The 141,739-nt window shown below is 42.6% G+C and overlaps 4 protein-coding genes and 2 long non-coding RNA genes across 12 annotated transcripts in view; 4 read left to right on the top strand and 2 right to left on the bottom strand.

The window, feature by feature from the left end:
- Positions 1-6,415, top strand: part of CA1H5orf24 (chromosome A1 C5orf24 homolog) — a 10,897-nt gene extending 4,482 nt beyond the window's left edge. The window contains exons 2-3 of one of the 2 annotated variants that reach the window (XM_025924185.2): positions 1,881-2,310; positions 4,060-6,415. In XM_025924185.2, the coding sequence (XP_025779970.1) occupies positions 1,884-2,310; positions 4,060-4,100 (468 nt within the window). In that variant the 5' untranslated portion in view covers positions 1,881-1,883 and the 3' untranslated portion in view covers positions 4,101-6,415. Of the gene's footprint in view, positions 1-1,880 lie in introns of both variants that reach the window. The other variant, XM_025924184.2, reaches the window with a different exon arrangement.
- Positions 6,416-20,258: 13,843 nt separating this feature from the next.
- Positions 20,259-34,834, top strand: TXNDC15 (thioredoxin domain containing 15). The gene is made up of 5 exons (XM_025924311.2): positions 20,259-20,482; positions 26,013-26,506; positions 28,796-28,959; positions 31,835-31,965; positions 34,284-34,834. The coding sequence occupies exons 1-5, from the start codon at positions 20,272-20,274 to the stop codon at positions 34,478-34,480; spliced, it is 1,197 nt and encodes a 398-aa protein (XP_025780096.1). The 5' UTR covers positions 20,259-20,271; the 3' UTR covers positions 34,481-34,834.
- On the bottom strand, positions 32,535-38,110 carry LOC147584464 (uncharacterized). The gene is made up of 2 exons (XR_015250094.1): positions 37,444-38,110; positions 32,535-34,886 (listed from the first exon to the last, which is right to left on the bottom strand). It is a non-coding gene; the product is annotated as an uncharacterized LOC147584464 (long non-coding RNA).
- A 125-nt stretch (positions 38,111-38,235) lies between these two features.
- PCBD2 (pterin-4 alpha-carbinolamine dehydratase 2) lies at positions 38,236-94,857 on the top strand. 3 transcript variants are annotated; one of them, XM_025924601.2, is made up of 5 exons: positions 38,239-38,921; positions 41,902-42,033; positions 90,703-90,798; positions 92,260-92,402; positions 93,107-94,857. In XM_025924601.2, the coding sequence occupies exons 1-4, from the start codon at positions 38,838-38,840 to the stop codon at positions 92,353-92,355; spliced, it is 408 nt and encodes a 135-aa protein (XP_025780386.1). In that variant the 5' UTR covers positions 38,239-38,837; the 3' UTR covers positions 92,356-92,402; positions 93,107-94,857. The 3 variants fall into 3 exon arrangements, with proteins under 3 accessions (XP_086559862.1, XP_025780386.1, XP_025780387.2); XM_025924602.2 differs by lacking the exon at positions 93,107-94,857 and having other exon boundaries at positions 38,249-38,921; positions 90,718-90,798; positions 92,260-92,508; XM_086703736.1 differs by lacking the exons at positions 90,703-90,798; positions 93,107-94,857 and having other exon boundaries at positions 38,236-38,921; positions 92,260-92,508.
- CATSPER3 (cation channel sperm associated 3) lies at positions 92,290-129,069 on the top strand. 4 transcript variants are annotated; one of them, XM_086703706.1, is made up of 8 exons: positions 93,107-93,201; positions 100,016-100,169; positions 119,235-119,474; positions 125,084-125,266; positions 125,926-126,066; positions 126,427-126,546; positions 127,761-127,918; positions 128,887-129,069. In XM_086703706.1, exons 2-8 carry the CDS (start codon positions 100,059-100,061, stop codon positions 128,990-128,992), a joined length of 1,059 nt encoding a protein of 352 aa, XP_086559832.1. In that variant the 5' UTR covers positions 93,107-93,201; positions 100,016-100,058; the 3' UTR covers positions 128,993-129,069. The 4 variants fall into 4 exon arrangements, with proteins under 4 accessions (XP_086559836.1, XP_086559832.1, XP_025780691.1 ...); XM_025924906.2 differs by lacking the exon at positions 93,107-93,201 and adding an exon at positions 96,334-97,997; XM_086703698.1 differs by lacking the exon at positions 93,107-93,201 and adding an exon at positions 96,334-97,997 and having other exon boundaries at positions 127,761-127,982.
- On the bottom strand, positions 95,873-97,729 carry LOC147584463 (uncharacterized). The gene is made up of 2 exons (XR_015250096.1): positions 97,599-97,729; positions 95,873-96,399 (listed from the first exon to the last, which is right to left on the bottom strand). It is a non-coding gene; the product is annotated as an uncharacterized LOC147584463 (long non-coding RNA).
- Positions 129,070-141,739: the final 12,670 nt, after the last annotated feature.

Raw genomic sequence — 141,739 nt, 5'->3', positions numbered from 1 at the left:
TGGTGAGGATTAAATCAGATGATGTGCCAAGTGCCAAACTTACCACCTGCCACCTAGAAAATGCTCAAAAACTGTTAACTTTCACCTAATATTGCTACATTTGGAACACATCTTGATGATTTCCCTTTATTTCTGACCTGAACTTAGAATTTGAGCTGGTGAGGTGATAATTAATAACCTCTTTTTGATTATATCCTTGGGATTGAGTGAAGAATTGTTTCTTCTTACATTTGTGTTTAACTCAATCTTGATTTATGATCTCAAGTCCGTAAGGCTTCTGTCATAAACAACTAGCTTGTCACTGTAGATACTCTTCCTTTCTAGTTAAGGCTTTAAGCCAGCTGCCCAGTAGCTCTGTTATCTGTTGATTTTCAGCAGATATTTTGGGATTTAACAGAATTCACTTCTGTGACTTGATTCCCATTTCTTTCTGCCTTCATAACTGAAGTTTTGGTCCACTTTTACATGTATGGTACAGGCTAACATCTAACAACTTGGGGGGCAGACCTTACTATACACCTGTGATTCTTTTTCTAAATCTGAATGGAACCCATAGATTTATTTTCTTACCTTATTGAAATATAATACTTTAGTCTCTATAAACTCATTTTCTGTGTGTCTAAATGATATGGCTGTTAAGGGTTGGTTTGTTACAGTGGTGGTTATAATCTATCCTTTATAAAGAGAAAAAAATCACAGGGATGTCCTCAAGACAAAACAGAGATTAGACTGTTAATTAGTCACAGGGCTCTTGTAAGGGAAGAAGATCCATGCATATTTATGATCAGAGAGAAAGCAGTGTTTACACTCTGAACTTTTGGTCTTGATAACTATACCTTCAAAATAGGAAGTATTTTATTATGATTGTTACCCATATTTTTGTAGTATAAGTCTCAGTTGTATAAATGTTGACTGAGTTTAGCTAATGGAAACCTTTATTCACCTTTTATATTGGTACTGCCTCCTGTTTGGATAGATTAGTTTTTTTGGTTGGTTGGTTTTTTGGGGGTGGGAGGATAGATTAGTTTAAAGGGAGTCAGTACCTCGAGAGATTCTTTTCTTTGCTTGACACATTTCTTTGTTTTGTAAAGTGTAGCACACACTCAGGATTATATATCAGTAATAAATTATAATGAGGAAGTGTCTTGTGGAAATTGTAGCCAGATCAGAAGTGTATATGTGAGGGGCGCCTGGGTGGCGCAGTCGGTTAAGCGTTGGACTTCAGCCAGGTCACGATCTCGCGGTCCGTGAGTTGGAGCCCCGCGTCAGGCTCTGGGCTGATGGCTCAGAGCCTGGAGCCTGTTTCCGATTCTGTGTCTCCCTCTCTCTCTGCCCCTCCCCCGTTCATGCTCTGTGTCTCTCTGTCCCAAAAAAATAAAGGTTAAAAAAAAAAAAAAAAAAAAAGAAGTGTATATGTGAGAAATAAAAGGCCAATAAGAGACATTCTAAAAATGTTAGGCAAATGAGAAAAAGAATCATGTTAATAAAAGTTCTTGTGTTTGTTGTTATCCTTTTAGGGTTTCATAATCTAGAAGCAAAAAGCCAATAAAATATAACACATTTATTCTTTGCTTGCCATTTTTCCATTTCCTAACCAGAGAAACATATGGCTACTAATGTATTATATTTGAATTGAGTATTAGAGTTCAGTTACCTTATATGACATATCTCCATACCCTTGATTAAATTGAGGAAAACAAGTTTATCTTTGAATCTGCTGATGTGTGTTTGTTTATAAGTGGTCTGGAGTCCTGCCTGTCAGCCTAATTTTAGGGAGCCTGCATAGCTCTTTGAAGACAATTTTCAATACCACTGAATGCTGTCATACAGGTATAAATTTATATATGTGTATTTATGCATATTTGTCTTGTTTTTGCTAGAAAATGATGCATCCTGTTGCCAGCAGTAATCCGGCTTTCTGTGGGCCTGGCAAGCCTTCCTGCCTCAGTGAAGATGCCATGAGAGCTGCTGATCAGTTTGACATATATTCCTCCCAGCAAAGCAAATATAGCCACACAGTCAGCCACAAGCCAATGGCTTGTCAGAGGCAAGACCCATTAAATGAAACACACTTGCAGACTCCAAGTGGCAGAAGTCTAGAGATAAAAGATGAACTAAAGAAAAAGAAAAATCTCAACCGATCCGGTAAACGTGGCCGACCTTCAGGAACCACCAAATCCGCAGGATACCGTACCAGCACAGGCAGACCCCTGGGAACCACCAAAGCAGCTGGATTTAAGACAAGTCCAGGCAGACCTTTGGGTACAACTAAAGCTGCAGGATACAAAGTCAGCCCAGGGAGACCTCCAGGTAGCATTAAAGCTCTATCCCGTCTTGCCGATCTTGGTTATGGCTGTGGCACAGCAGCTTTTCCTTACCCTATGATGCACGGCAGAGCAGTTCATGGGGTAGAGGAAACTAGCAGTGAAGTCAAGCCACCCAATGAGTGAATGAAGGAGGAAAGGAGGGCCAGGTTTAGAAGGAAGGTTGTGAATAATCCCAAAGCTTCTTGGTTTTATTTTGACATACATGATTTTGTAGCCTGGGCTTTCCCAATTTGTTTTCCCATTTGATTTGTTTTCCTGCTTTTGCTCAGAAACTGCCGGTTGCTCACAGATGCCCTCAGGCCATGAGCAGTGGCGTTGTGTTTGTATATAGGTTCAAGTGTAATACTTAACTGTCATTTTTGCTTTTCCTTTAGAGTTATGGTTATGGTTGTGTCTCATACGTCATTACTACTTTTAGGCCATTCTGCATCGATGTTTTATGTGCTAAACAACTGAAACAATTTTTCATATTCGTGAAGTAAGCCTACAATATATTAAAAATAATATCTAAGGTATTTTTAACTGATGGAACAAAGCAAACTAATGATTCAGCATTACTTGAGGTAATGGCTGTGAGTTTTTGTAACATTTCTTTTCATGAGACAGGACACAGATATTTGTATGCTTTGGCATTTACACAGACTTCAGATGTTAAAAATCTTACTTTAATGTTCTAGGTTTAAACAGCAGAAACTTATTTATTTTGTTTTATTGATTTACATGGTATTGATTGATTTAACCATTATTCCTAAAAGAATTCTTTAGTGTTTGCCTTCCAGCAGTGATATGTTGTGTATTTTTTAATTGCCTAAGAGTATACATACCAAACACTACAAACAATTCATATTTACCGAAAAATTAAATTTTTAATAAAAACTGCACATTACATTTCTGGTGAAATATAATGCATTCTGAGAATAGCATATTTAATATAATAGAGAAAGAATCATTCTTAAGGTGTGCATGTAGCCATAGTCACTACATTTTGCCTTTCATTATATTTAGTTTTAAAGCATTATACTTAAAACATTTATTAATGTTGTTCATTTATTCAAAATGTTTTGTAGTTGTTTTTTTTTTTGTTTGTTTTTTTACCAAGAAATTGTCCCATTGCATTAGCACTTACTGTGGTTTCAGGTTTCTATCTACCAAAGGACACAAATTGAAGGTAGAGTCTAAAACTGGTAAAAACAAAATGCTGTTTTCTGACTGTCAGAACCCAAATATTAAGAAATCTGTCGGAATCCATCTATGCATGAAACGTGTAAAAATATGTTGGTTAGTTTAATTAAAAGTCTAACAGTGGTTTCGGTAAGACCACTTCATCCAAAAGAAAATTTTTTCCAACAATGTTTGCTTTAGAAAAAGATAGAAAAGAAAAAAAATACTGGGTAGGTGTGTATGGTAGGGATAGAAGAAAATCTCTCCTCTCCCCTTGCTGAAAGTAACATTCTTTGTTAATATACATTTTATTTATTCTGAGTTTGTTCTAAATAAAATAAACTATTATAAACTTCAGATTTGGAAAAAAAATCCAATGAACTTTAAAGTTACAATGTATGTATTTGTGATTTTAAATGCCTTTGAGATTATAATGTAGATTTGCAGGACCCAAAAACTTTTAAAATAATGACAACTTTAAAAGGGCACATCTTGTGTTGTTTGGGCTTGCTCTCAGTTAATGCAAACTCTGATTGCAAATGGATGTCATGTTTCATACCTTTTTTATCAGGAAAAAAGCAGCAAGCCTTCAGGTGTTCCAGTGATGCCTGACACAATGAGCTGGACTTATGCTGCTCTTTACAGTAAGAGGTGTTGCATTGTATGTGGGGACTTTGTGTGCACTGGCATCTAAGACAGTGACCTCATCAGTTTTAGCTTTGCACAAACCCTAAAGAACAATAGTGGATGACTATATAATCAGTTCTAACATTCTGGCAGCTAAATTGCTACAAGAGTTTCTCCTTACAGAAGCTTAAAATAGAAAACTTTTTAATAATTTACTCAGAACAGTATACCTTCTGACACACACAAATGCTTACATCTTTATTCCTGTGTTCATCTATCCACTTTTGTGATATGTATCTGTCATTTAGCTCTTTCTCAAGATGATGTTCAGCAGTTGGCTGCTTAGAAATCCTCTTTTGAGTTCCTGAAAACAGTTGTTAAATGTTCTACTTATATATCACTATCAAGGATTTGGTTACATGTTGTTTTATACTGTGTCCATTTGACATTTCCCTTTCAGTTTATTTTTATCCCTGATTTGTTGTACATACCCTTCCCTTTCTCTATGCCCTTTGCTTCGTTGATTCCCCTGCCTTTTGCCCCATTCTCCAGCACATCTTCTCAGTGGTGCTGTGCTGTGTGTCAGAAGATAAAGCAGGTGTATTATTGTATAATGAATTTTGTATACATGTTAATGAAATCAGAAAACAACTAAAGGAATTCTGTTCATAACAGTGTTTATTAATATCAGGAGTTATGTCCCAGGAAAAAAAGAGGCGAATGGCTACAGTTGTGAATGGTTAACATTGTTTAGAATGCTGGATTTTTCTGTTCAGGTAACCGTTTACCTGGAGTATTAGAGCTGTGTGGTGGTGAGCATCTCCTGATTACACTTCCTTTTCTCCTTGTGAACAGTTTATTGGTACCATGCTGAAGAGAATGGACATAGAGTGATAACATGAATGAAGTCTTAAAATACACAATATTTTTACTTCTCTATAAAGACTACATCGTGCATCTTTTGTAACACTGTCTCGTCATGATAAACACTGAAATAGCATGTTAAACAATTGCCTATACTTTAATATAATCAGTTGGGGAAAACTGGCCTTTTCTTCCAACTGTGTGATTGTTTCTTGAAAGGTAAATTGCTAATTTTATATTGTATAATTCTCTCTTCACAAAATAGGTTTCACTATTCTATATTAAAACTGTTGATCAGAAAATGATGTGCTATTCAAGTAAGTTTGCTTTCCTTTTTTCTTTGAAAAATATTTTAACATGCCTTATTTATTATCATATTAACAAATAAGCAGCTAATACAGATGAAGTTTTCATTTTTTTCACAAATCTTGCATAACTGATCTTTAGTATGGGATGATTTTGATACTATCTTTGGAGTTTTGCACTGGATATTTTAAAAATACTGGCACAATGTATTGGAAGAAAATAAGCATCTGATTAGTTTTTAATATTTGGGGACATTTTTTAAATCAGTGTTCATTTAGACTAAAATATTCTTGATATTTTTTATTTTTTAAGGAAATCTCTGTTAAAGTAATAAAAGTAATATTCATTCCAAACTGATGTTTGTGTGAATTTACATGTAATAGTTTCTTGAAGTAATAGAGTTTCTTTGAGTTAAGAAGGAAAAAACAGTTATCTGGATCCATTTATTAGGTTAAAGGTGATCCAGCCAGTGTAAGAAAAACCAGTGTATGAGCTAAAGAAAAAAAAAAAAAAACTTTCTATTCTAAGAAGCTTTAAAAGAAGAATTCAGGGGATGTTGACAATAACTGCTGCTCTGTCAGTCATTGTCTCTATATGCAGTAAAATTTTATGGTCCCTTTATAATATAAACATTCACAACAGTTGTTCAAAACATTTTTTTCCTTGGACATAAAATATTTTGATGCTATTATATTTTTGTTTTTATTATAGCTTAACTATATGCTCTGAACTCTAGGATGTATCTAAATCTTTCCTTTGCTTTTCCCTCCTCCTCCCCCCAAATAGATAAATCTGTGCTCTCACATACATTGTATTTAATTTCGGGAAAATTTAATGCTATAGTAAATCAAGTGTGTGATTTATAGTAATCAGACCACTTTGATTCTTTAAGTTTCACAGTTTCCTTTTTCCACATATAATTACAGAGAAAATAATTACCAATTAACTGATATAAGCACGTTGTCCTCTGCTGTAAAAAGTCTGAATAGATACTGTGTATGTTTTTATGTCCATGAACTTGAGCTACTCGTGTGCAATTATGTGTATGGGAATGGAGTAGTGTTCATGATTCGTATCTACATCATCATATGGATGTATATTTATTAATAAAGTCATTACTTTAAAACCAACTACGTTTACTGCTTTATTAGCACAGTATTTATCAAGTAAAAGAATGGTAAATCATACACCTTTATCATGGCTGTGATCTTGTATTTTCTTAGGTGTGCTTTCTGAAATGTTACCTCTGTGCTTTTGTTTTTCTCAAAATAGAAGTATTTATATTTTTGTAATTTAAAATCCTGATTTCTAAATGGATCTCAATATTCTTTGCTTTTTCTTCCCATTGTTTTTTTTTTTTTTTAATTTTTTTTTCAACGTTTTTTTATTTATTTTTTTTTTGGGACAGAGAGAGACAGAGCGTGAACGGGGGAGGGGCAGAGAGAGAGGGAGACACAGAATCGGAAACAGGCTCCAGGCTCTGAGCCATCAGCCCAGAGCCTGACGCGGGGCTCGAACTCACGGACCGCGAGATCGTGACCTGGCTGAAGTCGGACGCTTAACCGACTGCGCCACCCAGGCGCCCCTCTTCCCATTGTTAAGATACAGCAGGCTAATAGTTATACCAAAGGCTTATATTTACATTTGAGTATTGTTGATCTTTTTAGTTTAAAAAATTTCAGGTATTAAACATGGCTAATTTATTGTTGTTTTAATGTTCACCTTAGGGAGAACAGCATGTGCATATTTTGTAAATATTGGAGATATAAAAGGAAAACACTTTCCCCTGATTTTTTGAACATATAATTACCTTTTTTAGTTTCTTCAAAGCCTGCAGATCATGTAGAACACAAGTTGGCAAACTAAGGCCTACTGCCTGTTCTTGTAAATAAAGTTTTACTAGAATAGCCATTGTTTGTTTACAGATTGTCTAAGTCTGCTTTTGTAATAGAGTGGCGGAGCTGAGTAGTTATGACATAAGGCCAACAAAGCCTAAAATATTTCTGATTATTCCTTTACAGGAAAATTTGCTGACCCTTCATTTAGAAGGATAAATTGGAATAGGAAACAGCAGATGAAATTTGAAGTTGAATTTCAAAACCTGAATAAATGATGGCTGTTTTGTGCTTTTGAATTGTATTAGATATTCTTCAAATCATACTTGAAAGCATTTTTTGGTGTGTGCTTTTCCTCATATTGTTGAAGCACTCTGACATCTACATGAGAGTGTGCTGGTGATTAGGTGTACTGGTCGTAATCTAGAAAGAGATCTACACCATCGTACTGGATCATTTCAATGGCTCAAAGGATTACTTAGTTATTCACTGTGTCTTTACCATGTTTTCTGTAGATCTTTATGAGAGTTTTACAGTAAAAACTCATTTCATTGTAATTATACTTGTCAAAATTCTCATTTTCTGTCAGTTGTCAGAAAGCAAATCAGTGTCCTTTTCAGTTGAAAAAGCCAGTCAACTAAGATTTGTAGATTGAAGAGAAGGAAGTCTCCATTTACCCCCCAGAATTTGTACCTTGAATATTATTAACACACTTGTGGATTTGATCCCATTAGTTGCCAATGGTGTGTGAGAATCGCAAACAACCTTTAGGAAAATAGAAATCACTTGGCATTTGATCGTTGTATAACAACATAGAAGCATGAATTTTGGAACAATTGTAAAATATTACAGTTCTGCTAAGAATGTCCTAGTAGAATGAAAGGAGGTCTGCTGCCACTATACATTTTCCATTCTTAGCACCCAGATTTCGTTGTTCTCGGTTTATGAAGGTTTCATCATCACTCTGTCCTGTTTCAAAATGTGCATCACCGGTATCTTGTGAAGTACATGTGGATTTTCATGCCTGATTTCTGTAAGAGTGTTTAGAGTAAGTAGCACAGGTAAAGTGACTCACAAATGCCAGAGGTGAGCCGTTGGCAAACAGAATACAACGTAGCCTTTTTGGTGATAAACGTTACCCTTAAAGGATAGTTGCTTCAAAATTAATGCCAACCATAAATGTTTTCTAAAAATCAAAACACAAAACCCCATTGGAGTAAAAATATAATAGGGTACAACAATAATGGCTTTATTATAGTACTTGGCATAAATAATAAACACTTTACCTGCTTTTATTAAATCACTGCAGTTTTATTGAATGATGTCAAAGGAATTGGAATACCCCTTTCACTGGTTTGAAAAGAAAAACGGGCACCTGGGTGGCGCAGTCGTTTGAGCGTCTGACTTTGGTTCAGGTCATGATCTCACGGTTTGTGAGTTCGAGCCCCACGTTGGGCTCTGTGCTGACCGCTCAGGACCTGGAGCCTGCTTCGGGTCTGTGTCTCCCTCTCTCTCTGCTCCTCCCCTGCGCACACTCTGTCTCTCTCTCAAAATAAAGATTTTTTTTAAAAAAATTTAAAAGCAAATTAAAAAAAAAACAAACTTGAATCCTATGGAAGTTAAATAATTTACCCAGAATTGTACACCGAGTAAGTGGTAGAGAGCATCAACCCATGCAAGGCTGCGGCTCTTAACCACTATCTTCTACTCACCATTGGAAAAAAATTTTTTTTAATTTTTTCTAATGTTTATTTTTGAGACCGAGTCCAGGCAGGGGAGGAGGGGGGAGGGGCAGAGAGGGAGACACAGAATCCAAAGCAGGCTCCAGGCTCTGAGCTGTAAGCAGATTCTGATGCGGAGCTCGAACCCACAATCTGTGAGATCATGACCCGAGCAGAAGTCGGACACTTAAGTGACTAAGCCACCCAGGTGCCCTCACCATTGGAAAAAAATTTTAATGGGGTTCTGCTTTTAGTAGTAGGTATTTTCGTACTGGCACTAAGATAAATGTCACTCTGGAAAAACTATACATTTTGTCTCCATGCCAGTAGCCATTCTCTTGTGAGAACCTGGGGGCTGTGAAGTAGCTTCTTAGCAAGGAGAGTGACAGAAAAAGTGAGCCTTTTTTTGTTTGTGTTCTCTGTAATTTGTTTTTTCACTACTCTTAAAATCTTTAGTCCTTTTTGTTAGGTGTTTATTTCCATATGAGCTTGGCATGTTTTTGAGTACATTTGCCTATTTTGTCTGGGCTGACTGGAACTGGTTTGTGACTAAGAAATTGGTTTGTGATACATTGTCAAGCATCAATCCCTTTATCCTTGGTCTAGCTTTTCTTGGGATAAGAAGATGCATGTCGGGGCACATGGTTGGCTCAGTTATGCAACTGAGTAGCATGCATAGACTCTTACTCTTTGGGTTGTTGAGTTCAAGCCCCACATTGGGTGTGGAGCCTACTTAAAAAAAAAATAAAAAAAGTATGTACGGTAGCAGTCATCCCAGTTGCTGCCTTGTAGCTCCATGTGACTTGTCTCAATAGATACAAGTTCTTCTTCCTGCTCATTTTTGTATTAATTTTACTTACTAGTATTGTTAAATTGCCTCAGGTAACAATATATCAATCCTTCTCCTCAAGGAAAATATTTTTTTGTTTTGAAAATACCTACTTTCAGGGTGCCTCTGTGACTCTGTCGGTTGGGCATCCGACTCTGGATTTCAACTCAGGTCACGATCCCAGGATTGAGCCCCACATAGGGCTCCACGCTCAGCATGAGATTCTGTGTCTCCCGCTGCCCCTCTCCCCTGCTTGTGCATGCTCGCTCGCTCTTTCATAAAGAAGTAAGTTATCCTTTGGGGGATAAAAAGAAAATTCCTAGTTTCTATACTTATATGACTCTTGTTTCACAATAATGCTGGGTTTTTAAAAAATTTTTAATGTTTGTTTTTGGGAGAGCGTTCACACAAGTGCAGAGGGGCAGAGGAAGAGAGAATCCCAAGCAGGCCCTGCACTGTCACCTCAGAGCCCCACACAGGGCTCAATCCCACAAACCATGAGATTCTGACCCAGCCAAGATTCTGACACCTTAGCCAACTGAGCCACCCAGGCACCCCTATAAAAATGCTGTTCTGATACTGGAAATTTTAATCTTTACTTTTTTTATTAAGTTAATGTAGTATGAGTATCTCAGGTTTCCCATTTCATCTGCCTATCCGTACCCTGTGTATCAGGACTTAGAGTAATGACAGTTGTTTTTTAAGATTTGATTTTTTTAATATTTTAAGTAATCTCTGTACTCCTCGTGGGGCTCCAAATCATGACCCTGAGATCAAGATTGTCCTGCTCTTCCAACTGAGCCAGCCAGGCACCCTTGCAGTAATGATGGTTTGTTATTAATAGAGACCTGCAAATGCAGTGGCTCTAACAAAGGTAGTGTATTTCACACCACATAAATGTTTTGTGCAGTCTTTCAAAGACCTGGTTTCCAAGTGACTTTTGCCATTTTCAAAACATGGTTTCCAAGATTACTCAGTTGGGTTTTTTTAATGTTTATTTCTGAGAGAGACAGAGACAGAGTGCAAGCAAGGGAGGGGTAGAGAGAGAGAGGGAGACAGAATCCAAAGCAGGCTCCAGGCTCTGAGCTGCCAGCACAGAGCCTGATGCGGGCCTCAGACTCAAAAACGGTGAGATCTGACCTGAGCAGAAGTTCGATGCTTAACCGACTGAGCCACCCAGGTGCCCCACAATTACTTTATTGTAGCTGGCCTGAGAGACGGGCTTTGGAAGTCCAGGCTATTTTATTTTTTATTTTATTTTATTTTATTTTATTTTATTTTATTTTATTTTATTTTATTTTATTTTATTTTATTTTATTTTATTTTATTTTATTATTTTTTAAATATGAAATTTATTGTCAAATTGGTTTCCATACAACACCCAGTGCTGCTCATCCCAACAGGTGCCCTCCTCAGTGTCCATCACCCACTTACCCTCCCTCCCACCCCCCATCAACCTTCAATTTATTCTCAGTTTTTAAGAGTCTCTTATGGTTTGCCTCCTTCCCTCTCTGTAACTTTTTTTTCCGCCTTCCACTCCCCCATGGGCTTCTGTTAAGTTTCTCAGGATCCACATAAGTGTGAAAGTATATGGTATCTGTCTTTCTCTGTATGATTTATTTCACTTAGAATAACACTGTCCAGTTCCATCCACGTTGCTACACAAGGCCATATTTCATTCTTTCTCATTGCCAAGTAGTATTCCATTGTATATATAAACCACAACTTCTTTATCCATTCATCAGTTGATGGACATTTAGGCTCTTTCCATAATTTAGCTATTGTTGACAGTGCTGCTATATAAAGAATTTGAATTTACAATTAAAATCCATTCGTAAACATCAGGCCCTTTTAATAAGTTGTATAATTTCTCACAGTTCTTGGACTAAATGTTGGTCACATGAGTGCCTGTGGTTGCAAGAGGCACTGGGAAATGTTCCTACTTAGCAGACATGTCCAGGTATGGAAGCAGATGGATTTTAGTAACAGTATCTACCACATCTCTATAGAAAAGGGTTGTGGGCCTAAAATTGGAGTAGAATGAAAAAGCAAAATCCTACAGATAACATGAAACCAAGCTGTTTTTGAAGCTAATTTAAATCATTACTAGGTGCCCCCCCCCCTCCTTTTTGAACAATTGTTACTAATTCATTAAAGATTTGAGTGCTGTCTTTGGGTCTAACACTATTCTGAGTGCCCTAGACAACTGGTTTGTAGTCTAATGAAAATTTCAGACAAGTAAACAGACAATTATACAATATGATTAATGCTATTTCTGGAGTAAATTGAGTGGTGCTGTAAGAGTACCCAAAATGAAAAGATATTTTTTAAATGGTTTTATTTATTTTTGAGAGAGAGAGAGAGAGAGAGAGAGCAAGTAGGGGAGGGCAGAGAGAGGGAGAGACACAGAGCCCAAAGCAGGCTCCGGACTCTGAGCTATCAGCACAGATCCCAACACACGGCTTGAACTCACGAACTGTGAGATCATGACCTGAGCTGAAGTTGGGCACTTAACTGACTGAATCACCCAGGCGCCCCATGAAATGATATTTAAGTTGATCCCTGAAAGATGAGAGGGATTGATGTGTGGAAGAGGGGAGAGTATTGGAGACAGAACAAAACACACAAAAGCCTGGAAAGCATGATATTCTTCAACAACAAATAATTGTGTGATGAGTGGTGGTGGTGAACAGGGTTGAGAAGGGGAGAAGAAACGGACACAATTACAGAAGGGCACAGAAAATCATTTTAATTAGCGTTTCTATTTTGAGGACAATGGTGAGCCCTTAGAAGGTTTTAAGTAAGAGAATGACTTAACATTTGTAGTTTAGGTTGGCTTGGAAGAGACAAGATTAGAGGCAGGCCCAGTGGTAAAGTCTCATTTGGGTGAGATACTAAGATTAGGACTGGGCAGTGGGGAAGAGAGGACAGATTATGGTCTGAGACACATAGTTAATAAAACTTGGTGTCAGTATTGAGTATCAAAGATTATGAGTTGGAGTTGGGGTTGGGGTGCCTGGCTGGATCAGTTGGTGGACCGTGCAACTCTTGATCTTGGGGTTGTAATTTTGAGCCCACATTGCATGTAGGGATTACTTAAAACTAAAATCTTAAAAAAAAAAAAAAAAAGATAATGAGGGTGACACTATTAACTAGGCTAGGGAACGTGGGAGTGTGTGCATGGTGGGGGAGGTGGTTAGATGGGATATATCCAAGCCAAGTATGACCAATTAAGATGGCCCCTGCCTATATCAAAAGGTTGTTTATTCTAGAATAGCCCACCCCTTTGTAGGTGAAGGTAATTACTGTTTTTATAGGTGATGGAGGGTGTGAGGGTTTTTTTTTGGGGGGGGGAGGGCACAAGTGAGTGAGGGGCAGAAAGAGAGGGAGAGGCAGAGAATTCCACAAGGGGTAGAGAGGGACAGAGAGAGAAGTGGGGCTCACCCGATGCCGGGCTAGAACTCAGAGATCATGAGATCATGACCTGAGCCAAATCTGATGCTTAACCAACTGAGCCACCCAGGCGCCCCTTGCTTTTTTTTTTTTTTTTTTTTCAATTGAGGTATAACTGACATACAGCATTATATTAGTTTCAGATGTACAGCATAATGATCTCTACACATCCATCACCATACATAGTTGCATGATTTTTCTTGTGCTGAGAACTCTTAAGATCTCTTTTACCAAGTTTCAAATATATAATATAGTATTAACTATAGTCCTCATGTTGTACATTACATCACCATGATTTATTTCTTTTGTAACTGGTTCTTTTCACCCATTTTGCCTACCTCCTGCCTGCCTCTGGCAATTAACAATCTAATCTCTGTACCTGTGGGCTTGTTTTTGTTTTTTTGTTTTAGATTCCATGTATAAGTGAAATCATACAGTATTTGTCTTCTGTCTGACTTATTTTACTTAGCATAATGCCCTCAAGGTCCATCCACCTTGTCACAAATGGCAGAATTTCCTTTTTTATGACTGAGTAATATTCCTGTGTGTGTGTGTGTGTGTGTGTGTGTGTGTGTGTGTGTGCGCGCACGCGCTTGTATGCATGTGCCCTTGCATGTGCCACATTGTCTTTATCTGTTCATCCATTCAAGTACACTTGGGTTACTTCCATGTTTTGGCTATTGTAAACAATGCTGCAGTGAACATGGGGATGCAGATACCTTTCTGTGTTAGTGTTATCATTTGATTTTGATGATACCCAGAGGTAGAATTGTTGGATCACATAGTGGTTCTCATTTTAATTTTGGGGGGAACCCCTGTACTGTTTTCCATAGTGGCAGTACCAATTTACATTCTCACCAACAGTGCACAGGGGTTCCCTTTGCTCCACATCTTCACCAATACTTGTTATTTCTTATCAAGTACTCTTGAACGTAGAGAGTTTGATATTTTAAGTAAAAACATTTTTTATTAGTAATTTTCTCAGACTTTCAACTGGCCTAATATATTCAATAGATCTTAGTAGCTACTGAGCATCTACTCTACAGTGTGGCAGCTCACACACCAAGCAGGACACAAGTCCCTACCCTCAAGGAACCAACAGTACAAAACATATGCCTTACAGAGAAAGGCAGATACCATATATTTTCACTCATATGTAGATCCTGAGAAACTTAACAGAAGATCATGGGGGAGGGAAAGGGGGAAAAAAAGAGAAGGAGGAAGGCAAACTATAAGAGACTCTTAAATACTTAAATACTGAGAACAAACGGAGGTTGATGGGGGTTGAGGGAGAGGGGAAAGTGGGTGATGGGCTTTGTGGAGGGCACTTGTTGGGATGAACACTGGGTGTTGTATGGAAACCAACTTGACAATAAATTATATTTAATAAAAAAAATAAAAAAAGAAAACATGCCTTAATAAGTAGAACTTAAAGTATGGGATGCCAATTTTTATTCATTCTGCACTAATATGTTAACATGCTTTATCTCTCATGATACCTAATTCACTTGGGTTCAGAACAAGTGAAACTACAACCCATCTTCCTAGTCCTAAGCTTTAGGCTAGGTTTGGGATGAATTTCACCAAAAAGAAAACATGGGGGTTGGGGTTCCTGGCTAACTCGGTTGTTGGGAGTATGTGACTGGATCTCAGAGTCATGGGTTCAAGCCCCACGTTGGGGGTAGAGATAACTTAAAATAAATAAATAAATAAATAAATAAATAAATAAATAAATAAATAAATAGGTTATGATGCTTATTCTTTATAAACTCAGGAGTATCAGGCAAGAGATCATTCATATATCATGATGTTGGCTTAATGTTGGCTTTTATGTCATGATGGGAGCTATTTACATGGCTGTTGTATTTCCTCTATAACATAAACAAAAACTATAAAACGTTATGCTTCCTGGGGAGACTGGGTGTGGTTCAGTTGGTTAAGCGTCTGACTCTTGATTTTGGCTCAGATCATGATCGTGCAGTCGGGAGATCAAGCCCCACGTCAGGCTCTATACTGTTGATTCATAACCTGCTTGGGATTCTCTCACTCTGCCCCTCCTCTGCTTGCATGCATACATGCTCTCTCTCAAAATAAATAAATAAACTTAAAAAAAGTAATGCATCCTTAGTAAGCCAGGTACAGAATGGCTGATGACTGAAACCGATTATGGTGTTTTGGGGTAAACAGCTGTAGGACTATCACAAAAACAAACCAAAAAAAGTCCTTTTTAAAATTTTTGTGTAAAAATGTTTATTTTGGAAATATACACACTTTAGTAAAAAGAATATAAAGACACTCAATATGACCATCATCAAATTTTAGTAATTAAGAAAGACATTTTTTTATCTATATCTTCACCAACTCTCTGCCTCTCCCCAATGAATTTGAAGCAAATTCTCCAAATCATATCATGTCCTCCTAAAATATTTCAATATGTTTATCTAAAGACCTTCTAAAACACATAAACATGATACCATTATTACATTTTTAAAAGAAATAATTCCTGGGGCACCTGTGTGGCTTAGTTGGTTGAGTGTCCGACTCTCTGTTTCAGCTCAGGTCATGATCTTATTAACGTTTGGTGAATTCGAGCCCCACATCGGGCTCTAAGCTGATAGTACGGACCCTGCTTGGGTTTCTCTCTCTCTCTCTCTCTCTCTTTCTGTCCCTCCCCCACTTGTGCTGTCTCTCTCTCAAAATAAGTAAATAAACTTAAAAAAATTTTTAAAGAAATAATTCATAAATATCATCCAGTATCCAGTGTTAATATTGCCCTAATTGTCCCATGATTGTAAAAAATTTCTTTAGCTGTTTATGTCTGTTAATTGAAATAGAATTTCCTCCTCTTCTTTCTCCTTCTCCTTCCCCTCCTCCTCCTCCTCCTCCTCCTCCTCCTCCTTCTTCCCTTCCTCCTCCTCCTCCCCCTCCTCCTTCTCTTTCTTCTTCTCCTCTTTCTCTTCCTCCTTCTTCTCCTTCCCCTTCTTCTTCTTTTTTAAAGTAACCTCTGTGCCCAACATGGAGATTGGACTTATGACCCTGAGAGTTTCATGTTTGGGGCGCCTAGGTGGCTCGGTTGAGCATCCAACTTCGGCTCAGGTCAATGATCTTGCGGTTTGTGAGTTCGAGCCCCATGTCGAGCTCTATGCTGAGAGCTCAGAGCCAGGAGCCTGCTTCGGATTCTCTGTCTCCCTCTATGCCCCTCCCCTGCTCATGCTCTGTCTCTCTCAGTCTCTCAAAAAAAATAAATAAATGTTGAAAAATTAAAAAAAAAAAAAGTTACATGTTCTACCCTCTGAGCTAGCCAAGTGCCCCTACTTTGTTTTCCTTCCTCAAAATTGTTTTGGCTATTTTGGCCTTTGTGTTTCCATACAGACTTTAGGGTAAGTCTGTCAATGTTAAATTCCTATAATTTTGTTATGGATTGTATTGTATCTATAGATCAATTTGGAGAGATGTGGCACCATAGCAATATTTTAATACATAACATGGTATATTTTTACATGTATTTAGGTCTTCCTTGATTTCTCTCAGCACTGTTTTATAATTTTCAATATATAGAACTTGAAGTTCTTTTGTTGAATTTATTCCTAGCCGTTTTATTGTTTTTTTTAACGTTTATTTATTTTTGAGACAGAGAGCATGAACGGGGGAGGGTCAGAGAGAGGGAGACAGAATCTGAAGCAGGCTCCAGGCTCTGAGCTGTCAGCACAAAGCCCCATGCGGGGCTCGAACTCACAGACCGCGAGATCATGACCTGAGTCGAAGTCGGCCGCCTAACCGACTGAGCCACCCAGGCGCCCCCATTTTATTGTTTTTGATGATATTGTGAATGGTATTGCTTTCTTTATTTCACTTAGTATTGTTTGTTGCTTGTATATACAAATACATTTTTGTCTATTGATCTTGTATCTTGCAACCTTCCTAAACTCAGTTATTAGTTCTGGCAGTTTTTTGGGTAGCTTCCATAGGATTTTCTGCAAGCAAGATTGTATCATTTGTGAAAAAAGACAGTTGTTCTTTTCTTCCAAACTATTCACTTTTAATTTTTTTTTATTGCTTACCTGGCTAAAACCTTCAATACACTGTTAAGTAGAAATAGTCTGAAAAGGGGCACCTGGGTGGCTCAGTCAGTTAAAGAGTCCAATTTCAGCTCAGGTCATGATCTCATGGCTCATGATTTCAGGACCCGTGTCGGGCTCTGCGCTGATGGCTCAGATCCTGGAGCCTGTTTCGGATTCTGTGTCTCCCTCTCTCTCTGCCCCACCTGCTCAATCTCTGTCTCTCTTTCAAAAATAAATAAACATTTTAAAAAAAGTTATACAGGATCACTTCATATACTATTCTATTCTGTTCGTTATATGTGAATCAGGGGCCCAGCCCAGATTCAAGAGAAGGGGAATTTGATTCTATCTATTGATGGGGCAATGGCAAAATTACTTTGTAGGACAGGGTGTGAGATGAGGGATATTATTGTGGCAGTCTTTGGAAAACAGTTTTGCTACAGGTAAACAGGGGGGCCTGGGTGGCTCATTTGGTTGAGTGTCCAACGCTTGGTTTCAGTTCAGGTCATGATCTCACAGTTTGTGGTTTCAAGCCCCAAGCTAGGCTCTGTGCTGACAGCGCAGGGTCTGCTTGGGATTTTTTCTCTCCCTCTCTCTCCCTCTCTGCCTCTCCCCCACTCTCTCTCTCAAAATCAATAAATAAACTAAAAAAAAAAAAAAAAGTCAACATTTGTTTGTTCATGGGGGGGCGGAGAGAGAGAGAGAGAGAGAGAGAGAGAGAGATGTGCTTTTATGACTCATCAGATTAAAAAAAAATTAGGCAAACCTATCAGGAGGGACAAACTAACCACCAGGCTTGCAGGTGTGTAGTTATGCATTAACAATTTCAGTTATTATCAAATTATCATTCATACGAATGAACAATCCCAGGCCGAATGGTGTTCCTTTCAGCCAGAGGAAGAGGATGATGTCAACTCGTCTCTCCTCAGAAATGGAAGTAAAATCGAGCTTTCAAGACCAATGTGAACGCAACTTTCTTGCTGACAATAAGTGCAAGTGCCACCTGGTGGTGAGACAGCCAAATGTGCCTTCTATCCTGTTGACAGTATTTACTGTGTTGTCATTAGAGTGTACGTAAAGTATTTAATGGAAGACAACAGTTCATCTGCAAGTGTACCTGTCCAAACAAACAGCCAAAGCACAAACACAGGAAGGGAGAGGACATAATAAAACGGGAGTAGTAAACACAGGACATCCACTTTGGGGCGTCAAGACAAATCAAATCACTCTCCTTTTTATTATTAATCCTCTGTCCTGTTGACTTTTATGCACCTTCAAATCAGGTATGAAGGCTAGGGGAGAGGATAATCTAAAGAAGGAAAGGTTTGGGGTGCCTGGCTGGCTCAGTCGGTAGAGCACGTGACTCTTGGATCTCTGGGTGGTGTGTTTAAGCCCCATATTGGGCCTAGAGCTTACTTAAAAAACAAACACAAACAAACAAACAAAACCCCCAGAAAGGTTTGCTATCACATACAAGGCAAAGGAGGTAGTTTAGCCAAATGATGACTATAGTGATCAGCTTTAGAACTGCTGGCTCTTTCCTCCATGTTGTCCATTGTCTCAGATCCTCCTGGACCCACAGGCACTTGAGAACTTACTACAGCAAAACCGTGGTGGCCTATTTAGAAAGTAAGAATAATCATTCGGTCAGATTGATGATGCATCTTTCTAGTTTAACAATCTTTGAAGGAAACAAGGGGACGATAGTTATTACACTAGAACTGTATGATCCAAATAATAATGGCTACCAGTCTGATGTGGTTACTGTGCACCAGGCACTATGCTCATCACTTTACATCTCATTTAATCTACATAACCCTATATGATTTCATCCTGTTTTACAGATGAAGAAACTGAATTTTTTTTCCTCGAAATATTTTTTTTTATTTTGAGAGAGAGAGAGAGAGAGAAATGAGAATGAGCAGGGGAGGGGCAGACAGAGAGGGAGACAGAATCCCAAGCAGGCTCTGCACTGTCAGCACAGAGCCCATTGTAGGGTTTGAAGTCACCAACGGAGAGATCATGACCTGAGCCAAAGTCGGATACTCAACCAAATGAGCCCAGGAGGAAGCTAAACTTTAAGAAAAGTAAGGTAACTTGCTGATGACCCACACAGTGTTACAGATGTTGGGAGTTGGGATTCACCATAAGGCTTAAAAAGCCTAGGTTTCTCTCAGCGTTGCCTCATCTACCACTGGTTTCACGTTAAGATCTTTGAAATCTATGTCTGTTTTCAACCTCTTAACGTAAGTTTCAAAGCTGCACTCTGCACTAATGCAGCACTGCTGTCTGCTCAAAGCTTGCTTTATTGATTTTAGGAGGCTCTAGCTCCTAATTGCTGACAAGGAGAGCCATTCTTTCCATCTCCTCTGGGTATTGTCTCTTAGCTCCCCTGCTCCTCCTGCCCCTGCCTAGCTCTGGAATGCGGAACCCTGTTCCTTTATTGCACACTTCCCGTCGCCAACAAGGCCTTCTTCCTTCTGGACCTCTCTGGCTGTAGGCTAGAGGTGGCCCAACGTCTTCTAGGATCCAGTCTTGGGGGGTAGATTAGGGAGGGGGAAGATTGCCCTGCAGGTGGGTTAGTTAAAACCAACCCCGAAACAAAATCTTCCCGCTGCCCCAGAGTTCGCAGGACGTATGGTTAGGGTTACCAGATGTAGCAAATAAAATTACAGGACCCAGTTACATTTGAGAATAGGAAGTAAAAAACTATTCGTTGTTTCTGTGAAATTCAGATTTAACTGGGCATCCTGTATTTTACCTGGCAACTGTAGGTAGGGTAGCAGGGGTAAAGCAGGAGATTCGGGGCATTGAAAGGAGGAGGCTTCTGGGCCTTTTTAGGGAATGCAGAGCCACTCGGGCGTATTGTGTGCTGCTGGCGGCCAGATCGGCTCGCGCGCGTACCGAGAGGGCCGCAGCCTTCTGTTGGAACCCCGTCTAAGACTTGGGGATCAGGAAAGTTCGAAGAGACCCGACGTGTCCCGCTCTTGAACAGCCGCAGGTCCCACCGCACAGGCCCCGAACCACAAGCCACAGGCAGGCCGCCCGACCTCAAGATGGCGCCCGCGACGACTGCCAGCTGCCAAGATGGCGGCACGGAATCGCGCTCGAGCTCGCGCTCCCTACTCCCCTCCCCCAGGCCTCTTGGGGGTTGGGAGCGCAACGCGCGTAGCCGTGCGCGGGTTGCCCTGCGTCCTGGGTGGTGGTCCCGCCAGCCGCCGGCCCCGCGCCATGCGTCTCTTCGGTTGGTGGCAGCTCCTGCTTTGGGTGCTGGGGCCTCCTGCCTGCGGCCTGGAGGGTGAGTGCGTGCTGGGGCCGTGGCCGGGGGCGGCAGGCGGCTGCGGGTGAAGTGACCGGGCGCGGTGGAGGTCTGTCCAGAGGTGACGCTCTTAAACCTGCGCGGGGGCCCGCGGCGCGCCCCTCGGCCCTAACTGGGGCGGCCGGCGCGCCCACTCCCGCATCGTCGTGACCTTTTACGCCGGTGGTCTGTTCTCCGGGTCAGGGGTGGCGAGGACCCGGTTCCGGCTCCCGCAGCAGCAGGCGTCAGTCAGCCAGGAGTGACCGTGTATTAGCGTTTACTGAGCCTTAGCTTTTATTATGAATGATAAAAATCATAACGAATAGCCGCCATTTATGGTGCCCTTCCTAGGAGGCGGAACAGTGCCTTGTCTCAGGTAGTCCTCTCAGCTACCCCAGGAGATAGGCTGCAAGAGTATCTCCGTGTTACAGGTGGAGACGCCTGAGTTGGAGGTTCGGGTAATGGCAGAGGTTGTCTATTTACCTGCAGAGCCCACGCTTTCCTTTGCATCCTGATGGATCGCTTTTTTGTTTGTTTTTTAATTAAAAACTTTTTTTAATGTTTGTTTATTTTGAGGGAGAGAGAGAGAGGGGGCAAGCAGAGGACAGGGAGAGAGAATCCCAAGCAGGCTTTGTGCTGTCATTGAGGAGCCCTACCTGGGACTAGATCTCACAAACCGCAAAATCATGACCTGAGCTGAGGTCCAGAGTGGTGTGCTTAACCCTTCGAGCCATCCAGGTGTCTCTGGATCACTCTTCTAAGAAGGCGGCTCTTGCTCAAGTGGCTGTATGAAGGACAGAAAAATACAGGAGACTCCCAGGGTAACCCACTGCTTGCTGTGGCATGCTCTCAGGGCATTCTCAGGTTGGGAGGCAGCCACCTCGGAGGCATGGCTGGGGCCAGGAGTGGGGTCTTAACCCTCAGGGCTGCCTCACACCACTCCTCAGTTCTATTAAAGTCCAGACCCTTTGACCTTGCCTGTAATTCACTACAGGAGTAGGCAGGTCTTTCCTTTCCCCTGGGGTGGGGGTGTCCTGGAAGGAGGCAGGGTAGCTGGGTATCAGGGAGAAGAGTGAATAGTAACACAAATGTTATTAATGAAAGCCCTGGTTATGTGCCAGGTGCTGTGCTTAGTGCTTCATGAGTATCATCTTACTGAATTTTCAAATGCTTATGAAGCAATTGTTGCTGTGGTCCCCATTTTACAGATCAGGAAACTGAGACTCGGCATCAGTAAGTCTTTTGCCAAGGTCTCCAACATCCGGAAGTTGAAGAACTATGTTTCAAGCCCATGTCTGCCTACCTCATGATCACACCTCTGTACTACACCTCCCTGTCCCTGCACTTAACCACCAGCTTCAGAGAGGGGACAGCATGTGTTGGATAACTTTTGTTTGTTTCTCAGATCATTCTCTAGTCTTCTCTACCCTGTGCTGTGCCTGAGTGGCTGTCCTGTATGGCATAATAACTGGCTCTCTTGCCTCCTGCCCCTCTGTGGGTTGGCATGAGGGGAGAGTGAGGTCAGGATATTGATTCTCTCAGCTCCCTCCCCCAGGGATTATCACGGCTTGGCTTTGTCCGTCCATGGAAAGTCATAGCTTCTAGAAGGCTAAGATCACTGTTTCAAGGTTCTGTGACTGTTTCTGTTTCTGAACTCTTAGAGTCTGTGGGTGGTAACTTGCTCCCTCTCTGCTTTACTGGCCTTGGAGTTCCTTACCATTGCTCTTCGTTTCTTCACAGCCAGCCCATACGTTGGTGGTGCCTTTACTGATTTCAGATTGCCCAAGTTGAGTGTGCTCTCTGCACAGGGGACTTAGTGTTAAAGTCAGTGGGAGCCCACTTGGCAGTCTGGGTCATGTGCATGCAGACCTGAAGAAACACTAGCCTTAAGGTGGGCCATTGGTCATCATGGCCAGGCCATGAATGGGGTGAGGACAGAGGGACTTTCACCAGCTGTGTCCTTTTTAGGGGGCTGAAAATCCAAGGCTTTTTTGTCTTAGTGGACACCACTGGCAGATTAGCACCTAGAGGTAGCAGTGCTATCCAGGTGTCAAAGCACAGGAATGAACTCCTGGCTTCAGCACCCCATGCCTGTCTTCACTAAGCAGTCAACTAGCAGGTTTTTCCTGAGCACCCATCCTATGTCATATACTCTGCTGGGCATTTGAGGTACAGTGGTGAGCCAGATGGAGAAACAGGACTGCCCTCTTGTATGATGGGGACGGCAGGCATTAAATGACTACAAAGAAGTAAATTTCAAGAGTGGAAAATGCTAAATCCTTCAGGGAGAATCCCATGGCATTATTGGGTGGATTGGATGCAATGGTAGACACCTCTGGTCTGGGTCTGGGAGGATGAAGTTCACCTTAAAGTGGTGAAGTAAGTGGTAAGATCTGAAAGATGAGGGTTGCTTGGGTGGCTCAGTCAGTTAAGTGTCCTCTTAATTTCAGCTCAGGTCATAATCTTGCAGTTTTGTGGGTTCAAGGCCTACCTCAGGCTCTGGGAGCCTGCTTGGGATTCCCCTTCTCTCTCTGCCCCTCCCTCACTTGTGCTCTCTCTGTCTCTCTCAAAATAAACAATAAATTTAAAAACAGAAAGAAAACCCTCAAAGATGAGTCGGATTAGCCAGAAGGAGAGAGAGTAGAGGGCTTTCCTGGCAGGGAAACAGCCCTTGGGACAAGTAGGTGGAGGAGATCATGAGTGTGCAGGGAACAGAAATGTCTGGTGATGCCTGTTGAGAGTGTGGACAGTGGCCACTTCACGTGGTGCCTGGGTATCACTGCTATGGAATGTAGACTCATTCACAGGCAAGGGGAAGCCACTGAAAGGGTTTTAGTGACATGATCAGACTTGCCTTTAGCTTTCAGCTCCTCTTGTGTTGCTGTGAGGAGCAGGGTCTGGAGAGGGAAGAGAGGGTCAACCATGGAGCCCAATTGGGTATTACAGCAATTGTCCAGGTAACAAATGGCGGTGGCCTGGACTGAAGGGTGTGAGTGGGGATGGTAGAACTCTAGAATGTAGTTAGCAGAGGAATTCATAGAACTTAGTTATAGTGCCTTTCCATCTCTTTGAATCGTAAACCTCAGTCATCATCATCACTACAGGCCTTGAACCCACAAAACTGCAGGTGATGATCATCATTTATGGAGTGCTTACCACATGCATGGGACTACATACATCTTTTCTCATTTAATCTGCACAGGAGCCCTGTGAATTTCTGTATTGTGGTATTTTCTCCATTTTTAGATGAGCGCAGTATTTCCTATTGAAAGAATGGGTTGCTGGCCCTCGAACCCCTGGCTGTTTTTGGTCCTTTCCCATGTGGCTCCCTGCCTCAGAAACCATTGTGAAAAACCTGTGGCTGGTTCAGAGTCTTCTGAACAAAATTGGAAGGGTGTGAAGGATCTGACCTAGGTTATGGCTCCCTGGCAGCCCTGGCGTGGTGCCCCTACCCTTATTCTCCAAACATCTTCCTTTCTGCCAGTAAGGTAGTAATTTTCACCTTTGCATCGCTCAAACTGTAATTGCCTTGTTGAGGTTAAGAAGCAGTCTCTTTTAATTCTCTTTCCCTCTCTCTCTGTACCCCCCCCCATAAATAAATAAACTTAAAAGAAGCAGTCTCTTTTATTTTATTTATTTTTAATGTTTATTTTTGAGAGAGAGAGAACAAGCAGAGAAGGGGCAGAGAGAGAAGTTAGAGGATTGGAAGCAGGCTCTGTGCTGACACCAGAAAGCCCAATGTGGGGCTCGAACTCAAGAACCCTGAGATCATAACCTCAGCTGAAGTCAGATGCTCAACTGACTGAGCCACCCAGGTACCCCTGTACCCCTCTATTTTTGTGTACCTTCCCCAGTTCTCCATGAATTGTGAGGTTTTCCAGTCTAGCTGGTGGGAACAGGTGCTTTTCTCAACTCTGTGTGATCCTAATCCTTTTGAGTGTTTTTTTCCCCCAGCTTTGGGAGCTTACTCACATGCAGATGTTGACTGGTGTCCTTGAGGAGGTGCGGGGAGGGTCTCTCTCCAGGTCTTGAATCCTGTCTCTGCAGCTTGCCCATCTCCACTTATTCTGTCCCACAAACTCTTTCTTGGTCTCTCTGAACCCTCAGTACTTACTGTATACTCAACTTGAGGAGTCTCCTGGACTGCCTGCTTTCCCCTCCTGAGCCATGGCAGGAACTCCCTCGGGCGGGCGGTAAGCTGGAGCATTTGTAGGGCTGTCCTCACTGATTTCTCTTCCTGTTTCTCAGTGATCCCTGTCCTTCGTTGCCTGCTAACTAGTCTCCTGAAACTGTTTCACATTTTTGGCTTTTTTTGGGAAACTGTTTCACATTTTTCAATATGGAGGGTAAATCTGGTCCCTTTTACCCCATCTTATCCAGAAACAGAATTCTCAGAGAATGTTTTTAAACTGGTGAATGAATTTGTAAATCTCTATGGGGATATTCTTGGAGAACTTTTACAAATGTGCATACTTTAGGAAGCTCCCAGACCCCTTCCCAACTCTGAAGCCAGTTGGTTAGTCACACTTTGGGGACATGCTTTTGGCATGGCAGAGCCCATTACCTGGCTGGTGGTTTCCCAGCCACATGATGAGTTTGTCTGAGTGTGGCTGGGCTCATTTGTTTCCCCTGGTCGGTGCCTGGCATAGAGTCTGGCAGCTCTTGTTGAGTTCATGGGAGCTGGAAGGTGGGAGTCGCTGTTATAGAAGTGAGTGGAGATTGCTCAATGGATGTATAAGACTGCCCTAGACTTCCCTTACCTGAGCATTTTACCCACTCTCTGTCTAATGGCTCCAAAGTGAGAGGAAAGTCCTCCTTCCCCCCTGCTGCTGTCCCTGCACTGAGCAGCCCACCTCCTGGCACTCGTACAGGCAGTAGCCCAAGGGCAGCAGGCTCTGGCTGGAGAGTCCACCCCATGCAGTGTTCTCAGGCCTTGTGGCACAGCAACCCTGGAGGTATCATGTAGGGGAGGGGAGGGTAAGGCCCAATCTGGAGGAGCAGCCAGGACATTTAACTCCTTGACCTGGCTCTGCTACTTACTAGCTTGTGTGCATTTGGCCATTACACTACCTCTCTGTGCCTCAGCTTGGTCCACCTATTTGGTGGGGATGGTGACCCTTGTGCTGCCGGTCTCACAGAGCTTTTATAATGTGCGCAAAGATGCTTTGCCGTAGTGGAATTTTCTATAAAGGCATCATTATTTTGTCAGATAGTCTCATCAAACAAATGAAATTGTTAGTGTTTGTGTTGTATTTTCCTAATTGGATATCTGCCCTGGAATGTTTTTGCTTATAATCCATAAAGCAGGTTTCAGGTTTTGCATGAAGCTGTGTATTTATTTGTCCACTTTATATTTGGCATTGATTAGTACCTTCATGATCTGGAGACTAGGGGTGGTCCTCTGATAGTTTCATGGACAGGTTACCGTTTTTCCCTATAGGGGAGCGTTTCTTATTTCAGGAGAACTGTAAATCTTTGGGGTTCATGTGCTCTGAAGTGACATGACTGTGAACATGCTGGCACGTTTTAGTTGCAGAGGAACACAGTCACTTGCTGTCGGAGGAACAGTCTGCGCCGGCTCTGCAGGCAGGGGCCCTGTCGGTGGCTGAGGAGCAGCCCTCCCGCGGCCAGGCGGGACAGGACAGATCAGCCGGAGATGCGAGCGCAGTGCTGGGGCTGGACACGGGTGGTGACCACGTGGTGATGCTGTCCGTGATCCCCGGGGAGGCTGAGGCTGAGGCCAGGCTGGGCCGTGAGCTGAGCAGCGGCACCTGCGGGGCCGGAGGGGAGGAGGACTCACGCTGCAGTCTCCGAGAGCATCTGTTCTCTCTGGATGGCGCCGGGGCGAGCTTCCCTGACCGAGAAGAGGAGTATTACCCGGAGCCCGAAGTGGCTGACACGGATCCAGCCCCACCCGAGGACTCCAATAACACCGAGAGTCTGAAATCCCCCAAGGTGAACTGTGAGGAGAGAAATGTGACTGGATTGGAGAACTCCACTCTGAAAATTTTAAATATGTCACAGGTAAGAAAGAATGGTTTAGCACTTTTCATCTTTTCAGTATGTGGGTTTTATGACTTAATATTCTCAACCTTCAAATGGAGGGTCACAGTCTTTATCCTTTTGTAAGCAGGGCTGCATCAGTGAAAATTGACTTGTGTCTCTGATGTTTGTAGGGACAGGAAGAGATATGACTAGTGTTGATTATGCTTTTTAGGTGGCTTAAGCCTAGTCACCTTGGGGTGCCCTCACCACCAAGCCTCATGATGAAAATCCCAGTGCACAGATAGGCACTTGGCATCAGAATCCTAGCAGTTTTCTTCTTCCCTGAGGTCTTTGTTAGAGGCAACTTAAAAATACCTGAACTACTGAAATTGTGATTTAGCATTGTTTAGACCAGTGATACTCCTGGGAAGCATGTTCTAGTAATGAAAAGTTTCTTTCCTCCAAAGAATAGGACTCCAGTATTTACTCCAGAGTGAGAGCTGAGACCATTGTCCCCATCCCAGCCACGCATTTCCAGCCTGTTGCATAAAGGATGATTCCAAAGAGAACACTGGGATAACGACTGACTGTTTCTGTAAGATTGTTAAGCCAGATAGCAGGATGAGTTCAGTCTGCTTATGTAAGAGAAGAAATCCTAGCTCTGCAAGGTGTGACTGCTTATTTTAGATGAGGATGTGTGGTACGTTGAGCATCCGTAGCCCCTCCCAAGTGCAGGGGTCAGCCCTGGCCTCACTGCCTCCCCTGAGTGCTCTGTGGGACTGATTCTTGGCACACACATGGCCAGGAGAGTGCACTTTCAGCAGTCTGAGTGAGGGTGGTAGCAGGGATGGTGCACCCTTAAATTGAACTAGCCTTTGGCCAGCCAAATACATTCATCTGACTGCTTAGTACAGACTTTGATCTGCTGAGATGATGGTGGAGATGACAGTGCTTTAATCGTGCCATTAGATTGTATGTGAGGCACAGGTCAGAGGCTGGGACAGTAGCCTGTGTCCTGTGACTACTTAGTATTTGAATTGTTGAATTATGAAAAATAATAATATTGCTCTCTAGTAGTATCAAGAAAGCTTACAGGAAAGTTTATAATTTGTCGTTTCATAATACTTTTCTACTGTTTCATGGATTCATATGGTTAAAAACCCAAAAGGTTCTTTTAAATTTTTTTTCTTTTTTTTTTATTATTTAAAAACATTTTTTGGGGGCGCCTGGGTGGCTCAGTCGGTTAAGCGTCCGACTTCAGCTCAGGTCACGATCTCGCGGTCCGTGAGTTCGAGCCCCGCGTCGGGCTCTGGGCTGATGGCCCAGAGCCTGGAGCCTGCTTCCGATTCTGTGTCTCCCTCTCTCTCTGCCCCTCCCCCGTTCATGCTCTGTCTCTCTCTCTGTCTCAAAAATAAATAAACGTTAAAAACATTTTTTTTAACGTTTATTTTTGACAGCGCGCACGCGCGCGCGCGCGAGAGAGAGAGAGAGAGAGAGAGAGAGAGAGCGAGCACGTGATTGGGGGAGAGGCAGAGAGAGAGGGAGACACAGAATTCGAAGCAGGCTCCAGGCTCCGAGCTGTCAGCATCGAGCCCGACACGGGGCTTGAACTCATGGACTGCGAGATCATGACCTGAGCTAAAGTCAGACACTCAACCAACTGAGCCACCCAGGCGCCCCTTTAAAATTTTTTTTTTTAACATTTAATTCATTTTTTTTTTTTTTTTTAATTTTTTTTTTTTTTTAATTTTTTTTTTCAACATTTATTTATTTTTGGGACAGAGAGAGACAGAGCATGAACGGGCGAGGGGCAGAGAGAGAGGGAGACACAGAATCGGAAACAGGCTCCAGGCTCTGAGCCATCAACCCAGAGCCCGACGCGGGGCTTGAACTCACAGACCGCGAGATTGTGACCTGGCTGAAGTCGGACGCTTAACCGACTGCGCCACCCAGGCGCCCCTTTAATTCATTTTTGAGAGAGAGAGAGAGAGAAACAGAGCGTGAATGGGGGAGAGGCAGAGAGAGAGGGAGACAGAATCTGAAGCAGGCTTCAGGCTCTGAGCTGTCAGCACAGAGGCCCTTGTGATGCTTGAACTCACAGACCACAAGATCATGACCTGAGCTGAAGTCGGACACTTAACTGACTGAGCCACCCAGGCGCCCCTAAAATCCAAAAGGTTCTTAAGGGGATGCCCTACATCTCCCTTGGGTTGGTGTCCCTCCTCCTCGCCTTGGAAGCAGCGGTGTTGACAGTTTCTCGGGCATCTGTCCGGAAAAAGGTACGTGCACATTTACTGCTGACTTTGACACTTGTTCCTTTTACCACAGGACCTCATGGATTTTCTAAACCCAAACGGTAGTGACTGCACCCTAGTCCTGTTTTACACCCCGTGGTGCCGATTTTCTGCCAGTTTGGCCCCTCATTTTAATTCTCTGCCCCGGGCATTTCCAGCTCTTCATTTTTTGGCACTGGATGCATCTCAGCACAGCAGGTATGTTCCCTCAATAGAGTTTACGTGTCATCCTTCCAGATGAGGGTTGCGGTTATTTGGAGGTCATCATCGGTTCAGTTAGAGGCAGAGCAGGTAGGTGTGGAGTAGCGGGGGGGGGGGGGGATAGAGAGGGTGAGTGGTAAGGACTGTCAGACTTCTCAGGGAGCTGATGCCTCCCTCTCTGGAGGCCCCTTAAGAGGAGGGATTGTTCTCTGCATGGTGGAATTTAAAGGTGGCTCCGTCTGATGGCAGTGGAGGGGCCAGAGGATTATTTAGGGTTTTGGCCAGACTGAATTAGCAAAATTAGTGTCACAAGTGTGACCTTCCTGAGACTCAACCCCAGTTTAGGTTTCCACTCCTAATAGCCCAACTCAGCATCCAATTCTGTGTCGGCTAAGGATTTATTTCTTAACTTCTGTTATTTTTTTCTTTCCTTTCTTTCCCTCCCCCATTCTTCTTTCCTCTCTTTTTTTTAAATGTTTATTCATTAAAAAATTTTTTTTCCTTATTTTTAAAAATTTTTTAAAATTTACATCTAAGTGAGTTGGCATATAGTGCAACAATGATTTCAGGAGTAGATTCCTTTAATTCCCCTTACCCATTTAGCCTATCCCCTCTCCCACAACCCCTCTAGCACCCCCTCTGTTTGTTCTCTATATTTAAGAGTCTCTTATGTTTTGTCCCCCTCCCTGTTTTTATATTATTTTTGCTTTCCTTCCCTTGTGTTCATCTGTTCTGTGTCTTAAAGTCCTCATATGAGTGAAGTCATATGATATTTGTTCTTTCCTCTTGTTTACACTTATTCGTGCATGCATGTTTCTTAGTGGACAGTCAATAAATTAATATAAAGAATTAATTTAGCCCTTTAAAATGAAATTTACTTTTGTTATATATTGTTCCGTGGGCTTTGTCTTTTTTAGATGTTCAGTGAGGTAAGTTATAAAGAACTACTTTGTTACGATGTTACGTGTTTCCCCCAAGTGCTGTGACTGTGCATGGATTGTCGTGTGCCCCACCTCCTCGAAATCATATGCCCTTTAGCAGATCACAGGAGATTGTGTGTGAGTCAGTTTGGAAAGTCTGGAACATGGTCAAGATGGTAAAAATGAAGTTGAGTAAAACTTTTTTGAGTAAATATTAAAAAAAAAATTTTTATTTTAATGTTTATTTTTGAGAGAGAGAGAGAGAGAGAGAGAGAGAGAGAGAGAGAGAGAGAGAGAGAGAGAGAGACAGAGTGCGAGCAGGTGCGGGACAGAGAGAGAGGGAGACAGAATCTTAAGCAGGCTCCAGGCTCCGAGCTGTCAGCACAGAGCCCGACACAGGGCTTAAACTCAGGAATGGTGAGATCATGACCTGAGCTGAAGTCAGATGCCTAACCGAGTGAGCCACCCACGCGCCCCTTGAATGAAAATTTTGAGTAAAAATTTGTGCTCCACTGAGCTTCAGTGAGGGTAATGTAACTGCCAATGTTTTGCACAAATTGTTTAGGAAGAAAGAAATTTCAGTGAATTAGTGATCTCACAAGGGCTTCAGGGAAATATGAACATGGCCTGGCCCAAGGGGACAGACTGATGGGAAGGACAGTCTAGGTTAGTGTCAGACTTTGGGCCTTCCCCTGCCCACAAGGTGGCAGGGCTGGCTCCCATCAGCAGTTTAGTGCTCCGGGTTTCAGTCTCACCCGCCTACTCCCCATTCCCTGCCAGCTTTTATCATCTGCTTTGTTCCTTCATCTTCTTGCATCCTTCTCAGCGCCTGCAACGGCGCCTTAATCATGGAGAGTAGGGCATACTTGTTATATGGCCTGGGACGTGTGTCTGCCTCATATGTTAATATTTAAGTTACAACAGGTTTACAAAAGAAGAAATCCTGATTACCCAATACTGTCATTTTACAAACAGGGGAAACTGAGGCTTCGAGGTTACACAGTCTGCCCAAAGTTCACACAGCTGGTTCAGTGGCGGAACGGAGGCTTCAACCTGAGCGTTTTGACTCCAGAGCGTATACCACTACTCTGTATTATGTAAAGGTGAAATGGTACCACTCAGATCATATTACATCCTGCCCCAATTGGGAACTTCCTGGTGTGTCTGCTAGATCATAGATTCCCTTGTGCAGACTTACCAAACTAATTGCTTACTATAAGTTGACTCTTGTATGAGGGATAGAGCTGGGCATTCTGGAGAGTTTGAAATTTCTTCCGTTAAGTAAATTGACACAGTGTGCTTTGTCCATGAATTAGGATTTTCTAGTCTGATCTCTTTTGGCAGTTAGCAATTTAAATAGTGGAATAACTAGGAGCATCTGGCTGGCTCCTAGTAAGAGCATGTGAGCATGTGACCCTTGATCTTGGGGTTGTGAGTTGGAGCCCAATGTTGGATGTAGAGTTTACTAGAAAAAAAAATACTGGAGGGGCAGCTGGGTGGTTCAGTCGGTTGAGTGTCTGACTCTTGATTTCACCTCAGGTCAGGATCTCATGGTTCATGGGACCAAGCCCTGCATCTGGCTCTGTGCTGACACTGTGGAGCCTGCTTGGGATTTTGTCTCTCCCACTCCCTCTGCCCCTCCTTTGCTCTCTCACTCTCTCATTCTCTCTCTCGAAATAAATCAATAAACTTAAAAAAAAGTGGAATAACTGTGTTGAGGGTAGTTCCTTATTGTAATAGAAAGCAACTCAGCAGAACAGGAATGCCCCCAACCTCAACCCATAAGGAAAAAGGTCAGAAATAGCTGAAGCATATAGTTTGAATATCAGAAACCTTTATAGGTCACAGGAAGCTGATCCATTGTCATTCATTGCTCTCCGTTCTGATAAGGTAATTGTGTGAGAAAATCTGCTGTTAATTCAGGTTTTCTGACTGACTTCTTTCTCTCATAGCCTTTCTACCAGGTTTGGCACCGTAGCTGTTCCTAACATCTTGTTATTTCAAGGAGCTAAACCAATGGCTAGATTTAATCATACAGACCGAACATTGGAAACACTGAAAATCTTCATTTTTAACCAGACAGGTATGTAGAAATAATATGCTGTAGAAGGGATTTTATTTTAAACCTTCTTTTCTAATGAACTGTTGTGGTTCTGCTAACAGTCTCTCAATCAGGGGCATCCAGGTGGCTCAGTTGATTAAGCATCTGACTCTTGGTTTTGGCTCAGGTCATGATCTCACAATTCATGGGATCAAGTCCCTCGGCAACAGTACAGAGCCTGCTTGGGATTCTCTCTCTGCCCTCCCCTTCCTTCACCACTGCCCCTCCCCCCCATCTCCGCTCTTACATTCTCTCTCAGAATAAATAAATTAAAAAAAAAAAGTCTCGAGGCACCTGGGTAGCTCAGTCAGTTAAGCGTCTGACTTCAGCTCAGGTCATCATCTCGCGATCCGTGGTTTTGAGCCCTGCATCGGGCTCTGTGCTGACAGCTCAGAGACTGTAGCCTGCTTCTGATTCTGTGTCTCCTGCTCTGTGTTCCTCCCCTCCTTGCACTCCGTCTCTCTCTCAAAAATAAATAAACATTAAAAAAAATTAAAAAAAAAATCATTGTGGCAAGCTTAACATGAATAGGTAATTTTAATGAGTACTGATACCTTTTAAAAAACAGCTTTATTGATTTAGAATTCACATACCATACAACTGTAGATAACTTTTTACATACATTTTTCACTTAAGTATAATATTTACACAAAAATGTGCATCAATCATTGGTGTTGTGAGTGATGAGTTTTCACAAAATGAATACCTTGGGTAACTGGGACTCAGATTTACAGAGGACATTACCAGCGCCCGCCCCTCCCCAGCACTGCTGCTCCTGCCCACAAGGATAACCGCCATCGTGACTCCTGACGCCATGGACTAGTGTTACTGTTTCTGAACTTTATATTAATGGAGACATACAGTATGGATTTTTTTTTTGTTGTTGTTTTTAATGTTTATTTTTGAGAGTGAATGAGTGAGCATGAATGGGGGAGGGGCAGAGAGAGAGGGAGACCGAGGATCTGAATCAGGCTCTGTGCACAGTCAGTGCAGAGCCTGATGTAGGGCTTGAACTCATGAACCGTGAGATCGTGACCTGAGCTGAAGTTGGACGCTTAGCCAACTGAGCCACCCAGGTGTCCAGTATGGATTCTTTTGTGTCTGGTTTATTTCAGTCACCATTATGTTTGTGGGATTCATCGGCGTCACTGCACTGCAGGTGGTTGTATTTTCTTCCTTTGTGTTGCCATGTGGTGTTCCATTTATTCATCTATTTGCAGATGCTATTTTAATTCCTTAATATTTGCCAAAACATATGACCTTATTTTTTATTCTGTATAAGTCTGAACACCGTATAATAAGAAATTTTCTTCTTTGGAAACATTTGCTCCTTAGAAGCTTTAATGCCTTAAATAGGAGCATCCCACTTCTTCCTGAAGTAAATTCATTGGAAATAAAAATAAGTTATATCATGCCTTCCATATATATTAAGTTGCATCTAATTATATCTATACTAAAGAACCAAGAGCTCAGTTACCTCATAGGAGTAAGAGGCTTGTTATCAGATAGTTAGCTATTCAGGTCTTACAGTACCAGAGCCCTGATTATCAATCAGATTGATAGGGAGAGAGGGAGCCATTTTGCTCAATGCTCTAAGAAAACCTAGAACACAAGTGAAATTGAGAGGTCACAGCATCTTTGGTAATCACTGATCTCAGTGGTGGGTAGTTCTAACAATTTTTTCAGTAAATTATTTAAAAGCTTTTTGAATTTGGGGCCCCTGGGTGGCTCAGTCAATTAAGCATCCAACTTTGGGTCAGGTCATGATCTCACGGCTTGTGGGCTCGAGCCCCGCATTGGGCTCTGTGCTGACTGCTCAGAGCCTGGAGCCTGCTTCAGATTCTGTGTCTCCTTCTCTCTGCTCCTCCCCCACTTGTGCTCTGTCTCTTTCAAAAATTAAAAAAAAGAAAATTAAAAAAAAAACTTTTTGGATTTAGCATTCCTGAACCTGTGAAAACATTCTGTAGGTCCCTGAGAGTAGCTCTACCAGTTACTTGTTGAATTTTGGTCTCAAAAAAGAAAATACAGCTCTTACAATGCACTAAGACCCTTCTGAGGAGTTCACAGTCATTCGAGTGTTTAGGCTTTGAACTGCTGAATGGGTTCCTGTTTCTTTGATGTGGTGGGAGAAAGGCAAGGTACAAATTATACCAACAGGCAAATGAAACCCATCCCAGATATACTAGTGGTAGTGTTTATTTTAAGACTGCATATCTTTTTGCATGCCATGCAAAATACTTCAGAAAGATCTATAGCGGTGTGCTTTCTATCTGATTTGAAACAGCTGATTTCTCTTTCAGGTATAGAAGCCAAGAAAAATGTGGTGGTAACTCAAGCTGACCAAATAGGCCCTCTTCCCAGCACTTTGATAAAAAGTGTGGACTGGCTGCTTGTATTTTCCTTATTCTTTTTAATTAGTTTTATTATGTATGCTACCATTCGAACTGAGAGCATCCGGTGGCTCATTCCAGGACAAGAGCAGGAGCATGCGGAGTAGTGATGGACTAAAAGCAGAAGTCGGATGAGGAATTTCAGAAATTAATGCTGCACTTTCATACATTTTCTCCAGTGAAGTGTCCTCTTACAACTTCAGGCAGATTAAAAGAATCATGCATTTGTTGAACTGTTAAATGTGTTAAAAATTATAAATTGTTTTAATTAATACTGCAATAAGCAAATGCAAAAATACTCGGTAGAGTTCACTATTGTTGTTTTTAATAATCCAATATTTTAAGAGAGTAATCCAGTTTGAAATGCAAAGCTGTGTTCAGGTGGTATGGTGAGTAGAATGACAGTACACGTTACAGTTTTAGAAAACTCTTGATTCCTTAAATAAATGTCTAAGAAGGTTGTTTTTCTTTTCATTTGCAATTTTGCTCTCAATCTGTAATCAGGAAAGTGTTCTGTTAGGAAGAATAAGTAGAATCGGTAAGTGTGACCTTCTGAGTAACTGTTGGGAAAATGGAAGAGTCAACTGCTTTGGTGTTTGTGATCTCTCATTTCACCGAAAGAATATGAAGTGCTTTAAGCTGTTTCTGGATAAGGCAGATGTTAGGAGAAAGTAAATGTTGTTACCTAACTAAAGCTTATTTATTGTCAGTTCTAGGCTAAAGCATAACTCAAATTTTAGTCACAATTCCCTAACCGGCATGCATTAACTGAACCTTAATATGTTCTTAGCACTGTGCTAGTTTTAGTGAGAGCCATAAGAAATATCTAACACTGTTCTTGCCCACAAGTTGATTCTATTCTAGTGTAGATCACATGTAGAAAAGAGAGAACACACAATTTATTCCAACGTTTTGGAAAGCTCCTTCTAAAAGATCCCTTAAATTCAGACATGACATCTAACTACAAAATGATAATTAACTATTATACTGTTTACAGTGTTATAGAGTATTTCATTTTCTAATGCACCCTACATTCTATGGAAGTGGAACCGTAGGTGAGTCACCTTTCAGAATGTTACACTGGACAGGAGTTTATGTATAACTTTATATTGTGGACAGCTATGGCTGGAGTGGTCACTCACAGGAGAGGACACTGGTTCAGAACAGTACCATTATGATTTTCATTTCACAAATAAACACACTGAGGCATAGAAAGAGATTGAGTAACTTGCCCAGGTTACACACATAGTAAGTTGTTGAAGCTGAGATTTGAACCTTTACATGTATGTGTATGTATACTTAAGAATTTAAGAAGAACTTCTAGTGATTCCATCTTTTATAACAACTAACACTCGAGTATTACTATGTGTGTTCCAGGTACTATTTTACGTGCTTTACATACTCTGTTTTGTTTACTGGTATAGGAGCTCTAGGAGACTGACACTAGTATTACATTTCCTTATTTTACATAAGGGTAATAAATGAGGCCTCAAGTAACTTCTCTTGGTCAGGCAGCTTCCAGTGGTGGGACCCAGCTTCAAACCTAAGCATGCTGACTGGAGGAGCCTCTGGTGGGCTGGGACCTTGCCCTGCCTCTATGCCGTGGCCTGAGGGACCATCATAATACATTTCCCTCTCATTTTTCCCCTTTGCTTCCCATAGTTATAGTTACAGTATAGCCATCACTTAGCACTTTGGTCTTTTTATTTTGTTTTGCTTAACAAATAAATATTTCACTGTTGCAAGTAGTTTTCCTAACCATGATTACTTAATAGGTCTTTGAGTAGATTCAGCATTACTTAACTTTTTTTTCTTAATGGTTGTGTATTGTCTCAATTCCTTAGGGGCACACTGCCAGATTGGAGATTATCAAAGATACAGGTATTTTCATACCTTTGAAATGTAAGGGGCCCCTACTCTAGTCTGGAGTTTGAGGAAAGGCTCTTAGGATGACTAAAGGATCCATGGCTTTGCTTCTAGTACTTAGCTGAGACAATCTTTCTGGGTTTGCCTTGAAGGGAAATTGGAGCAGGGCTGTTCCCTAGACAGGAGGTTCAAGCGTAGAGAGATCAGTTGGGAGGCAATGGTACTGAAGGAAAGGGAAGCAGAAGGCAGGAAGGAAGGTCCAAGAGTTACTAAACCACCCTAGCCAAACATAGTATCTGTCTAGCAGAACACAGTGCACTGGTACTCATGCCAGGGATGGGGAGGGCCGTGATTCAACTACATGGAAGACCGCAAAGATCATGCTAGTCATCAGGGACAGAAGTCCAAACACTTCTGCCTACTATGTAGTATCGGTTGCCAAGGAAAACACAACACAAGCACTGGATGAACAGCATTTTTACTCACAGAAGAGACACAGCCAAGATCAGCTCCAGTAGTGTGCCTTGGTCCTCCACAGCAGCCAAAGGCCTGAGTGCCACTCTAGTGCCTAAGCACAAGTCACCCCTACCCATGGAGTGTGAAATACTGAAACGGGGTGGGGGAGCATGCCCCAGGGATATTTGACTTAGTGCTTAATCTGAACAAAGGGTTACATACCGAGTCTGGCACAGGGAAGGATATTCCCACATAAGGTGATAAGCCCAGACCAGGCTACATAGGCTCTTTAGGACTATTGGTAAGCAAGTATTCTAGGCCCAAGGCCCATTCTTATTTAGTTGAGTAGGGCTTAAAGGACTGTGAGGAGGAGACTGCCTTTCCCAAGAGTGTCCACTATACAGGAAGTGCTCAATTTTTGCTAAAGAACTTAAATCCTACTAATTGGAAACCTACACAAGAAGGCAGAGTATTCACAGCCACTACTGGTAGACATCACTTCCTCTGGGTCCTACTGGCATTACTACTGCTGCTTTTCATAACTAGACCCGAGATGCCACAGTTTCCTACAGTGGATTTAGGGAAGAAAAATGATGAGGACTCTCTTGTTACCTCACACCTACCAGTTTCATTTTGCAGTTCTCACTTTAATAAGCAAATTTGTAGAATACAAACTTGTATTGTATTCCCCCAATTAGGTACTGGAAATAAAATGCAACTTTCAATTCCATCCCCAGTCTCTGCCCACCTGAGACATCAGGCAAAGGAATCCTGGGTGTCTTAGATGAATGTCTTGAGACCAGTGGTATTTGATCAGGGTCTGGAGATTCCTCCCTTGAGTTTTTGTCAAGTGGGCAAAAGCTAAAAAGGTGGGTTGTGGAAGAAGTCTTAATTTTAGCATATTTTAAGGCAAAAAGTCTTTTCCCCACAACTCCATATTGGGAACTATAACTGCTAGCGACTGCTAAGTTGAACTGATTGGACTCTCATATATTGCTAAATCCTATGCAAAACTGATTAATTTGCTTAAACTGGTAAAAAAAGGTACAAGTGAATATACTAAAAACCAGTGAATTGTACGCTTTTAAAAGGTGAATTTTATGATACGTGCTATTACATTAAAAAAAAAAAAAGCCAACTGGGGCGACTGGGTGGCTCAGTTGGGTAAGCGTCTGACTCTTGATTTAAGCTCAGGTCATCATCTCAGTTTGTGAATTTGAGCCCCGCATCGGGCTCCGCCAGTGCGGACCCTGCTTGGGATTCGCTGTCTCTCCCTCTCTCTGCCCCGCCCCCGTGTGCTGTCTCAAAATAAACAAACTTAAAAAGGCCATGAAAAAGGAATAAGAAAATATTAGCAAATACCTATGTAAAAGAATACCCCCCCCCCCCAAATAATAATTAGTAAATCTATCTACTACATACCTGGAGTGCCTACTATGAGCTATTTTTTAGAGAGCACTAAGAGCCAGGTTTCCAGATTGTCGTATCTGGGCCAGCAGAGAGGAGCCAGCGTGCCAAGGCCTCAGCAGCTAGGGAAAAAGACACAGCAGGGTTTACGTTCGCAGCCTCGGCTCCCTACCTTACAAGCCCGGTTCGGAACCACTATGGTTCCTGGCCCTCCGCGAGCAGCAAGTGGAGCGTTGCCCGAGCACCCACCCGCAGCTCATCGCCTCCTGTCCCCGCCCGCGACGTCCTGCCGCCGGCGCTGGCTCTTCGCCTCACCGCCCAGGAGGGAGCTCGGCACAGGCTGTCCGTGAGTGTGCGGCCAGCGGGGCGGACGCCGAAGAGCCGATCCGGAGGTCACACCTGAGCGCCCAACGCAACGCGGCGCGCAAGCTAGCCGGCCCACTCTGCCGCACGGGAGCGAGACGAATCCCGTGCAAGCACCAAGCGACGGGCGCGGAGCGGGACCTGAGAGCGCGAGGGCCTGCGGGGGCCTGCCGCACCGGCCGGTCGGCTGCCAGCGCCATCTGCGGCCTCGGAGCTCCCGGGGGCCTTCCGGGGCTGGCCGCGCGGGGCCCCGCGGGACGGCCTGACCGGCGGCTGAGGGCCCTCCGCACTGTCCTCGGCTCCCAGCCGGGCCCCGCGGACGCCAGCGGACGGCGCGCAGGCAGCGCGCCGGGCAGCCCTCGACCCGTGGCTATGGCGGCGGCGCGGTGGGCGCGGGGGCCGCTGCGACTCCTGTTCGCGATGCTGCGGGGCCGGGCGGTAGGCTTCTCGGCCAAGGTGAGTGCCGGGGCCCGCGGTGCCGGAGGCGGAGGGACGGGCCCGGGCCACCCTCCAAGGCCTCGGACCTTGATGGGGAGGCGTTCGGGTGCGGGGCACCATCGTCTCCTCCTGGCTTACAGATCCCGTCGTTGGCTACGAAAACTGCTGTCCGGAAAACAAAAACAAAACAAACAAAACAAAACAAAAAAAAACAAAAACCGAGGACGAGTTTTGTTAAAGTACGCAAAGTAGTTGTAAAACTATGTGATGCTTAGAGTCACTTGAAATGACGAAAGACGCTGTGCCGCTAGATTGTGCGCTCGCTGAGAGCAGGAACTGGCTCCGGCAGGGCGCGCTCGCCGGAAACCCGCTGAGTTAACTCATTTGTTTGGGTGTGATGTTTTTGGAGGAATTATTAATAAATTATCTTTTTTTTTTTTTTGTCGTGACAAGTCTATTGCTCTTTCGTCTTCCGCGCGGCGTTCCGTCAGTTTTTTTGAGTTAGAAATTAATGTATTAGGGTAAATTAACTTGATGGCAAGTTTTAACACGCAGCACCACCTAGTGGGAGAATGTTGCATTAAATTTGCCATTTCATCTTCGCTTGCTTGTTAGAACCCTTTGGCAGTTTGAAGGTGTTTAACCAGAGAAATTTAAAATAGCTCGATGATAGAGGAATATAAGCACTCTGTTTCCTGACCATTAAGGTGAGAAAACAAGTTGAGTGCTGACCCCTAAGTGTGGGCTGAGGCTTACCTGTTCCCAAAGTGCTGATGATTAAAATTGTGGGGTTCAGAGGAATGAATAAACAGACATGATTTGAGTGGCTGCCGCGTGCTAGGCTCTATGCTGGGTGCCTTCACAATCAAGATTTCTTCCACTTAAGTCTTTAAAAAATGTCGACACGTAGATGTTGTAATATCCTCATCATAGACAGGAGGATACTAGTATTCAGAAAAGCTAAGTGATTTGTTCAGTATCCCAGCTGAACAAAGCTAGGCCTCGAATCCTATGTGTGTTCTCTCCCAAGTGTGTTCTCTCCAAATCCTATGCTTTTCCCTGTCCTCCCCATCTCCTGCAGAAAAAAAGATTAAGTCCACTACAAAGGGTTCTATAGAAGGTGTGTCTCTAGGGGGACCATCTGTGTTATAGATGAAGTGGTTCCATTTCACAGTCCTGGACATGTCCCTCTTCTTGCACAGACACCTGTGGTGAGCGCAGAGTGCAAACCACTGACTTCACTGGAGATGTGCATGGCAGAGAATGTGGACAAAAACAGCTCAGCCTGTTCCACTGACTTCAGGTGACTGCTGCATTACCTCCAGCATGGTTAATAATTTTCTTTGCAGCTACTCAGTGTGGACACAGAACATTTAATTTTTTTCCATTATGATCTGACTTGACAACATATTTAGGTGACTAATAAGACTTTTACATGATCTCCGATAGTGGGTCACTGTAAAACTAATAAATAGATGTTTTGGTTCTTAATAGTAAATGGATTTCATAATAAGTCTTTAAATGTTTGTATTTAATTAAAAGCTTAAAATTTTTTTCTCTTTTGTTAGTTGGGGGAAGGATAGCTGACCTAGCAAGGAAGAGAAACAAGAAAATTAGTTCATTAGCAACCGTTTTTTCTCTTCTTAGAATAAGTTACCTTTAAAAACATTTTTTAAATGTTTATTTATTTGAGAGAGAGAGAGAGAGAGAGAGAGATGAAGTATGAGTTGGGGAGGGGTAGAAAGAGAGGGAGACAGAATCTGAAGCAGGCTCCCGTCTCTGAGCTGTCAGCACAGAGCCTGACACAAAGCTTGAACTCATGATCTGTGAGATCGTGACCTGAGCCAAAGTCAGGTGATTAACCGACTGAGCCATTAGGCACCCCTAGAATAAGTTACCTTAAAGTAAGTTTGTTTACTTTGCCATCTTAATCACATCAATGTCAGTGATAAAAGATTTCAGGATTTCTGAAAGTGGGCTCAACTCAGCCCCCAGTTGCCGTTTGATGAGGAGTCCTTGTATTAGTTTTGTCTTTCTGGGTGACATTGCCTCTCTCACCTGAGCCATCAGTAGCCCTGCAGTTAGGTAAGGTAGGAGGTATTGGTCGGCATTTATGGTGGAATGAGAAGTAAGCTCCTCTGACTTGCCACTAGAGTGTCCTTCTCTTCTTTCTCTGGCCATGATGTTTAGAGTTCTTTCAATGAAAAAACAGATAGCATGGGAAGTGTGGGCCTGTTAACCAACAGAACTCTGGGTCTGTGAATTTCATCACCAGGGTGAGTAGGACCAAACTGGACACTGCTCTGGCCAGACTGGAGGGATTTGTTTTATTGGTGCCCTGAAAAAACTCACTCTGCTTAGGCTAGGGCTTTTTACCTATAATCCAGAGGATCTATGGACTCCCAGAAGTTATTATCCAAAATCCTGTGTTAAGTGTGCATTTATTTTTTTCCCCTCTGGAGGTTAGTTTTTCATCAGATCTGAAAGGGGATAGTGAACCCAGAGAGCTAAGACCCATGTGAGTAAGCAGTGAAGGCTGCTACTAATGTGACATGGGACCATCCAAAGAGCAGTAGACCTGGAGTTTAGAGCCCTGAGTTCTAATTCTGGACCTGACAATGGACTTGCAGGGTTTTCTTGCATGGCTGTGCTTACCGAGTTTCCCACATCCTCGAATGCTGGCCATCCGTAATGGTCATTGGTAAGACGACCAGTGGTTAATGGTTAATGGTTGTATCTGTAATAAACCAGAGACACAATTGTGAAGTTTGAGGCAACAAAAAGGTGTGGTGAGACAACATTCTATGGAGACAGCTGATTTTATATATAGTTAGCCTTGTTTTTGTCTATTTTTTAGAACAGAGGAGCCAAACGTGGTTACAAATTGTTGCCCTTAAGATTTGCTTTCCTATATCTCTCCATAAGGTAAAGAGCTTTGAGTTTATTGTAGTTAAACTGAACCTCTACATTTCAGATATTAAATGTGTTCTTTTCATAGGCTGCAGATGTTCACTGTTTGACTGCAGAGGAGAGGAACCAAGTTATACATGACCTTAAAGCAGCAGGATGGTCAGAATTAAATGAGAGAGATGCCATCTACAAAGAGTTCTCCTTCAAAAATTTTAATCAGGTAATAATTACATATTCTTGCTAGTCCGTCGTCTGTTTGTGTCACCTTAGGCCGTGGCTTTTTTTTTTTTTTTAATCCTACTGGTTTGGGGTCCCATGTGGATCCAGGGTCCAGATCCTCTCTTCCTCAAGAATTCAATGGCAGTTGCTCTGTCCTTGTTGACAGGTGCTATCATCTAACCGGGTGATTCTCAGATGTATGGGAGGGGAATTGTTTTTGTCATTTGGAAAATCAGATTCTGAAACCATTGTGTTGGTGTTGATTAGGATGTATAGTTTCCTTTCATATTCTTTTTATTTAAAAAAATTTTTAAAATTTACATCCAAATTAGTTAGCATATAGTGCAACAATAATTTCAGGAGTAGATTCCTTAGTGCCCCTTACCCATTTAGCCCATCCCCTCTCCCAAAACCCCTCCAGTAACCCTCTCTTTGTTCTCCATGTTTATGAGTCTCTTCTGTTTTGTTCCCTTCCCTGTTTTTATATTATTTTTGTTTTCTTTCCCTTATGTTCATCTGTTTTGTCTCTTAAAGACCTCATGTGAGTGAAGTCATATGATTTTTGTCTTTCTTTGACTGACTAATTTCAGTTAGCGTAATACTTTCCAGTTCCATCCACATAGTTGCAAATGGCAAGATTTCATTCTTTTTGATTGCTGAGTAATACTCCATTGTATAGATATACCATATCTTCCTTATCCATTCAGCCATCGATGCACATTTGGGCTCTTTCCATCCTTTGGCTGTTGTGGATAGTGCTGCTATAAACACGGGGGTGCATGTGTCCCTTCGAAACAGCACACCTGTATCCCGTCGATAAATGCCTAGTAGTGCAGTTGCTGGGTCATAGGGTAGTTTTATTTTTAGTTTTTTGAGGAACCTCCATACTGTTTTCCAGAGTGGCTGCACCAGGTTGCATTCCCATCCTTTCAAATTCTAAATAATATTAAAAGGTAGTATGGGTAGCACTTGGGTGGCTCAGTCGGTTAAGCGTCTCTTGATTTCAGCTCAGGTCATGATTTCACGGTTTGTGAGTTTGAGCCCTGCATCTGGCTCTGTGCTCCCTCTCTCTAAATAAATAAATAAGCTAAAAAAAAAAAAAAAGATAGTGTGAGTTTTTTATGTTTATCAGAAGAGGGCCAGAGTAAAAGCGATTGAGAAACATACACCTGTTTGACTGATTTCCCCTACTTTTCTTGGACGCTTGTCAAGTTTTCTTTCTCTCTGTACGTGTATTTCAGTCTCTAAATCAACCCCCAAGCTGCACCCTCTTCTCTGAATGGCTCATTTTCCCCCAGCCCAAGAGCCAGCCCTTGCAGCTTTTCTTAAAAGCTGACTTCCCCCCTTGGAGACTCAGCCTTAACAAGGTAACTGTTCCATTAGGGCCCCACCCTCTTTAGAGAGTCATCTCCCATGACTTACCCTGCAGCTTTCACTCCACTGCGTTTATACAAGGTCAGTACTTTTGACTATTTCATGTTTGTTCAGTTAGTTTGGTAATCCTCTGGACAGATTTATTGTTTTTGTTTATATTAGGTGTCAGCATCTAGAAGGCAGAGACCATGTTTGCTTAAATAACTCTCTATTGTACCTGACACAGTACTGGGTACAGACAGGCATTTGATAAATGCAGACATTGATTACAGTGTTTGCTGGTTTCTGGAAGGGTGTGTGACGACCAGATTTCCACGAACGAAGCCTCCGACATGTTTTCCTAGTAAATGCTGTTGGCTCCGCTGAGCTCCATGCCCTTTTCTGCTCTCCATCCATCTGGCTGCCAGCCTTCTGCTCTGAGTCTCCAACTCCTGAGGAAACCTGGACCACGCCGACTCCCTGTCCCTGCTGCCCCATGTGCTTGACAGCTCTTGTCAGGGGCTTAGCACTCTGTGGCTGGTGGCAGGGAATCCCCTTGGTACAGTAAGCTCGTGCATAAGCTCTAGGTAGCATTTTCCAGGCTTATTAAAATTCTTACATGTGTACAGCCTGACTTCTTTAAGCCTGGGCTAATTTATTGGGCTTGAACATGTGGCTTAAAGTACTTGAGTAGTGTTGCCTCAGGCTCTGCCCAGGAGTCAGTGGTCCAGCACACTCTAACCCTGTGCTTGGGGTGACTTTCAGATATGGGAGGGAAGGGAAGCTGTGCAGGGTGTCCTTGATTAATTGTAACATCGGGACATTTTATTTAACTGCCACCCCCTCCCCCCGCCCCCCAATTCACTCAGCTTTTGGGAGAAGGAGGCACATGACAGGAAAATCAGCCCATGTCAGGGAATGTATTCAGAGAACAAGAGATTATATCCTTGGGTCAGTTTTCCAGCTAGGTCTCTTATGACTTCTGCATGTACAATGGCCTGTAATTGCATCTGTTGTCATGACACTTGTCGGTGCCCACCAGCCCAGAATCACCAGGGACACACCTTGGGCTCCGTTGAGCATGCCGGGCTTATTTTCTTATTGCAGTGAGGGAGATTGCACACCACAGGGAGCTGCAGAGCATCTCAGGGAGATGGTGTTGGAAAGATGGTTTAGTCTGATTAGATGCTGTCAGAAATGGGCAGTTCTGTGCTTCAGTATTTGAATACATCTTACCAGTAGGGAGAGTTAGGCTAAAGTGGGGCCAAAGCTGAGATTGGGAAAGAAATCATTCATTAGCTGGGAGAGGAGGGTGTTTGGTATTTTGTGGTGTGGACAGTGTTCATGTTTTGTCTGTGTTCACATAACCTTGCAGGGTGGTCTTGTTTTTGTTTGAATCCATCACAGTAGCAGAGTGGCCTTGTCTGGCGTTGATGTTCACGTTTAACCCCAGCGCCTTGGTGTGAGTGCCAGGCCGGCTCCCGGACATCAGGAGTCGCCTTTCTCTTTTTCACAAGTGAGGTTTAGAGTGGTGACCCTCTTGCACGGATATCTAGATCCTCACTTACCTTTTATTTAGGGCAGAAAAGATACTGGTTTTTATTAATATAAAACACTAAAATAGGATGTTGTAAATTAAAAAAAATCCCATTGTAACTCCTTTCATCTAGGTTTTCTTCTTTTCTAGTCTTTCTCTGCCAAGAGTTGACTCACATTGTAGGAATTGTTCATGGAGTTAAATTTTAACAATCAACTTAATTTTTATTGTAAAGGTAATATTTGTTAACTCAACAAATATTTATTAAATATCTTCTTTGTGCCAGGCACAATTCTTAGCTCATCTAGCTCCCATTCTAGTGGAGAAGATATCTACATGAGTAGATAATATCATTTCAGGTAGAGCTAAGTGCCATGAAGAAGCATAAAGTAGGATACTGGAATGCAGGCTGATGGAGGAGTGTACGCACTGTTTAAGATGGAGTGGTCTGGTCTGGAGGGCCCTCTTTAGGGAGGGGACATCTGAGGCCTGAATCATGTGAAGGAGCTCAGCCAAAGCAACAGCATTCCTGAAGGAGAGAAAAGTGAGTACAAAATTCCTGAAGCAGGCATGATCTTGGCCTGACTGAGGAAGTGCCAGAAAGCCAGTGTTCTGGAGTGAGCAGAAAGGAGAGACTGGTAGGAGATGAGGCTGAGGAGAGGGAGTGGCCAGAGCACTAGAGCCTTGTCTGTATGGTGAGGAGTTTAGATTTTAGTCTGTGTGGGAAGGCTACTGGGATTTCAAGCAGAGAAATGCCAAGGTTTGGTTATGTTCTAAGAAGGTTTCCCAGGCTGTTCTGCTATGAATAGACAGTAGGAGGGCCAGAGTGGAAATAGGCAGACTATCTGGGACACCACTGTGGTAGGCTGGGTAAGTGGTGATGGGGGATTCTGGAGGTAGCAGTGGAGTGGAGAGAAATGTAGGATTCCTCATGTACTTTGAAGAAGGAACAGTCAAGACTTATTGTTAGATTGGCTCTGGGGGAAGGGGTCAGGCAAACATGGTCCCTCGGTTTTGTGCAAGGTAGAGGGTGAAGGACGTCATTTACTGAGCTGAGGATGATAGGGTGGGAGGCAGGGTACAGAGTTACGAATCCTGTTTTAGACATGGCAGGTTTGAGATACTTATTAGTCCCCAAGTGGTGTTACCGGGTCAGCAGTTGGGTATGTGAGATCGGAGCTCAGGGTGGAGATGCTGGTTTGAGAACTGTTAGCAGGGGTAATGATGAGAGCACAGACATGGGTGGCAAGAGAGCACAGGATGGAATGGGCAAGTAGAGGCACTGGGCACCTGGTACGTCCTTTGTCGTAGGAGAAAAGGCAGGATGTGTGCATATTAGATGCAGGTAGGTTGCTACATTTGTCCTGGGAAGTAGAGGTAGAACCATCTCTTCTGATAGTTTCTGTTTTTTCAGTGAGGTTGTCAATGGGGAATGAACAGGAGTGGGAGGAGTGTTGGAAATCTGGGAAGATAGGAAAAAGAGTGGGGTAGCCACCTTGCAGGCTAAGGCAGCCCACTAATTAGGGAAATGTGGTTGGTTTCAGGGCAGTTTTCAGTGTCCCTGGAGATTTATGGTCGTATGTTGCAAGGGAAGATTTTTGTGTGTTTTGTCCAGCTATGTTCAGCTGTTTGGGCACAGGCTTCGAGTAGATATGGAGTTGGGCTTAATAAAGGCTGCACTTGTGACAAATGAGTCCAGTTTAGGAACTGAGGGGCAGGGGAAATAAGGGTGTGTGCAAGGCAGGAATTAAGAACATTGGAGCTTGGAATCTAGCTGGTAAGGAGGGAGGTGATGTGGGTGATGGAAGTGAAGAGGTGGAGGTGTCAAGTTGGTATAACCTTTCTGAAGGGCAGTTGGGCAGTGTGTATCAGCTTTTAAGATGCACATACCCATTGTCTAATCTAGAAATTTATCTTCTAGATACTGTGCTCCATGGATGCAAAATGGATATATGAGGATGTTGGCCTAGAATATTCTGTTGCGAGTGGGCATTTCCATGTGCCCCAGGCACACCTTGATGAGATGATGTCTCCCTTGCTCAAGCAGCCCCGCCCTTAGTGAGAGTTTGGGAGGCCTGCTGTGGTCTGTGCCCTCCTGCCAGTGGCAGTACCTCCCCATGGCTTCGCCGTGTGTCCTCAACTCTGTAAACGGAGTGAGCTGCTCTCAGAACTGGTCCCCTCTCTCCCTTAACACAGTTCAGCCCACACTGAGTGTTAGCATATATTTAAAAAAACTCTTGGCTGAACATACAGGTAAAATTACATTCTTTTTAATCCTCTTAGTAGGTTACGAACATTTTTCAGGTCTCTGTATAGTCTTTTTACTTAAATAAATCTTCAGGAGTAAGGTTACATTAGGTTAGGTGTTACAGTTTTTAAATGGTTTGCTTATGCAGAGTGTGTAAAATGGTGTTACCAGTTTGCTTTAGAATTCATTTCTTTTATTACCATAGAAAATGAATCATACATTTCAGAAAGATTTTTAGTGACCCTGGGTGAAAAACCTATTGCTCAAAGCTTGGGTTATTGTAGATTTTACCATAGTAATAAGTAGAAAAAAAAATATATTAGAACTTTTTTTTTTCTTAGTAGTTTTATTCTAGGATATGGTCAGTTCCAAGTAGTCCACATTCATGTTAATAGCTGAGGCAGGTGCAAATATTTAGAGACTATAAATGCAGAATACCCAAGGGATTCTAGCTGCGTCGGTGGATGACGTGGCCATAGGTTTCTGTTGCTGATAGCTGCTGTGCTTCCCTGGGGTGGGTCGCCCTGAGCCTCTGCGTGTTGAGAGTTGGTGGTCAGCGTGACAGGCATGGTGAGACTCCTTGAGGGGTCAGAGCATAGCAGTGCCAGGACGTGAGGCAGGAAGTTTCCATACTTGGAGTGCTTGGACTCACACAGGGTGGGGTGAGCATTTGTAAGGGCGTTTTGCCTTTTTTCTGTTCATGTAGACTTAAGGAGGGAGAGGCCTCTAAGTGATAGACAAACTGACTCTTAGGTGTTTGGCAACTGCAGGGGCGACTGTGTTGAAAGAAGAGAATGTCAGTTAGAAATGCGGGTGTGAGTGTCCCGTAAAGGTAAATTTTGTTAGGCGTTGTCGTGTGTGTGGACAAGTCGGTAGCTTACAAATGAGGCACAGTTTGAAGCTGTGGAAGTAGGTGCAGGAGGTGAGCCTTTGGAACCCAGGAAACAGCTTCTCCAGAAGCCAGCAGGTGGAGCCCTCCAGGACTGGCTGGGCAGCACAACCCCCTGGGAGGGCTGTCCCCGTTCTCCCACCCTTGTTCAGTATGGAAAGAAGCTTAGTATCAGGAATAGGTAAGCAGTGGCAGTGGGACGCCTGGTTTGGTATCTTTTGAGCGAACGGAGAATTCCAGGTGGAGGATCCAAGGGGTTTCCAGTTGACTGGGGAAAGGAACTGAGCTTTGTGAGAAAGAACTGTGATTCCCTGCATTCCTGGAGGAGCTCCTGTACCTTGTCTCTTCTTCCTCCAGCGGACCCGCACTCGAAGCATTTGATTTTGTTAGAACGAATCATATGAACTGGCGGACACTCAGCCAGTTTGACCTACGGAAAATGGCCCTTTTCAGTCTAATGGCGTGTCACAGGTACGGCTTGCAGGCAGGATCCAAGCCTCACGTCTTTGACATCTCGTTCATCACATTTGGTTGCTGTGACTGCTGCCATCAAGAGAGTGGGGAGTGGGGAGGGCCACTCCCCTCTGAATGGCCTGGGCCGTGAGAGTGGTGGTGCCAGGGAACCCCATTTCGTGCATCCAGCGGCACTAAGCACCATATGTGAGTTTGGGGTTTGTAAAATGTTCCCCTTCCTGTGCCCCCGAGCTCCTGCCTGCTTGCTCTTGCCATAGAGCACTTGAAAATTACTGTTGCTGAACTTACTTTATAAAAATGTTTTATTGAGGAATTTGATAATAGGCTCATGGTTAACATTTTGAAACACTTAGTGAAGTCAGAAGCTTGATGATACCAGAACAAAGACAACTGTTAATGAAAATCTTAACAGTTCTCAGTGGGACAGGACTCTTAACAGTTCTCATTGTGAACAAATTAATTCAGGTTGCGTTGCTCATTATCATAAGCCAGAACCTGGTGCACATCAAAGTTCTGAGTCAGCACTGCAGTAATATAAATGTCACATCTGACGACTCTTGAAGGTGGATACTTGTTCTGCCTGTTGAGAGTAGGGAAACACTCCCAGGAGGATGTTCCTGAGACTGAGGCATCATGTAGGTTAGAGAGTGTCCTTTGCTTTTAACACAGAGGGTAATATGTTTGTGTCTGGGAGGCAGGTAGAGTGAAAACCTACCTGCTTACCCCACATAGTAGCTTGTGCTTAACTTGTGCCCACTGAGAGGCTTTGTAGCCACAGCTGACTAGAAACCTGAGGAAGTGTCCTCCATTACCACTGGAATGGGAGGAGAGACACATTTCAGCAAACTTTACCTAACATTTGAGGAGCTAATTAAAATATCGGTGTGATATTTCCATGTTAGTGCTTGCTTTGGAGTTTTTCCTGGGTTTCCAGGGAGCCAGGGGCAGGATGATGCTGATGTTGTCAGGCGGTGGCTGGGACACCAGGGTTGGTGCCTTTCAGGGTAGGGAGATTCGAGCCTAAGATGGTATCATTTGGAGTCTTGCTTCTGCTGTTTATCTCATAAACTAAGTTTAGACCTGATGTGTATTTGTAAAAACACATGTAATAGACAAGGGGAAATGTAAAACAGGTGTCAAAAATGCAAATGTGACACCACAGTGCAGTGTGAAAATGCCGTGCCCACTACACCGCCTTTTAATAAAAATGGACTTTTAACTGCATCGCTTTTCTTCGTCGTATAGTAAATCTTCTGTTTACAGAACTTAGCCTGAGTATTTTGTGAAAGTCAAACAGCCAAGAAATATAATTTCCTCAGCAGTCTTTGTCTTGCCCTTTTACAGATGGCGTAAAATCAGGTGTGTAAAAAATAAAAAGCGGTTAGAGCTGACGTGAAAGGTATTTCAGATTTATGCTTTGCAGATGATATTGGTATGATTAATGCATTCATTGCTTTTTTTTATTGCTTTTCACAGATAATGTACATGATGCATGGAAAAGGTTGTGGGTTTAAATCTTTGCCAGCTTTAGACTGTGAATATCAACAGATGTTATCATATAACTACTATAATTATTATAAAATAAAAAATTTTTCATGAAATACATTGACATAAATTTCATTCATGTAAATTGCTTTCATTAGTATAAAACCTTAGCGTAGCTGTTAGGGTTTGTGAAGCACTTTAGATGAGATTAACTTGGTATAATGTGGTCAGAAATGGGTTGCTTTAAATTTAACTGACAAGAAAATAACACTCAAAAGTTAGGAAATTACCGAGGCATTTGTTTTCCGCCTGTGTTACTGGGACCGCTTAAACAAGTTGAATATGAATTAATAACAATGGACTGCTGGCTCAATAATTACAGAAAATAATTTAAAGGAGGCCTTAAATAATAACTTCAATGTATTTTGGTCTTGCTCTGTTCTGTTTCTGTTTTTCTTGAGCATAGCAGCCCATTGAAAACAGTGTTCAGGTTTGCAAAGCAAGAGTTCTGTCAGAGTTTTGGTGCATTAGGGCTGTGACATAGAAACTTAAATTCAGCTTTTTCAAAAATGGATCTGGGGGTGTGTGAAGGAGCAGCCTTAACAGCTAGTCAGCTCTCCGTAGCAGCAAATACAATGGCACACTCCTGTTTCTGTGGCTGGGGGTGTGCTGTGACCACTTGCCCTCTGCCCTCAGGAGGGATTCAGCCCACCAGTGTGGACAGGTGGGTGAGGGGCCTCTTCCGTGGCTTGAAGCTCTTTGTGTTCTGCTCTTTTTCCTATACCCTCGTAAACAAAACAGACCAGTACATGGTCTCCCATGTTTTGTAGATAATTAACCGTCATATTGCCTTGCCCTTCTGATCCAGGTTGGAATGGGCCGTTTTAACTAATCCATTGAATTTCACAGAAGGACCCTGGAGCTGACTGAGATGGCGGGATTGCTTTTGGTCATACTGGGTCATGTCACAGTGGGTGTCAGCTCACATCTCTGATTCCTGCAGCAACATTTCTAGATCCTACTGTGATACAGAAAGTTGTTTTTGTTTTTACTTTTATTTTTTCCTAGGAGATATCTTTTTTCCAAGGACTACCTGTTGGATTACTTTCTACTTTAAATGGGTTTGACAACACTTCCCTGAGAAAGGCACTATTCACCAGCTAAAACAAACAAAGCTGTACTTGTTTAAGAGTAACCCAGGAATCACTGTTGAGCAATCAGAGGTCATTTATTGTATCGTTAAAGTCAATCCTATCAAAACAGCAAACGCCACTAATGAATCTGTTTGCTCCTATGCTCTCAACCAGCAAGACAGGATTGTGGCCTTCTACCATATCATTCATCAGTTTGATTTGAAATGCCCTGTCCTCAGCCGTTGCGGCCCTGGCTGTGGACACATACTGGGCACTTGGAGCAGACCCAGTCAGGGTCAGGTAGGGAGCCACATGGTCTTCCCACCAAGAGCCACAGAGCGTACCTGTGGTGGGATCAGTGAATGTAGCCAGGTCTTGAGCTGGCAACCACTGAGGGACTAGCTCCACTCTGAGCGTGGAAGGACAGTGTAAAAGAAGTACATGATTCCGTTTCTGCCCAGAAGTCCTTCCAGTTTTTTTGTGTGTGTTTTTTTTAAGATTTTATTTTATTTTTAATTTTTTAAAGTTTATTTATTTTGAGAGATACAGAGACAGTGTTGTGTAGGGGAAGGGCAGAGAGAGAGAGAGAGAGAGAGAGAGAGAGAGAGAGAGAATGAATCCCAAGCAGGCTCTGCACTGTCAGAGCAGAGCCCGATGCAGGACTCAAACTCATGAAACCCTGAGAACACCACCTGAGCCAAAACCAAGAGTCAGACGCTTAGTCAACTGAGCCACTAGCTGCCCCCCTAAAGATTTTATTTTATATTTTGTATTTTTTAAAATGTTTTAAAATTTATTTTTGAAGGAGGGAGACAGAGCATGAGTGGGGGAGGAGCAGAGAGAGAGGGAGACACAGAATCCGAAGCAGGCTCCAGGCTCTGAGCTGTCAGCACAGAGCCTGACGTGGGGCTTGAACTCACGAACCGTGAGATCATGACCTGAGCTGAAGTTGGATGCTTAACCAACTGAGCCACCCAGGCGCCCCAATATTTTGTATTTTTAAATTTTTTTTTATGTTTGTTTATTTTTGAGAGAGAGCGAGAGCACGAGCAGGGGAGGGGCAGAGAGAGAGGGAGACACAGAATCCGAAGCAGGCTCCAGCCTCTGAACTGACAGCACAGAGCCTGATGTGGGGCTTGAACTCATGGACCGTGAGATCATGACCTGAGCTGAAGTCAGATGCCCAACTGACTGAGCCACCCAGGTGCCCCTAAAGATTTTATTTTTAAGCAGTCTCTCCACCCATTGTAGGGCTCAAACTCACAACCCTTAGATCAAGAGTTGCATGCTCTATCAACTGAGCCAGCCAGCCGCCCAGGACCTTCCAGTTTTGTTGGGGAGGTGGCACATTTGAATTGTGTGAGATAGCTGATCTTAAATTCTTTTTTTTTTTTAAATCTTATTTATTTTTATTTTTATTATTTATTTTATTTTATTTTTTAAAAAAATTTACATCCAAGTTAGTTAGCATATAGTGCAACAATTGGGGGTAGATTCCTTAATGCCCCTTACCCATTTAGCTCATCCCCCCTCCCACAACCCCTCCAGCAAACCTCTGTTCTCCATATTTAAGAGTCTCTTCTGTTTTGTCCCCCACCCTGTTTTTATATTATTTTTGCTTCCCTTCCTTTGTGTTCATCTGTTCTCTTAAAGTCCTCATATGAGCGAAGTCATATGATATTTTGCTTTCTCTGACTGACTAATTTCACTTAGCATAATCCCTTCTAGTTCCATCCACGTAGTTGCAAATTCTTAATGTTGATCAGGCACTAGAATGTGGAGTACTAATGAACTGAAGGAGGGATACTCCAGCATGGCTGCCTGGAGAAGGGGAGTTTGGAGTTGGTCCTTAAAAGTCTGATAGGTTGATGTAGCCTCTTTATGGCGTGGGGCATCCTCAAAAAATTAAAAATAGAACTGCCATATGATCCAATAACATATATTCTGGGAATATATCCAAAGGAAATGAAAACACTGACTCAGCTCTCTGCAACCCTACGTTCATAGCCCCGTTACTTACAATAACTAAGACACGGAAGCGACCTAAGTGTCCATTGACGGATGAATGGGTAAAGAAGTTGTGGTATTATATATAGAAAACTCTGAAGATTCCACCAAAAAATTGCTAGAACTGATAAATTCAGTAAGGTCGTATGATACAAAATCAATGTGTAGAAATCTTTTGTATTTCTATACAGCAAAAATGAAGCAACAGAGAGATTAAGAAAGTCCCATTTGCAGTTGCACCAAAAATAATAAAATACTTAGGAATATACTTAACCAAGGAAGTGAAAGACGTGTACTATATAAGCTATAAAACACTGATGAAAGAAATTGAAGATGACACAAACAAATGGAAAGACATTCCACGGTCATGGATTGGAAGAACAAATATTGTCAAAATGTCCATACTACCCAAAGCAATGTACAGATTTAATGTAATCCCTATCAAAAGACCCAGCAGCATTAGGGACGCCTGGCTGGCTCAGTTGGTAGAACATGAAACTCTTGATCTCCGGGTCATGAGTTCAAGCCCCACACTGGGCATGGAGCTTATTTAAAACAAAACAAAACAAACAACAGCATTTTTCCCACAGAATTAGAACAAATAATGCTAAAATTTGTGTGGAACCACAAAAGACCCTGATTAGTCAAAAAAATCTTGAAAAAGGCTGAAGGTATCACAATTCCAGATTTCAAGTTCTACTACAAAGCTGTACTAATTAAAACAGTATGGTATTGGCATAAAAACAGACCCATAGATCAATGGAACAGGATAGAAAGCCCAGAAACAAACCCATGTGATTATATGGTCACTTAATCTTTGACAAAAGAGGCAAGAATATCCAATGGGAAAAAAACCAGTTTCTTCAACAAATGATGTTGGGAAAACTGGACCGCTTTCTTTCACCATACACAGGGAGACACAGAATCGGAAACAGGCTCCAGGCTCTGAGCCATCAGCCCAGAGCCTGATGCGGGGCTCGAACTCACGGACCGTGAGATCGTGACCTGGCTGAAGTCGGACACTTAACCGACTGCGCCACCCAGGCGCCCCTGTTCTCGGTTTTTAAGAGTCTCTTATGCTTTGGCTCTCTCCCACTCTAACCTCTTTTTTATTTTTATTTTTTTTTCCTTCTCCTCCTCCATGGGTTTCTGTTAAGTTTCTCAGGATCCACATAAGAATGAAAACATATGGTATCTGTCTTTCTCTGTATGGCTTATTTCACTTAGCATCACACTCTCCAGTTCCATCCACGTTGCTACAAAGGGCCATATTTCGTTCTTTCTCATTGCCATATAGTACTCCATTGTGTATATAAACCACAATTTCTTTGTCCATTCATCAGTTGATGGACATTTAGGCTCTTTCCATAATTTGGCTATTGTTGAGAGTGCTGTGAAGCAACATTTTTCTACAGTTTTTTTTTTTTTTAATGTTTATTTTTGAGAGAGAGAGACAGAGAGCGAATGGGGGAAGGACAGAGAGAAAGAGGGAGATACAGAATCTGAAGCAAGCTCCAAGCTCTGAGCCTGATGCGGGGCTTGAACTCATGAACCACAAGATCCTGGCCTGAGGTGAAGTCAGACACTTAACCAACTGAGCCACCCAGGTGCCCCAACATTTTTCTAGGTATGTCTCTTGAGGCAAGGCATATAAAAGCAAAGATAAACTATTGGGATTTCATCAAAATAAAAAGCTGCTTCACAGTGGAGGAAACAATCACCAAAACCAAAAGACAACCTACTAAATGGGAGAAGATATTTGCAAATGATATACCCAAAAAAGGGTTAGTATCCAAAATACATAAAGACCTTATAAATCTCAACACCCCAAAACAAATAATCCAATTAAAAAATGGGCTGGAGACATGAACATACATTTCTCCCAAGCAGACATCCAGATGGCCAACAGACATATGAAAAGATGCTCAACATCACTCGTCATCAGGAAAATACAATTCAGAACCATGATGAGATATCATCTCATACCTATCATAATGGTTAAAATCAACAACACAAGAAACAACACGTGATGGCAAGGATATGGAGAAGGGGAAACTTTCTTGCATTGCTGGTGGGAACCAGACTGTTGCAGTCACTGTGGAAAACAGTATGGATTTTCCTCAAAAAATTAAAAATAGAACTGCCCTATGATGCAGTAATAGCATTACTGGGTATTTGCCCAAAGAATGCAGAAACACTAATTTGAAAGGATCTTTGCTCTCCTATGTTTATTGAAGCATTATTTAAAATAGCCAAATTATAGAAGGAGTCCAGGCATCCACTCATAAATGAATGGATGAAAAAGATGTGGTATATACATGTCTGTATATGTGTGTTGTGTGTGTATATATACACACACATATATATACACATAATACACATATACACACATATACACACACATGTATATATACACATGCATATATATGTGTGTGTATATATGTATATATATATACACCCACACACACACCCATACCCACACACGATGGAATATTATTCAGACATAATCTTGGCATTTACAACAACATGGATGGTACTAGGGAGTATAATGCTAAGTGAAGTAAGTCATAGGAGATACCATATGATTGCACTCATACATGGAATTTAAGGAACAAAATGAACAAAGGAAAAAAAAGACAAACCAAGTAGACAAACCAATTAAGCTAAATAAAAAAAAAAAGTATATATTACAGCAGAATATTATTCAATCATAAAAAATGAGGAAATTTTACCACCTGAGGGCATTATACTGAGTGAAATAAGAAAAAGACAAATACTGTATGATCTCATTTATATGTGGAATCTGAAAAACAGAAGGACTTACAGAAAAAGAGATCAGACCTGTTATCAGAGCAAGGGAAGAGAGAATTGGAGGAATGTGGTCAACAGGTAACAAAACAAACAAACAAAGGTCTGATAGGTTTTTTGAGGGAAGGAGCTAAGGGAGGGTTAGCTGGTGGCATAGGTCAAGGACAGGGAAAAGAGGGTACATCTTATTTGTAATGCGCGATGGGAAATGAGGGCCCTAAGTTTGGTTCAGTGAGCTGGACTGGAGATTGGAAAGGTGGGTCCTTGTGCTGTCTCCCCTGGGTTTAGTGTTGTTTCAGGTTTGGAGTATCTGAGGCAGACTCAACCTTCTTTTCTCCAACTTGCTTGTACCACCTTTGTCTCAAGCACCTAGACCTGTAACTGAAGAGTTTATCTTAGTGATTACTTAATAAGAACTCATTGACATTCACCAAGACTGTGCTCTGCTCTGGGTTCACCTGGTCTCCCCCTTGAGTTCCTGTAGGAGACTTTTTCTTTTCTTTTCTTTTCTTTTCTTTTCTTTTCTTTTCTTTTCTTTTCTTTTCTTTTCTTTTCTTTTCTTTTCTTTTCTCTTTTCCTCTTTTTCCCTTTCTTTCTTTCTTTCTTTCTTTCTCTCTTTCTTTCTTTCCTTCAAGTTTGTTTATTTTGAGAGAGAGAGTGACTGCACGAGTGGGTTAGGGGCAGAGAGAGAGACGGAGAGGGGGAGAGAGAGAGAGAGAGAGAGAGAAAGAGAGAGAGAATCCCAAGTAGGGTCCACATTGTCAGCACGGAGCTCAACTCACAAACCAAACTGTGAGATTATGACCTGAGCTGAAATCAAGAGTTGGATGCTCAACTGACTGAGTCACCCAGGTGTCCCCTTTAGGAGATTTCTAATAGCCTTATACTTCTAGGTGCTTCCTGCTTTGATTGCTCTCCATGCTGCTTTGTTGTGACTAAATTGGTCTCTGCTCAGAAAATCCTGTTTCCTTCCTGTTATATCTTACAAGACATCATCTTCTCACAGGTTTTCAAAGCTGCTGACAGTCTGGCCCTAAACTTACCTCTCATTACTTCTCTGCCGAAGGCCTCTTTCCTCTGTTAGAGATTAGAACTGTAAGATACCTGAGAGGTCACCTAGTCATCCCCATCATTGAAGAAGTGGGGAAACCGAGGTTCAGATGGAGGGAACACGAAACAGTGGCCATGCTCGAACTGGAGCCAAGACACCCAGCATCTTGGTTCAGTTCTCTTCTACCTTTATTTAAACTGTTCTTCCCCTCCTTTGTTTCATCCCACGTATCCTACCCCAGTATGTGCACATCTCACCCACTTCTAGAAAGTTTTTCCTGACACTTGTGCACACAGCACTCCTAAGCAATTACTACGCACTTACTGTAGGCTAGGCACTATGCTAGACACTGGGGGTGCATTGGTGAGCAGAGCAGATGTTGTCCCCATTTTCATGGAGCATACTAGATATAGTAGTGGAGGGAGAGCATAAACAAAGCAATGAATATATAATTGCAAAGTATGGTAAGTGTCATGGAGGAAAATCCTAGTAGCTAATGCTTAATGCTTAAACCTTGGGCCAGGCACTATGTTATAAGGACACTACATGTATCCACTTAATCTTTACAAAACCCTGTGAAGTAGAGACTGTGTTCCTCATTTTACAGATGAGGAAACTGAGGTTTAGATTGAGGGACTTTCCCTAAACTCCACAGGTAGTAAGCACTAGAATTTACGATTTGACCTCAGGCAGTCTCAAAACATTGGCTAGCATGGATGCTGCCTCTCCAATAGAAAAGATGGTATGAGGAAGAATAAAGGTTAAGACCTAATTAAGTTTGAGGACAGCCATCATGGAAGGTCTCTTTAAGGAAGCTGATACATTTTCTTTCCTTTTTTTCCCCTTTGTTCATTGAGGCATTTTATTTGCACACTTGTATTATATTCCTAGGAAAAGGATCCCACGATTTTCCCTCCTGTGTTTTCTTCTTGATTCTTTTTTTTTTTTTAATGTTTATTTATTTTTGACAGAGAGAGAGACAGAGCATGAGTGGGGGAGGGGCAGAGAGAGAGGGAGACACAGAATCTGAAGCAGGCCCCAGGCTCTGAGCTGTCAGCACAGAGCCCGACGTGGGGCTCGAACTCACAGACTGCGAGATCATGACCTGAGCCGAAGTCAGCCGCTTAAACCGACTGAGCCACCCAGGCGACCTGCTGGTGAGGTTCACACTTTTCCCATTGATGTGGTCATCACTGATTTCAAATCACCAGCATAACTATCCTTCATCATCACACTGAGAAACTGGGTGATGAATTTGGACCACAGTCTTATCAGAAGGTAGCATTTGCCTCTCTTTTTGGCACTGGCGCTTGAAAGCATCTGCAACAACACGCACATGCGCCATGATAGTAGCATGCAAAGATGGAGGGGAGAGGACTAGTGGGGCGAGTGTGAGGTATTACGGGAAGCGCGACGGCTATTGCAAGACTTCCTTTTGGAAGTGGAAGTAGGTAGGTGGGCGAAGGATTGAGACCTTTTCTTAAAAGGGCCAGTGAGAGAACTTAGAGGATGGAGTGGAAAGGGGTGGGAAGCAAACACGACAGGAGGAGAATAGTAAGGAGGCTGTGTATTCATCCAGGTGAGATCTCACTGTTAAGGTGGACCCAGCAGGAGACTGTGGACTGGGGCAGTGACAGAGGGCCAGCAGAGTGCTATAGAGGTTGGAGCTGTATTTAGGAGCTTATATGAGCAGGAACCAGGGCTGCCACACACAGCTCTTCTCAAGAGAAAACCCAGGATCCTGTGACTCTGGAGGGGTGGTGATGGGTGGTGAGGAAGAAGAGTAGGGAGTGTTAAAAATGATTTCCAGATTTAGGACCTGAGGAACTGGGTGGTCACAAGTGGCCTTAATTAAGCTGGGGAAGTGTGGAAGGGGAACGAGATGGGGGTGCTGGGATCAAGATTTCTGGTTTGAACATTGTTAATTGTGAATTGCTGGGAGACTTCAAGAAGATAGTTTTATGTCTGAGTTAGGAACTTAGAGTAAAGGTCTGGGTTGTGGGTAACTGGAGAGTCTCAGGTATGTGTGGAAAAAAGCCAGGGTAATAGATGAGACCACTCAGGCAGAAACTGTGGTGTGAGGTGAGAAGAGGGCTCAGGACTCAGTCCGTTTTAGGAGTTGGAGGGAAGAGGAGGAGCTGGCAGAAAACTGAGAAAGACTTATTATTATTAGTGAAATAGGAAGATAATCAGGTCAGTGTTGTATCACAGAATCCTAAAGAAGATGATGTTTTAAAAGGGAGAGAGGGATCAGTTCTGCTGAGATTCCCAAGTAATACCAAAGGATGACCACTGTATTAAGTGGCATGGATGTCATCCATGACCGTAGTAAGGATGGCTTGGATAATATTGGGGTGCAGGCCAGCCTGGACAGGAAGGCGAGCTCATGTGCCTTATACAGATCTTTGTAGCCATAGGCGTTAGTCTCTTGTTTGTTCTTCCACTTTGATTTCAGCCCCTGGGTTATCTTGTTTGTGGTGTTCTTTCAGCCTTGTTTTGTTGTCGAATCCATGAACAGTAGAGCTAGAAGAGATGAGGCAACCAGGGCTTGGGACTGAAATGGTTTGCTCACCTTAACAAGGAACCAGTGGCAGAATTAGCATGTGACTAAGTTCACATTAGATCATGTAACAGAGAAATGTAGCTACTCACCTTTGTTTCTCTCCGTCTAGGATAGGAGCACCTTGAGGGCAGAGACTCTGGTTGTGCTTGTGTACATTTCCCACAGTACCCAGGCCAGTGTTACCTAGGGTTTTTTTGTTTTGTTTTGTTTTTGTTTTTGTTTTTGTTTTAACTTAGATAGATCTAGGTGTATTTGGAATACATGAGATCCGTTCATTGGGTTCACCATAGGTGATCCTAGCAGTGCCCTTTGCCCCAGAGAGTTGTATTTTTCATCTCTTTGTCTCCTACAGGTTATTACCTAAAATCCTTTCTTACCAGGGACTTTCCCCCTCCCTCATTTCCTTAGTCTTGGACACAGATGGTTCGTAACAGTGACTGGTGTTTTTGGCCACTAAGTATTTGTGTATGCTGGGATGAACTCTAATGCCATGGTGCACTTCCCAGAAAAACAGCAAAGATTGTGTTGTTGTTCAGGTTGCAGTTTTGAAGTATCAGAGAAAGAAATGGGCTACTTGTGGCATCTGTAGCAAATTGCCTCCAATAATGAGAGACTGAGGTTAGCATTTAGAATTTTGGCTCCACAGATTCAGCTACCCATAACTTTGTCTTCTGTGAATCTTGCTGTCCTGAGGGCCCTTGGTAAATTCTTCCAGGCTTTCACAAAGTATCACACTGGGAGACTGCCACAGGCCTGTTCACCTGCTATAGATTAGGCATTCATTTCTGTTTCAAGACAGTCTTTTTTTTTTTTTTTAAGAGAGTGTGCGATCGGGAAGAGGGGCAGAAGGGGAAAAAGAGAGAAAATCTCAAGCAAGCTCCATGCTCAGCACAGAGTCTGATGTGGGGCTCGATCTCATGATGCTGGGATCATGACCTGAGCCAAAATCAAGAGTCGGACGCTCAACCAACTGAGCCCCCCAGGTGTCCCTCAAGACAATTCTTTTAATCCCAGATATGTTTTTTGTTTTGTTTTTCCCTTTTCTGTGATTACCGGTCTAGCACTTTTGGATGACTTAAAAAAAAATAACTTGCTGGTGTTATAGGTAGGAAAGTTTAAAAATTTACTGGATACATTTTCCAGGAATTATTTTCACAAATTTTGATGAGACGAAAAATGTTGCTTTAAGTTCATTCTGTATAGGTAACTTTTTTTTTTTTTTTTAACATTTATTTATCCTTTGAGAGACATCTAAAGTGACAGCGTGAGTGGGAGAGGGGCAGAGAGAGAGGGAGTCACAGATTCCGAAGCAGGTGCCCAGCTCTGAGCTGTCAGCACAGAGCCCAATTCCGGGCTTGAACTCCCAAACCGCGAGATCATGACCTGAGCCAAAGTCTGACGCTTAACCAGCTGAGCCACCCAGGTGCCCCTGAATAGGTAGCTCTTAATGTTGCATGATTTACCTGAAATGTAGCAACATCAGTTGTCCTTGTGAGTTTGGAGAGTCACAAAAAATTTTATGAACTAAGGAGTATTTGTGCTTCTAGTAGGTGGTAGATGCTTTCTGTTAGAGACCTGTGAGATAATGTAGATTGTTACATTGAAGCTTTTCAGCAGCCTTGCAGGGTTAGGTGTTGTAACCCAGTTTGGTCATGGTCAAAGCAGGGAAGTGAAGGAACCTGCTCAGACTTAACAGAGGAAGGAGGCCATCCTTCCAGGGCCAGGCTCCTGCCCTAAGGCCAAAGTTCTTATCTCACTTGAATCTGTTATTTTGAAGGGTTGCGGAATAATTCAAGATGCGGATTGACTTTCTGTGTCGGAATGTTTTAGACCTTTGAATGACCACCTCTGCTGTTGAGTTCAAAATTGAGTCTCTTTCTTTGTTTAGGAAAAAAAAATGTCTATTTTGGAGGGCCTAAATGAGGCTACATGTTCTTTGCATATTTTGGAGAAAAGGGAAACCAGCTACTGTTTGGATTTAAAAAAAAATTTTTTTTAACATTTACTCATTTTTGAGAGTGAGAGAGACAGAGTATGAGCGGGGGAGGGGCAGAGAGAGAAGGAGACACAGAATCCGAAGCAGGTCCAGGCTCTGAGCTGTCAGCACAGGGCCTGACGCAGGGCTCGAACTCACGAACTGAGATCATGACCTGAGCCGAAGTCGGATGCTCAACCGACTGAGCCACACAGGTGCGCCAACTACTGTTTGGATTTTGATCTGTAAATTGCTATATGGTTTCCTATGCCTTGCCCTGATAGCATTAATTTATAATACTTGATCATTCAGTTATTTGCCCTAAGTCGACTACAGATTGGAAGTCAACCTCTATCTGGAGAGGGAAGTCACTTCCAGATAGGTCTGCAGAGAGCAGCTAAAAACTTTACTTGCCAACTTTACTTCTCTGTGTAGAAAAGATAAACTTGTCCTCCACTGGGAGACTCCAGCTTTCTGAGTTACTGACCATACAGCTGTGGATACATATGTGTAGAAGAGAAGGGCAATTGTAATTCTGAATGTCTGCGAATATGATTCTGCTATGTAAGCTTGAGAGCAAGTCTCTTCCATCGTCCTATTTGTTTTAAACAGCAAGCTTTCAGGGGCACCTGGATGGGTCAGTTGGCTAAGCTTCCCACACTTGACTTCAGCTCAGGTCATGATCTCATGGTGCGTGGGTTTCAGCCCCATATTAGGCTCTGTGCTGATAGCGTGGAGCCTGCTTGGGACAGTCTCACACTCTCTCTGTCTCCCTCCCTCTCTCTCTCTCTCAAAAATAAATAAACATTAAAAAAAAAACTTGCAAGCTTTCAATAGAAGGATTTAGCATTTATATATTACTTGTATACCCCACAGACATCAGCCAGGCCTCTCTCACTCTTCTGGGAATGATGGCACCCTGTTATATTTGTGTGGTGTGTTTAGCTTGTTAATAAATACATTTTTTTTCCTGATTGCATATTATGTTTTATAATTTGAACAGCAGAAAAAGTACAAAGAAGAAAAATATATCTCTGATCCGGCTCCCTACTTATAAAGCAGTGTGTTGAATGTGTATTTTGTCAGTATGTACGTATGTATGTGTGTATATATATTTGCGGTCATATTGTAAATGTATTTTGCTCAGTTGCTTTTTTTCTTCATGTACAGTTTCTCTGTCAGTAAAATATTTTACTTTATGACTTTTAATGGTTGGATATATGTAGTATTCCACTGGACAGAAAGGCCATATTTAATTTAACCAATACCTTTCTATAGTAACTAACCTGTTCACAGATGAGGCTTAGTGAGCCTACCTTTTCTAAACGATCCATGTACCTTCTGCCCGTCGGTGACAAAAGTAGCAGGGATTCATACCAGCTTCTTCTTGTTAAAGAGACTCAGGGTCTTGATGTCCTTGGAGATCAGGCATAGATCCAGTTACTTGTTAAAAAAAAGTAAATAGAAATCATCGCCTAGATTGAGTTGATCTACTGAAGCTAAAAAATCAAGCCCTTTCAAGTTACTTGAGAAGGTCAGAAGGAAAATGTTATGTTTCAGGGCTTTGTAGCTACCATTCTCACAGCTTAGTGCAGTGATGTAGGGAATATTTTCATAGAAATGTTTCTCTTTTAGAGATTTTTTTTTCAGATAAAGAAGGCTTGTTTAATTCAGGAAGAGTTATTTCATAGGAAATTAAATCTTTGTAAATCCTCTATCACATTTCCACACTTGCCAGTTCTCTGGCAAATGATGGCTTTCAAATGGTTCAGAAAGGGTTTCTTAAAAGGAAACAATTCCATGTTTTCTACATATTCATCTTTTTATTTTTGAATTGGAGAAGTGAGAGAAGCTTCCGTTTTCTCCTTGTATTTGTCTGTGGGTGATATTGGTGGCTTTTAAACTCAGAATGGTAATTACTTGTAGTGAGTTTTTAAAAACTTCACCTGATGAGAATGTTTTCTTGGGCATGATGAATGACTCCAAAGGACTTTAAAAACACAGCCAGTGATGTTCGCCAGGCGCTGGAGAGCTGCTGCTGCGTAGAGATCAGTAATTGTTACATCTTGGTTTGGTATGCTTGGTGGTGTCTAATCATGTCGTGTTCTTGGGAACCATGAAAGAATTTTCTTTTCAAGTCTTAGTGCATCGTTTTTCTGACATTGATCAAAGGTTGGAAAACCAGTATTATATATGTAGCTAGGGCATTCATAACTGTCTTAATTCTTAATCTTTTGGCTATTTGGTTGAAATATATCTACGCCTCTTAAATATTGAAAGCATTATATCCTTTAACCTATAGCTGCAGAGTTAAAATGAATTTTATGTGAAATATTTAGTTGTGGACCACATCTTCAGCTTTTTATATGCCACAGTGGTCTTGTTTTTTTCCCTTCCATTGTCTGATAGTGAGGTCATTTTCAGTCCTCTGAGAAATTCTATTCCCAGCCAGATGCGGCTCATATATTAAAAGTAGCACCTGTGGCTAATATCACAGCAGCTTACCATAAATTTACATGGTAACTAGGATTATATCTGTCAAGACTGTTAAAAAACATCTAGATTTAATTTGATTTCCAGTATTGTAGAAGCTATCCAACATTTTGCTTCATAACTATATTTTAAAAGTTAAAAATCACTCCATTGTTAAGTTTTATAGCACTCCTAGTGCCCATTAAGTTGATTTGTTCAATGGAGGTCAGAGTAAAGCAACTTGGCTACATTAAGATCGGAAACCAACCCATTTGTGACAAATTTAGTCCTTTCGTGTGAATCTTCTCAACGTCTCTGCGCTGATTGGATTCAGGTGTAGCTTATGTCAGTAGCATTTAACCTCAAAAGAATGAGCAATGTGATTGGGTTGTTATAAATTATGGAGCGTTTTGCCTTTGCTTATTCAAACGTAGATGTTGACTCTGCTGCCCATGCCTCACTGCTCCACTGAGTCTGCCTATAAATGAGTAGTTTGGTTTTAAAGACATCTTGGAAAATTGGGGTACGTGCCCTCACCCCTTTCCCTCCTTTATGTGACCCTTCCTAAACTATTTTATTCCCCATTATCCTTTGAGTCATCTCCCACATGTTATGATTTGTGCACCTGCACTTCTGAAATTATTTTGGGGTGTCATTATATCATGTTGTTCACCAACTTTCCAGCATTTATGGATATAATAATGATTCACTGTAAATCAAAATAATTTACAAGTTACAGAGGATCTGCTCCTACAAATAAGAATTGAATGATTAATTTCTTCAGTGTCCTCCCATTTGAACGTGGGTCCTTAAAAAGAAACTGCTAACATATTTCTTTGTATTTGTGAAAACTTAACTCACAGTCCAGAACTGAATTAAAGTTCAGTTTTCTGGATACTTAGTTTTTTGACATATAAACAAATGCCAGTTAAGAACGAAGCAACATCTCTTTTGTAATCTGTAATGGTAATTGCCTGAGCAGTCCTCTTCCTCCTGAGAGAGAGTTCTAAGTGTTGACACGCCGGGTAGGGCAGCACACAGTCCCTCAGTATGGGGGCCTTGACCCTGAGTTGGCATGCCATGTTAGGTCGGAGCTCCGTGGGGAGCATTGTGCTTTGCTGGTCATCTTTCTGGAGGGATCTTTGTAAGCTTTGAGCCCGAGCCTCACCAAGGAAGTGGAGCAATAGTCAAGAATAATTACGCTGAAAAGGTTGTGTGGAGTGGAAGAAATGATTAGGAGTGAGGCTAAAATTATACACATTGAGTGTGTTACCTGGTGTAATTAATCACTTGATAGTATAAAAAAATACTCTAATGACCAGTTTGGAGCCTTGTAAGGTATTTTTTTGGTGGATTATGGCATCTCTTTCCTATTTGTATACCTAGGATAAATTCAGCTCCTAGGGTAACCTGGGTGCCCTACTTGGGAATCTGGATTGCCATCATAGTTTCTGCTCAGATGTCGGTGGAAAAGAGGGGTGAAAATATAACGTGGGTGTGCCCAGCACCGTACTCTCACATGGCCTTTCTGCATTGCTTCGTCCTCTCCCTCCTTACCTTACTAGGTCTTCCTGGTTGGCTTTTCTGTCCTCTCCTACCACACCCAAGTTCCTGGGGTGGGGTGGGGTAAGGGCAGGGACTATGTCCCAGGGCCCAGAGTCCAGAATGGTGCTTGGTGTAGAGCAGCAGATTGGTATATGTGAATAGCCTATCCCTTCAGGGGCAGACTGTTCAGGAGATGCTGAATCTTCCAGATGCATTAAAGGTTTCAGATCCTATATGGAAAGCAGAAACATAAGATTTTGCTACCTACAGTTCTTTTTTCTCCTCCATCTTGCATTAAAGTTAGAAGCACATGTATGATTTTGTTCTTAACTGTGTCACTTGATGTTCTGAAGGGGATAGGCATCATGAGGTGGCTGGTGATGAGACTACCTTACCATGTAGCCATGTGCACGATCCCTAGATTTAGCCTCCAGAAGGCCCGGGAGCTTCGTATGTCCAGTGGCCACAGACACAACCTTAGAAGGCTGATTTTGAGAATAGAAATAAACCTTATTTTAGAAGACCTTATTTTCAAAGAGAGGTATTACTTCCTCTCAACTCAGAGATGACTTAAATCTTAAAATAATCCTTGAAGTGCACAGTGCCAGCTTTTATCACTCATTAATGCCATGTTACTTTAAGTCGTTTAGATCGGGGGAAATGGCTGATCAGAAGCCAAATGGGCCAACTTTATAGCACTACATATGCACAAAGCACTTTTGCATGCATTGGCTTATAAGGCGCTATGTAGTTTGGTTCTTTCATAAGTAACATCTCATGTTGAGACATGAAAACTGGTACTCACTGCATTTTTATTTAGAATTTTGTTTTAAACCGTGCAAAACAGCATTGTATAATTGTTTTTTCAGATGAGAATATATAAAGTATATATTTCTGATGATGAAATCCTCACTTGGCAAATTTTGGCTGTTTTAATATAGTTGCTATTGGATGAACAAATAGATTTCACATGAACCATTTTTCATTTATTGTATCAACAAACATTTTTTAAAACACATGCAACTCTTCCTTCACTAAATTATTAAAAGAGAAGTTGCCCTTTAAAATAAGAAACTTTTGTTATAATTAGCCCATGTTGTACATCTAATATTGTAATACTCTGGGTCTGTAATTAAAAATGGGCTCTGCTGGACGGTGTTGGGAAGAGGCACAGAAGAAAGTTACAATACATTGCCTATTTACAAATTAACCATTACCTGCCAAAAGCACATCAGACCCACACAGCGGACATCCGCTAATCCAGTGGTTAGCCGTTCCGGGCTCTAATGCACACTGTTTTACACGTTAACGGTTTTGAAGTTCCAGGCCAGAGCTGACCTTTCACATGTGCTCCGTTCACAGTAGGAATCTCCACTCACTGCTTCCTGTCAGAATGGATTATGGTGACACAGCCCAGGGCTCACTTTGGCTGCAATTAAGTTTTTGATCAGAATTATTTCGTTCACAAACAATCACATTTGTTAAAATGTTACATCTGCCCTGAAAACCACTGGCAGCCTCTCAGTTTATCAGTGTGATGTGACTGTAATTCTTCATTTGTTTTTCATAAAATGGCAAACCATGTTATATAGGTTATTTGTTTTTTCTTTTGCTGGTTTCTGCCTTTCATTTCATTGAGCTTGGGAGGAAACTAGGTCTTGAAATTAGAATGAATCTACTCGTAGACTTTGGGAATTTGAATGGAATTGTCTTTGGTGCAGAACAAAATTATCCAATTGAGCCAAGACTCAAACATTATTTCCGAAAATTGTTAGTGGTGGTTCTGTTTTTCACACGAGGAAACGTTTTAGCTTCGTGAGTGTGGGGGTTCGAGGTTTTGCTTCTTGGTCTGCAGTTCTGTAATCTCTGTGCCTACTGTGTTGCAGCCTTTCAGTATTTATCATAATGCACATCTCAGAATCCATCACTATTGCCTCTGACCTTGGGTACCAGAGGCGAAACTCGCTCTCGCTCTGTTAGCCTCACCTCTCATGGTGCTTTGGTTAGTGTTTAAAAGTGATTTTCTCACTGAGAAATGGCAGCAGAGATACCCTGAAATAGTTTTTTTGTTGAGTAACCATTTTGCCTCTGTAACATGGTGTGGATATTAGTGGCACTTTGAGTTTTACAGCTGATTTTCAGTGTTGAGTGTTGTCACCCTTTCGAGAAGTACCCCCCCCTTTGGAGCAGAGACGGTGATGTGGTGGTTTTGTGTGTTGGGTGGGGCAGTTTGGGAGCGCAGGGCTGGAGTTTGGATTGGAGTTTGTACCTCTGACTTAATGAAATGAACCTCTGGCTTAATTTTTGTGTGAGAAGCAGATGGGAATCTGGTGCTGAGGTAGTGCTGGGCAGTGGGAGGTGATAGAGTTAGTAGGGTGTGAATTTAGGAATGCTTGAATGCTGTCTGAAATTCAAGCATTAGGTTTAGAAATTTTAATTACCTTTTTTTAAGTTTTTTTTTTTTTTTTTAAGAGAGAGGAAGAGAGAGCGCGCAAGAGGGGGAGAGAGGTGGAGAGAGAGAATCTTAAGCAGACTCCATGCTCAGTGTGGGGCCCTACACGGGGCTTGATCCCACGATCAAGCTCATGACCTGAGCTGAAATCAACAGTAGAACACTCAACTGACTGAGCCACCCAGGTGCCCCTAAAAATTTTAATTACTTTTAATATATATATTTAGAATGCTATTAAAGGAATTTATTACCTGGTTTTAAATTATTGTGTTAAAACCCAAACCATTTCCCATTTGTTTTGATGTAATGAAACTTAACTTTTTACTAACTCATAAAATTACAAGTGGCAAAAGAAATGTGTTGCATCAAAAAAAATCTGTTTACCTTTAGTTTTTTAAGCTTTTCAATGAAGTAGAACCTACCTAAACTTGTAAAGGCCAAAGTCTTTACTTAAATGAAATGTAAATACTAGCTATAGTAATTTAACCTTCATTTTCTCTGTTGTTAGTTGTGAGCAGATTTTTCTTAAGTTACATCCCATTACCATGGTGTTTTTCGTCTTTAAAAAATACTGTATTTGAAATATACCTGCCCATATTTACTGCTTAAAGGAAGTATTTTTAAAGAAAGTACTGAATAGTATTGAATTTCGAGAAAAAACACCAACCTAGAAACTTCTCTTTTAGCTGTCATTGGTCAGTTCTGCCCTGCTTTCTTAGAAAGCATATACAGATGGTGGCCAGACAGGGTTTCTAACTTTATTACAAGCTTATGTTAATATAGTCATTGATTTTCTTAAAAAAAAAATTTTTTTTAATGTTTATTTATTTTTGAGAGAGAGAGAGACAGACAGACAGCGTGTTAGCCGGGGAGGGGCAGAGAGAGAGGGAGACACAGAATCTGAAGCAGGCTCCAGGCTGTGAGCTGTTAGCGCAGACCCGGATGCAGGGCTCAAACCCACGAATTCTGAGATCGTGACCTGAACCGAAGTTGGATGCTTAACTGACTGAGCCATCCAGGTGCCCCTAGTCATTGATTTTCTTATACTCATTTTTTTCCCCTGAGATTCTGGAATTTTTAGAACTTTATATCTATGACCAGGTATGCCCATGTGATGTGTGTGGGTCATCTGCTGAGTCATAGGAACCTTCATCATCTTTGAAGCGGGTTTTCATTGAAATCTGAGGCAGTCAGGAGAAAGAGTAATGCAGAGTGCCTTACCTCAATCAGTGCCAAAAAGCAGAGACTACTGAAATCCTGTACAGCATCTACAACGTGTAGACATGATCTCTAAGCCCCAAACCTTCAGTATATGTAAGGAAGACAATGGATGAAACACAGAAGAAGGTTTTTTTTTTATTATTAAAAAAAAAATTTTTTTTTTCAACGTTTATTTATTTTTGGGACAGAGAGAGACAGAGCATGAACGGGGGAGGGGCAGAGAGAGAGGGAGACACAGAATCGGAAACAGGCCCCAGGCTCTGAGCCATCAGCCCAGAGCCTGACGCGGGGCTTGAACTCAGGGACCGCGAGATCGTGACCTGGCTGAAGTCGGACGCTTAACCGACTGCACCACCCAGGCGCCCCCAGAAGAAGGTTTTAAAGTGCTCTTCTGGGAGAGGCCGAGACAGATAATTGTGACTTGGGATCTGCTCTCACAATATATAAAACTGAAAGATAAATTGGATGCTTAACTACCTTAAAGTTTTACTAGATCTATTAGAAACACTTCTGAGGTCCCAAATAGGTCATTTATGCCAGACAAAGAACTCCAGATTCTTTCCTAACTACCATGAAAAGATAAACCCTCACTTCCTAAATAGTATGACTGCTGGCTTAGAGAGACCCCAAGTCCATGCTGTGAGAAGAATCTTTTTTTAAAATCATCAAGGAACACAGCACTTCTCTCTGTATTCTGGTCATCACATCACCCAGTGGGAGGAACGCTACCATCATTGGTCTACCCCCTTCCTTCCGTGGTTGGGAAGTCAAGACTGGGAGGGAGGAGTAAGTACCCGAGGTGGGAGTGCTAGGCCTCAACTCCAAGAACATGTTCCCCTTCTCAGTCTCCGGACTTTCTGTATCTCAGGACTATTCAGGCACTTTTCCGTAGCATTCTGCATGGGCTCAGAAGGATTTAAAGTCAAAGCAGAACATCTCTTTTGTAAAGAAAATTAATTCAAACTAAAAATTACAATGCATGCTTTTTCTGAGCCTCAGGGATTTGGGCCAGGTAACTGCTGCGGTCCCTGCCAGCTCCAGCCCTCTTGGTCTCATGAAACATGGCTCCCTGGATCGTACGTGTCTTTCAGAACCACCCCCGAATTTATTTCTGACCCCATGCCCACTCTCCGTATTCACAGCTCAGCATATTTTTTGTTTTATTATAATCCCGGATTTACAACTGCTCATAATTCTCAAGGTTTCAATGAAGAAGACATTTCAGAACAGCAGGGTGGGCATGGCCCCCAGGTTTGTACTTGGTGCTTGAAGAAGATGAGGCACACTAAGAGGGTCATGAAGATTTTTACCTCATTATGGTAGCCTACCAGTATCATAATTTTGAAAGCCTAAGATGCAGATCATTTGAGATCTGTACTCATTTCTCTAAGCACAGAAGACAGAAGTACATACAGCAGTTTTGGATCCTGATTCCTTGGCCTTTTCACAGCCCCTCAGTGAATGGTCTTCTGGACAAAGAGGGGAGCTGAGTGTGAAGGTTGGGTGACACGCCCCAGTTACATATGTGCCTGGAAGAATGCCCCAGTCACATATGTGCCTGGAAGAAATATTTGAGGATAAGAACTTGGGTCCCAGAGAAGACTCCTACTCTGGGGATCTTTCCACAGGGCACACTGCCTGCGTGTTGGAGGATTTGATGACATTGTCCCTGTCATTTCAAGTCTGGTGGGTGGACTGTTTGTTCTTACAGGTTCAGCTGTCATGGTTTTGGCACAAGACATTAAGCTAATTGGTTGCTTTAATGGGTCCTCACTTAAAGAGGAGTTTATCATCTGATGTTTTCACTGGGTATTGAAAAAAAGGAGTTAAACAAAACCTTATTTATTCCATAGTCCCCCAATTATACAGTTGCTCTTCTAGTTCTGCCCCTGCAACTCCACAATGTGTATTGGTAGAGAATTCAAAGAGTCTTCCACGCTCAGAAGGCCTGGCTTGAAAAGACATATGTGGTATACATGTCTCTCCCAAACATGCTTGAACCGTTTACATGAAATAGTTTCTCAAAGAGAAGATCCCCCATTCTGTCTGAGATTGTGTGGCTTCCAAAAAGAAGTAAAGAAGACCGTGGAGCTAACTGGAAAATGGGTAGGATGTTTTAATGTTTTAAGAAAGTTCAGGGTGCACAATAAATGAATATTATCACATCAGATGTGGGGGAAAGGCACAGGAAAAAAAATTATAGTAGTTTTTCCTTTTTCTTTTTTAAAAATGTATTAAATTTTTTTTTCTAATGTGTATTTACTTTTGAGAGAAAGAGAGAGAGAGAGAGAGAGAGAGACAGAGACAGAGGCATGAGCGGGGCAGGGGCAGAGAGAGGGATACACAGAATCTGAAGCAGGCTTCGGGCTCTGAGCTGTCAGCACAGAGCCTGACATGGGGCTCGAACCCACAGACCATGAGATCGTGATCTGAGCTGAAGTCACTTAACCAACTGAGCCCCCCAGGTGCCTCTAAAAGATTTTATTTATTTAAGTGATCTCTGTACCCACTGTGGGGGGCTTGAACTCACAACCCTGAGATCAAGAGTCACATGCTCTTCCTACTGAGCCAGCCAGGTGCCCCCATTTTTTCTTTTCCTAAATTTTCTGTTATGCTTAATTTTTCTCTTGTAGTTAAACTTTTAAAATAAAAAAGTACAGGAAACTTATTTTTGTATAATTAGCTTTTAGGTAAAGGAAAGAAATGGAAAAAGGATAACCTGACATCAGGGATTTGTCCTAAACACACACTTGGATCCTTTGGAGTCTCAGTTCTCTCTCCTCTGTAAAGTAGGAATGATGAACCTGCTACATGGTGATGTACTATTATTAGTAGCTGATACTCTTCAAGAAGATTTTTTTAAATGTTCGTTTATTTTTGAGAGGGAGAGACAGTGTGGGAGAAGGGACAGAGAGAGAGGGGAAGACACAGAATCTGAAACAGGATCTAGGCTCTGAGCTGTCAGCCCAGAGCCTGGTGCAGGGCTTGAACTCATGAACCATGAGATCATGACCTGAGCCAAAGTCAGATGCTTAACCGACTGAGCCACTCAGTCACCCCTAGCTGATACTCTTTTTTATTGAACATTGTGTGTGAAGGTGCTGTGCTTTGTAATTGGTACACATCACCTCCTTGTGTCCAAATGGACTCTTTACCTAGCCAGTTCATGTAGCTTGTTTGGGGTTTGGGTACAGAGCCCAGGTTTTGGATTCCTCAACTAATACTCTTTCAATCCATTGCACTGCTTCTCATGTAGTGGGTTGTTTTTCGGTGTTCTATTCCTCTGAAAATCAAGTAAAAATTTAAATAAATTAACCAAGTTTATCCATTCCCCTGTTGATGGACATTTAGGTTCTTGGCACTGTTTATTATTACTGTCAGTTTTTTAACAAGCATCTTTGTGTCTCCTTGTGTACATATGTGAGAGTTTCCTTAGGTTATAGATCTAAAAATGTAATTGGTTGGGGGCCCCTGGGTGGCTCAGTCGGTTAAGCGTCTGACTCTTGATTTCAGCTCAGGTCATGATCTCATGGTTCCTGAGATTGAGCCCCTCGTCAGGCTCTGTGCTGATGGTGTTGAGACTGCTTGGGATTCTCTCTCTCTGTCTCTCTGCCCCTCCCTTGCTCTCTCTCTCAAAATAAATAAAACTTAAAAAAATATAATTGCTGGGGCTACTCTCTGGTATGCAGATTCACTTACTAACCTGATATACAGATTAATAAATGAAGGTTCAGGGTTGTGAGAAGTCAGGGCTTGGGGACAGTCACATTGTAGCTCATTGCCAAGACTTTTTTCATCAGAGAACCCTATCCATGCATGAGCCTAGAGTAACCTATAGTGAGCAGAGTCCTCATGATTTTCAGACTGATGCGAGCTGATTTTGAAGTGGTTCTGGAAGTGTGGGAAGGTGTACATACAGTGTAGACGTAATGAAAACGGGAATTAGCAAGTGGGCTGTCAGTCCAAGGTATGAGTACTTGAGGGCAAAAAGACCCATTTTTTACCAGAACTCACTCTTGATAGCACTAACTTGTAATGTCGCCAGTAATGTTGCAGGCTTATAACATGTCACCTTAAAAATTTACAACTATGCATAGTGTTAAATTCAAACCCAAGTTAATGAATGTCTGTTGTCTGAAAAAGGATACTTTCTGTTTAATTTCACAGATTGAATTTTCCGTTTAATTTCACAAGTCAAAAGGCTCCAGGTTGTGACAGAAATGTACCTATTTGCTGTCTCCGTTCCTGTACAGATGCCCGTGAAAACTGGTGCTGGTCAAGTTGGCTCAGGTTCTGCGCATGCTGGGACTGGCGGAACTGAGTTCAGATGTTGAGTGTCCACTTCAGTGGTGCTGGGGTTGGGATGTGCATGCCTCTTCTCTGCTCTCCCGTCTCATCCACCTGTATTTTAATCATCTCATTGCTTTCACTGGAGGAATCCTCTTGTCCACTGGTCTTTATAGGCAGAGAGTTATATATATATTTGTCTGGGTAAGCAAATTGATAAGCTTTCAATAAAGCGTATCAGACCATTTCTTTGGCAGGACCAACAAGAACAGCTTGTGAAGCAGAGCTGTTTCCAATGGAGCATGAAAAGCTTTGAAATTTCTCAGTAATAGCAGAGGGCAATATTTGAAACCATCCCTAAACAGTTGTTTTCCTCTTCCCTAACCAAGTTTATAAAAATTTGGTCAGACAGGCGTTTTGTTTTGTTTTAAAATATTTTCAGTGTCTTGTTATCTGCTGAATGCACATGTGTTCCTGCACTTTTTCTTTCACGATTGAAACTTTAAACCCTTCCCTTAAGTCCCTCTAAAAACCTTCCTTTGCCCAGTACGGTTTGCATATGTGAGATGGGTTGAAGGGATCTGGACCCTGGAGAAACCTCACGATTTGAAATCTGCCTGAGTAGTTGTTCATCAGGAATGGCCATGGTTAGTGCCATAGGGGCTCTTTGTCTTTCTCTCCTACCAAGATTCCTCACCCCAAAAAGACATTGGTTAATTGGGGTGTTTCAGTTTAGTTAATCACATCATGAGTGCCTGTGAACATAGCAAGAAGCATGATTGAAGCGTTTATAAAAATTTGGCTCATAGTAAGTCCCATAATTTGTTTGAAAGAATTACCTCTTCGGTGACATTAAAAAAAAAAACACAAAGATTGTGGTTTATAACACCACACCTGGTCCAGATTGTACTAGATGAATCCATATTTGCTTCACTGTAAATGATTTTGAGGGTGGAATTCTTGGATTGCTTTCTGTCTTGTAAGCCCTTGACATTGTACTGGTACCTGTGTGCGCACAAACCTCCTGACATGGGAAAGGCCGGCTCAGCCTCCCACTGAAATGGAGGTTGGCTGCATTTATTCTGCATGTTCCTAGAATGAGGAAATGATATGACAATAAACAGAAATGCCCTTGCTGAAGAGAGAAGGGAAGCTGGTGTTTATCTGGTCAGGTGGTTTAGATTAGCCATGATGCGGCTCTGTATTATGTTACTTTAAATCATTGTGTCCCAACAGGACATAAATTATGAAGATTGTTACAGTATGTTTCATCCTATGTAAGATCAACAAATTGGAATAATTTTTTTATAGGAAAATCACAGTGCTTTTGGCAAGGCTATTGAAGCCTTTAATTTGACTTGAGTATTTCTAAAATATTATTGCCTAATATATAAAGTATGATTTGCATAAGGTATGAAATAATAAACTTTTAAAAACAAAAGGGAAGGATTTCTCTAGCAGCTGCATCAAATGGCAGAGCACTCCCATTCCATCCATATCTATATGTTTTCTTTGTCCCAGCGTCTTAGAGCCAGTTGTGTGCTCTTCCTCTAGTGGGATTGCAAATGAGCTGTGCAGGTCTTGGTGCAGACTTGGAGCTTCGCTGTGTGCTGCCTGCCCATCAGCCCTCATGTGCACAGAGAAGGCAGCCGCTCTGTGGTGGAACAGAATGGGAGCCTGCTCTGAAGAGGGAAAACAGACTTTCCCATGCAGGACATGCAGGAAAACAAACCATTTTTTTTCTTTCTTTCAGGATATTAGGAATTACTAAAAACAAACAAACAAACAAACAAAAAACAAAGCAAAACCCCAAACCCCCCAAGTCCAACTTGATCAACAGCTGAAGCCAAGGTAATTTATATAGGGGTATTGCAAAAAGAATTGACCTAAGTAAGCACTTATTCTTTTGTTTCTTCTGTTCATTACTGTTTCCTGCATTGTGAGCCTTATTTGTGAATTTTTAACACAGAGACTTAAATTTTTTTCATTTGTATTCAGAATACAACTGAATTTATTTGGCCACACGGAGCAAATTTTCTAGATTAAAAAAAAAAGAACAGCTCAGAATTCCTTTGTGTGATATTGAAGCGGATTGGAACCTTTTCACTGCACCACAGTAGCATGTGTTCTGTGCAAAGCGCTCTGCATGTTTTTATGAGACCTCCTCACACAGTGAAGTTAAGTAGTAGAGCCTCTGATTCACAGGGACTAGGAGAGGTGAGGGAGGTTTAGGATTCGCTCAAGGCCAGAGAATGAGACAAAGCTGGGATTAGAATTTTGCAGGATGAAATGACACCATCCACCAGACCTTCTGAGTCTTTTGATACCAAAAACAGGGTAAGTGCTAAGTCTGTTTTACTCTCTGTGTGTCTCAAGCCCTGAGAATATTCTTAATTCGTTAGTAATACTATTTAAAACACAGAAACAAGAAAGTCCCTAGTTTCAATCTGTTCACCATAGTAAGATCACTCCTTAAACCTCATCATAACAGGTTGAGGATGAATTCTGAATATATTCGTGGTTTGCTTTAGCTCAGTGCCTGAAGACTCTGACAGGTTCAGGGACCTTTCCAAGTTCACAACCTATGTGTGCACTTTGAAACAAATAAATACAGATGCCTTAAGAGATGGTCTCTTTCCTCACCAGGCTTCTTCTGGATTGACACTGTTTTCTGCGAAGTGGGTCTGGCAGGCTATTTGCTTGCAGTGATCCCTTGCAGCTGTCTATCACTGGAAGTCCTCTGCTGTATTATCAGGATCCCTGATTAGGCTTGAATATTTGTATTTGAGTGATGTATTTTTCTTACAGGAAACATTAGCAAATGTTGCCAAAACTGTACTTAAAAACTCTTAAAAGAATTGATTGCATTTAGAACAAAGCAAAGGGAAGCCTAAGTATGAACTTGATGTTGTGACAGACCTTTTTATACCATCAGATATTTTGTGATGTCCAGTGAGATGAGACCCTGTTTTACAAAATGTGTACTGTTTGTAGAAGATGTATTTTCTGTACAATTAAGCTAAATGAGGCGTTGCTTTGTTTCCTTAAAATAATTTTTGAGGCCTCCCTGACCCCTTGTCATGCCGTTTGGGGGAGTAGGTGTTCTTTCTGCTCTAAGCCCCTGGTCTCTTCCTTCAACCCTTTTGGTTATTGTTGAAGGATCTCGACTTTGAGTTTAATTTTATATACTCCAGTTGTAGTGGGAGCTTTTTGCCTTCTCTCTCTCTTTTGAAACTTATCTGACAATTTCATGTCAGATATACACTAGAATTACATAGTTGCACCTCTTAAAACGAGCCACTTGATTATAAAGAAGAAAAGGTAAGGAGTAGGCTGCCATTTTGCCTATTATTTGATTTTTAAAAATGTATTTGGCCAGATCTTCTCTATATCTTAGTGGTTTGGATGCATAAAGTTAAAGCCTAGGGACATTTTTCTATATAGATTTGAATTTTTGTAAGTTTTATAATGATGACAATGCTAAGGGGCATCAATTCTAATTCTTTAAGAATCTAATTCATAAATTCTAATTTGCTAAAACAAAACAAAACACTTGGGTAGTCTTTGTAATACCTCTTACCTCATGAGACTCCTGAAAGTGAACAAATAGGGATTATCAGCTGGTTAGGAAAGAGAGCCTCCAAGGGGGCTTTTCCAAAGCAACTGGCTGGCAGTAATGAACAGCCACAGTGAACAGTGAGGCATCAGAAGTTTTTTGACATTGGGAAACTCCGGGTAAACGGCTTCTCTCATGGATTCCCCTTGGGGTGATTTTGAAACCCTGGTTTCCCTCTGCTTTAGGGGGAAAGGATGAACAGCAAATGGTCAAACGTGCTGATTCCAAGAGAGCAAAACTGAAGGATTGTGAGAAATTTTAGAAGCAGCTAATCAGGTGGAGCTGTTGGTATGCCGCATAGTAGCTGATTAGTAGCTGATGATGATGTGGGGAGATGTTATTTATTTATTTATTTAACTTTATTTATTTATTTATTTATGAGCATGACAAGATGGGTTTATTGAAGTTATTATGGATATCCCATGGGGAGGTGTAATTTAAACTTACGTGCAGAGAACTTTAGAAATGAGTAATGTCTTTTCACGGAAGAGATTTTCTCAGCTTGTAATCATCTTGTCCAGAAAGCTTTTTAGGCACACATCAGATATGTGGTATCTATCTAGTTAGAGGACTTTCCCTAAAAGTGGAACAGAAATAATGAGCTCTTAGGTAAAATTGTGGGTGAAGGTGTTTATGTTGGTTAAACTCTGCTGCCTGGAGAAGAATAGATACTCTTCCGTAGACCTCTGTCAAAGAGTTGTTTTCCTACCCTGGGAATTTAGTCGTAATTTACTAATGTAATTATAAATCCTAGTTCTGCAAAAGAAAATTATTTTGCAGCTTGCTTCATTTAACAGTATATGTTGAAGGTAGTACCATGTAATTAGCTAAAAGCTGTCTTATTTTTCTGAATGGCTGTTTAGGATATTAGGGTAATTGCCAAAAATGGTGACTTAAGAACTTTTCTTTTTTTTTATTAAGGCTCCGCATTGTTATGGTTCTGTGAGCACAGGTTTTGAAGGTAATGTGTAGGAAGTGAGCCTGCTATCTCTCGGTAGTATACTTATTACCACCAGCTGAAGGGGCACTAACTTAGCCTACAGCGTTGTAGAGCAGGCTGCTCTTTCAGTAGCTTGTGGGCATTGTCTCAAGTGTCTAGGGAAGCCAGTTTTAAGTTCAGAGTGGGATATTCTTGGCTTGAGTTATTGGAGATGTTGCACTCTGTGGTGGATCAAGTAGAAGGCAGGTAGGTTAGCGGCCTGGGACTGGTGAGGGTTGTATCTATCCCCAGACACATATACGGACTGCCTAGGGGGTGGTCCTCAGGTAAGATCTTTAGTCTGGCTCTTCAGGGAGACATGCGTCATGTGCTTGGCTAAGATGCTTACTGACAGAGTGCCGGTTCCACTGGAAATCTTTCTATGAAGAAGATCTACCCCCTGGAAGATTTCCACTGGAAATCTACCCACTCAGAGAAAGTTTTCCTTATGTTTCTGATTTTTCTCATCCTTGCAAGGGTGAATTTCTTTGGTCTTCCAGTGGTTCTTATACTAGGTTCAGAAAGGAATTCTTCCTCTCCGGGCCCTAGACACTATAATATTAAAGTGTTGCTGATGATAATAATCACTAGCATTACCTGAGTGCCGGATAGAATGCCCAGTAAACTGCAAAGTATGTTAAAGAAATTACATTTTTACGTAAGAAGAAACTGAGGCTCATTTCAAATGTTAAGTGCTTTCTCAGAGATCAGATAGCTAGTAAATAGCAGCACTAGGATTTCAGTCTAGGTCTCTGACCCTAACGTTTTTGCATTTGACCAGTTGTGCAGTGTGCTCAAAATAAGAGTGACACTTGGGAGGAAAAAAAGCATGGATCAACTACCCCTTTGGTTGTGTCTGTTCCTTACAATTCTCATGTCGCTAGTCAAGGGTATTCATCTGTTGCCTGCAGTGGCTAGAACAGTTAACAGTCTTTTTCATGAGAAAGTCACGGTGAGTCACATAATGTTCTGGGGCAAAGGACGCCTTTCCTTGGTGCACCGAGCAATGTTTATGTGATGGATCAGTCACCAATACCAAGGGAAGGTCCCGTCCTGTGACATGTGCGTGCTTGGCAATGATCTTGCTGTGCATTTTGCTTAATAATTTTCATTATTTTTAATTAAAGTTGAAGAAGTGCAGACTCTAGCTGAAATTAAGGTAGGTTGTATTGCCGGAATCTGGTAATTACTTTAATTGATCACAAGATAGTTTCCTTGATCACCAATTAGACTAAATTGCCGATCATGTTTCAAGACGTGAAGAAATGCCCAAACTGATTTATGTAATAGTGTTTTCATTTCTAATCAGACGTAAATATAATTTCCTTCCATAGCAATTGTGTTTTATAAAAGAAGAGTTCTAGGCCTACAAACGTAAAGGTGATTCATAAACAATAGAGTTCTAATTCATTGAACGGGTAAAGGAAGTATTTAGAGGCTTAATGGAGATTGTACTGGGGAAATTACTTTGGAGTCGCTGGTGCTCATTTTCTTAGTGGGAGATATGTTCTTTTTTAGTGCATAATTAAAATAGTCTATAATCAAAATATAAAAGGCAGCAGATTTAAAGAACATATATCAAAGAGAATTGCTCTGAGTAATGAAAGATTTGTATTGTAAGTGTGTGCTAGAAGTTAAGTCTTAGAACTTAATAAATGATACATGTTATTTGGACTGAAGCTGCTTTTTAAATTCAGGGTGCTTTTAAACATTTCACAGATTGATACAGGATTTTTGTTTTGGTTTTGTGCATCTGATAGTCTTTCATATTTTCATGGAATAAAATGAAACAAAAGGAACTTTAAGAAAAATTAAAGTTCCCAAAGAATACTTGATTTGGGGTTCACGGAAAAATCTTTTAATTGCTGATGGTTTGGAGATTTCCAAATGACAAACTTCATTGGTCTAATTTACGGTGATTGTAATGCTTACATTCCTTAACATGGCAGAGTGACTTAAAAAGTCATACTTCATCATGCATTCATTGACTTGTTCATAAAATGTTTGTAATTTGCAATAGAGGAAAGACTGAAACTATTATCAGCCATTATATGTTATTTGTTGGCCATATGTTTGTTTGAAATGTCCGTGGCTCAACAGAACATGGCTCATAGACAAACTATGCTGTAAATTGGCACTAAAAACCCACCTAAACAGGTAGGCCTATGTTAAGAAGTTAACATGAGCCAAAATATTTTAATATGAACCATGTTACATACACTGTAGTATCTCAGCTCCCTTTAGAGTGAGATCTTCATTTGCATGGCATCTTTGTTTTTTTTCCAAACTAACTTTTAAAAATAGAATAGGTGTATGTGTGGTACAAATTCAGAAGGCAACCAAGGGTCTAGTAACTCTTTTCCTGTCCCTGATTCTCAACCATCCAGTTTCCCTTCACCTGCTGTCATTCGCTGTTACCAGTTTCTCATGTGTGGTTGCAGAGATATTAATGCATGTAGTTTCTTCTCTTTTTGTACAATTCAGACTATTGTTATGCATTTGTTTTTCATTTAGTAATATGTCTTGGAGGTTTTTCCATGTCAGAAGATAGTTACTTGATTCTTTTCAGTGGCTGCATAGTACTCCAGTGTGTAAATGTACCCTCATCTATTTAATCAGTTTTTTACTGATGGACCTTTGGCTTTTTCAAATCTATGACTCTTACAAGCTGTGCAGCAGTGACCATTCTTATAATTTATGTATAAGTGTGTCTACAGGACTAATTTCTAGATGTGTAGTTGTCTAGCTGAAAGGCATGGGCCTTTTTAATTTTGATGAATGTTGTCAAATTTTCTTCCAGAGTGATGATATCAGTTTATGTTCACCAGAGACATGAGTGCCTTTTCTCCCCTGTCTTCATCAACGGAATATTATCAGACTTTTTGATCTTTATCAAACTGATAGATTTAACTTAGTTTCCCACCCCCACCAACTTTCCTGAGATACACTTGACTTAAAACTTAGTATTAATTTGTACTTCTTTTATCATGTATGACTTTGAGAAGTTTTTATGTTTAAGAACCATTTGATTTTTTTTGTTATCTGTTATGTCCTTGGCTCATTTACAAAAATTGGGTGGTTGATCTTTTTCATATTAATTTGTAGGAATTATTCATGTTGAGGAAATATGTACTGCAGGTACAGCTTACTGTTTGTCTTTTAATTTTGTTTGTTGGTTTTTATTGCCATACAGAAAAAAAATTTAATGTAGTAATATTTACCTGTTTTTTAGTAGTGGTGTAAAGTTTTCTGCCTATAGAATTCATACATTTCTTGTTAAGTTTATTCCTAGATAATTTTTGGTGCCGTTTTAGATGGGATCTTTTCTTCTAATATATTTTCTAATTAGTTGTTGTTAGTATAAAAAGGCTTTTTTTTTTTGGCTTGACTTTACTTGGAAATCATCTTGACTTTAATGGGAATATTCTACTATTTCCCTTTTAAGAATAATATTACCTTTTGGACTGAGACTGTGTTCCTTTATTTAAAGAGGGGTCCAATTTGGGTTCTTACTAATTGTTGTTATGATGAACAGTGATGATTACCCATGTAGCCAGTTTTGGTATGTACATTTTGATGCTGTGGTTACATGTTCCTGTATTACCCTCCAAATATAAAGCAATTTTTGTACTCATTACTTGCTATAAAGAGAAAACAATTGATAACAACAAAAAGAGAGGCCATATATTCTTATTTCATTAAGAGTTTTAATACATAAGAAATACTGAATTTATCAAATATCTTTTCAGAATTTGTAGAAGTCATGATTTTTCTCTTGATTGGTTAATATGGTGAAATATATCATTATATTTCTTATATTGAGCATTCCTTAGAATAAATCCCATTTGTTCATGGTGTTTTGCTAGGTTTTGTTTATTAAGATTTTACTTAATGTGAGATCAATCTATAGTTTTATTATTATATGCTATCTTTGTGGGAATTTGGAGACAGTGTTATGGTAGTTTATAAAAATAATTTGGATATGTTCCACTTTTTCTGTGCTCTGGAACAGTTTAGTTAGTATTAGGGTTAACTCTGCTTTCAAGGTTTTATAGAATTTTTCTTTGAAATGACTGGGAACTGTTACTTTTCCGTGTCACTCTCGTTTGTATGTTTTTGTCTTCTGGGATCAGTTTTGATAATTTTTATGAAGGAACTATTTTACCTATGTTTCGAAATTTATTTGTATAAATACTTGTATCTGTTTAAAATTACTTTTTTGTATGTTTTGAAAAAAATTTTAAATGTTTATTTATTTTGAGAGTGAGCAGGGGTGGGGTAGGGACAGAGAGAGAGAGAGACAGAAGATCCAAAGCAGGCTCTGCGCTGATAGCAGTGAGGTTGGTGTGGGGCTTGAACTCGCAAACCATGAGATCATGACCTGAGCTGAAGTTGGATGCTTAACTGACTGAGCCACCCACGTGCCCCGAAGTATCTTATTTTCTGTTACATAATTTTTACAGCTTTTGGATTTATTAGTTTTGCCATTTTTCTTTCATGTTCATTTACATCTGATGTTCTCTTTATAGTCATTCTTGTTCTCCTGCCTTCATTAATTTTTATTTATTTGTTTATGAATTTAATTTATTTGTTTTTACTCTTTCATTTTCTTAAGCATGTAAAGATGTTTATTCTGATCATTGCTTTACACATATCCTGTATGTAGTGCATACATTATTAATTTCTATTCAGTTTCAGTTGTGATTTCTTCTTTTAATCAAGAATTTAAAAGGAGGATTTAAAAAAATTTCCAGGTAGTACTTTTTGCTACTTTTGTTTTTAATTTAATCAGAGGATGTCATCAGCACTGTTTCTACTTTTTTGGAATTTATTGAGATTTTCTTTGTGGGCCAATATATGTTCAATTTCTGTGAGCATTCAGTAAATATTTTATTTTATTTAAAAATTTTTTTTAATGTTTATTTATTTTTGAGAGAGAGACAGAATGCGAGTGGGTTGGGGCAGAGAGAGAGGGAGGCACAGAATCTGAAGCAGGGTCCAGGCTCTGAGCTGTCAGCACAGAGCCTGACACGGGGCTTGAACTCATGAGCCTTTGAGCTGTGAGATCATGACCTGAGCCGAAGTTGACCACTTAACCGACTGAGCCACCCAGGCACCCCTCTGCCTCATTGATTTTGTTGCTATGTTATTTGTAGTATAGCTATTCATAATTATTCAATCCTCATTGAAGATACACTTTATACATTAAAAAAAAATTTTTTTTTACGTTTGCCTGTGTCTTTATTTCCAGCATTTGAGGTTTGCTTTGTGATTCATGTAGTTTTCTCTTCTTCTTCTTCATTTTTTTTTTTTTTTTTTTTGATAGGGGATAGGGGCAGAGAGAGATTCTTAAGCAGTCTCCATGCCCAACCCAGAGCCCAATGAGGGCTTCTTTCCCACGACTGTGAGATCATGACCTGAACCGAAATCAAGAGTTGGACACTCATTCAAACCCTTTTTTCTTTTTAAGTTTTATTTATTTTTCTTTTTTAAGTTTTTACTTATTATGCAGTAGTCTCTGCACCCAATGTGGAGCTCGAATTCATGACCCTGGGATCAGGAGTTGCATGCTCCACCACCTGAGCCAGCTAGGTGCCCCAATGTTCTCTTCTTTTCAGTTGGATTATGGCTCTTTATGTTTATTGATTGGAAAGATGTTTGGTCTTGTTAACCATGACAGCCGATATAATTTTTTCTCCCTTCATTTAAATCATGATGGATTTGTGTTTTCTTTGCTTCATTTGAATTGTGTTTTCTTTGACCTAATTGTGAATGCTTTTATTATTATTTTTGTTTTTCTTGTGGACGCTATTATACCTATAATTTTACACAGCATACTTAATCCTCTATTTCTTTTTTTTTATTTATATATGAAATTTATTGTCCAGTTGGTTTCCATACAACACCCAGTGCTCATCCCAAAAGGTGCCCTCCTCAATACCCATCACCCACCCTCCCCTCCCTCCCACCCCCCATCAACCCTCAGTTTGTTCTCAGTTCTCAACAGTCTCTTATGCTTTGGCTCTCTCCCACTCTAACCTCTTTTTTTTTTTTTTCCTTCCCCTCCCCCATGGGTTCCTGTTAAGTTTCTCAGGATCCACTTAAGAGTGAAACCATATGGTATCTGTCTTTCTCTGTATGGCTTATTTCTCTTAGCATCACACTCTCCAGTTCCATCCACGTTCCTACAAAAGGCCATATTTCATTCTTTCTCATTGCCACATAGTATTCCATTGTGTATATAAACCACAATTTCTTTATCCATTCATCAGTTGATGGACATTTAGGCTCTTTCCATAATTTGGCTATTGTTGAGAGTGCTGCTATGAACATTGGGGTACAAGTGCCCCTATGCATCAGTACTCCTGTGTCCCTTGGATAAATTCCTAGCAGTGCTATTGCTGGGTCATAGGGTAGGTCTATTTTTAATTTTCTGAGGAACCTCCACACTGCTTTCCAGAGCGGCTGCACCAGTTTGCATTCCCACCAACAGTGCAAGAGGGTTCCCGTTTCTCCACATCCTCTCCAGCATCTATAGTCTCCTGATTTGTTCATTTTGGCCACTCTGACTGGCGTGAGGTGATACCTGAGTGTGGTTTTGATTTGTATTTCCCTGATAAGGAGCGACGCTGAACATCTTTTCATGTGCCTGTTGGCCATCTGGATGTCTTCTTTAGAGAAGTGTCTATTCATGTTTTCTGCCCATTTCTTCACTGGGTTATTTGCTTTTCGGGTGTGGAGTTTGGTGAGCTCTTTATAGATTTTGGATACTAGCCCTTTGTCCGATATGTCATTTGCAAATATCTTTTCCCATTCCGTTGGTTGCCTTTTAGTTTTGTTGGTTGTTTCCTTTGCTGTGCAGAAGCTTTTTATCTTCATAAGGTCCCAGTAATTCACTTTTGCTTTTAATTCCCTTGCCTTTGGGGATGTGTCGAGTAAGAGATTGCTACGGCTGAGGTCAGAGAGGTCTTTTCCTGCTTTCTCCTCTAAGGTTTTGATGGTTTCCTGTCTCACATTCAGGTCCTTGATCCATTTTGAGTTTATTTTTGTGAATGGTGTGAGAAAGTGGTCTAGTTTCAACCTTCTGCATGTTGCTGTCCGGTTCTCCCAGCACCATTTGTTAAAGAGACTGTCTTTTTTCCATTGGATGTTCTTTCCTGCTTTGTCAAAGATGAGTTGGCCATACGTTTGTGGGTCTAGTTCTGGGGTTTCTATTCTATTCCATTGGTCTATGTGTCTGTTTTTGTGCCAATACCATGCTGTCTTGATGATGACAGCTTTGTAGTAGAGGCTAAAGTCTGGGATTGTGATGCCTCCCGCTTTGGTCTTCTTCTTCAAAATTACTTTGGCTATTCGGGGCCTTTTGTGGTTCCATATGAATTTTAAGATTGCTTGTTCTAGTTTCGAGAAGAATGCTGGTGCAATTTTGATTGGGATTGCATTGAATGTGTAGATAGCTTTGGGTAGTATTGACATTTTGACAATATTTATTCTTCCAATCCATGAGCAGGGAATGTCTTTCCATTTCTTTAAATCTTCTTCAATTACCTTCATAAGCTTTCTATAGTTTTCAGCATACAGATCCTTTACATCTTTGGTTAGATTGATTCCTAGGTATTTTATGCTTCTTGGTGCAATTGTGAATGGGATCAGTTTCTTTATTTGTCTTTCTCTTGCTTCATTGTTAGTGTATAAGAATGCAACTGATTTCTGTACATTGATTTTGTATCCTGCAACTTTGCTGAATTCATGTATCAGTTCTAGCAGACTTTTGGTGGAGTCTGTCGGATTTTCCATGTATAATATCATGTCATCTGCAAAGAGCGAAAGCTTGACTTCATCTTTGCCAATTTGGATGCCTTTGATTTCCTTTTGTTGTCTGATTGCTGATGCTAGAACTTCCAGCACTATGTTAAACAACAGCGGTGAGAGTGGGCATCCCTGTCGTGTTCCTGATCTCAGGGAAAAAGCTCTCAGTTTTTCCCCGTTGTATCCTCTATTTCTTTAGATTACATTTATTTTATTTTATTATTTTATTTTTTAAGTTTATTTATTTTGAGAGAGAAAGAACCAGTGGAAGAAGGGCAGAGGGGGGATAGAAGATCTGAACTGGGTTCCACACTGACAGCAGGGAGCCCAATGCAGGGCTCAAAGTCATGAACTGTGAGATCATGACCTGAGCCAAAGTTGGACGCTCAGCTGATTGAGTCACCCAGGCAGCCCTTTAGATAGCATTTCTTTAGATAGTGATATTCCCACTGAGCAGTATCAAAATTGAATTTCTACTTTCTTCTACTTTCCCTTCACCATGCAGTTTTGTTTCATTTTATTTTTAGTTGAGTGCTTTAAATCTACTTTGGATCTTTCAACTTTCAGACTTTTTAAACTTTCATTTACCTTTTCCATTTCTTCCCCTTTTCTTCCATCTCTTCTAATAGTTAATAACATTGCATTGCATTTCATGACTACAGTCCCTACAGTTGTTGTAAATATATTCCTAGAGCTGAGTCAGTTTGTTGCTTACTGTCTGTACCTTTGGTACCGTTTTTCCATCCATCGGTAGTTACTTATATTTCATCCTTTAATAAAAATTTCCATAGAAAGGATGAAGAGGATGCATTACATTTGAACAACAGTTTAGTTGGGTATAAAATTCTTTGCACTTTGGTTTCCTTAAGTCTTTATAGGCATTGGTCCTCTGATTTCTGTGTTAAATGTTGGCACGTGGAAGTTTGAAGTTGGCCAGGTTATTTTTCTTTGTATAAATGAATTGATCCTTTTGACTAGATGCCAAAAGGATTTTTTAAGTCTTCAAATTCACTAACTTCACTGGGATGTGTAGAAATGGTTGAATTCTTACAATCAATAGATTTAAATCTTTTATTTCTGGGAAAATTTTTGAGTTATATCTCTAATTTCTTTCTGTGTTTGTTGTTGTCTTACTCAAAAAAGTTACCTTTATGTTAGATCTACTTTGTCTTCCGTACTTATTTTTAATTCTTATAAACTCTTATCAATTTCTAGTTCATTTTGTCCATCTTCTCAGACCTATCCTCTAAGCTTCTCATTGGATTGCTAGTGGTGTCTATTCTGCCTTGGGCTCCTGGCAGTTTTCTTTGGTGGAATGGTTTTAGAAAGCCTGTACTTATAGCTAGCTCAAGGCTTTTAGGTTCCAACTGGCATTCTGGTAACAAATAGCTAGGGCTGTAAAAAGAAATCTTAGAAAGAAGGGACAGATGCTTTTCACCATCTGCCAGTTTTGCTGTTTATTCCTGTTCCTTCTTTATTAATGCCAGATAATCAGAATTCCCTTTTGAGGTTTTGCTTTTTTCCTCTCCACTCATTTCACTTCCTTGCAGAAATCCTTTTTACTTTAATTTGAATGAGTATTGTTATGCATGTTTTTAATTTGTGGATTTAAAAATATTTGGGGGATTATTTGGTTCTGTTATATGGAAGAAGGATTATGAAATTGTCTCCTTGCTCCCAGAGCAGAAGCAAGCGTTCTCTCCCTAGGGAAGAATTAGTAGTAGATCCTGTGTAAATGGTTTATTGGGCTTTGTGATATTTAATTAAATGCAAATATTAGGTGACAGTTGAAATATGTAAAGCAGAGGAATACACAGATTTGGAGGATCTTTGGAAGTGCCCTTTATTTTCCACCCCTTTTACGCCGTATGTAGGTATGGTAGGTTTTTCTTTGGTCAGTGCACCTCTTAGGGTATGAGTATTCTCTTTAAGTCCTATCTGTTATAGGGTAGATTTTGCTACCATGCTGAGAGCATGCTGGTAATTAAAAATTTGAGGAGCGCTTCTGACTATGTTCAAATCATCCCCTTGATCCACTTGGTTCTTTGGAAATAGTAAGGGATGCTAAAGGTCACTTTGGACCTTTAGGGTAACATAGTTCAAAGAAATTGTGGCCACAGGGCTTAAGAGGTTGGGTAACTGACTTTGCCCACCTAATTTCTTATCATTAAGCTGTTTTCCTCAGTCATTGTGCATCAGGGTATTACTCCATAGTATATTCTCTATTTGTCTGGGATTTATGGCATGTGGGAAAAGGAAAATGCCATTCTTCTGGGAGACACCAACTGGAATCTTCGATTTACAAGACCATGATTCTCACTTATCGTTGCATTCTGTAGGGTTTATCATATGCAGTTTTGGCCAGAGCAGTGCATGGTAGCAGTGTGTGCCATTGCTGATCTCTTACTTGGGGCCAGGAGCTGTGCTAAGTGCTTGTATGTCACCCATCTCATTTTTATTAGGGTGACTACATACTGCTTTTTATTATGATCCCCAGTTTACTGACCAGAGAACCAAGGCTCACGTGACAGGTTGTAGAGTTGGAATTTAAATTCAGCACTTTCTGGTTCAAAATCCCCTGCCTTTAATGACTGTATTACTATCTCTCAGGGGGAGTGCTTAACTTTGGAAGCCTTTTAAAGCTAAACAAGAGTACAGCGTTATAGGCAAACAGACTAAAAATTCTCATTATACATCATTTAATGCAGGTTAATTCTGTATTTGAATAAGATTTTTTTCAGTTTATTTATTTATTTTGACAGAGAGTGTGAGCAGGGAAGGGGCAGAGAGAGAGAGAGGGAGAGAGAGGGAGGGAGAGAATCCAGAGCAGGCTCCGTGCTGTTAGCACGGAGCCCGACATGGGGCTCGATCTCATAGAACATGAGATTGTGACCTGAGCCGAAATCAAGAGTCCAGTGCTTAACCAACTGAGCCACGCAGGTGCCCTGTAAAACAGACTTTCACTTTTGACTTGTTCTTCCCCTCACATAACCTAGAGAATCAGATTATGAAATGAGAAGAGGTAGGGGAGTGAATATTGTTTTCCACTAATAATTCCATACATGGTTAAGTGGATTTTGCTTGAATGTTCTTCCTTTTCCTGACAGGTAAAACCTTCAGGCCTTTAATATCAAAATGGGAGTATTTATCCTGAATAAAATCATTCTGTGATAGGAATCATAATGAGTGACACAGAATGGATTAAAAAATGGCATCTTCTAGGGGCACTTGTACCCCAATGTTGATAGCAGCACTTTCAACAGTAGCCAAATTATGGAAAGAGCCTAAATGTCCATCAACTGATGAATGCATAAAGAAATTGTGGTTTATATACACAATGGAATACTATGTGGCAATGAGAAAGAATGAAATATGGCCTTTTGTAGCAACGTGGATGGAACAGGAGAGTGTTAACGCTAAGTGAAATAAGCCATACAGAGAAAGACAGATACCATATGTTTTCACTCTTATGTGGATCCTGAGAAACTTAACAGAAGACCATGGGGGAGGAGAAGGAAAAAGAAAAACGGTTAGAGAGGGAGGGAGCCAAAACATAAGAGACTCTTAAAAACTGAGAACAAACTGAGGGTTATTGGGGGGTGGGAAGGAAGGGAGGGTGGGTGATGGGAACTGAGGAGGGCACCTGTTGGGATGAGCACTGGGTGTTGTATGGAAACCAATTTGACAATAAATTTCATATTTTAAAAAAATGGCATCTTCTGTATTTATCACTAACTTGGAAATCCACTCTTCTGTCAGTTGGGTGATCTGAAAAACATGGCTCAGCTAATATCAGATTGGATTTTCTGGATATGGGTAATAAAATTGAATATTTGTTTATGTGGCTACAATGGGTACTGCCCTATGAATTCTATAAATTTGTAGTTAATGTGCCATTACCTTAGAGTCTTACCGAGTATTTCTGCTTTCTGGACACATGAGAGACAGACCCTCGTATTGTTAGCGATTGTCTTCATAAAAATTGGAAAACAAGCAAAAGGAAAAAAGTTTATCATCCTCTCAGAACAGGTTTGCCTTCCACTTAGCACAATTAGGTGTGCACTTTCCCTGTGGTATGAAGACAGAGTCCTGCAGGTCTGCACTTAGGCCTGTGGCCAAATCTGCCTCCCTGTGCCCCGAGGAGGTCCGCTTTCTGTTCCTCATGGCCGTGCTGGGCAACAGCGAGAAGACCCACAGCAGGCAAGACAGTCTTTCCTGTTTCACTGTAGATGTCAAAAAACAGTCTTTTATCCTTTCCTGTCTTCTCTGGGAAATGGGATGGGGAAGTTTTTTCATTTCTGCCAGTGCTTTTGCTTAAGACACACTTGGAAGTTATTTTTCCATAGTCTTGGGGTTGATGCCTTAGTTTGCAACCCAGTCACCAAACAAAAGGAGTGGTGATACTGGAAAAGTAACCCATAAGATTGGGATCCAGGTAGTGAGATCCAGGGCACTAGGTTGAAGGGAAATTATTCCCGTGCTATTTTGGAGGGTCTTGTCCTGAGGACAATTAAACAGTCCAGACAGGTCACTGGGTGAGACCAATTTCCTGGTTTGTTTATTTGAGCCTGATTGTTTTTCACTGTTGAGCAGCAGTTCACGGTCCTGCTACACCATTCCCCAGCTCTCTGGAAAGCAGCCCCTTTCATATTTGATTTCTCCAGGCTTCCCTAAGGATCCTAGCTTTGTCTTCATCTGGCTGGATTGCTCTGGTCTCTCTCTGTCTCAGGTCCAGGGTAGAGGGCAGTGCCACTAATCAGTTTCAGTTCCATCTCATGCAGGCATTTGGCTTTATGTCCCGAGTTGCCCTGCAAGCCGAGAAGATGAATCACCACCCGGAATGGTTCAATGTGTATAACAAGGTAACTAAATTGCCTTATTTGGGGATCACCTTAGCTATGGGGTTCAGGAAACTTCATTCTTCCTCGTCATCCTCTGCAGCCAAGTGTCATTGTGCTTTATGAAAGTGTTCTTTCTCATTCTTTTCCTGAGAACCCCTGTGTATTACTGCAAATTAGTAACAAATTTTCATATCTGCTCAAGAGAGCAATGACAAAGCTCTATTTTCATGCTTGTCTTCTATTGAAACTAATAGGAGTGAGCTAGGCCAAGTTGGGCTTCTGGATTACACTTGAAAATCAGCCAGGCAGATAAATTTGTGAAAGAAATGGTAGCAAATAAGAAAGATAGGGCCTCGTTTGTCTTATTGAAATAAATATGCTCAAGAACTGTGCTTTAAATAATAACTGTTTATTAAATTCTGTATTCTAAGTGGGAACTGGCTTTCTAAAGACAAAGAGCAGGTGAAAAAGATTTTATGTAGTTTTTTAGGGGGCACAGTAGGGACAGTCATGGTACCCCCCGAAAAATGTCCTTGTCTTTATGGCCATGACATTTGGAATATCTTACCATCTAGATTTCTATGCAGTTCTGTTTTCTCTTTAAAAGTCCTCTTTGGGGCGCCTGGGTGGCGCAGTCGGTTAGGCGTCCGACTTCAGCCAGGTCACGATCTCGCGGTCCGTGAGTTCGAGCCCCGCGTCAGGCTCTGGGCTGATTGGAGCCTGTTTCCGATTCTGTGTCTCCCTCTCTCTCTGCCCCTCCCTCGTTTATGCTCTGTCTCTCTCTTCTCTGTCCCAAAAATAAATTAAAAAACGTTGGAAAAAAAATTAAAAAAAAAAAAGTCCTCTTTGAAAAAAGAGAAAATTTCCTGATGTACTTGGGATTTATTAGAATAATTCAGAACATGCAGGTACCACGATAAACTTTTCTTTCCTAGTTTCTTCTCTTTGTCCATAATTTTGCTTTTGCTTTTTAATTTATTTTTCAAGAAGTGACAGTCTGTTCCTCTACCCCACCCCCACCCCACTTCCCTAATTTGGAAATGGGCTTTTCTGAACGTGGTTGCTAAGATATTACATTTGATAGCTTGGTTTTTCTCAGTGGCCTGAAAATAGTCATGTAATTAAAGTAATGGGAGTTAAAATGGAACCTTAGTCTCTCTCTCTCTCTCTCTCTCTTTTTTTTTTTTTTTTTTTTTTTTTGAGAGACAAGATTTGAGATGCTGGCAGCTGAATTGCCCTTCATATGAGAGGACCTTTTTATCCCTGGGCGGCTGCTGGGCCCAACCTGAAGCAGACTCTGTCCCTGGAGTTTACTGGGTTTTGGAAATGCTGTGATGATTTGTAATGTAGTATGTTGTAAATCATTTAACCTCCCTAATTCTCAAATGTGAATGTGAATAATAGATTGATTTCTGAACCACCAAAGATGAGTACCATGAATTGCAAGCTACAGGTTTTAAAAACTACCTTTGTGTCTCTTAGGTGCAGATAACCCTAACCTCGCATGACTATGGTGGACTGACCAAGAGAGATGTGAAACTGGCCAAGTTTATTGAAAAAGCAGCTGCTTCTGTGTGATTTCTTCCAAAATGCATGTCAAACCCTGTACACATCTTAGTTGTCATGTATGTTGAAGGCAGTTTACATGAACAAATTAAGTTGTAAATTTAAGCTCACCTTTTGCACAGTCTTGTACAATCAGTGCTTAATTACAAAATGATTTAAACTTGAGCCTGAGGTATTTTTCATTATTTCTAATTGTAAACATGAGGCAAACCAACCAAGGTAATTATATTCATAATAGTCAAAGAGAGAAATAGCATTCTTTCTCTGTTTTGTTTTGTTTTTATTTTTGAGAAAGAGAGAGAGAGAGCGCACGCATGAGCAAGTGGGGGAGGGAGAGAGGGAGACATGGAATTTGAAGCAGGCTCCAGGCTCCGTGCTGTCACTGCAAAGCCCCATATGGGGCTAGAACTCATGAACTGTGACATCATGACGTGACATGAAGTGGGATGCTTAACCTACTGAGCCACCCAGGCACCGGAGAAATAGCATTCTTGAAGACCAGAAATTGGGATGGGGGGTATTCACACATTTTATAACCCAGAAATCCAAGTGATTATGGTGACTTTGCCAATGCACTGTGTTGGAGGATAGTTGTACGGTAGAAAAACAGTGAACCCTGTAGGTAAAGGGTTTTAACTGCATACAATAATTCTTATGATGCCAAAGTTGATTTGGATTTTAGCTGCTATTATACCTATGTAATTAATTAGGTTACAGAAGTCACGAAAATTGGGTAAGCTTTCTTGTGTGTTATCATTTTCAGACAGGGAGTTGAAGAAGAGGACAAGTGTCTTATCCATGGCTTCTGGCAACATGGGGCAGTATAAGGACTCACTGTCACAGTGACCAACTTGCCAGGTCATTATTTGACTTATTGAGTGAAGGAGGAACCAAGGTCATTTTTAAAAATCATTTGCCATTTGTGACTCCTGAACTGAGGGTCTGTAGCCACTGAGTTAGAAGTTACTGAGCTTTTATCTAATGATAAGCTCTATTTGTTTTGTGTGTTACTGACAGGAGTAAAATGGAATATAAAGTAATCTATTATTTAAAAATTGCAATAATAGTGTTCTGTGAAGGAACTCAGGAATGTACCTATTAATCAGATTAGAATGTAGATTAAAATAATTTATATATAGGGGTGCCTAATCATCCAACTGTTGGTTTTTGGCTCAGCTCATGATCTCGGTTTGTGAGTTTGAGCCCTGCACTGGGGATTCTCTCCCCACCCCCCAAAATAAATAAATAAGCTTAAAAATTATATATATATAATACATATATATATAATTTATTATACATATATAATTTAATATATAATTGTATATTATATATAATTTTTATATATAAAAAAGAACATATATATCTATATATATGCCTATAAATATTTGTCATTTGAATATATATATATATATCTGTCCAAGGAACATGTGTTCATCCCTTGAAGCATTATGGTAGTAGGATTTAACAGTGATAATCTTTGTAATCCACCTCATTTCAAAGACCAGAAAAATCAGTATGCTATGATAAGCAAACCTTCCCCTCCTCACCCAACCCTGGCCCCAGTCAGAGAAACCACATGAGAACAGGACAAGGAGGCTGAGCTCTGGAAAGCCAGTTTTTGGCTAGGTCTCTTGGCCTGGGTGAGACAGGTATTGTCAGTTCGCCCTGTGGATATGGAGTGTGCGGGGAAGGAAGAGAGATAAGGGCCACCCAGGTTCTGTGGCTGCTGAGAGATTCTGCTTCTTAGAATTTTTTTTAGAGGAAAAGGCAAAGCTGTTGGGTTTTTTAGATTTTATTTTTTAAGTTATCTTTACACCCAACATTGGGCTCAAACTCACAACCTCAGATTAAGAGTCACGTGCTCTACCGACTGAGTCAGCAGGGTGCCCTAAAGCTATGTTTTTTGTAAAGTCTTTCCTATGTTGTAGATTGAGGAACTTTTATACATTTTATTACCAAAGATTTTTAGCTCAGTGCTTCAGTTTTTTCACATGAATTTTTAAACATGAAAATATTTAAGCATATTTAAAAATAAAGTGAATCGTACATTGAACCCTTATGTACTCAGATTTAACAATTACCAAGAATTTACATCAGTTACTTCATATAATTCTCCATTTCTCTCCTCTTTGCTAAAAAGCTTTAAAATAGCTTAAAAACTAGGGATGCCTAGGTGGCTCAGTCAGTTGAACATCCGACTTCAGTTCAGGTCATGATCTCTTGGTTCATGAGTTTGAGCCCCGCGTCAGGCCCTGTGCTGACAGCTTGGACCCTGGAGCCTGCTTCGGATTCTGTCTTCCTCTCTCTCTGCCCTTTCTCTGTTCACGCTCTGTCTCTCTCTCTCTCAAAAATAAATAAACATTAAAAAAAATTAAGAAAAAATGCTTAGAAACTTAGTCTCAGCATGTCATTTTACCCTTACATCCTTCATAAATATCTCTAGAAAATATGGTCATTTTCTTGTATAAACCATAATGCTACTATTATACCGAACAATATAAACCACAATTTCTTGATATCACCCAGTACCCAGGCAAAATCAAATTTCCTGGAAGGTCAGGAATGCCTCTGGACAGTAATTTTGTTCTAATTAGGATCCGTGTGAGTCCACCCATCACATCTGCTCTCTTTATTCTTTCAATCTAGAGCCAGCAAGCTCCCCTTCTTTCCCTGTTTGCCCCATGTCATTGACTTATTGTGTAAGTGGGGTCAGGTGTCCTGTAGAGGATCCCACCTTCTGAATTTGTTCCTTTTGGTGTCATTTAACTTGTTTCACTGTACCCTGAATGGAAACTTTCCCCCTTATTTTGAATGCAAGCCTGAGGGGCTCAACTTGTTGGCTGTTAACATACACCACATATTAACACAGTGGAGGGAGCAGGATATGGCTTGTAATTGCAGTGGTGAAGACCCGAGAATGCATCTACTAATTAGCAGCTACATGAGGGTTTGACATAAGGTCCTTGTTAAGGGTTGTTGTGTCTGCTGGAACTCACAAACTTTACTGTAGAGAATTAGAGATCTCATATGAGAAGGCTGTAGAAATACTCATTGTGGTAAATTCCAACAGAATGAATCTCCAGACATTCTTCAAGTAACTGACCTATCAGCCTAAAAAGACACTGTCCGAGTTGGAGGCCCCCAAATTCCCTTTTGTTCCAAACCTTTGTGTGATGGCAGTGGTTTCTCTGATATGGTAAACTTTGGTTTCCCTCCATTTTCTTTCTAAGTGATCTCTGGAGCCCAGAGGAGTTAGAGACATGAACTACGACCCCTTGTATGACTTCCATAGATAACAAACCAGGTGCCAGCATGTTTGACAGTTCCTTTCATAAACTGAAGTTAATGAAAGTCGTGAAAATAATGGTTACTTTCTGGTGTTGGTAGGAGTTAGGAGATCTTTGGCTCAACAGAATAAGCATGGTTCTTCATGTTTTTGCTCTAGACAGAAAGCAGCAGCAGGTATATTGTATTTGGACACAAACCTGACTCCCATTAGAGTGTTGAAGGATTGCAGGACTCATAGAGGTACGGGGCAAGTCTATCTGCTTTCTCATCCAATGTTCAAAAATAAGCTGGTTGAACTCTGTAACTTACGGTTTTGTGAATTTCCTACAAAACAGCAAGGGCTGTAAAAGGGTTTGGCTAGAATATGTGAACTTTTTGTTTCAGTGCCAGTTACTTGGGACGATTAAAGGAATGACTCTTGGCCAGAAGACTTGAGTCCCCAAGCTGCCATGCTCAGCTTGTGTGTCCCCAAGTGGGGCCAAGTGTGGATTGCTTCCAAAAGGGTAGAAGAGGTGGCCCTTTGGCTTCTTGTTCCAGGGTTCCCGTCCTGTCCACCTGTCCATGAGAAAATATGGATGATTTCAGTGGACCTTGGATGAGCTTGTCGCCTCTGATTCTCTTCACCAGCTGGAGTTCCATTCCCGGACTAGATGTCTTCATCAGTGACTTCAGAAACCACATTCAGATGGGCTTAGCTGTGCTGATATGGTATACTAAGAACAACTGGACTTTTCTCTGCTGCTTCCAGCTGGCCAACTTTCTTCACCCCTGCAAGCATTGTGAAAGATTTCTTTACATTCTTAATCTCCTCTCTATTTCTCCCCCAAAGTGTGCTTTTTAAAGAGGGAAGGCATGGAGGTATGTATACCTTTGGGGTTCCCGGGTATGGACTTGCACCATGCTCAGCTACTTGAGTGAGCATGAGGATCCCTGATGCCATCCATCTGTGTACTCATACAGCACACACCTGCAAAGGGCCTTCTGTGTGCCCCAGGGGGAGTGGGCGCATTGATGTATTGGGGGAAGGTGGAAACAGATTCAGGTGGAGAACTGTTTCAGACTGTCTCCCAGCAGCTGCTCCAGGAGACCACTGTGGGAATGTCAGCCACAAGCCCAGAAGAATTTAGGGGGCATATGACCAAAGAAGGCCGTAGGGGGTATAGGAAGAGCTGATCCCTGAGGGAGAGAATGTAGAGAAAGAAGCTGAAGTATGAATCTTGGGGACATTAATCAGAGTGGTTCTTCATGCTTCACTGTTGATGATTTTAAATGGAGAAACTGAATAAATCAGATGTTATTTCCCAGTTCAGTGTATTGGTTGCCTCTAAGAGTATTTTCCTAACAGGAACAGTCATATACACTTGTTTTAGAATGCCTGTGACAACAAAGGCATTGCGGTAGTTACTTCCTTTTCTTAGTGATCAAGAACTTACATGTGCACAAATTTGATCAATTTAGCCACTAAGGATTTAGTGCAGCACAGGGCTCCTCAGATCACTCTGTCTAGATTTGCCTTGGAAACCAAAGGGGTTAGGTAGGAGTATGAAAGCATGGTGAATATATTAATCCCAAGAATTGAACCGAGCAAAAACCCTATTGCTCATGTACATAAAGTATCTCTACCCCACAGGCTTATCCCCTAAACTCTGTTTAGGAGGATCGTATGCACACAATTACATCCCCCCAATTAGCTAGTGCTGGGCATGGCTAACCTTCTCTGTTTCTACATTTTCTTGTGTTCTAGCCCCAAACCCATCAAAATCTTTTCTGTCATTCCTGGTGTCTCCAGTCCAGTCTTGTGCCCTAGAGTTATGCTATTGGCTTCTAGAACTCAGAGAACTTTGTTTTTCCCTCTTATATGACCCTTATCTCTTTCTAACACATTAAGGGACTTTGTCTATCCGATGGGGATACTTCTGAAGAAGGAAGGGCTTTTGTCTGCTTTAGCTCTAGCATCTGTCTCTCACCTTTAGCCTGGAGCTTTATAGTTCCTGTGTACTCATAACCCTTTGGCTGACCTGAGGTGCTTAGTCTCCCAGGGAAGACAAGCTGTCTGCATAGGTCAGATGGGGAGGATTTTACTCCAGGGAACTGCAGACTACCACTATACTGGAATGCCCAAGAGTGACCTCATAAAGCAAGGGTTCCTTTTGTGGGCCCTGCTCTGTGGCCTCTCGGGATCTAGATGCCAAGGAGATCTCTAAGCATAGATTTTCTGTTGGATGATTAAAGCAAAGAATAAAAATGGAAAATTTTTTTGGGAAAATGCCTCAACAGTTTCATTACCAGAAGGACACAAGAGTCATTTCAAGCTCGCTGTTGGATAATGCCTCAAAGCCATTCTATTCGAGATTCGGGAGCTTTCAGTAAATATCCTTTATTTCTCTTGCTTGTTAAGAAATGCGCAAATGGCAGCTTGGGGGCAGGGTATCAATGTTCTCTTAGCCTCTTCCCGTACACGCTCCTCTGCTGCCCAAAACAAGGTGCATGCCCTTGAGAATCTGCCTTCTGTGGCTGGTAAGGTTGGTGGAGGCTTAGCCAAACCCTTTGCTTCTTTGGCCTTAATATTATGATTGGCTATTTAAATCCACATTCAGTTGTGCTCTTATTTGACCCGTACACTGAATTTGACTCTCTGTTGCCCTTTTTTACTTTTTACCTTTTTGTCATTTTTACTTTGCTTTTATTAGCTACTGTGTTAGAAAATTTGAAGATTTTTTGGGGGGATAATAGACCTGATCTCACATCAGACAGTGAAATCATACATCTTGTTTTTATAGATTATAATAGTATATATATTCTGTATTTATTTACTGTTACGAGAGTGTATTCATTTGATACATATAATGGGAAAAAGTGATACATACTCTTTGAGAAAAATTGCAAAGCACAGATAAATATAAATAACCAAGAAAAAGAATTACCTGTAAGCTCACTTTCCATAGGCAGATACTAGTGACATTTTGGCATGTTTCCTACTCAGTTTTTTCTACCTGTTTTTGTACATTTGAGATAATTCTGAGTATACAGAGTTGTGTATCTTGTTTTTGTCTTTTGCTATACAGTGGATCATCATTTTTTCAAATCATCAAAAATGCACAGATATATTTTAGTATCTATATAATATTCCATGAGATGGATATGCCATAGTGTACTTAACTAGTCTTTTTTGCTAGACTTTTTAAATTATTTTCAAGTTCTCACTACTATAAATAATGCTGGGATGCACGTGTTTGGCCATAGTCACCTCATTCCAGATTGTATTCTCTTAGGGTAGGTAGGTTCCTTATATCAGAGGATACACTCAGTGCTAAGGCTTTTCAGAGGAGCTGGTCAATTTACATTCCTCCTGGCATTTTATGAGAATGCCTCATCACACTACACTATTGTGAGCATTAAATGCTGTTACGTTTAAGTCTTTGCTAACTTTATAAGCGAAAATGGTGGTTTCACCTAATTTGCATTCCCTTGGTTAGTAATGCTACTGAATGTTCATTACCATTTATATTTATTTCATAAATTGATTGTGTGTTTGCCTGTTTTTTCCTAGAGTGTCCAGTTTTTGTTTTTTTTTTTTTATCATTAATTTGTGAGTACTTGTCTGGGTGATTATTGGATTACCAGTTTTTCCTACTAGACTGAGAGGATTGAGGTTTGCTCACCTTATATGCACAGTGTCTGCTATATTGCCTGGCATGTAGTACTCATTCGATAAGAATTTGTTGAATGAGTAAATGAAGATGATGCTTTGTTTTGCTTGAGAAGTAGTGGTAACTCCCCCCTCCCCCCCCCCCCCCCCCCACCGAGGTCTAAAGTGAAGGTACTAAATAACTGAGTGGGGACAGAACAATTTAGGGATCATTATACATATTTCAGTGGTTATTCAGTTAGTGTTGTGTTGCAATTTTTAAATAATATTTATCTAAGTAATCTTGACACCCAACATGGGGCTCGAACTCATGACCCTGATCAAGAGTCAATGCTCTTCCAACTGAGCCAGCCAGGAGTCTCACGTTGTGTTGCAATGTGAAAGTGTATTTACATTAAAAAAATATATTTTTTTTACATTTTATTTATTTTTGAGAGAGAGAGCGCACAAGTAGGGGAGAGGCAGAGAGAGAGGGAGACACAGAATCTGAAGCAGGCTCCAGGTTCTGAGCTGTCAGCACAGAGCCCGACATGGGGCTCAAACTCACAAACCATGAGATCATGACCTGAGCTGAAGTCGGACGCTTAACTGACTGAGCCACCCAGGTGCCCCAGTATATTTAAATTTACATTCACAGAGAGGATAGAGCAGACCCTCATCCCTACAAAAATGTGTAATGTTTGGGATCTAGTTCTGTTGTAAGATAATCGTACCTTTGCTTCAACTTTTTGACAGAAGGAAAGATGCTCAATGTCAGGAATTTGTGAAGAGAGTCATAATGAGTCATCTCTTTAAGATAATTATGATTAGTATCGTCTCCGTGAATGCCTTTTTTGTGGTCTTGTGGACTGATTATAATACAAGATACAACTTATTCACACTTTGTGAGGTAAGCAGACAAAAATGGATCCATTTTCTTCTGTTTCATCTGTTTTATTTTTGAAAATGTTATGTTTAAGGCATTTTGTTCAAGAAAATTTTCCATAGAAAAATTCTAAGGGCTTTAAAAATCTACGGTAAAATCGGGGAAGAAGGTGGCAACAGTAGCAGTGGTGACAGTGTTTTTTAATCTCCCTGAGTTTCCTCTTGAAAGCAGAGCAATTTGAGAGCAGAGCTAAAAACCGATGGGAAGCATTGAAACCCAAACTAGTTAAAAAGATATCTTTACTAAGAGCCATAACTGCACAGTGTTAGCCTCTGAAGGAGACAAAGCAGAGGGCATTCAATAAATATCCGCTGAGAGGTATGATGGGCTGATGTGAGAATAGCCCTTGATGGTGGGAAGGGCGTTGCTCATTCCAGTACTGGCTTAGTGCAAGAAGTTCTTGATAGTTTCCAGAGTGCCTAGAACAGTCTGGATATTGTAAACTTTGAAGACTGACCATCCAGGGCTCCCTTAAGGGCCGGCACTCTCCCACCCCCTGCCCACCTAGGAGAAATATTGGGAGTGGAATAAAAATTGAGCAGGGTAGGGGCCCAGAGATGAAGGAGGAAAAGGTCCAGATAAAGTTGGAGGAGGGAAACAGAACAAAGAAATCTTAAATGAGGCCACATCTTTAAAAATTTTTTTTAAGTTTATTTTTTATTTATTTTAAGAAAAAGTGTGAGTGGGGGAGGAGCAGAGAGAGAGGGAAATGGAGAATCCCAAGCAGGCTGTGCACTGTCAGCACAGAGTCCAATGTGGGGCTTGAACCCATGCAATTGTGAGATCATGACCTGAAGCTACCCCACCTTGAAACACAGCACAAAAGAGGGAGCTACATGTAGTTAGAACCACACCTTCTAAAAGTACAGGAAGGGGCAGCTGGGTTGGCTCAGTTGGTTAAACATCTGACTTCAGATCAGGTCATGATCTTGTGGTTGGTGGGTTTGAGGCCCACATCAGGCTCTCTGCTGTCAGTGCAGAATCTGCTTTAGATCCTCTGTCTCCCTTTTTTTGCCCCTCCTCTGCCTCGCACATGTGCTTTCTCTCTCTCTCTCTCTCTCAAAAATAAACATTAAAAAAAAAAGTTCAGGAAAGAGTATAAAAGAGTATACTAGAAAGAGATTGAGGTAAAATCCCACAGAGAATTATTATGAAAGGAAAAAAGAGAATAAAGTGGAGAATAATACCCCTGTAGATAATGGAAGCCTACCACAAAGACATGTCCACAAAACAGAACTGTAGCATGTTATTTCAAAACTAGGTAAATGTTTAAGAAAATGATATGAGATAGGAAAGAACAGAGGCCAAGTGACAAAACTCAGGAAAGAATTAGAAATAGGGGCATCTGGGTGGCTCCGTCAGTTAAGTGTCCGACTTCAGCTCAGATATGATCTCATGGTTCGTGGGTTCTAGCCCTGCATCAGGCTCTGTGCTGAAAGCTCAGAGCCTGGAGCCTGCTTCGGATTCTCTGCCCCTCCCCTGTTCACACTCTGTCTGTCTGTCTCTCAAAAGTAAACATTAAAAAAAAAATTTAAAAAAAGAATTAGATATAAAAGTCATTTCAAAAATGAAGATGTGGGGTGCCTGGGTGGCTCAGTTGGTTAAGTGTCAGACTTTTTTTTTTTAATATTTTTTTTAATGTTTATTCTTGAGAGAAAAAGAGGAAGCACAAGTCAGGGAGGGGCAGCGAGAGAGGGAGACACAGAATCTGAAGCAGGCTCCAGGCTCTGCGCTGTCAGCACAAAGCCCAATGCGGGGCTCGAACCCATGAAATGCAAGCGTCAGCCTCTTGATTTTGGCTCAGGTCATGATCTCACAGGTTTAAGACAAGCCCTGCATCGGGCTCCATACTGAGCATGGAGTCTGCTTGGGATTCTGTCTTCTCTCTCTCTCTCTCTCTCTCTCTCTCTCTCTCTCTCTTTCCCTCTTTCCCTCCCTCTCTTTCCCTCCCTCCCCTGCTCTCTTGCTTGCTTGTGTGTTTTCTCTCTTTCAAAGGAAAAAAAGTTGAAGATGCAACTAAGAGCAATTAGGCACAATAGGTAATAGCTTAAGTGAAATATTAGATTAATGGAAGAGATTTTTAAAAATCTATAAGAAATGAAGAGATAAAAAGGATTCAAGAGAAAATGATGAATACTGAAGATGTGGGAAGAAAAGATCCAACATAAATATAATAGGAGTCCCTGAATTTGAAACAAAAACAAAGGGACAGACCAAACACAAACCTGTAATTAAGAAAAGTTACCTGAAATAAAATAATTAAAATTATATATTGAAAGAGCACACTTTGAGAATATGGATTGAGAACAATAAACCCCAGGACTTTCTAGTAAAATTATTGGACTCTAAAGGAAAGAGGTAGAGGACATTGTGAGCATCCCAATTGGATAAGGAAAAGAAAATGTTTGACAGACTTTTTTCTGGTAATTCTTTCTGCTAAAGGAAATGGAGTAATATATTTAAGATACTCGAGGGAAGAAAATGTGAACCAAGAATTCTAGATGCTGTATAACTGACTTCCAAGTATCATGCACATGGAGAAACTGTCACTGATCATTAAAACACTTGGATGATACTGTTCCCTTGAGCTCTTCCTTTGGAATCTGGTGAAGAATAAGTTTCAGCCAACCAGAATGACTAGAGATGCATCAACATTAGGATGCGGATGAGCATTAAACATAATTGTTTGTAGAAATAACCATAATTGTGGGTTAACGAGAGATTCCAGCATATAATGAATCTGTCCTCTGGCAGGGAAGATACACTATGACTAAATGGGGGGACTGGGGAGAGTTAATGCAAAAAAATTTAAAACCATTGTTAAAAGTCAGCTTAGTGGAGATACTAGTAGTCGTGTCATTTTGAGACTGTTGTGTGTGTAATACAGGATAAAGCAGATGGGTAATTATTGGACAGTTTAGTTGTGTTGTCCTCTGTGTCTTTTTTTTTTTTAATGTTTTTTTTTTGAGAGAAAGCATGAGTGGGGGTGGGGCAGAGAGAGAGAGACAGACAGACAGACAGATAGACAGACAGAGGATCTGAAGCAGGTTCTGTGCTGACAGCAGAGAACCTGAAACAGGGCTCAAACTCACGAACCATGAGATCATGATGTGAGCCCAAGTCAGACGCTTAACTGACTGAGCCATCCAGGCGCCCCTCCTTTGTGTTCTTGAGAACCAGTAATAATCATGGAAGAAAGGAGAAACATATAGATGAAACTAAGTAAAAACCATGTAGTTTCACATTTAAATTTGAAACATCAGTATAAATTACTAATGTATTTCGTCCTTACTCATGATAGATCTAGAACATTGACCGCTAAACTGTTATGCATCCTTACTGCCCACAATTTGATTTTGAAAGACCATTTCTTACTAAAACAAACAAACAAGCAAAACAGACAGATTAGAGATTCTTAGAGAAATGATTGACTGCAGGTCTAGGGCAAGAAATAGTTGGGTCAGGAGTATCTTCTCATGCACATAGCAAGGAAGCTATCAAAGATTACTGGGGTCATGTCAAAAGGACTCATGAAACAACTTGAAGAAGAGGCTCCTACTGGACAAAGATGGGACACTTTGAGCTTCAATAAGGATAATAATTAAAATGGATTGAAACTCATCAATCTATAAGTTTGCAATGATACCAAAACACTAATGTCACTTTGGAGGGTAATAAGGAACTAATCCTTTATCTCAAAAACTGTTAAATTAAGAGAAAGAATCATACATTACTAACCTTATATAAATCATACTACTGAATAATATTACATAGTAAGGGGAAACTCTCTTTACAGAAAAATCCCAGGGGCACCTGGGTGGCTCAGTCGGTTAAGCGTCCGACTTCAGCTCAGGTTGTGATCTCATGTTCGTGGGTTTGAGCCCCACATCAGGCTCTGTGCTGACAGCTCAGAGCCTGGAGCCTGCTTCGGATTTTGTGTCTCCCTCTCTCTTTGCCCCTCCCCTGCTTGTGTTTTGTCTCTCTCTCTCTCTCAAAAATAAATAAACATTAAAATATTAAAATAAAAAATGTTTACAATAAAAAAGAAGTATCCCAGTTAATATATGAAAAAAGAAATGATAGAATTAGGATATCGCTATTTTCATCCCCCAGTGAAGTAATGGATCTAGGCCATGAGCATCAGTGGCTGCTACCGTCATAAAAGGAGAGACAGCCAGACATTATATGCCTGCTGTGAAAGAACAGAACATACAATCTTGCCAAAGAGATGAAACCTGAATCTGATCTAGCCTTTGGATCCAGCTGCCTGTTTCCGGGAAATAGAGGACAGAGGAGAATGCTGAGCTACACCATGAGTGTGCAGTCAGCAAAATCCAGACTGGCAAATTCTACCAGTCAGACTGCCTGGGTTCATCAACAAATAAAGTGTAAGGAAAGAGAAAAAGGAATGGAAGACTTAAAAGACCTATCAAATTAAAAAAAAAATTACAATTAAACTTGAAGAATTAGTTCCAGGGATGTATACATGGGTTCCTATCTATAGAGAAATGAAGAAAGTGATTACTATGAAAATCAGGATTGCGGTGATGTAAACAAAGGACATGGTGAAATCCAGGAAAAGAGAGACTTTGGAAAATGAAGGCATTGACAAGTTCCTGTGTATATGGAAGGGTTTAGAGAGCCATAAAATGCCCAGGGCAGGACACATACTTAGAAAAGACTTGAGAAGATCCCAAGCTTTCACCTCTGGCTGATCTCTATGATCAGCACAAGTAGGAAATGAAGGCTAAGGTAGAGTTGAAAAATGGCTTGGCTAAGCATTGATGGGGTCTTCCAACACAAAGTTAGTCTACAAAGACTAGGAGAGTTTCTTTTTCTTTTCCCTCCCCCCTCTCTTTTCTTTCTTCTCTTTCCTTCCTTTCCTCTCTTTCTTTCTTTTCTCCCTCCCTCTCTCTCTCTTTCCTTCCTTCCTTTTTAAAACAAATTTAATGTTTATTTTTGAGAGAGAGAGAGAGGGAGAGAGAGAGAACAAATGAATATGAAAGGGGGAGGAGGAGAGAGCGAGGGAGACACAGAATCTGAAGCAGGCTCCAGGCTCCAAGCTGTCAGCACAGAGCCCAACATGGGTCTCAAACCCACGAACCATGGGATGATGACCTGAGCTAAAGTTGGACACTTAACTGACTGAACCACCAGTCACCTCGTTCCTTCCTTTCTTCCTTCTTTCCTTCCTCTCTCTCTCTTTCTCTCTCTCTTTCCTTCTCTCTCTGCCTTTCTCTTTCTTCCTTCCCTCCCCCTTCCCTCCTTCCTCTTCTTTTCTTTTTTCTTTCCTTTCCTTTCCTTCTCTTTTTCTCTTTTCCTTACTCTATTTCTTCTGTTTGAGGCATTTAAGAAAATATCTCTTTAAACACTAGCTAAAGGAAGAGACTTCAAAGACCTACATGTGACAAAGAATACAGTGTTTTTTTAAGATTTTATTTTTAAGTAATCTCTTCACCCAACATGGGGCTTGAACACACAACCCTGAGATCAAGAGTTGCATGCCCTATCAATTGAGCCAGCCAGGCACCCCACAGAGAATACAGTTTTACAAAAACTTTTTAGAAAGGCCACTAAACAAATGACTGCTATCCACAGAAAGTAACAAATTCCGAGGAGAGGGAAGAATCTGATTTTTAGAGCTACTACACTGTAATATTTAAAATGTACAGTTTCAGGGGCGAGTGGCTCACTTGGTTAAGCGTCCAACTTTGGCCAGGTCATAATCTCTTGGTTCGTGAGTATGAGCCCCACGTGGGACTCTGTGCTGACAGCTGGGAGTCTGGAGCCTGCTTCAGATTCTGTGTCTCCCTCTCTCGCTGCCCCTCCCCCTCTCATGCTCTGCCTCTCTCTCTCCCTCTCAAAAAATGAATAAACATTAAAAAAAATTTTTAAAAGTCTAGTTTCAAAAAAAATTAAGCATGCCAATAAACAAGCAGGTATGGCTTTATTTATTTACTTATTTTTGAATAATTTATTGTCGAGTTAATTAACATACAGTATATACATTGTAGTCTTGGCTTTGGGAGTAGATTCCTGTGATTCATCATTTATATACAACATCTAGTGCTCATCCCAACAAGTGCCCTCCTCAGTGCCCATCACCCATTTTCCCTGCCCCCACCCCCACCCCCATCAACCCTCAGTTTGTTTTCTGTATTTAAGAGTGTCTCATGGTTTGCCTCCCTGTCTGTAACTTATTTTTCTTTCCCTTCCCCTATGGTCTTCTGTTAAGTTTCTCAAATTCCACATATGAGTGAAAACATATGATATTTTTTCTGACTGATTTACTTCACTTGGTATAATACCCTCCAGTTGCATCCATGTTAAGCAGGTATGACTTTTACACAGGAGAAATGAATAGAAACTGTCCCTGAGAAAGCACAGACACTGGAATTACTAGACAAAAAGTTTAATAAGTTCACTGTGTAAAATATGCCCAGGGAGCCAAAAGAAACCATGGGAAAAGAGCTAAATGTAACCAGGGGAACAATGTTTCAAGAAAGAGAGAATATTAATAAAGAGATAGAAATTATAAGAAGGAACCAAACAAATTCTGGAGTTGAAAAGTACATTAATTGAAAAATTCACTGGAGAGTGCCAGAGCAGATTTGAACAGGCAGAAGAAAAAGCACTGAATTTGAAGACAAATCTATTTAACTTAGTCTGAGGAGCAGAAAGAATAAAGAATGAAGATAAATGAACAGAGTCTAATAGACCTGTGGGACACAAACATATCAACATACATAAATTAAGAGTTCCAGAAGAAGAAAGAGAAAGAGAATATTTGAAAAAATAATAGCTAAAAACTTCCCACATTTGATAAAGGATATATACATCCAAGAATCTATAAACTCCAAGGACAAACACAAAGAGTTCCACACTGAGACACATAATTAATTGAGTCTGAAAAGCCAAGCACAAAAAGAATCTTGAAAGCACCAAGAGAGAAGCAACTTTTCACATACAAGGAATTCTCAATAATATTAGCACCCGATTTCTCCCCAGAAACTGTGGAGGACAGAAGGAAGTGCCAAGACAGATTTAAAGTACTGAGAGAAAAATACTGTTGACCCAGAATTCAATATGCAGCAAACCTGTCTTTCAAAAAATGAAGGAGAAATTAAGACATTTCTAGATACACAAAAGCTTGTGGAATTTCTTCTACAAGAAATGCTAAAGTTCGCCCTGGGGTGCCTGGGTGACTGAGTCAGTTGAGCATGTGATTTCAGCTAGGGTCATGATCTCATGGTTCATGAGTTTGAGCCCTACATTGGGCTCACTGTTGTCAGTGCAGAGCCTGCTTCAGATCTTCTGTCCCCTCTGCCCCTCTCCCACTCACACTCTTTCTCTCAAAAATAAACATTTAAAAAAAGGTATTAAAAAAGAAGTGCTAAAGATAGTTCTTTAGGTGGAAATGAAACTAGACAGTAACTTGAATCCACTGATAGAAGTAACTACATAGGTAAATATAAAGGCCAATATTATTGTATTTTTGGCTTGTAACTAAATATATGTATGTGTGTGGGTGTATGGTTTGAAATACAAATGCATAAAACAGTTATAGTTAATGGGTGCACAATGTATAAAAATGTATTTTGTGGGGTGCCTGGGTGGCTCAGTCATTTAAGCATCCAACTTCAGCTCATGGTCATGATCTCATGGCTCGTGAGTTCGAGCCCTGCATCGGGTTCTGTGATGACAGCCAGAGCCTGGAGCCTGCTTCATATTCGGTGTCTCCCTCCCTCCCTCTCTGCTCCTCCCCCACTCACACTCTTTCTCTCTCTCTCAAAAATAATAAACATTTAAAAAAATTAAAAATGTATCTTGTGACAACAAAAACATGGAGGGATGGGGCTGTAAGGAAACAGAATTGTTATGTACTATTGAAGCTAAGGTTGTATTAACTAAAAATAGATTGTTACAAGTTTAAGAGCTTAATTTAATCATGAGAGTGACCACCAGAAAATAACTTAATAAATATACACAAGAAGAAATAAGAGGAATCAAAATGGTACACTATAAAAAAAAATCAAGCACAAAAGAAAGCAGTACTGGAGGAATTAAGGAACAAAATGACATATAGAAAACAAATAGAATGGCCGAGGTATTTCTTCTTTGTTAGTAATTACTTTAAATGCAGAGGAGTTGAGCTTTCCAATTAGGACAGAATGGGTTTTTGAAATCCAAATATATGCTATCTCCAAAAGATTAACTTGAGATTCAAAGATACAAATAGGTTGAAAGTAGGGGCATCTGAGTGGCTCAGTTGGTTAAGCACCTGCCTTCTTGTGGCTCATGAGGTTGAGCCCCACATTGGACTCTGTGCTGACAGCTCAGAGCCTGGAGCCTGCTTCAGATTCTGTGTCTCCCTCTCTCTCTCTGCCCCCTCCCCTGCTCATGCTTTATCTCTCTGAAAAATAAATGTTAAAAAAAAAAAAAAAAGACAACCCAAATAAGTTGAAAGTAGAAGAATGAAGAAAGATAATCCATGCAGGTATAAATGAAAAGAGATCTGAGTTGGCTGTACTGATATCAGATAAAATAGACATTAAGGCAAAACTGTTACAAGAAACAACAAATTTGACAAAAGGGTCAATTCATCAAGAAAATACAATAATTTTGCTTAACTGCATACAGAGCATTCTCCAGGATAGACCATATGTTAGACCACAAAACAAGCTGCAATAAATTTAACAATACTGTAATTGTACAAATTATCTTTTCTGACAACAATGCAATGAAACTGGAAATCAATAACAGCAAGAAAACTGGAAAAAATTCAAACATATGGAACACTCTTAAATGACCAGTAGGTCAAAGAAGAAATCACAAGGGAGATTAGAAAGTACTTTAAGGTGAATGAAAATGAACACACAACATAACACATAAGAAATATAATCAATAATATTGTAATAACTTTGTGTGGTGACATATAGTAACTACACTTACCATGGTGAGCATTTCACAATGTATATACATGTCAAATCACTGTTGTACACCTGGAACTAATATTGTATGTCAATTATACTTCAATTTTAAAAAGCATGATAAAACTTACAGGATGCAGCAAAAGCCGTGCTCAGAGGGAAATACATTCCTGTAGATGCCTGCATTAGGAAAGAAAAAAGATCTTGTATTAATAATCTAGCTTTAGACGTTAAGGAACTAGAAAAAGAGCAAACCAAACTTAAAGGTAGCAGAAGGAAGGAAATTAAAAAGATTAGAACGAGATAAAATCGAGAATAAAGAAAATCAACAAAACCAAAATTTCATTTTTTGAAAAGATCGACAAAATTGTTGACTTTAGCTAGATTGACTAAGGAAAATAAGACTCTAATTACTAATAATAGAAATGAAAGTTGGGACATTACTACTGACCTCATAGAGATAAAAAGGGTTATAGGAGAATACTAAAAACAATTGTACACCAACAAATTAGACAACCTAGATGAAACTAACAAATTCCTAGAAACATCCGACAAAACTCAAAAGAAATAGGAAACTATTTTTTTAGTTTTATATATAAAGAGGTTGAATCACTAATCAAAATCTCCCAACAAAGAAGTGCCCAGGGCCAGATGACTTCACTAGTTAATTTTCTGCTGCATTTAAAGAAGAATGGGGGCATCTAGGTGGCTCAGTCGATTGAGTGTCCAACTCTTGATTTTGGCTTGGGTCATGATCTCAGAATCATGGGATTGAGGCCCATGTTAGGGAGGCTGCTTGGGATTCTCTCTTCCACTGCCCCTCTCCTGCTCTCTCTCTCTCTCTCTCTCTCTCTCAAAATAAATAAATAAAAATAAGGGGAAATGAACACCAATCCTTCTCAAACTCTTCCAAAAATTAGAAGAGGATGGAACACTTTTGAATTCATTACATCAGGCCAGGATTACCTTGATACCAGAGTATCACAAGAAAAGAGGACTACAGACAAATATTCCTTATGAATGCAGATACAAAAATCCTCATGGAGATACTAACAAACTGAATTGCACATCATACTTAAAATTTTTTTATGTTTTTATTTTATTTTTGAGAGAGAACAGTAGCAGGGAAGGGGGAGAGAGAGAGAGGGAGACACAGAAGCTGAAGCAGATTCCAGGCTCCAAGCTGTTTGCCCAGAGCCCTATGCGGGGCTTCATCTCATGGATGGTGAGATCATGGCCTCAGCCAAAGTTGGGTGCCCAACTGACTGAGCCACTCAGGTGCCCCTAAGCAGCATACTGAAAAGGGTTATACACTATGATTCATTCCTAGATTTATCCTAGGAATCCCTTCAACATATGAAAGTCAATCAATGTCATACACCAGTAGAATGAAGGAAAAAATTCATGTTTGCATCAGTTCTTGCTGAAAAATCATTTGCAAAATCCAATACCCTTTCATGATAAAACACACACACACACACACACACACACACACACACACACACACACACACAAAACTTAACAAACTAGAAATAGAAGGGAAATTCCTCAACTTGATAATGGGTATTTATGAAAAAATCCACAGTTAACATCATAGTCGGTGGTGAAAGACTGGAAATCTTTCTAATCTAAGATCAGGATCAGGAGCCTGCTTTCACCATTAAAAAAATTATGCTGGAAGTTCTAGCCAGAGGAATTAAGCAAGAAAAAGAAAAAAAAAGTTACTTGGAAAGGAAAAATTGAGATCATCTTTTTTTGCATGTGACTTGATCTTATGTATAGAGAATCCTAAAGAATACACACACACACACAACTATTAGGACTATTAAATTCAGCACAGTTGCAGGGCACAAGATAAACAACGAACATTAGATGTATTTTTTATACTAACAGTGAACAATCTGTAAAGGAAATTAAGAAAATTCCATTTACAAAAGCATCCAAGGGGCGAAGGGGCACCTTGGGTGGCTCAGTCCGTTGAGCATAGGTTATGATCCCATGGTCATGGGATTGAGCCCTGCATTGGGCTCCATGCTGAGTGTGGAGTCTGCTTAGGATTCTTTCTCTCTCTCTCTCCCTCCCCTGCTTACATCTTCTTTCTCTCTCTAAAATTATAATTTAAAAACATCCAAAATAATAAAATACCTAGGATTAGATTTCACCAAGGAGATGAGAGATGTGTGTCCTGCAAATTATAGAACATTGTTGAAAGAAATAAGACCTACATAAATGGAAAGACATCCCATATTCATAGATTAGAAGACTTGTTAAGACTTGTTACAAAGACTTTCCAGAATGATCTACAAATTCAATGCAATCCCTATCAAAATTTTAATTGCCTTAAAAAAAAAAAAAGTAGATTCTCAAATTCATATGGATGTGCAAAGTGCCCTGAGTAGGCAAAACAGTATTGGAAATGAAGAACAGAGTTGAAGGACTTACACTTTTGACTTTAAAACTTACTACAGAGATATCGTAGTCAAAACAGTGTGATACAGGCATAAGGATACATGTAGACCTATGGAATACAATTGAGATCCTAGAGATAAAACCGAATAATGTGGCTAATTGATTTTCAACAAGAGTACCAAGACCATTCATTTAGGGCAAAAATAATTTCTTCATCAAATGATTCTGGGACAACTTTATATCCACATGCAATGAGTAAAGTTGGACCCCTACCTCACACCACATTCAAAAATTAACTCAAAATGGATCAATGTCATAAATCTAACAGCCAGAATTCTTAGAAGAAAACACAGGGGAAATGGTCATGACCTTGAATTTGGCAGTGGATTCTTAGGTATGACACCAAAAACATGGGCAATAAAAGAGAAAAGTAGATAAATTAGACTTCACCAAAATTAAAAACATTTGTGAGTCTAAGGGCACTATCAAGAAAGTGAAAAAGTGAAAAGACAGCCCACAGAAAGGGAAAAATAATTGCACATCATATAGCTGTTAAAAGATTAACATGTAGACTATATAAAGAACTCCCACAACTCAACAGCAATAACAACAAAATAACCCAATTTAAAAATGCACAAAGGGGGGCACCTGGGTGGCTCAGTCAGTTGAGCATCTGACTTGAGCACAGGTCATGGTCTCATGGTTGGTGGGTTTGAGCCCTGCTTTGGGCTCTGTGCTGACTGCTCAGAGCCTGGAGCCTGCTTTGGATTCTGTGTCTTCCTCTCTCGCTCTCTGCCCCTCCCCTGCTCATGCTCTGTCTCTCTCTCTTAAAAATGAATAAACATTAAAAAAATGCACAAAGGACTTGAATAGACATTTCTCCAAAGAAGATATGCAAATGAACAATAAGCACATTAAAAGATGTTCGAAGACAATAGTCATTAGAATGGAAAATGCAAATCAAAACAACTTCACGCCCACTGGATAGCTGTTATAAAAACAAAAACTCCAAAATTGGAAATAACAAGTGTTGGTGATGTGGATGTGAAGAAGTTAGAACACTTGTGCATTGCTGGTGGGAATGTAAAATCATGTAGCCACTTTAGAAAACAGTTTCTTAAAAAGTTAAACATAGAATTGCCATATGATCATATATTGCCATATGATCCAGCAATACCATACAATACAATACTTTAAGCAATGCTTAAAATAATTGAAAACAGGGACTCAAGCAGATACTTGTACGCCAGTGCTCATAGCAGCATTGTTCACAGTAGCCAAAAGGTGGAATCAAGTCATGTGTCCATTGGCCAATGAATGGATAAAGAAAGTGTGATGTATATGTAAAATGGAATATTATGCAGCCTTAAAAAGGAATGAAATTGTGATACGTGCTGCAATATGGATAAACCTTGAACACATTATGCTAAGTGAAATAAACCATATATAAAAGAGCAAATTATTATATGGTTTGTACCTAGAATAAGCAAATACATACAGACAGAAAGTAGAATGGAGTTTTCTAGGGCATAGGGGAGAGGGGATGTAAAGTTACTGCTTAATGGTTACAGAGCTTCTGCTTGGGAGAATGAGATAATTCTGGAAATGGTAGTGTTGCTGGTTGCACAATACTGTGAATGTACTTAATTCCAATGAATTGATTGTACACCTAAAATTGGTTAAATATTATAATTTTCATGTTTTATACATATTTTACTATAATCAAAAACAAAGGTTATAAATACAACTCACACCCCCACTGAATTTTATACTGTAAAATAATGAATTTTATGGTACATGAAATATTTCTCCATTTAGTTTTTTAATTAAAAAAAAAATTTTTTTTTAACGTTTATTTTTGAGACAGAGAGAGACTGAGCATGAATGGGGGAGGGGCCGAGAGAGAGGGAGACACAGAATCGGAAACAGGCTCCAGGCTCTGAGCCATCAGCCCAGAGCCTGAGGCGGGGCTCGAACTCACGGACCGCGAGATCGTGACCTGAGCTGAAGTCGGACGCTTAACCTACTGAGCCACCCAGGCGCCCCAATATTTCTCCATTTTAAAAATTAATGAGCTTACTTGTTGGAAAAAAGCAACAAAATAAAATCAAAAAGAAGGAAAAAGGAGAAGAAAAAGGAAGGAAAGTAGAAAAATAGTAAAGAGCAAAAATTAAGGAAATGGAAAACGAAGATTCAATAGAAGGTATCAACAAAGCCAAAAGTTAGATCTCAGAAAACAATTACAAAATAACTTTATTCAGGAGACAATCAAGATAAATAGAAGCCCTGAATTATGTTAGAGTTTTAAAAGGAAAATTATAGGTGACATAGATATCAGAAATCTAATAATTTTGTGCCAAAAATTAAAAACCTAGCTGAAATTATTTTCTAGAAAAAAATTATAAAACTGACTTTCAGTAAAAAAACGAAAAACCTGAAATAGTCTTTATATGTCCTTATATGCCTTTAAACTGGCTATAAAGCATTGAATTCATAGTTAAAACTTTCTGTCCCCAAAACCTACAAACTCACCTGGACTAGATGGTTTTATATTCATGGAGGAGACAATTCCAAACATAGAAAATGCTTGTTTTGATTAGATAAATGAGTACATCTGCCCTGCCCACAGACAATTCATTTTGTGAATTTCATTTCTGCAGGATACTTAGTGCCCAAACTAGACAAGGACAGTATGAGAAAGACAAATAACATCCGATTACATGAACATGGACACAAAAATCCCAAACAGAACATTGAGAAACTGAATCAAAATGTATGAAAAAGATTATATATCATTGCCAAGTTGGTTTTGTTCAGGAAGGCAAGTATTAGAAGAATCTACACATTTTATTAACCAGCTTAAAATATTAAAGGAGAAAAAAAAAACACCATGAGATCATTTTGAGAGATGCAGAAAACAAATTTGGTAATGAATATCCTTTAGGATAAAAATTTAGCAAACTAGGGATAGAAAGGAATTATTAAATTTTTTTTTACATTTATTTATTTTTGAGAGAGAGAGAGACAGAGTGTGAGTGGGGTGGTGGGGTGGTGGTGGTGCAGAGACAGAGGGAGACACAGAATCCAAAGCAGGCTCCAGGCTCTGAGCTGTCAGCACAGAGCCTGGTGTGGGGCTTGAACCCACAAACCATGAAATCATGACCTGAGTCAAAGTCAGACACTCAACTGACTGAGCCACCCAGGTGTCCTGTGAAAGGACTTATTTTTAAACCGATTATGTAAAACTTACATCAAAATGCACACTCAGTGATGAAACTTTAGCGGTATTCTCTTTCAAGGTGTTAAAAATGTGTCATTTCTGCATAGAAACCCCAAAAGAATCTGAAAAAAATTGTTTTGTGAAAAAATTGTTGGTAAAGTTAATACTACTTAATAAAGTTAATAATTTTGTTTGTTTATTTGAGAGATAGAGTGCATGTGCCCACTTGAGCAGGCAAGGTACAGAGTCAGAGAATCTTAAGCAGGGTCCAGGCTCAGCACAGACCCTGATGTGGGGCTTGATCCCACGACCCTGGGATCACGACCTAAGCCAAAATCAAGAGTCAGGACACTCAACTGACTAAGCCACCCAGGTGCCCCAAAGTTAATTATAAAGTCTAACAAGTTTGTTGGATATATGACCAATAATTACAATCAATTACATTGAATGTATCAGCTATAAAATAGCATTTCTAATAAGAAAATGTGAAAAATACTAGAGGCAAATCTAATAAAAGACTTTTGTGATCTTTAAGGAGAAAACAATTTAAATATATAAAGGTAGTTAAAGAAGACAAAGGGGGGCGCCTGGGTGGCTCAGTTGGTTGAGCGTCTGATTTCAGCTCAGGTCATGATCTCACAGTTCATGAGTTCGGGCCACATCGGGCTCTGTGCTGACAGCTCAGAGCCTGGAGCCTGCTTTGGATTCTGTGTCTCCCTCTCTCTCTGCCCCTCCCCCACTCATGTTCTGTCTCTCTGCCTCTCAAAAATAAAGAAAACTAATAAAAAAACATTAAAAAAAAAGACAAAGAAATGGAAGGATCTATTAGACCATGGATAGAAAGGCTCAGTTTCTTAGAGATGCATTCTCCCCAGAGAAATCCAGAAGGCAGGGTTTTTTTATGGGTTGCCAAAAGCTGATGCTAAAATTTAAAGAAAAGAATGCAAGACAAAAAGCAAATGAACAAGATGGTTTTGACAGTTAAAAGGAGAGAGAAGGCCTGACTTACCAGGTAACAGGACTTTCTGGAGAGCTTTAGTAATGAAGGCAGGGTAATGAAGCAGGAGCAGAGACCAGCACAGCAGGGTAGAGCACTTGGAACCAGACCCTGGCCCGTGTGAAGACGTGGTACCTGTGGCACCAGGGAAGATTCTGCAGGAAACAGTCCTAGGACCATTGGTTGTACATGTGGAGAAAGCATATAACTGGATCTCTACCTCACAGCACACACAACTGGCTTAAAGACCCAACACAAGGGGTGCCTGGGTGGCTCAGTTGGTTAAGTGTCCGACTTTGGCTCAGGTCACCATCTCAGCTCAGACCCTGGAGCCTGCTTCAGATTCTACTTCTCCCTCTCACTCTGCCCCTCCCCCACTTATGCTTTGTGTCTCTCTCAAAAATGAATAAATGTCAAAAAAAATTTTTTAATAATAAAAAGAGACCCAGGAAAAGTGATACTTTAAAATGTTTAGAAGAGAGTATACTTACAGGGTCTCAGGAGGGAAAGTTTTCACAAAATGCAAAATATATAAATCATGAAAAAACAACTTTGATTAATTTGATTCCATTAAGATTTTAAACTTGTGTTCATCAAAGGATCATTGAAAAGGTGAAAACATACATCAGCGTAGATGATATTTGTGACACATAGTACAGATTCAGAATATGTGAAAAATTGTCTTGCAAGCCAGTTAGAAAAAGAACAATCCAGCAGAGAATTTGGTGCAAGAAATAGGCAGCTTACAATTTAAACATATAAAAAGATGTCCGACTTCACTAATGAGTAGAGAAATGACAAGCAGAATAAAAAAACCAGATACCATTGCATATTCATCAGACTGACAGAAATGAAGAAGTTCAACAGTACGAAGTGTTGGTGAACACTGAAGCGATAGGAACATTGCTGATATTAAGGTATATCGGTACACTAGCTTCAGAAAACACTTCTCTATTCAGCGAAGTGGAAGATGCTGACGGCCGGCACTAATTCTACTCGTAGATATATGACTGGGAGAAGCTGTACACATGGGTATGATAAAACGTACAAGTATTACTCTACCTTTTTGTACCAGTATGCTGTTTGGAATAGTAAAAATTACCACCAAGCCAAATATCACCCAGTGGGTTATTGGATAAATAAATTACAGTATTTTCCTAAGTGGCATTGCTACATAGTAGTAAAACTGTAAACTAGGTTTACGAACGCAACAGAGACGAATCTCGTAGATTTTAAATGAAAAAAAAAAAAAAGAAAAGAAAAACAAATTGCCAAAGAATACTTCAGTGGCTATGCTATTTGTGTAATATATGAAAAAATACAGAAGGATGCCATGTGCTTTTAGGGATATATATGTGGTAAGAGTATAAAATACAGGAGTTCCGGATTTATGGTCGGATTACCTTCGTGGGAGGGAAGTGGACTTGGTCATTGAGGGCTGGACAGGAGACTGCCTGCATGGTAATAATGTTTTATTTCTTAAGCTGGGTGGTAATACATGGTTGTTCATTCTGTTATTTTTTTTACATCATCTTGTGTATCTTAAATATTACATAGTAGTTAAGAAATAAAAATGTATGTCAATGGTTGCCAAGTAGGGGCCACAAACATAAGTATACAGGACAAATAAAACACCAGCTGCCTTATTGTTACCCAAATGGATAGTTGTGGCTTGAATTACCCTTTCCAGTGGCAGCATCTGACATATATTTAAAAGGTGATAAATCTCAAAAACCTTCCTTTTTTTTTTTTTAACGTTTATTTAATTTTGAGAGAGAGAGAAGAGTGAGAAAGAGGCAGAGAGAGAGACACACACAGAATCTGAAGCAGGCTCCAGGCTCTGAGCTGTCAGCACAGAGCCTGGCGTGGGGTTGGAACCCACGAACTGTGAGATCATGACCTGAGCCAAAGTCAGATGCTCAACCGACTGAGCCATCCAGGTGCCCCTCAAAAACCTTTCTATTTCCCTCCAGAAACTCTCTCTAGTCCACTTCAATTCACCCCAAACTCATCTCAGGAAAGGCATCTCCGCTGACCCAGTTGCTCTGTCTGCAACACTAGAGTCTTCTCTGCCTTCTGCCTTCCTGTGCACCCCGGGCTCCAGCAGTGAGTCCTGAGATGGCAGGGTACATAATACTTCCTCCTTGTGCCTCTTCTCTTCGACGCCACACCATCCCCCGATCCAGTCCAGTCTAACCTCACCTCTTGCTGGCTGGCTATGGGAAGTAATTCTGCTATCTGTCACCTCCTCCCGAAGTCGCCTTCCAGTCCTTACTCTTGCCAGCTCCCCACCGGTCTCTTTTCCACCTAGATCTCATAAAAATGTAAATCAGTTCATATCACTCCCTTGCTCAAAATCCTCCAAGGTGGAGGTTAAAATGAAGGCCCTTACCAGGCCTACAAGGCCCTCCCTACATGGCCTGCCTCCCCTTTCTGTTCTAGCCATGCTGACTCTGCTGTTCTTTGAACAAACCCTTTCTCAGCGTAAGACCCCTGTACTTGACATCTGGGAACTTTGTCCCAGTTTTTATGATGGCTCCATTTCAAGGCCTCCAGTCACCACCACCTTTTCTAACACGGCTGCCATGACTCTCCCTTCCTGATCTGACCAGTCCCTCTATCCCCTTTGGCTGTTTCCTTTTCTCCTATTTGTTCCTTTTTGATGTTATACTGTCTATGTATTTGTTTGAGCGTTCATTTCTGTCTCCCCTACCAGATCATAAACTTCATGGGGCCTGGACATTTTCTGCCTTGTTCATTGTTGCATTTTCCCATGCCAAAAAAGTGCTTGCTTGGCTCATGGGAGATGCTTAGTCAACAAAGCTGCTTCAGTGAATCAATGCACCGATGATAAGGAAAAAGTTATTTGACTCAAGTTTTTTTTTTTTTTTTTTTTTTTCCTGGTAAAATCAAAGCCACTGGCGTTATAGATGCATGAGAAGACTTTGAATAAGATTATTTCATAAAGTATATAAGTGAGGAAAAAAGCTTAGTGTTCTTCAGAAATAGTTCACTTAACTGATTTTGGGATGTGTGATTAATTGATACCTATTAGTAGATAATTGAGTATTTCATCTCTGTTCCTAAAAATTTGTTTATTCAGGTTGGCTAGAAAACTTGGGATCTTCTCTTTGGGAAAGCTTATGTTCAGGTCACCTGACATGTCAAGTTGCTAATACCAGGGCCTAGATGGTCATTCTGTCTGCCAGTCAGTCCGTCATTCTTAAGCGCCCTGGGTCCAAACTAGCCCCAGGCTTAGGCAGGGAGGGAAGACTGAGAAAGAGGAGAATCAGGCACACTGTGTGTGCACTGTGCGCCTGGGCCTCTGCTTGGGTTTCTCTGTCACATGGATGACTTAGGAGTACCCTCCCTCCGACAATGCACACACTTGATTGAGTACCTCAGGCAGGGAGAGGGTGGAACTCCGGGGCTCTGTGGCTCGGCCTGACTCTCCAACCCTGGCATCCCTGCAGGTCTCGGAGCTCATCTTTGTGTCCATCTATAGCTCTGAGTTCTGCATGAAGCTCTACGTGGACCCCATCAACTACTGGAAGGATGGCTACAACCTGCTGGATATAATCATTATCATCATTATCTTCATTCCTTACAGTCTCCGCAAATTCAAGGGCAAGCACTACCCCTACCTCAACATTGCTGATGGCATTCAGTCCCTGCGCATCCTCAAGCTTATCACCTATAGCCGTGGCATCCGGGTGAGTGACCTGGGGGGCACCTCGGCCTAGGAGTGTAGACAGCAGGGCCTATCGGCCCACCAGCCCCAGACAAAATAATAATTCTACTATTATCCAGTTACTGAATCCTACCGTGTGACAGGTAGATCTTTACCAATATTATCTCATTTAATCTTAGAACAATTGAGGAAAAGTATTATTAGTTCCATTTTGCAGATGAAGAAATTGAGGCCAACAGTCACTCTGCAGTTAGATGTCACAGATGAGATTTGAAAGGTGTGTCTGACTCCAGTGGCCACTTGAACTTACCCTCTCTCCCATGCTACAAAGGGACTGACGACTTTTTTTTTAAGGTGTTTTTTTTTTTTTTTTAATGTTTATTTTTGAGAGACAGAGACAGAGAACGACTGGGAGAGGGGCAGAGAGAGGTGGAGGCACAGAATCAGAAGCAGGCTCCAGGCTCTGAACTGTCAGCACAGAGCCCAACACGGGGCTTGAACTCAGGAACTGTGAGATCATGACCTGATCCCCCAGGACTGACTTCTTATGGCACAGACCCTTTGAACTACATTCCCAGGAGTCCCCAGCTTTTTGGTGGCTCTGGCCACTCACTGCTTTCCCCATACAATGAAAAATCTGCTGCCTCTTTTTTTTTTTTTTAAATGTTTATTTATTTTTGAGACAGAGAGAGAGAGAGAGAGAGCACGAACGGGGGAGGGTCAGAGAGGGAGACACAGAATCGGAAACAGGCTCAGAGCTGTCAGCACAGAGCCCGAGGTGGGGCTCGAACTCACAGACCGAGAGATCATGACCTGAGCCGAAGTCAGACGCTTAACCAACTGAGCCACCCAGGCGCCCCAAATCTGCTGCCTCTTGAAGAGAATAATCTTACAACTTTGTTCTGGAAGCTCTAGGTGCACCATGTGCAGCTCTTTGGCTCAGAAGGCTCCAGAAAGCCGAACCAAACTGCCCTTAAGTTCGCCCTGGCTCTGTGCCCCGTATCCATGCTTCTCCAGGAGGGGGCTGCTTTGGACCCATTTGACCAGCTAGGGTGTGTGTTGGCCTATTCTGCTGAGACATTGCCCCCAGCCCCCAGCCTGCGTGTCTGTCTAGGACCTGGGCTCTACACTCAGCAGCCCCAGGCCTGGGGGAGAAAATGAGGAGAATGTTGAAAAGATAGCCCTGCCACAGATCCCCCCCCCCCCCATTCATTCCATGTTCTCATGCAGTCATGTGCCTGTGTGCCCCTCCCAGACAGCGTAGGCCAGTCCTCTTCTCCTTCCCTTCATGGGAGGCTCCTGGAAAGAGGTATCTGTACTTCTAGTCCCCACTGCCTTACCTGTCATTTGTGGTCTGGCTTCTTCCCTCCAAAGGAACTAGCCTCTCTGAGGTTGCCAACAACTTCCTTGTCACCAAGTCTACTGACCAGTTCCACTGGCCTCCCTGTCACTGCCTTCTCTTGGTTTTCCTCCAGCCTCTTGAGCATGACTTGAGTGCTCGGATGTGTGCTTTCTTCGCCCCGCCCGCAGGTGCTGTTTTCTCGGGACTGTGTCCTGAGCGCTCTTCAGCTCCCACTCTGCATACCCTCTTTGGTGATCTTTTCCACATTTCAGGGGTCTGCACCCTCCCACGCCTCTCTCTGACCTTCAGACCCACGGCCTCCTGGACATCTCACGTGCTCCTCAGACTCAAACTTGTCTAAACTGGAAATCATCACTCTGCCCCACCCTCATCCCCAAAGCCTGGCTCCTTCTCCTGCCTTGCGTCTTTTTGTGAAGGGCGTGCCCCACCCCCATTCAACTGCCAGGTCGTAAGTTTGAGTGTCAGCATTAATGCCTCTGTCTCAAAGTCCTCTTACATGGCCTCCTACGTAGTTAGTGACCTGTCCACATCTTTTCACTCCTACAGCCATCATCTTTTCTCCATCACCACCCATCTTCATCAGGACTCCTGCCCTGGCTTCCCACACTACCAAGAGAGGAGATGCCCCTGCAGCTGGGGAGAATCTTTAAAGGGTACATCAAATCACAGTGACCTTCCTTTGAAACTGGAGAGTGGCTCCCCTTGTTTGTAGGCTAGAGATAAAGCCTATAATGTGTCCTAGAAGCGGGAGAGGGGAGTGTCAGAGGTGCTGGGTATTGGAGTCCGTGTCAGATAGGGACGGTAGTAAGGCAGGTGGACAGGAAAGAAGACTGGAGGTCCTTAGGAGGTGGATGCTGGTTGATGGGCACCTCAGAGTGATGGAACCATCAGAAAGACAGTTGGAAGTATAGTCTAGTTTGTGTAGGTGTTGGGTACCAAGGGAGCAAGGGCCTAATAATGGTGCCAAGGTCCCTGGGACTGAGGGAGTCGAGGGACAAAGAGGTCTGGGAGATGGTTGATATTCCATAGGGATCCTGAAGTCTCTGAGGATGACAGCAGGATGGTGTGGAGCCTGGAGGCAGAGATTCCAAGACATGAGGGTGAGTAGTTAGCTAGAAGGCTGGACTTTTCTAGAAGCAGGGGCTTTGCCCATGATGACACGGTCTCTCAGGGCAAGACGGGGGATGGTCTCCTGAATCAGGCTGGTGAGGAATAATCAGCCTTCCTCAAGAGGGTTGCTGAGGAGTGATGTCCTGTGGAGGAGAGGATTTTCAGGTGAGGTCACAAGAGAGGTCACCATGGAATGGAGGTGGCAGAAACCTGTCAGAGGCATGTGAGGAAGGAGGTGATGGCTGTGGGCTGAGGGAAAGGAAGCCTAAGGCTGCATGGGGAGGAGGGAAGCAGATAGAACAGGGGTCTGGGGGAGGGACAGTGACCCAGACTGGCACCTTGTGAAGCTGAGGGAATGAGCTATTTGCTGAATGTCGCGGTAGCCTGGTCAGAGGCTAAGGCCTGAAGATGCCTGAGGTTTAGGGACTGGCAGGGACAGCCCATATTTCCAGGGCAGGGATCCAGTGAAGAGAGGAGAGCCCTCCCAGCTGACCAAGGTCTGTCCCAGGACCCAGCCTGGATTGCTTGGTGACTACAGACCTTTGCTCAGCCTTTGGTTCTTGTAGACGTGAACAGAGACCCATGGACATGTAGATGGAATATTCGCAGGGACATGTGGCTCATATTTGACCTCAGGGGTTTCTGTCATTAAGCCAAACCTTGTGTCCCAAAGTTGTTCCCTGGGGACCACCAAGCCACTTGGCTGTGGCTTGCCAAGGCCTATGGGATATCGTTGGACCCCAGATCCCTAGGGGCACAGAAGTGACTCTAGATTACACAGCCTCTGTACACGGGCCAGGTGGAGCTGGAGGTGCCAAAGGGAGGGACCTGCACCTCTGTGATAATTTATATTCACTGAAGTCCAAACGAGGCTCTAACAGAGCCATAGCCTCAGAGCCCAAAGCTAGCACTCAGGCCCATCTTGGCTCCTATCCCCTGATTAATTAAAATGACACTTTGGGGGCGCCTGGGTGGCGCAGTGGGTTAAGCGTCCGACTTCAGCCAGGTCACGATCTCGCGGTCCGTGAGTTCGAGCCCCGCGTCGGGCTCTGGGCTGACGGCTCAGAGCCTGGAGCCTATTTCCGATTCTGTGTCTCCCTCTCTCTCTGCCCCTCCCCCATTCATGCTCTGTCTCTCTCTGTCCCAAAAATAAATAAACGTTGAAAAAAAAAATAAAAAAATAAAATGACACTCTGTAATCCACCACATGGCAGTAAACCTGTACCATGGGGAAATAGTTCCTTGTTGTTTTGCACACAGAGAGGTTCTGTTAGCTGGGCACCGGAGGGCCACATTGGAACAACCTGGGAGATGCTGGGGCTTCTCCTTGAAGCTCATCACTTTCCACATATCAGAGCAGCTGCACAGAAGTGCTCTCTCAAGAGTGGCTGGTCCTGGGTCCCTGCCATGCCTCAAGTTCTTCTCTGTACCCTGAACGCCCCAGGGCCAGGAGGATGGCTGTGGTTCGACCTAGGGCCCGGGAGAGCTGAACTAGGGACCAGGAATTGCTTCTCCAAAGAATTTGAGAATTCAAAACCAAGCACCTGTGATGGTCAGGTTGTAGCTTTGAAAGCTCAGGTCTGCCTTGGGAACGAGCTTCTAGCCTGTGGGGTTCTTTCTGGGCAGCATCTGCTGGGATTGAATTTCTGTACCCCTGGACTGCAGACCAAGTGGGACCGCCTGGGTTGTGCTTGAAGAACATCGTCAAGGCCAGCTGTCAGGATTCCCACATGTCAGGGCTTCTGGAGAGCATGGCTTCTTCTCCACTGCCGTTCTCGAGGCTGCTCGGCTTTGGCCTCAGGTAGCCCTGGGCCTCGGGCTGCCCTGGGAGTGGACACCCGCCTGGAGCCCATCCTCCACCCCTTCCGTGGTGTTTCCATTCTCCCACTGCCGGCTGCCCCTTCCCTGGCCACCTGGGAGGCCTCTTCTGCACACTGCGTCGTCCTGTTGCAGCATTTGTCATAAGGGCTTGACCCCTTCGCTCATGGTAGTTCTCGGGAAGGAAGTTCTGTCTCTGTATCTCAGGGAGGGAGCCAGTTCTTTGCATCTCACCTCTTTGGGAATTAATCCCCAAACACTGACTTTCTTCCCGCAAGGAGAGGCAGCATTCCCCTCTGCAGCCAGCTGTCAAAGCAGTCCACGTGCAGGGCAGTGCTGGGGCACTCAGCTTGCCTTTCTGCTTCCCCAGTTATCCCGAAGTGCCAACGCTTCCCTGTCCTGTGGCCCAGCTCTATCCGGCACCTCCGTTCCTAGTGTTGAGCCAGTAAACGGCTTCTTGACTTGGGAAAGGGGGCTTTCGTGGTTGAAGTTGGTGGCACAAGGCACAGGGCTTGGGAGTTGGTCCTAGGTCTGCTGCTGTATTGGAGCGTGATGCCAGCCAAGGCTTTTTGCTTTTTTGAGACCGCGCTTCCTCATCTTAAAATGTGATGAATGATAACACCCACCTGCATTAAAACAGTGTCTGTTGCAGCATGTAGGTAGGTGAACACGTCTTGAACTCCTACTCCTACTCCTATTCCTCCTACTACTACAAGACTCCAGGGTATGGAGAATAAACGGTAAGGAGCCATACACTGTGCTCCCCGGAGAGGTCAACATAGTGGGAGGTCAGACAAATGCTCACTTCCTAGGGCAAGACTGAGGTCACAAGCCAGAGACCTGCCTGGGGAACAGTACTCGGGGCGAATGGGAAGCCACGTTCCTCTTAGCCTTCATCATTCCCTCCCCTAGGGTAGCTCCCCAACTCCTTCTGGGCTTGGAAGAGCGTTCAGGCCAGCCCTCAGCTGAGAAGCAGGGGCGGGACCCATTGGGATGACCACAGAAGCAGGCGGGGTTCAAGGGAAGTGGTTGGTGGTGCTGTTGCAGACACCCAGGCCCGAGGCAGCACACACAGTCTGCCCCTGGGTGACTGAGGGTGGAGGCCAGGCATCGTTGAACCACTATTGGATTGGTCCAGCTCTCAGTCTGGGCACAGTTCCTGTTCGTTCATTCGCTCGTTCATTCACTCATTCATTCCCCCAACCCTTTATGGAGCATCTCCTATGTGCCAGGCCTGGCACTGGATGCCGGGGACAGCTGTGGTCGGGCACCCTGGGCCTGTCCTCTGAGCCGCTCCCAGCCTGGCAGCCTGGCCTAGCCCCAGTGCCTCTGCCTTGCAGACACTCATCACCGCCGTGGGGCAGACAGCCTACACCGTGGCCTCCGTGATCATCCTACTCTTCGTCCTCATGTTCATCTTCGCCATCTTGGGCTTCTGCCTGTTTGGAGTTCCAGACAGGGGTGACCCGAATAACTGGGGGAACCTGGCTGTGGCTTTCTTTACCCTCTTCAGCTTGGCCACGGTACCGTGTTTGGGAACAGCGGTGGGGGTGGGGGCCTTGAGAAGGGAGTGGGTGTGGGCTGGGCCTTCCATGGGGTCCTCCTCATGATCAGGTACTTAGCTGGGCTGGGTAAGCTGAAGGCTGGCCTCCCAGGACTAAGCAGAGGCCAGGGCCCTGGCCAGGGGTCCACTGCTGTCTCTAATCATGTGACTCCCTAAAGCATTCCCATTTGTCCCACAGGGTTATAAAACTTTCAAAGAGTTCTCAAAAGAGAACTCATTTGGATTAAGTTTACTTTAGAAATGATGCCCATGTCACATAGGCTTTCTGGGACTAGGTTGTCACAAATCCAGTCAGAATTGGCCGCAAAGCCCAAGTCTAGAAGTGTAGACTCTGGGGTCTTTCCAAAGGAGGGCCTTGCAGAGAGCCAGTGGATGTTTCGGAAGGATGGGGTGCCTTGTGGCCCCTTGGCCAGTACTGTCTATGCCTAGTGGTGCCTTGCACTTGAGTCCCTGGCCACCATATGTGGGCTGGAGTGGATGGGGGCTGGCGGGGAGAGGCTGATGTGAAGGCAGAGCCAGCTGAATTCTCAGTGGGGCTGGGGCTCCCCTAGGGTGGGTGAGAAGGAGGCCTGTCCCATTGGGCCTTGGCACTTGGCATGCCCTGCCTTGCCTGAGCAGGTCGATGGCTGGACAGACCTACAGGAACAGTTGGATAATCGGGACTTGGCTCTCAGCCGGGCATTCACCATCATCTTCATCTTGCTTGCCTCCTTCGTCTTCCTCAGCATGTTCGTGGGTGTGATGATCATCCACACTGAGGTGAGGCTGCACCTGTAAGGACTGGGGATTGGCTCAGCTGCATCTGTAATGATCGCGGGCTCAGCTGTGGCAGGCGGAGCTGCAGGCCAAGTCTCCAGGGCCGGGGAGGAGGCGGCCAGTTGGGCCCTCTCTTCCCCCTGAGCCACTACATTTCCCTGCCTTGGGATGGCAGTCAGCAGGACAGGGGCTCGGAGAGTCACTGCAGCCATGGATGGCCGCTTGAGGTGGGGCTGGCCCTGCATGGAGTATCCTCCTGCTGAGGGACTTTAGTGGCAATGTAAGACTAGGGAAGAAGAAAAACGGGGGGGGGGGGGTATGCAGTGAGAGCCTGTATCTTACCTCCATCTTCCCCCTCTCCAGGACTCCATTAAAAAGTTTGAGCGGGAGCTGATGGCGGAGAGACATGTGACGCTCATGGAGGAGAAGCAGGTGATTGTGAAGAGGCAGCAGGAAGAGGTCAGCAGGCTGATGCAGACACAGGTAGGTGATCTCCCCAGGCAGGTGGATAAAGAACCGTCTATGGACAGTCAGGGCTGAAGCAATGGTCACAAAGTGCCCTGGGGCCAGCTCACATCAGACATCTCTGGTCTTAGGTAAGGCAGGTGCCTATACCCTGTATTTTCCAGAGTCAGGCTTTATTCTATTTTTGTATTTCTCTGGATCTCTTAGAGAGTTGAGTACTGTAGTTAGAGTTCCTCCCTTCTTCCTGGGTACAACTCCACTTCCAGGCCCTCTGCCTGGAGTGCTTTTGTTATTGAGGCCCCCTGAATGCCAGGCAGGCACCTGTGTACCCAGTGGATGAGGCCGTGGAGGTCCTGACAGGTGCTGCTCAACTCCAGTTTCCCTCCTTCCCTCCATCCCTCCCTTCCTTCCTTCCCTCTTCCTGCCCTTTCCTTCCTTCCTTCCTTCCTTCCTTCCTTCCTTCCTTCCTTCCTTCCTTCCTTCCTTTTTTAATTTAGTTTTTTTTTAGTTTATTTATTTTGAGAGAGAGTGTGTGTGTGAGCAGGGGACGGGCAGAGAGAGAGAGAGAGAGAGAGAGAGAGGGAGAGAGAGAATCCCAGGCAGGCTCTGTACTCTCAGTGCAGAGCCTGATGTGGGGCTCAAACTCACAAACCGCAAGATCATGACTTGAACTGAAGTCAGATGCTTAATTGACTGAGCCACCCAGGTGCCCTGTTCAACTCTGTTTTTTCTAAACTGGAACCGGGATGAGCTCAATGGGCTGGAGGTCTTCTGTCAAGCATGATACAATGGGGAAAGCCTGGGGGAGAGCCGTCTTTTCTCAGCCTGGGCTCTCCAAACAAATCATGCCGAGTCCTGGATGCTCTGCTGGGTCTGAACCCCTGCCCTCCCTCCCCCATGCAGTCAGTGCATCCCTCCTCAACCCTTCCTCTGAGCTGGAGACATCCGCCTGTCTTGACTGTGACCAGGTTTGTCCAGGGCAAGGTGAGACCATGCTGAGTCGCACTCGGGCTCTCACTGGTTCCTGTCTATGTCACCTGTCCTCACGTCAGTGATGGTGGCTCATGAAGCTACCTTGGTCAGGGCGGGTTGAGGCTTGGAAGGAGTGGGGGTGAACCTGTGATTAAGAAGATCAAGGCTTATCCTGGGGCTAGCATCAGGATCCCCAGGTCTCTGCATCTTGGGGTATTACTTCTTCCTCTTCACTGCCCTCTTTATGCTTCCCTCTCTAGAAAAAAGGTGACTACAAAAGTTTCAGTGAGCTGGTAGAGAACTTCAAGAAGACCCTGCGGCACACTGACCCCATGGTCTTGGATGATTTTGGCACCAGTCTGCACTTCATCGACGTCTACTTGTCCACCCTGGACAACCAGGACACTACGATCTGCAAGTCAGTCCCAGCCCCGCTGGCCCAGGGAGACCAAGCCTTTCCTAGTCCACAGGCTTCCTCAAGGGTGGGGCCCTGGCAGGTGTCCTGGGAGAGCAGGGGGGCGGTGGCTGATGTGCAGGGTGAGTGCAGGGAGGCCCTTCTTGGGAAATGCACGACTCCATGTATGCGCAGGGTCTGTGTGGCTGTGGATGGGCCTGTGGCTCAGAGGCCTCTGCTCCCCTGTCCCTCCCCGGCCTGCTCTGACTGGCCCTTTAGACTCTTCAGGCCCCTCCTCACGACCCCCTTTACAGAAGTCAGAAGAAAGAGTGCTGGTTGGCAAGGCAGGAGCTGGGGCTTGTGGCCTGGTTCCGACAGCTACCTTTCTTTATGACTCTGGGGAGGTCTCTGCCCCTTCCCCACCTGTCATACCAGAGGCTACTGGGCTGATTCTATAAAAACAGTGTGTGAAGCTTTGAGTTGGCCTGTCCCAGGGCTGTGCTCTGTGTGCATTAGCTGGAGTTATACCTGTCTGTTACTGAGCTGGAAAGAGCCTGGCATGGCACTGAGGAGCCACAGTGGGCTCTTGAGCAAGGAAGGACACAGTAGGTTGGTTTCTCGACAAAAGCATCCTGGAGGAATTCATGGACTAGAGAAACTCAAAGGAGGGGGTCAGGCAACATCCACTTTTGGCCCAAGAGTGGGCCAGGCAGTGTCTGGTCACCTCCACATGGTCACCTCACTTACAGCCAGGATTTGTTGTCCTCAGCCTGACTCATGTGTTAAAATAACTTATTCTGGGGACCACAGGCACAGCGGCAGACCCGGATTCCAGCTGCCCTGATCCGGCCTACAGCCCTTGTCTCCCTTGAACCCATACCTGCCAGGGGTGGTGAATCCATAGGTGCAGGCATGTGGTGGGCGGAGCTGGGGTGGCATGGAGAACCTCCCCCGCTGAACTCAGGCCCCCTCTCCCCTGCCTCCACTTTCAGGCTTCAGGAGCTGTACTGTGAGATCGCACACGTGTTGAGCCTGATGCTTGAAGACTTGCCGCAGAAGAAACAGTCCCAGTCCTCTGAAAAGGCCACTGAGCAGTAGGGGGCGTGGGCACCAGGTGCCAGTGTGACCTGCAGGGCGTGACAGGCCCCCCATTAAACACAAGCTTTCTGAACTGACGTCTCTGCAGCAACTTTGGGTTATGGTGTTTCCCCGCTGCTGGGGTTGGGTCTACGTGGGTGACCACGAATTCTGATTGCCTGGGCTACTCCCTCCCTCAACATGATATAACCAGGCCTGGGGAGTGGGGAGAGAGACGCTCAAGACTTGACCTTGGCCAGAGGCCACATCCAGGGGCCACAGTGGCTATCCCCTCCCTTGACCTCAGCAGCGAGGACTTATTGGGTTCCTGGGAAAGCCACCTCAGGACCCCTAGACCAGGGAGGGCCTCTGGCAGCCCCATAAGTGTGTATGGCCCCTTTGAGCTGGTGTAACACCACTAATCTTGGAACCTCTTTTTTTTTTTTATTTATTTATATTAAGAAAATTTTTTTTAATGTTTATTTATTTTTGAGAGCCAGAGCAGGAGTGGGGGAGGGGTAGAGAGAGAGGGAGACACAGAATCCAAAGCAGGCTCCAGGCTCTGAGCTGTCAGCACAGAGCCCAATGTGAGGCTCAAACTGATGAACCGTGAGGTCATGACCTGAGTCGAAGTCGGATGCTCAATCCACTGAGCCACCCAGGCTCCCCTGATCTTGGAATCTCTTAAAGCTGGGCTCATCTTTGTGGGTGAGCACCAGGCAGAGCGTCATCTCTGTCTGTGGACCTGCTGTCACGGAGACCCCTCTTTGGAAGTTGACTCTGCTTTCCTCTAGGCTCACAGTGGTCGTGGTGCCCCAGCAGGTGCAGCTGTGACTGACAGGACTGTGTTGTGTGGGCATGGAGCTCACAGTGGCCCGACCTGGGGGACTGACCTCCCAGCAGTGCCAGGGCACCTCATATAAGGGTCAAAGGAGCAGCAGGATCAGGCGCTTTGGACTGTTTCCCCTCCTACGGTTAGTGAGGACTCTTCACTTCAAAAGGTGGCATTTTCTGTGTTATTCCTGGGCCAGATGACTAGCAGAGTTGGCAAGGACCTGTCCCTACCTTGATGCAGCCGTGGTGGAATCTTCTGAAGGCACGGGGAGGACAGTGTTGGCTGACACCCCTTGCTCCCACCTGGCCAGGCCAGAGGCCCTACAGTGCGCCACCGGCTCCCAATGCTGGGGAGGTATTCTTGAGGCCCATCCCTTCAGCAGTGCCACCTCTCACGGAGGGAGGAGTGAGCTCTGGCTGGACTGGGAGTAGGACAGCCACACCTACAGCTGAGGGAAAAAAGGCCCACACCCACACGGGGGAGTCAGGTCAGCAGAAAACACGTGGGGCAAAGTTGAGAGCGGCTGGACAGAGGGTCCCCTGGGTGGCCCCAGGATCTCCGGGCATGGGTGACAGCCCCTCTGAGGCCACAGGACAAGGGCACGTGGAACCCTTTACTCGGTGTTTTGTTCATACATCCAACTGCTATTTCCTGAGCTGTGCTGGGCGCTGCGGGTGCCATAATGAGAAACCCACAGTCTGGTCCTGGTCCTCTTGGGGCCCTCGGTTATACAGGAGAAAGAGTAATCCAGCCAGACTGGATGAAAGAAATTTCCCCGAGGAAGTGCCTGTTGAATGCAGAGAGCACGAGTCTTCTAAGATACTCAGATCATTGCTGCTTGCGAATGTTCACACTCTCAGGGCCAAATTGAGAATTGTGTAAAAATGCCAGGAAGGCTTGCCATGGTGTATGAGACCCATCACCATGCCGTAGGGGAGCCCTCTGAGGGCAGAGGGTATAGCCTAGCTGTTTCCTGAGGTGCAGAAAACTTGATGCCAATGTCTTGGGAGGTGGGCCAGAAGTGAGCGGGATGTGTGTGCCCTTCTTGGAGCAGGGAGAAGCCCAGGGCCTAATGCATGCGGTGCTTGAACATGAAGGCTGAGGGCCTCCAGGGGTGCTCTGGGGGCACAGCCCTGTCAGTAGAACAGGCAGGCAGGCCTCAGGCCATGGCTCTGATTCAGGGCTGGGGCAAAGCAAACATTGCCAGCTGCTCACACTGTTGTGTATACTGTTGGCACGCTGTGTGCCTACGTTGCTTGGGAGAATATGAAAACACATTCCCTTGCTCTCACTAGGAATCTTGAGAATTGCCTTAGGCCTCTGGAAGTGAACAAAAGATTAAAAAATTAGCCTCAGGTAAGTTGGAAAGTACCATGGTTTTGGAGTGAGGAGATCTGGATCCCTTAATGGGTTGACCCTGGTCAAGGAGTCTGAGCTTCTGAAAACTCAGCTATTTCCGCAGAGAAATGGGCTGATAAAATGGACCCACTCTAAGGATCAAATGAAATACATGTGAGAGCGTGAAAAAAGATGCAGTCAGCTGTGGCTGGTGTGTTCTCGCTGTCAGCTCTGCCTCTGTGCTGGGAGGCCGGCTACTCTGGGCCGTGCTGATCCAGGACAGAGAAGGACGGCACAGATGTCAGGGCAGCAGGGAGGACAGTATGGTGCGGAGAGCAGGCAGCAGAGGTCTGGAACCTGCGTTGGGGTTGGGCCGTGAAGGGTCTCCGTCGGGACCTGGCCCAACAGGATGGGCAGATGGCATGTGACCGGAAGGCCTGGGTCCCCTCAGGGAAGCCCCAGGTATGGGGCTCTGGGCTGTGGCACGGGAGGGCACGCTGCCTTTAAGGGCACAAGCGGAAGGTTGTCACAGAGCAGAGAGCTGGGAGAGGGTGACGTGCAGAGGGCTGGCCCAGCACTGCTGGCGGAATAAGCCAGCGGATATTTGGCGCAAAGTTCCAAAGCAGCATTTCTCTTTGGCTCTATTCGTCTGCAGAGCAAACACTGGCAGATTGGAATTCCCACTTGGGCCCTCACCAACTCAAACAGGCTTGGCCACGACTTTCAGTTGATTTGCTTGGGGCAGAAGTGCTCTGCTTGTCCAGGCCTGGTTGTGGAAAGCAGGACCTTTCTCACCGCCCCCCAGCCCTCTGATCCAGCAGAACTGTCCCCAGATGGCTTGTTTGTCTCCATCCTGCCAGCCTGGTGGTTTGGTAGCTGCACTGGGATGCAGGGGACCTGGGCTTGAGTCTTCTGGTCATGCTCAGGCCCTCCCCCAGCTCCTGTGGGAAGGAGATGGAATCCGGGGCTGGAGGTGTTTGGAAGGTGGCCGGATTTTTTTTTTCTTTCTTATTTTAACAGCTTGTTGATTCCACCAGCAGGAAGCAGTCTCTATATTATGGAGATCCAGGCAGTGAGTGAGAATATAAACTCTGCTATTTATTCCAACAGCCCCTAGAAATCCTACATGGAGAAGCTGGGAACTGCACACCTTGTATTTTCTTCAACTGTGGGTGAGATGGGATGCTTCCTAAATCACAGCGCCCTTCAGCCAGTCAGGCTTTGCTCTCAGTGGTCTCTCTCCTGGTTTTGGGCTCTGTCCCTGGCTCCAGGTTGCCTGGGCCTGCTCCTTTGTCTCCCAGGCTCTCAGGAGAGAAGATGGCTCTGGATTCCTAAGTAGGCTGCTCAGCAAGGAGAGGTGATGGCTGCCGTTTCTAGTCTCAGGGCTTGGGAAATGGGGAGAAGGGGGCTAAATGTGACAGAGAGAAATTTGTCAACATGTGAGAGCCTTGCTCTTTCCCACGTTCCACCATCAGGAGCCCTGTCTATGCTTGGTCAGCCCCATGCCTCACCGTCCTCGAGTTCCAGCTCTGACTGTATTTCAGGCTCTGGGTGATGCGGCACTGGGAGGGTGGGGGAGAGCCAGGTCTGGATCGGAAAGGAAGGGGGGGGGGGGCGTTTGTGATTTCTTGGTCTCTTCCATGGTGGAGAATCAGAGTAATGGGCAAAACAGAGAAAATGAAGAGACCAGTCAGGCTTGATGGGTCTACATAATCAGGAGCTGGGACAGGGAGGGAAGAAGGAAGTAAAAGTTGAGGGCTAAGAGTCAGAGACCTTTATTTGTTTGTTTGTTTGTTTGTTTAGAGAGAGTGTGTGCAAAGTGAGGGAGAGAGAGTGTGCAAGTAGGGGAAAGGGACAGGGGTGGGGAGAAAGAAAAAGAGAGAGGGGGGAGAGAGAGAGAGAGGGGGAGAGAGAGAGAGAGAGAGAGAGAGAGAATCTTAAGTTGGATCCATGCTTGGCTTGGAGGCTGACCCTGGTCTTGATTCCACAACCCAGGGATCATGACCTGATCCAAAATCAAGGGTTGGATGCTCCCAGTGCCTGGGTGGCTCTGTTGGTTGAGCATCCAACTCTTGATTTTGGCTCAGGTCATGATCCCAGGGTCATGGGATTGAACCCCACATTAGCCTCTGCACTGAAAGTGCATCCTGCTTAAGATTCTCTCTCTCTTTCTCTCTGCCCCCTGCCCACTCCTGTGCTTGCTCACTCACTCTCTCTCAAAAAGGAAAAAAAAGAAGGGTTGGACGCTCAACCAACTGAGCCACCCAGGTGCCCCCAAGAATCAAAGACTCTTAGAGGTTCTGACCCAGCTGGAGTGTTAGGCCTGCAAAGGGGTGGAAGGGGGATGGCAGGTCCTTGTGGGGGTGACAACCAGATACTGTCTGATGTTCTCTGTGATAGGCAAGTCATAGTTGGTATCATTTAAAGATAATTTTTGGTTGCTGACTGTGCCTTTTAAAAATGGAACCCCATGAATAGACGTGACCACGTGGAATCTGGATTATATTCAGGCAGCCTAAAGATCATCCTGTGTAATTGGGACCTCTCAGAGGCTAACACTGGGAAATGTTAAGAGGGCTTTACAAACCACCACCTGAACCCCCAAATGGGCTCAGAGGCTCCTAGGTGAAGCACCCCAGGGGGTGGAGGCATCATATGTGGCTGGCTTTTTGTAAAATGAAACTGAAATCTCAAAAGGAAGTGGGGAAGATGAAGTGTCTGTTCTAAAACTCTTGGGAAACTGGGGGCTGACCCCAGCCTTTGTAATGGGACAATGCTGGGTGATGGGACAATGCTGTCCTCATAGCAGAGGCACCCCACCGCCTCCCAGTTCAGCACACGTGCCACTAGACTCCCTCCTTTCCCCAGCAGGACCTTGGGACCCGGAATGGCAGTCTGAGGTAAGAAGCCTCTTCACATCTTGCTGCTAGACGAGAGGAGGAGGAATCCAGGCAGAGTTCAGGCCCAGGCTCCAAAGATGGTATTTTCATTGTTCCCATGAAACAGGTGGTAAGACTAAGGTTCAAAAAGGTGATGTAACCTTACCCGTGTCTGTACGACTAAGGGGGAAGAACCAGGATTCACAACCATGCAGCCTGGCTTTTTAACCACTGTGCTACAATGCTAGCCACAATCCTCTAAGGAATTCTTAGCTCCATTTTATAGGTGGGTGAGCAGGCACTCAGAGGGACTGTCCCTTGGCCAAGATTGTCATTAAAGCATGCAGTCAATATTTGAATTCAGGCTACACATGTGTCCCCCTGTTCTACAGCCCTAGAGCAACCTTAGTTTTTCTTCACAAAGCTATTTTTTGAACTTTAAAAATCAAACCATGATTGCCTTCCGAGCAGGGCCTGGGGCTGCAGTCTGCTGGCCCAATGGCTCCTGACGTGGCTCTGGGAGCTCCAGAGATGGAGAACATAGCAAGAAGCAATCTGTGTGTGCAGATGGGTTTTGACTGTGGCGCCTAATCAGGAAATTACAGCCTAGGCAGAAGAGGGTTTGGCTTACAAGTTACCCTTCCCTGGGTTTCAGTGAGGCAGATGCACTTGGAGGCTTGGCCAGCAGATGGGATGTGAGCTCAGCAGGCAGGATGAGCCAGCCTTGTCTGTGCTGTCGAGCATCGCCAGCCATCCCTGTGCCTAGAGGGTTGGCCTCTTGGGTGGTAACCTTGAGGTGCATATTTTCTGTCTCTCTGCCTGCCCCTGCACCCACTGATAACTCATCAGCAAGGGTAGAAGCTGTGGGCACCCAGAGGGGGCACTTTGTGTCTTGGCTCAAGTAGGTGGCTTTTTACCTGACCCTTGGATGAGCAAGTGGAAAAGGAGTGAAAATTGGCAGGTGGAAAAAGCCAGGTGTAGTACTGTACTTATATGACACCATCTGTATTTTTTTTTTAAAAAAAGGAGAAATAAATAAAGCCACACACACAAAGTGGCATGGAGATATTTGTTTCCTTCCCAGGTGGCGAAGATGATAGACAAAACCTACTATTGGCCAGAGTTTGGAGACTGGGCAGCCTTGTCTTCTGCTGGCAGTGTCCATAGGTGTGGCCTTCTCCTAAGACAACTTGTAGTAGAATTTGTTTGTTTGTTTGTTTGTCTGTTTATGTATTTTTGATCTAAAAAATGTTCATTTTACACTTCCTGAAGCTGGCAGTCTCTACTCTCAAGAGTCCAGACAACTGTCATGATTAGATTTTATGTACACATTCCTGTGGCTCTTCAGTTCTTCTTTAAAAAAAATTTTGTTTTTTAGTTTATTTATTTTTTTAGAGAGAGAGAGAGAGAGAGAGAGAGAGAGAGAGAGATCGATCTGGGGAGGGGCAGAGAGATTCCCAAGCAGGCTCTGCACTGTCAGCGCAGAGCCTAAGGTGGGCCTCGAACTCATGAATCGTGAGATCATGACCTGAGCTGAAATTAAGAGTCAGACACTCAACTGACTGAGCCACCCAGGTGACTCCTCAACAGTTCTTCTTGAAGTTTCCCGAAGGTGCCAGCTGACAAATGCACAGAGATGCATTGATAAGAATGTTTACTGTGGCCTGTTAATGGAAACACAACAAAAGAAAATAGGAAGTTACCTAAATGTCCACTTGGTGAGGATGATGGTTAAAGTATTATGAATCTATATATGTGGCCCTTAAAAATAGTGATTTTTTTTTTTTTTGGTAAGAATAGATGTTCTTGATATTATACTGATTGAAAAAGTGGCTTCTTGAGCAACATGTGACAGGATATCATTTATGTAATAGTGTGTGCACATGTTTACATACACATGTGTGCAGGCTGAGGGATGTCTGAAAAGGTGTCATTAATAGTGGTTTGGTGCAATCTCTATCAAAATAACACCAGCATCCTTCACATAGCTAGAACAAACAATCCTAAAATTTGTATGGAACCAGAGAAGACCCCGAATAGCCAAAGCAATCTTGAAAAAGAAAACCAAACCAGGAGGCATCACAATCCCAGACTTCAAGCTATACTACAAAGATATAATCATCAAGACAGTATGGTACTGGCACAAGAACAGACACTCAGATCAATGGAACAGAATAGAGAACCCAGAAATGGACCCCCAAATGTATGGCCAACTCATCTTTGACAAAGCAGGAAAGAATATCCAATGGAATAAAGACAGTCTCTTCAGCAAGTGGTGCTGGGAAAACTGGACAGCAACATGCAGAAGAATGAACCTGGACCACTTTCTTATACCAGACTCAAAAATAAACTCAAAATGGATGAAAGACCTAAATGTAAGACAGGAAGCCATCAAACTCCTTGAGGAGAAAGCAGGCAAAAACCTCTGTGACCTTGGCTGCAGCAACTTCTTACTCAACATGTGTCTGGAAGCAAGGGAAACCAAAGCAAAAATGAACTATTGGGACCTCATCAAAATAAAAAGCTTCTGCACAACAAAGGAAACAATCAGCAAAACTAAAAGGCAGCCGACAGAATGGAAGAAGATACTGGTAAATGACATATCAGATAAAGGGTTATTTTCCAAAATCTATAGAGAACTTCTCAAACTCAACCCAAAAAACAAATAATCGAGTGAAGAAATGGGCAAAAGACATGAATAGACACTTCTCCAAAGAACTCATACAGATGGCCAACTGACACATGAAAAAATGCTCAACATCACTCATCATCAGGGAAATACAAATCAAAACCACAATGAGATACCACCTCACACCTGTCAGAATGGCTAACATTAACAACTCAGGCAACAACCGATGTTGGCAAGGATGTAGAGAAAGAGGATCTCTTTTGCACTGCTGGTGGGAATGCAAACTGGTGCATCCACTCTGGAAAACAGTATGGAGTTTCCTCAAAAATTAAAAATAGAACTACCCTATGACCCAGCAATTGCACTATTAGGTATTGATCCAAGGGTACAGGTGTGGTGTTTCAAAGGGGCACATGCACCCCCATATTTATAGCAGCACTATCGACAATAGCTGAAGGATAGAAAGAGCCCAAATGTCCGTGGATGGATGAATGGATAAAGAAGATGTGGTATATCTATACAATGGAGTATTACTCAACAATCAAAAAGAATGAAATCTTGCCATTTGCAACTATGTGGATGGAACTGGAGGATATTATGCTAAGTGAAATCAGTCAGAGAAAGACAAATATATGACTTCACTCACATGAGGAGTTTAAGATACAAAACAGATGAACCTAAGGGAAGGGAAGCAAAAATAATATAAAAACAGGGAGGAGGACAAAAACATAAGAGACTCTTAAATATGGAGAACAAACTGAGGGTTATGGGAGGGATTGTGGGAGGGATGATGGGCTAAATGGGTAAGGGGCATTAAGCAATCTACTCCTGAAATCATTGCTACCCCATATGCCAACTAACTTGGATGTAAATTTAAAAATAAATAAACATTAAAAACTTTTTTAAAAAAGGGGAAAAATAGTGGTTTGGTGGTCTTGATTTTTATCCTCATGGTTTTTTGAACTTTAAAAATTTTAAGAATGAATATATGTATAATCAGGGCAGACAACACAATTGTCACCTTGAATGAAAAATGTTAAGTGGAGTGTGTGTATATGTGCACCCACACCTGTGGCGGGTGGAAGGGCGTTCCAAACAGAGGAATGACATGCACAAAGAAACAAAGGTAGGGGCGCCTGGGTGGCTCAGTCGGTTAAGCGGCCGACTTCGGCTCAGGTCACCATCTCACAGTCCGTGAGTTCGAGCCCTGCTTTGGGCTCTGAGCTGACAGCTCAGAGCCTGGAGCCTGCTTCAGATTCTGTGTCTCCCTCTCTCTGACCCTACCCTGTTCATCCTCTGTCTCTCCCTGTCTCAAAAATAAATAAAACGTTAAAAAAAAAAAAAAAAGAAACAAGGGTAGATCAACAGAGGGTTTAGCAAGTACTGAGAGGTTGGTGTGGTCGCAGCTTGCAGGGCAGGGTGGGGTGTTGGGGGATTGGGTAAGTAGATTGGGGCCAGATCCTAAGGACCATGAGTACTCAGCTTGCCAGTGTGGAAGCGGGGCGGTAACCTGTCCAGATTTGATTTCTGCTGCCTGAGAGAGGCCTTATTACCCTCGTTTGGCACTTAAGCCTCCCCTAGTCTCTCTCCCCCTTTCTCTCCCCATATCTCTCAGGACCCCCTTTGCCAGGACTCAGCCTCACCTCTGCTCCTACACACCCATTCTAAACCTGTTTGTCCTTCAAGGTTCAGGGCCAGGCTTCCTATCACAGGAAGCCCTCCCAGATTGCTCTGGTGACCTTTGATTTCTCCTTCCTCATACTCTCACCCTTGACCTTTTATACCTGACCTTAACTCAGACTTAATTCCTCCATCCACAGATACTCCCAGGGGAGGGCCGTGGACTGGGAATCTTGCCCTAACACCTGGATGCCAGTGATGGACAGCCTGAGATGTGCCAGTTTTAGAGTCCTGGTGGATAGAGGATGAATGGGCAGCAGAGACCCAGGAGTGATCTGGAGCCTAAGTCATGGCACAGTGGCAAACACTGTACATACCTTTTCACAACTAGCCGCATTTTGCAGATGAGGAAACGGGGTCTTGGAGAGGTTAATGTGGCAGTAAATGGCTGCACTGAAAGTTGAACCCAGGTCCCGTCTCACTCCAGAGCCCATAGTCTTAACCTCTGTGATACTCTGGTCTTGGGCCCTCACCCCAAGGAGGTCGGCTGGGCTGGGCTTGAGGTGGTGCCATCGTGTGCCTTGCTGCCCCATGCCCAGTGGAAATGGACTTCAGGGTGGAAAGGTGATGCCATCTCAGGTGGTAGCTCCTGATCCAGTGGGGGATCTGGGTGCATTGCAGCAGCCCTGCTGAGGCCTCGGCGGGTGTTATCATCCCCAGTAAAGCCAGATACTTGCCCATAGGGCCACCTGGCAGCGGTGTGGTGGGGGAATCTGGAGGGGAGGGAGGCTGAGCCTGCTGACCAACAAAGAGCTTGTAGGTTAAGAACAATTTTGTGCCTCTGAAGCAGTAGCCTACCTGAAAGTCTTACATGGGGACCCAGGGTCCCTTCAAACCTTGACACTGAACCTCTCAAGAGGCATGATGGCAGGTCCAGTGCCCATTTGACAGAGGGGAACACCGAGGCTCCACGAAGGGAAGGCTGAGCCCCAGGGAGAAGCCCGCCCCAGGGAGAAGCCCGCCCCAGGGAGAAGCCCGCCCCAGGGAGAAGCCCACCCCAGGAGCGAGGAGCCAGAGGGGTCCTGGCCTCCCCCAGGTGCCTTTAACAGCCGCAGCTCTGCTTGTATCCTTCCCTAGTTGGGCTGGGTTGGTCTCTCTGAGCCTGGAGGCTGCCAGAGGTGGACACGGCAGCCCCACCCTATCTCTGTATCGTGGGAGAGTCTAGGAGCTTTGGAGCAGTGGGCACCAAGTTCAGGAGAAACCGGGTGTTCAGCATGAATTGCGTGTGCCAGACTGGGTGACTCAAAAGGAGTGCCAGCTTGGGGGATAGAGGAGGGGTCCTTGGCCACACCGCGTGCGTATGTGTGCATGTGTGTTTTGTGTCAACCTCTTTCATCAGGCCAGGTTTATCCACAGGGACAGACAGGTGTGTGCATGAAAAGGCTGGACTGAGGGTGGGGATAAGCATCCTTCCCAGTGTGTCTTGGAAAGTTCCCAGATAGGCCACAGGCGGGAACAGTTTGGGGAAACCTCTGCCGGGCCCTGCCACAGCCTGGCAAGCGGCAAAGTGGCCGGCTGCTTTGTGGCTGCAATGTCCGGGAGACTTTGCCAAGCACTTTCCGTGAAGTCACTGGGACGTTAAGCCCTTGGTTCAATTAAATGGGTTAATATGCTTTGTCTGATTCTGATGAATAATAATACTATAATGTGATAATAGCAATAATGGTGCTATTAGCTGTGGTTATTACACGTGCCTGCACTGTTCCAGGCACGGAGGGGAGGTACATTCCCACACACTCAGGCCTCATTTTCCTCTCATAAAATCCCATTCTTCAAAGCCTCCCAGCCCGACTCCCCTATATCCATTTTCAGGACAAATTACCAACACTTAAAAAAAATTGGTCCATTTTGTGTGAAAGCCAAGTCCAAATTACTGTTACTTTCCCCTTTATGTTTTGAAATTTAAAAATGGGTAGGGGAGGGGAGCTGAGGGGGACACAGGGGATGGAGAGAGGAGGAGAGGAGGGAGAGGGGGAAAATGTATGATCGAAGAAGAAAAAACAAGTCTTCTTGTTTCAGTAAAAATGTATTTCTGGAATGATGTTTCAGTTTACTCAGGCAGAAAAATTAGAAATGGTGTGCTTATTAGGCAGGCTAAGTAAGCATGACTATTTTTAGTAGTGTAGTAAAACCTTGGTAATTTGGACCTCTTTAATAAAGATTCCATGATCATGCTGGCTGGCAGGCACACCCTGCATGCATGTGTGTGCATGTGTGTGTGTGCGTGTGTGTGTATGCGTGGGCTAGGTAGCAGTGCAAAGAGGTTGCTGTGTTGGAGGATTGGGGCCAGGGATTGGGGTGCATTGAGGGGACAGAAGGGACAGGATGGACTCCGTGCCTATGACAGCTGTTTTAAAAACGTGGGTCATCTTTTCCTAGCAAAAAAAAAAAAAACATTACAAATTCTTCTTCTTCCGAACATTCCTCTTGGCACTTATTAATTTGACATCCGTTTAAAGAAGAATGTATTGAATGCAAAAATTTCGTTTCTGTAAAAATCTGGCCTGCCCCCTAAATGAGGCTGAATTCTGAGGGTTGACAAGTCATTTCAGGTAGGTGATGACTGATACCTTTGGGATGAGATAGGCACCTGTGGGCCGGCCACTCCCTGTCCTGCAGATCATAGGTCTTTGTATTTTTAAAATAATATTTGTTTCACGTCATCATTACAAAAGTAACACGTGCTCAGTGCCAAACACTTAGGATGAAAAAAAATGCCTCATATCCCACCACCCCAAGGTAGGTGGTGTTAACACTTCATGTACATTCAGATACTTCCCTGTGCATATGTAAGAGCAAAAATGGTACTGTGTTCATATATCCATATATATATATGTCTATATATATACATATATATATATTCCTAGATTCATTCCTACATACATTCATGTACATATTCATATACAAATTCATATACATACTCATATACATACTCATATATCTGGGGAGGACCCTGGAGTGGGCACTGTGCTGCAGGAACACTGCCTGGGGACCAGGGGTGGGCAGCAGAGTTTGGGGGAGAATTGGGAGACCAGGCTCCATGACTCCCCACTGGCCGAACACCCCAACCCCAGGCGGATGGGCAACCCCCAACCCCAAAGGATCTTTAAACCTCAGTGCCAGGATGCACCAGGTACATGGATAGGGTGGGGATGGGCGAGGTGGGAGGACAGGTGTGGCACGGCCCACACCTCGATGCTGACCCCAGCTGCGGACCGATACTGCTGGCATGTGACAGAGGCACGACAGGCACCGCCTCACAGACCCCGCTGCCGCCACTGGACGCCATCATTGCCCCACACCCAAGGACCCATTCCTTCTCGAGGCCAACAGGGCTGACCAGCGGGCCCCATCCTCGCTTCTGAGTGCACTCCTGCCCAACACCAATCAACCCTTGCTGCATGAAT

The sequence above is a fragment of the Puma concolor genome, chromosome A1 (assembly GCF_028749965.1).
Source record: "Puma concolor isolate L17-30 chromosome A1, mPumCon1.1.hap2, whole genome shotgun sequence".
NCBI classification, from domain to species: domain Eukaryota; kingdom Metazoa; phylum Chordata; class Mammalia; order Carnivora; family Felidae; genus Puma; species Puma concolor.
The sequence above is the reverse complement of the archived record's forward strand: the minus strand, read 5'-3'. Positions and strand labels throughout refer to the sequence as shown.

Bases quoted from the DNA above. Each gene is read 5' to 3' on its own strand.
- TXNDC15 (XM_025924311.2), top strand. From the start codon at position 20,272: ATGGCGGCACGGAATCGCGCTCGAGCTCGCGCTCCCTACTCCCCTCCC. The intron at 20,483-26,012 runs GTGAGTGCGTGC...GGCACGTTTTAG, and splicing joins TCCTGCCTGCGGCCTGGAGG to TTGCAGAGGAACACAGTCAC. The intron at 28,960-31,834 runs GTATGTTCCCTC...TTTCTCTCATAG, and splicing joins GATGCATCTCAGCACAGCAG to CCTTTCTACCAGGTTTGGCA.
- PCBD2 (XM_025924601.2), top strand. From the start codon at position 38,838: ATGGCGGCGGCGCGGTGGGCGCGGGGGCCGCTGCGACTCCTGTTCGCG. The intron at 38,922-41,901 runs GTGAGTGCCGGG...TTCTTTTCATAG, and splicing joins CGGTAGGCTTCTCGGCCAAG to GCTGCAGATGTTCACTGTTT. The intron at 42,034-90,702 runs GTAATAATTACA...AATCAGTTTCAG, and splicing joins CCTTCAAAAATTTTAATCAG to TTCCATCTCATGCAGGCATT.
- CATSPER3 (XM_025924906.2), top strand. From the start codon at position 97,876: ATGGAAAATTTTTTTGGGAAAATGCCTCAACAGTTTCATTACCAGAAG. The intron at 97,998-100,015 runs GTAAATATCCTT...ACTTTTTGACAG, and splicing joins TCGAGATTCGGGAGCTTTCA to AAGGAAAGATGCTCAATGTC. The intron at 126,547-127,760 runs GTAGGTGATCTC...TTCCCTCTCTAG, and splicing joins GCAGGCTGATGCAGACACAG to AAAAAAGGTGACTACAAAAG.